The sequence below is a fragment of the Besnoitia besnoiti genome, chromosome VIII (assembly GCF_002563875.1).
Source record: "Besnoitia besnoiti strain Bb-Ger1 chromosome VIII, whole genome shotgun sequence".
NCBI lineage: Eukaryota > Apicomplexa > Conoidasida > Eucoccidiorida > Sarcocystidae > Besnoitia > Besnoitia besnoiti.
In genome coordinates this window covers 224,856-360,943 of record NC_042363.1, presented here as the reverse complement: position 1 = coordinate 360,943, position 136,088 = coordinate 224,856, and the positions used below count along the sequence as shown (strand labels likewise).

At 56.6% G+C, this 136,088-nt stretch overlaps 22 protein-coding genes across 22 annotated transcripts in view; 15 read left to right on the top strand and 7 right to left on the bottom strand.

Moving 5' to 3' along the window:
• The window catches only part of BESB_081840 (uncharacterized protein), a gene marked incomplete at both ends in the record, with an annotated part of 14,288 nt that extends 87 nt beyond the window's left edge, over positions 1-14,201 (bottom strand). The window contains 9 exons of the mRNA XM_029366534.1: positions 1-1,023; positions 1,601-2,835; positions 3,585-3,702; positions 4,028-4,087; positions 4,358-5,160; positions 5,396-5,948; positions 6,658-9,927; positions 10,419-13,327; positions 13,790-14,201. The exon at positions 1-1,023 is cut by the window's left edge and continues 87 nt beyond it. Coding sequence (XP_029216994.1) covers positions 1-1,023; positions 1,601-2,835; positions 3,585-3,702; positions 4,028-4,087; positions 4,358-5,160; positions 5,396-5,948; positions 6,658-9,927; positions 10,419-13,327; positions 13,790-14,201 — 10,383 coding nt within the window. The remainder of the gene's footprint in view (positions 1,024-1,600; positions 2,836-3,584; positions 3,703-4,027; positions 4,088-4,357; positions 5,161-5,395; positions 5,949-6,657; positions 9,928-10,418; positions 13,328-13,789) is intronic.
• A 2,554-nt stretch (positions 14,202-16,755) lies between these two features.
• On the top strand, positions 16,756-18,518 carry BESB_081830 (EF hand domain-containing protein; the record flags this gene model as incomplete). The annotated part of the gene is made up of 5 exons (XM_029366533.1): positions 16,756-16,843; positions 16,904-17,109; positions 17,219-17,313; positions 17,825-17,924; positions 18,207-18,518. 5 exons carry the CDS (start codon positions 16,756-16,758, stop codon positions 18,516-18,518), a joined length of 801 nt encoding a protein of 266 aa, XP_029216993.1.
• A 2,031-nt stretch (positions 18,519-20,549) lies between these two features.
• Positions 20,550-29,750, top strand: BESB_081820 (putative fatty acyl-CoA desaturase; the record flags this gene model as incomplete). The annotated part of the gene is made up of 13 exons (XM_029366532.1): positions 20,550-20,921; positions 21,533-22,056; positions 22,476-22,631; positions 23,151-23,325; positions 23,700-23,849; positions 24,423-24,552; positions 25,027-25,182; positions 25,498-25,721; positions 26,294-26,509; positions 27,008-27,357; positions 27,855-28,075; positions 28,737-28,929; positions 29,483-29,750. 13 exons carry the CDS (start codon positions 20,550-20,552, stop codon positions 29,748-29,750), a joined length of 3,135 nt encoding a protein of 1,044 aa, XP_029216992.1.
• Positions 29,751-33,109: 3,359 nt separating this feature from the next.
• On the bottom strand, positions 33,110-38,016 carry BESB_081810 (putative GDP mannose 4,6-dehydratase; the record flags this gene model as incomplete). Its single annotated transcript, XM_029366531.1, has 10 exons — positions 33,110-33,250; positions 33,439-33,604; positions 34,093-34,156; positions 34,895-35,024; positions 35,388-35,545; positions 35,783-35,871; positions 36,280-36,395; positions 36,862-36,959; positions 37,449-37,549; positions 37,940-38,016. The coding sequence occupies 10 exons, from the start codon at positions 38,014-38,016 to the stop codon at positions 33,110-33,112; spliced, it is 1,140 nt and encodes a 379-aa protein (XP_029216991.1).
• Positions 38,017-39,157: 1,141 nt separating this feature from the next.
• Positions 39,158-45,665, top strand: BESB_081800 (uncharacterized protein; the record flags this gene model as incomplete). The annotated part of the gene is made up of 3 exons (XM_029366530.1): positions 39,158-39,255; positions 39,778-43,079; positions 43,645-45,665. The coding sequence occupies 3 exons, from the start codon at positions 39,158-39,160 to the stop codon at positions 45,663-45,665; spliced, it is 5,421 nt and encodes a 1,806-aa protein (XP_029216990.1).
• Positions 45,666-46,692: 1,027 nt separating this feature from the next.
• BESB_081790 (uncharacterized protein) lies at positions 46,693-51,105 on the bottom strand (the record flags this gene model as incomplete). Its single annotated transcript, XM_029366529.1, has 5 exons — positions 46,693-47,652; positions 47,939-48,804; positions 49,215-49,490; positions 49,693-49,885; positions 50,173-51,105. 5 exons carry the CDS (start codon positions 51,103-51,105, stop codon positions 46,693-46,695), a joined length of 3,228 nt encoding a protein of 1,075 aa, XP_029216989.1.
• Positions 51,106-54,386: 3,281 nt separating this feature from the next.
• Positions 54,387-60,292, top strand: BESB_081780 (uncharacterized protein; the record flags this gene model as incomplete). Its single annotated transcript, XM_029366528.1, has 5 exons — positions 54,387-54,904; positions 55,163-55,518; positions 55,646-59,398; positions 59,525-59,597; positions 59,779-60,292. The coding sequence occupies 5 exons, from the start codon at positions 54,387-54,389 to the stop codon at positions 60,290-60,292; spliced, it is 5,214 nt and encodes a 1,737-aa protein (XP_029216988.1).
• A 1,561-nt stretch (positions 60,293-61,853) lies between these two features.
• Positions 61,854-64,931, bottom strand: BESB_081770 (uncharacterized protein; the record flags this gene model as incomplete). The annotated part of the gene is made up of 1 exon (XM_029366527.1): positions 61,854-64,931. The coding sequence occupies one exon, from the start codon at positions 64,929-64,931 to the stop codon at positions 61,854-61,856; it is 3,078 nt and encodes a 1,025-aa protein (XP_029216987.1).
• Positions 64,932-65,071: 140 nt separating this feature from the next.
• On the bottom strand, positions 65,072-77,147 carry BESB_081760 (uncharacterized protein; the record flags this gene model as incomplete). The annotated part of the gene is made up of 12 exons (XM_029366526.1): positions 65,072-65,941; positions 66,557-67,225; positions 67,502-67,585; positions 67,871-68,943; positions 69,617-69,809; positions 70,262-71,137; positions 71,609-71,719; positions 72,115-72,252; positions 72,740-73,356; positions 73,955-74,041; positions 74,515-74,660; positions 75,190-77,147. 12 exons carry the CDS (start codon positions 77,145-77,147, stop codon positions 65,072-65,074), a joined length of 6,822 nt encoding a protein of 2,273 aa, XP_029216986.1.
• Positions 77,148-79,756: 2,609 nt separating this feature from the next.
• On the bottom strand, positions 79,757-81,711 carry BESB_081750 (uncharacterized protein; the record flags this gene model as incomplete). Its single annotated transcript, XM_029366525.1, has 2 exons — positions 79,757-79,919; positions 80,420-81,711. 2 exons carry the CDS (start codon positions 81,709-81,711, stop codon positions 79,757-79,759), a joined length of 1,455 nt encoding a protein of 484 aa, XP_029216985.1.
• Positions 81,712-82,261: 550 nt separating this feature from the next.
• Positions 82,262-82,857, bottom strand: BESB_081740 (uncharacterized protein; the record flags this gene model as incomplete). The annotated part of the gene is made up of 2 exons (XM_029366524.1): positions 82,262-82,492; positions 82,828-82,857. The coding sequence occupies 2 exons, from the start codon at positions 82,855-82,857 to the stop codon at positions 82,262-82,264; spliced, it is 261 nt and encodes an 86-aa protein (XP_029216984.1).
• A 2,532-nt stretch (positions 82,858-85,389) lies between these two features.
• Positions 85,390-86,551, top strand: BESB_081730 (uncharacterized protein; the record flags this gene model as incomplete). The annotated part of the gene is made up of 2 exons (XM_029366523.1): positions 85,390-86,000; positions 86,320-86,551. The coding sequence occupies 2 exons, from the start codon at positions 85,390-85,392 to the stop codon at positions 86,549-86,551; spliced, it is 843 nt and encodes a 280-aa protein (XP_029216983.1).
• Positions 86,552-88,585: 2,034 nt separating this feature from the next.
• On the top strand, positions 88,586-93,748 carry BESB_081720 (uncharacterized protein; the record flags this gene model as incomplete). Its single annotated transcript, XM_029366522.1, has 6 exons — positions 88,586-89,129; positions 89,373-89,446; positions 90,295-90,397; positions 90,992-91,109; positions 92,311-92,873; positions 93,609-93,748. 6 exons carry the CDS (start codon positions 88,586-88,588, stop codon positions 93,746-93,748), a joined length of 1,542 nt encoding a protein of 513 aa, XP_029216982.1.
• A 2,023-nt stretch (positions 93,749-95,771) lies between these two features.
• BESB_081710 (SAG-related sequence SRS22I) lies at positions 95,772-97,182 on the top strand (the record flags this gene model as incomplete). The annotated part of the gene is made up of 2 exons (XM_029366521.1): positions 95,772-96,306; positions 97,043-97,182. 2 exons carry the CDS (start codon positions 95,772-95,774, stop codon positions 97,180-97,182), a joined length of 675 nt encoding a protein of 224 aa, XP_029216981.1.
• A 2,022-nt stretch (positions 97,183-99,204) lies between these two features.
• BESB_081700 (SAG-related sequence) lies at positions 99,205-100,105 on the top strand (the record flags this gene model as incomplete). Its single annotated transcript, XM_029366520.1, has 2 exons — positions 99,205-99,742; positions 100,011-100,105. 2 exons carry the CDS (start codon positions 99,205-99,207, stop codon positions 100,103-100,105), a joined length of 633 nt encoding a protein of 210 aa, XP_029216980.1.
• Positions 100,106-102,277: 2,172 nt separating this feature from the next.
• On the top strand, positions 102,278-103,200 carry BESB_081690 (SAG-related sequence; the record flags this gene model as incomplete). Its single annotated transcript, XM_029366519.1, has 2 exons — positions 102,278-102,845; positions 103,103-103,200. 2 exons carry the CDS (start codon positions 102,278-102,280, stop codon positions 103,198-103,200), a joined length of 666 nt encoding a protein of 221 aa, XP_029216979.1.
• A 1,743-nt stretch (positions 103,201-104,943) lies between these two features.
• Positions 104,944-105,877, top strand: BESB_081680 (uncharacterized protein; the record flags this gene model as incomplete). The annotated part of the gene is made up of 2 exons (XM_029366518.1): positions 104,944-105,517; positions 105,786-105,877. The coding sequence occupies 2 exons, from the start codon at positions 104,944-104,946 to the stop codon at positions 105,875-105,877; spliced, it is 666 nt and encodes a 221-aa protein (XP_029216978.1).
• Positions 105,878-107,854: 1,977 nt separating this feature from the next.
• On the top strand, positions 107,855-108,717 carry BESB_081670 (uncharacterized protein; the record flags this gene model as incomplete). Its single annotated transcript, XM_029366517.1, has 2 exons — positions 107,855-108,383; positions 108,629-108,717. 2 exons carry the CDS (start codon positions 107,855-107,857, stop codon positions 108,715-108,717), a joined length of 618 nt encoding a protein of 205 aa, XP_029216977.1.
• Positions 108,718-115,327: 6,610 nt separating this feature from the next.
• On the top strand, positions 115,328-116,205 carry BESB_081660 (SAG-related sequence; the record flags this gene model as incomplete). The annotated part of the gene is made up of 2 exons (XM_029366516.1): positions 115,328-115,862; positions 116,123-116,205. 2 exons carry the CDS (start codon positions 115,328-115,330, stop codon positions 116,203-116,205), a joined length of 618 nt encoding a protein of 205 aa, XP_029216976.1.
• Positions 116,206-122,056: 5,851 nt separating this feature from the next.
• BESB_081650 (uncharacterized protein) lies at positions 122,057-125,694 on the top strand (the record flags this gene model as incomplete). Its single annotated transcript, XM_029366515.1, has 5 exons — positions 122,057-122,588; positions 122,835-122,869; positions 124,211-124,285; positions 124,814-125,354; positions 125,630-125,694. 5 exons carry the CDS (start codon positions 122,057-122,059, stop codon positions 125,692-125,694), a joined length of 1,248 nt encoding a protein of 415 aa, XP_029216975.1.
• Positions 125,695-128,124: 2,430 nt separating this feature from the next.
• On the top strand, positions 128,125-128,970 carry BESB_081640 (uncharacterized protein; the record flags this gene model as incomplete). The annotated part of the gene is made up of 2 exons (XM_029366514.1): positions 128,125-128,641; positions 128,873-128,970. 2 exons carry the CDS (start codon positions 128,125-128,127, stop codon positions 128,968-128,970), a joined length of 615 nt encoding a protein of 204 aa, XP_029216974.1.
• A 2,313-nt stretch (positions 128,971-131,283) lies between these two features.
• BESB_081630 (SAG-related sequence SRS22A) lies at positions 131,284-132,206 on the top strand (the record flags this gene model as incomplete). Its single annotated transcript, XM_029366513.1, has 2 exons — positions 131,284-131,830; positions 132,112-132,206. 2 exons carry the CDS (start codon positions 131,284-131,286, stop codon positions 132,204-132,206), a joined length of 642 nt encoding a protein of 213 aa, XP_029216973.1.
• Between the last annotated feature and the right edge of the window lie 3,882 nt (positions 132,207-136,088).

The window sequence follows — 136,088 nt, the reverse complement described above, 5'->3', positions numbered from 1 at the left end:
AGGCATGCCAGGGACTGCGTCGCCCCGCGCTGACTCGTGACTGGAGCTCAGGTTTTTCTCGTCTTTCCCGCCTTCCTTGTCTTCCACCTCGCCCTCCTCTCTGCGCGTGCTCCCCGCTTCACGTTGCACTGTCTCTTCTGCTTTGCCGCCTCCGTTCCCACGCCCTCGCCCTCTCTCGGCAGTCCCCTCTGAAAGACGCCCGGCGCCCGAGCTCCCAGGCGGCGGAGCCGCGGATGAGGTTTCTTTCCTGCCTGTCGCATCTGTCCTGCCTCCCCCCGCTTCTCCTTGAGGAGTTCGAAAAACTTCTTCGTCACGGGTCGCCAAACCGCCCTCTTTGCCATCTCCTCTGTGTGTGGCCTTTTCCTCTATCCTCCTGCGGTCTTTCGGCTCTTCGCTCTGGTCGAGTGATCCGTTTCTCTCGCCTGCAGGAGTCCTGTCTGCTTCTTCAGCTCCTTTTCTGTCCGATGCCCGCAAGGGCCCTGTCTGCTCGGGGTCGCCCTCTTGCGCGGTCGCGGCGGCGTCTCCAAAGGGCGGAACCGGCGCGAGAGTCTCCACGGAGGGCAGCCGCGGAGCTTCTTGCCCAGAGAGCAGAAACCCCGCTTCGCCCAGAGACCTGTTGAGCTCCTGCTCAGGCGCCGCGTCGCGGACGCCCTCCAGCGGCTCTGCCGAGAGAGCCGAAGAAAGCTGAGACCCCCGCGAGGGAAAGAGCCTTTCAAGTCCCTGGGGCCTGCGATGTGTCTGCTGAAGAGTCGGAAACGCGCGGAAGAAGAAAAAGTCCTCCGCCTCCCGAGCTTCAGGAGCGCTCGCCAGCTCTGCAGCCCCAGTCGACCGCGGATGCGTCGTGCAGCGCAGCGTCACAGACCCCGGCGGGAAGGCAGCGACGGGCGGAAAACCGGAAAAGGGGGACAAACCTGGAGCTCCCGGCAGCGGAAAAGGCGCAGAATCATGCGGAAACAGAAGCTGACGCTTCAGCGCGGAGACGACAGAAAGGAGCGACTCCGGAGGCGCGGCGGCAGGAAGGATCTGAACACAGCGTATGCGGGTCAGAGGCACACGCGTGTGAGCTAGCGAAAAGCAGATAGACCTGACAGGCCTCTGTCTCTCTTCATCAGGGGAAGTAAAAGGCACTTCCCGTATCAGTTGGTGGCGAAAAACCTGACAAAGCACCACGATAGACGCCGGTTGAATTGACTCCCTGATAAGGCAGAAAAGAAGTCCTCCTTCGCGCGTCTCGAGGGCTCGCCTCAACCCCTACGCGTCTTTTCACAAACACCGTTAACCTGCCTGTTGTGATGCGTCTCGTACGTATAAACGAGCATCCGGCACATGCGCTCATGTGTTCAGGGGTAAGCGCGAGGGAAGAGGGCGCTACACCATATTTGTGTCAGTCCACGACACCATATCTAGGTACACAGCCCGCATGCAACAGCCTGCAATACACTGTCTCCATATTTACATAAGATAGAACGAAGCATCGGTACAATAGCTTTGGGCGCCGCAGGCACGCATGCGAGAGAGATCCGCTGCGCGTCGCGCAGTAGGGTAAACCTATGCGTGCCAAAGGACAAATGTCGATCTACGTTTCGCGGACAGAGCTTACTCGCACAGGGACTGCCGCGACTTCGGGAAGGCGATCGTCTCGCTGCGGTTGCCTTGGCTCCGCCGCGGCGCGCGGCTCTCCGCTGTTTGTCGCTTCTTTGCCGTGGCCTTCTGCGAAAGAGAGAGAAGCCTCGCCGCGCATCCCACCGCAGACAGTGGCGCACATGCGCGTGACGAGTCCGTCGACAGCAGCGAGCACAGAGGCCAGAAGAGGCGAGTCTCTCGAGGTCGCTTCTCCCTGCTTCGCGTAGCCTGTCTCCGCCCCACTCGCCAGCATGCGCTCCCGGCGTCTGGCCTCCAGACCCAAGGAGCGAGGCTGCAGGGTCGTCTGCTGCGTCTCTTCCGTGGCTCCGAAGTGTTCAGACAGCCGGCAGCTGCTAGAAACGGCGTTTGAGGGAACCTGCAACTTCTCTTCAACTACAAGCACGCCTTTGTCCTCGTCTCCTTCCTCGCTTTTTTCGCCTTCGTCGGCTTCAGTGTGCGCAGGGGATGGCGCTCTGCGTCCCGTCTGCGACTTCTGACTGACTCGCGAGGCCTGCGCGCAATCGGCGCCGGCTCGAGAGACATTTCGACTTGCTCGCTGCATGAGCGCCTTGGTGAGGCGTCTCTCCTTAGGCGACGGCAGCACGCCGCGCCGCGCGAGGGCAGACGCTTCACTTTCACGCAAGGGCGAAGGCTTGGAAGAGCTCCGCGTGCTCTCCTCGCCGGAGCTGGTAGCGAGCGCGAGCCCCGGGGGTAGGCGGCCCGGACGCGCACCTGTGGCGGCTGCGTTTCCGCCTTCGATGTGTCTACTGTCTCCACCCTTTGCTCCCTCTGTGTTTCCCCTAGCGTGATCGGCGTCTTCCAGGGAGGCCGCCGAGGAGAACGGAGTCAAGCGTGGAAAGAAAGCGTCTTCTTGCGCTGCGGCGGCAGCCTCTTCGGACTCCATCGCTCCAGGCAACAAGCCCGTTGGAGGCGCAGCGGAGGCGCGAGGCGCAGAAGGAAGCGAAGACGAATGTGCAGCGGCAGTCGTGGACAGCAGCGGAGGAGAGGGCACATCTGGGGCCTGAAACTGCAATGAAGAAGAAGGCTTCGACGAAGACGGAGGCAGCGCGGCGTGAGGGGCTGAAGGCGTGGAAGAGTGCACGCCCGTCTGGGAGGTTGAAGAAGGCAAAATCAGGTCTCTGAGGTTGACGAGGAAAATAATGTCCTGGTGAGGCGACGCCGAAGAAGGAGGAAACGACGGAGGAGTCAGACCTGAGCAAGGCGACAGACGGAGACAGAGGCCAGGCGCGTGCATGCAAAAGGCAGAGGAGGCGCTGGCGCTGAAACGTAATCGAGAGATTATACGACGAACTTCGCACGGGCATGGCACGCCAAGTTCAGCTGGAACAAAAGAGGTAAGGGCCTGTGAAAACAAGAGCTGGCCTTCACGCGGCTCTCGAAGGCGAATACAAAGCAAACTCGAAAACCAGCGATGCGTAGGGAGAGCTGGGAGCCAGAGCATCGGAGAGTAAACGAGGTTAGCGAGTGTCGCAGGGGGGCAGCCAAGGACACGACGCAGCGTAGCTCCAATAGATCGGCGCAGCCCGAAGGAGAGATATGAGGAGAGGAGAATGCGTAGCAAAGTATTCGGAGCCCATGCGTGAGGCAACACCATATCCGTGAGTGAAAAGACAGAAGTCTATGTAATGGCCGCAGCGGCTTGTAGATGGTCAAAAAGTAAAGAAGCGTGCCCCTACGCCGATGTAAGCCCGAATCCGGCTAGCCACTAGACTGCCGCCGGGACCGACAGAGACAAAAATTGAGAGGGCAGAGAGGCCTGCAGAAGGGTTTTCGCTCGAGAGAGAGCGAGTCCGAGTGGTAGTGGATGCGCAGCAGATATGCACATGTGCGTTCACAAATATGTCCATGTTGATGCGACAGGGCTGCGCACATAGAGGAGGCTCTTGGAGGCAAGCGCAGCGAAACCAGGGGCGGAGGCCGCCGGCCAGCTCATCTCCGACCTGGATAGAAAAGAATTTCGTAGGGCCTCAGGCCTTGAAAGAAGCCGTTGCTCTCCAGGAGGGCGCTCTTCGCCAGAAGCGAGTGGCGCTTGACGGCGCCGACAGTTCGCGGGTCGATCTGAGATCGCAAAGAAAACCGACAGCGGGCGCGAAAGGCCCTAACCGGGGTCCACCGGCACTCGCTTCACAGACGCATCGTCGCTCTTTGGGCCTTCAGGCTCCGACAGGGCGGCCCTCAGAGGCACGGTGAGCGGACGGCGTTTGTCTGCGTGCTGTTTTGGGCCTCAAGCCGCAGATGCGCGGAATATCTCCGCACATCGTCCTGGACTCCGCCCAGAGGTCAAGTAGGCGCCCGACACCAGAGAAGGCCTTTACTTCGCGGCGGCACCGAAAACACCCGTATTGCCTCCCCCCCCCTCCCCCCTCGCGCGCGGGTGTCTTACAGAAAACTGGATCGCCGCGACGACGCCTTGATGACCGACGGCCTGGATGACAACGCTGGGCTGCGGAAACGCACGCGTAAGAGAGTCAACGATCGAGCGGTCACCAGCGCTAAATAGTTTTGAATAGGGTCTTCAGCACGCAGCAACCTCTGCGCCTCTCGCCCCCCGGGGAGCTGCTGCCGGTCGCGTACCCAGCACTCTACGTCAAGCGTTGTAGCAGGGCCACCTGCTGAGTTTGAGACTCGCATTTTATCCATAACTGAACCTTCCGCGCACGTTTTGCCTGCGTGGACCTCGGAACTCGAGAGACACACTCTCTGCTGGACTTACACCGTACAGCTCTGCCAGCTCTCTTCTGAGCACCTCTCGCCAGACGCGGAGGAAAGCCTCGCAGAAGTGGCTGTCCCCTTGCCACACAGTTGCCTCCTGCGAAGCCTGCAGACGCCGTGAACCGGAGAGAGGGATGGAAAAAGACCCTGCAGGCGAAGGAAACGAAGGCAACGAAGGAAAGGCAGAGGCGCCCGACGCCGCAGTCGATGCGAAGGAAGGCGGAGGGGCTGGGACACCTGCAGGGGCGAAGGAAGAAGAGACAGCAAGAGCCGGAAAGTCGGGGCTTGCGCAGGCATTTCCGAACTCGCCTCCAAGGAGCTGACTGAGGAAAAGAAAGAGCGCAGACGCGCGGACTTCTCCCTCTGCGTGGTTGAACAGGTCTTCCAGGTACCGCAGGACGTGGTCGTCGAGCTCGTTTTCCTCTTCCTCGCTTTGGCCTTCCGACTGGGCTCCGTTGCCTGCCCCCTCGCCCTCGTTGGCTCGTGCGCGTCCCCCGAATACAATAAAGAAGCGGTCAACTAGAATGTCGGCGAACCGAATCTCAGCCTCGTTCAGCTTTGGAGAGAGAAAGAACGACACAGGGGCCGCCTGGAAGGCCGGCGATTCTGCGGCTGAAGAGGTTGCCAGCCATGGCGAAGAGGATGGAGACGTTGAATCCGCAGGAACGAAGGTCTCCGAAGACACGAAGGTCTCCGAAGACACGGGGAGGGGCGGGGAGGGAGGCCGCTGGACAGAAGGCGCCGCCGCAGGATTAGGAGAGAGTAAGAGAGACACGCGCGCGCGGCGCGACCGAACGACTTCGCCTGTCAGTAGAGCTCAGATCAAGCAGCACAGACAAAATTTCCGAATCCCGGTTTGCTGGAGCTCATCCAGGCAAGCGGGCCTGTTACAGAACTCACTCGCCTCGTGCCCTCCTGCTCGTGGTGTCTGGTTTCCCCCTCTGGCTTGTGTTTCTTTGAGATCGGATGCGTTTCCTCGGCGGGATTGGCTTCTCTATCTCAGCCGCGTGGCGCAAATGTTATGAGGAACTCGGCTTACTTAGCCAGGGATCCAGCTCATCGAGCTGACGGAAGGCGGGCGTGGCAGACGCGTCAGCGCCGGAGTCAGTAGCGGTGGGAGTTGTTTGAAAGCGGAGAAAATCCTTGAACTGTAACAGTTTTCGTTCTAGATCACGTTCTGTCTTCGCGCGCACGTCCATCCCCCAAGTCCCATAACGCTGGCTGGCGGCCTCCAGGGCAGCGAAACCCTGCGGACGCAGCTTGGAAATCCCACTCGCGCGACCAGCACTCCACTCTAAAGTCCGCTGCGGTGAGCAGCGAAGGTCGTTGCACCGAAGCACGAGGTGTATGTACACCTGGCGATCGTCTCCAGCGCGGGACACAACCGCCCAAGACCAGCGAGGACGACTTTCGGCAGCATCCGACGGCAGCCACGGCTGTTCACCGCCGTCTCGGGCAGCTGTGTAAGCCTCCGTGTCTGCTGTGAGTCCGTGACTTCCTCCAGGCGCGTCGTAGTCGTCGAGAAGGGGAGGGACTTGAAGGAGAGCAGAGGCGACGCGAAGAAGCGAGACCTGGAGGGAGAGGATGTCGCGCTATACATACACCAGGCCGCAAGACACACTACGGTCGCATGCGTTCACAAGCGGCTTTTTCTGAACCCCTGTGACTCGATCAGGAGGACCGGAGTAGAGTGAGTCGAGCAAAAACTGTATCTCGTGGGAATCAGGATTTCAGCGAGTCATCGCGAGAGGCTATCCTATTTGAGAACGAGAGCGAATCATAGAGGACGTGGAGTTCCGGGACGGATAAGACGCTTGAGGACGGATAAGACGCTTTGGAGCCAAGGGCAAGAGCGGAAGTCGCTTTAGTGTTTCCGAATTCGGTGAATATGGCGGTGATGATGGCGGCTCAGTGTGCGCATGCAATCGTGCATAAAGAGCTGGGAAGCCAGCGAGGCTTGATGTCAACGGCATCCTGCAGATGCTGTGCACCTGACAGTGCTCTGCGTTATTCTCTCAGGTGCATATCCGGTCATGACGTGGTTTCTGTTCCCTCCTCGGACAGCGAGCGTCTCTAGTAAGAAGCAAAGGCGGCGTGCATGTATGGGAACATGATTGCTGGGGTTCTACTCCGCACTGACGACGCCCAGCCATGTACTTACATCAACGCGTGCAGATATATATATACGTATATATGTATATGCGTGTGATGTCGAGTTGCAGATCGCTCCGACTGCGGTCGGGAGGACGCATTTTCGCCGCATGAAGCCATGTGATAGTCTTTTGAGAGTCTGTTTCCTACAGTTTTGAGACGTTTAAGCGGCGTCCCTTTGCCTCCGCGTTCCAGCGTGACGATGGCCTCGCCTTCTGAAAAAGTGAGCAGCACTTCTTGCGCTTGCTTCCCTCCCTGGTCTGCGGCTTCGTTTCCCTCGTTTCTTGTGTCGCGGGCCTTCCAGCCTGTCCCTTCTGTCTTGGTGTTCTCTGCCGCATTCCTCTCTCCCGCGTCCGCGGAGTCCGCCGCGACGGCGTCGCCGCCGCCGAGCCCGTTCCCGACTGCGGCAGCCCTCACGGCTTCTTCACCCCTGCTGCCCTCCGACGCGTCGGGGGCGGGGTGGAGAAGAGGTAGCGCGGAGGAAGGCGCCTCTTTGGCTGCAGGCGCGGCGAATGAGAGAGGACCAAAGGCGACAGAAGCCGCTCCCGACCGGTCGGCTGAAGCACTGGATGCCCCCTGTCTCTCGGCATCCGTGCCTGCGTCCACTGCGGGTGTCTGTACAGCTCCAGCGTGGTCGGGAAATTGCAGGGCGTTTTCTCTGCGAGCCGCGAGCGGCGTGCCTTCGTTCAGCAGAGGGACACGGTCGAGCCGCTCGCCTGCGCCGAAGCTCCCGGGCGAAGAACGAGGCTCTCGCACCCTCGTGTCTCCTCTCTCCTCGCCTCTTTGCTTTGCAGTGTCGCTCGTGCTCCCTTCTGCGTTGCGGTATCGTGGCTGCAGCTGGTGCCGCCCCAGCTCGGCTGATTCTTCGATATCGCTGTGGAGGGGCGGAGCTCTACCCCCGGTGCGTTGGATTGCCGCCGACTCGGTTGACGCCGCCGCTCCACTCTCCGCGTCTCTGCATCTCTCTCTCTCAGCGGGCGAGGCGGAAGGGTCGGAGGCAGCGGCGCAATGCGCTTTGCTTTCAAAGTATATTTGGCGGCGGCCGCCGTCGCGATCCCTTCTTCCAGTCGGCTGTCCGTCTGCCCGTTCGCTCCCAGCGTCATACGCGTCTCTCATGGTTTCAGCGTCGTTTTCTTCGTCTCCTTCGCTCTCTATCTCAACCTCCTCGACTTCCTCAAAAGACGCCTGGAAGCTAAAGTGGACTCTTGCCGGGAAACGAAAAGAAAAGTGTTTTTCTCGCCTGGACGGTGCGTCCGCGGCAACACCTCTAAGTCCCTCGTTTCGCAGATGCTGCGACGTCGCAGGCGCGCCCTCCTCCCTCTCCTCTCTTTTCGCATCACCCTGCTGGAGCGTCTCGAGTGTCGTCCCTGTTAGGCTGGCGCCGCGCGTCTGATTCGCTTCGAGAGTGGCGATCTCAAGTCCCTTCTCTAGCGCATTTTCTCGCCTGCGCCTTTCTCCTTCTGCCTGCTCAAGCTGGAGAAGGTACCAAAGCTCCTGTTGCTGCTGCAAAGGCAAGAGGTAGCCTCTGGAGAGGTCAGCGGAAACTTGGGGCGAGGAGCCATCATGAGGTGTCTGTACACCCATAGCCGCATCGTGTGTTGTCTCCGCCGCAGGTGGGGAGGGTGCGTAAGGCGGCTGAAGACGCGTGTAGCTCGCAAAGGCAGACTGCAGAGAGGAGAGAGGATGAGGCGAAGCAGACTCTCCTTCTGCTGTCGTGTCGTTCCTCGCTGTGATTCCTGGGATGCTCGCCTCGCGCGTCTCCCCCTCAGCGAGTGTCCGCTCCTCGACTTCGCTGCCCTGTGCCTGGCTGACGCTGAAACCAAAGCGGCTCGCGGGCGCGCGCCAGTCTTCCTGTTTTTGCGGCTCTTCGCTTTCCGTCCAGTTTGATGGAGAAGTCGGGTCGTGAGCCGAAGGCACCGGACGGCGGATCTGCTGGCGCTCTAGATACCCATTCCGTGCTCCTCCTTCCGCACTCTGTACCGCTTTCCCTTCCTCTTTCGTGCGAGCTGCCTCTCTCTCGCGCCCGCGGGCCTGTTCGGGGCAGTCCAGCCAGCCTTCTGGAAAGATCGAGTGGAGCCAAGCGGGGAGCAGATTCTTTCCATTCTCTGGGTCTTCACTGCTGAAGGGGGCGACGCTAGTGGCTGATTCGTAGACACCCGTAGAGGCCACCCCGCCGCTTTCGCGTCGCCACGCAAACAGCGAAAGCAGCGAGAGCCGGCCGGGCTCCGCGGCGTTCTGCGGGCCTCCCCCGCCTGCCAGCAAACAGCACAGAAGCTTGCGTCGCTCAGACTGAAGACGACGCAGGTCTGCCTCCTCTAGTCCCTGCCTCAGCCCGCGTGTGGCGTCCCCTCTTTCTGCGGGTGCTGACTGCGCTCCTGAAGCATGCACAGCGTCGCCTGTCTGCGGCCTGGAGGCGCTGCTGTCGTTTTCAGAAAGCGGCCTCTCGGGCATCCAAGCCAGCAGCACTGGAGGGCTCATCACATCAACATCGGCTCCGTCTTGTCCAGGCGCCTCCCCTTCCGCGTGCAGCGCCGAGGCTTCCGCTGCTCGCCCCTCGCCGTTCTGTGCCCCTGCGAACAGGCTCGCCTCATCCCCCCCGCAGGCAGCCGACGAGACCACGAAATCTTCTCGAGACGCCACGAGACTCTGCGGCCTCCGGGTGGCGTCCCGCTCTCGCATACGCAGCAGAAGGCGAGCCACGATCTGCAAATCCGCGAGGCAGGGCGAGGCAGGAGGCAGCAGCGAGAGGCAGCGCCCCTCTGGCTCCCGGCAGAAGGCCAGCGAGAAGTGCCCCCAGCCGCAGTCGCGGTCGGAGCCGCAGCGTGCGCCGTCGACCGGCCTGCAGGACCCGACACGGAGCGGCAGCGGCGGCGCTTCAGGCGCCTCCGCGGGACGCGTGCTCTGCGAGATATTGTCGAGCGGCTCTTCGCGGGTGAAGCGCGTCCCCGGTGAGCAGACGAGGGTAGAAGGCACGCCTGCGCCGAGGTAGAGCAAACCGTAGAGAGGCTCCGGAGGCGCCGGGGGGAGAGCGGGATACGCCGGCAGCAGCGGGTCGGCAGCGAGTGCGGAAAAAGGCCACGCAGATGGTGCAGAGGACGGAGCAGCTTCCGGCGACGAAGCCAGCGCAAGCGAGAGAGGCGGAGAAGCAGAAGAGAAAGCCGTTGCCTCGAGGGACAGCGAGCGACCGAAAGGGGAAGAGTCGTTCGCCTGGTAGACTGGCGTCTCGTTCCGCGCAGCGGAGGGAGACGAGACGAACGGAAGGGGAGGCAGGCATCGCCCGTTGACGCAAAGGAGCCCCGACGCGCACTCGCGGGCGACTGCGCCGCTGCACGCCGCGTTTTCCCCCCGACGCGGCTCACAGGGCATCTGGGGGGCTGGGCGCGATGAGGCCGCAGGAGAGAAGGGGCAGAAGAAAGAAGTCTGAAGACAGAGACAACAAGGCGTCCGAACGCAAACGAGCAGGTGAATTCGCGGAGTGCCTGGTCGCGCCGACGCGGACAGGCCCAGGGGGCGCGGATGATGCCTCTAGCGGCGCAGACGGGGGACGCGCGTGAGACTGAGCTGGGGGTTCTCCGGCTCGCCAGCCTGCCGCGAGCGAGGCGCAACCCCCCCTCCAAGATGGCCGCGAGGCAGCGAGCCGCCAGGAGAACCGCATATCAAACATACACAGCAAACCAGACCGCCGACACTTGCGCAGCCTATGCAGGGTGCGCCGGTCAATTGAAGAGAAAACAGCGGCTTGGCGTGCGCACTGAGCGAACTGCAAGCGTGACGAGGATGGTGTACGTGCGGCGTGTGCGACTCCGGCTGTGGGCCCCGAAGGTCCCAGGCCTATCGCAAGCTGACCGCTCTTCCCTCCCCCGCTTCGCCGGTTCAGCGGAGTCGCTCGCTCTCTCTATCAGCAGGCTTACTTGTTCGCAGCAACACAGCGTCTCCGAGCAAGCGGTCTGACGCGGCCTAGCGTGCCTAGCCGACGGCGCGCCTCTGCTTCCCTCTGCATCCCTCGCTCTGGCTTCTCTCCAGTCGCCATTTCCCGTCTGGCTCCTCCCTTCGCGGCGTGGGGACGCCTCCCTCTGCGGGTCTCCCGTCGCCGACGGCCTCTGAAAAAGCGGATACGTCGCTGCCTCGCTCTTCCTGGGAGCTTCTGGAGTCCAGCTGGTGTTAGCATCGCCCTGACGATGCGCGTGCTGTCTCGTCTGCTCCGTCGCCTTCTGCTCTCGCTGCTCCAGTTGCTGCATCGCCGCGGGGCCAGACGCGACGCCGGCGCCCCAGGTCGGCACCTCGTTTGGGACGAGAAAAAGCGAGGCGGGGAAGGAAGTGGGGGAATTCGGGGCTTTTGCCTGACTGGGCGCAGCCTGGTACCTCCGCGGCTGGACGGAGGGCGGGACGAACGTCGCCGCGAGGGGGCCGGAACGCGGAGAAGAAGAGCCTTCCTGTCCCCCGTCGTACGCCACCCCAGCCGGCAGCGTCGCCTGGGTCCATGCTGGGGGCAGCCCTCCAGGAGCCTCCACACCAACAGTGCCGCCGCCCACTACTCCAACCGGGCCTGCCGGGTTAGGCGCCCCGAGCGCTAGGGAACTGTCTCCGGCGACCGCGTGGGGCGCGACCGTGGCGGACGCAGGCGACAGGCCACCTGCGTGCAGAGGGGACTGGAGGGCAGACACGGGGTACAACGCCCCAGGCGGAAACGAAGGGTTGGCGAGAGCCGCCGCCACTCTGGCCGCGCCCGCTGCGAGGGCTCCCGACGGCGACCCTGGAGGCCCTGCGGCGGGCTGGAGTGGAGTCGCGTTGGGCGAATAGTTAGCGGCGCTCGCGGCAGCAGCCGACGGCGAGAGAGTGTCGCTGCTCAGGCCGCCGGCAAACGCCGACATAGCGTTCCCTGCCTGCGCAGGCAATAGCGAGGAGACCTGGTGTTGCGGCGTTCCAAACTGCTGCGGTAGCGCAGGCTCCCCGCCCACCGGCGCGCCGAGAGACGAAGAGAGGTTCGGGGTGGAGGCGACGCTGAGGGACGACACGACGCCAGAGACTCCGAAGGGAGTTGCAGGCGCAGTGGCATCTGGATAGAGGCCAGCTGCTCCTGACGGAGGGAATGGGGACTGAGGTGCAGCCAATATAGTCGGGAGAGCCGGAGGCAGCAACGGCAGCGGGATCTGACCCGGTACTAGACCTCCAGGCAGTGGAACCGGCGCAGGCCCCGGAAGTGGAGCGGGGACTGGGGCAGGGACTGGGGCAGGAACCGGAGTGGGGACCGGGGTGGGGACTGGGGCGGGGACTAGCGTAGGGACTGGAATGGGGACTGGAGTTGGTACATGAGTGGAGACTGGGTAAGGGTAAGGAACGGGAACGACAGGTGGTGGGATGCTAGAGGGAGTTGCCATGGGAACCGGCGCTGGGACGGGATAGATAGCAGGTGCTATCGGCTGCTCAAAGACCGGAGTCGGCATGGTCGCGCCGCCACTAGCACAGGGAATACCATATCCCTTGCTTGCCGTCAGTGACGACGTGATGAAAGAAGGCTGGTGCGTCCACGGAAGCCCGAGAGGACCGCAAGACGGTCCTTGTGCACACACGGTCGTCCCTTTAACCGAAAACGTTTTCCTCTTGCGTTTCCGCCTTTTGAGGTGTTGGCCGCTTAGCACCCCCTCCTTTTCATCCCCCTCTCCGTCTTCGCTCTCACCTTCGTCGTCTTCATCCTCGTCGTCGTCTTCATCCTCCTCCCCCCCCTCACCATCATCTTCATCTTCCTGGGCATGCTGCTGCGCTACTCTGCCGTCCGCCGCACGTCGTCTTTGACCGTTCCGCGGGCGACCAGGGGACTCGTTGGAGACCTCTGCTTCCTCGCTCTCGTGAGCCGACTGTTGCGCGCCCTTATATCGATAGTTAAAGAGAAAATCCAGTTTCTTCTGGCGTAAGTCCTCGTTTTCTTCTCCCGCATGTCCGCTCTTCATTTGCTGCAGGGATCTCGGCATCCTTCGCTGCGGTTTCACACCCGCGGCGTTCAAGCTCCTTCGATTCGCTGCCGCTGTCGCCTCTGTCTCCACCAAACGCCGCTGTGGCGACTGCACCTCAGTGGGCGACCCCACGTGGAAGGCTGACAGACTGTCGTACCCCGCACTCGTTGCATCTGCAGAGTTCGCGAGGTTCGCTCTCCCCCGGGGGCCTAGATATTGACCTCTGGAAGCTGTAAGGGCAGTCTGCAATGGGCTAGCGGCTTGCGGGGGATCCTGCGAGATCGACCAAGTCCCGGAGATGCCGGAGGGCGGCTCACCTGACACAGAAGATTCATTTGCGGCAGCGAGGCGCCCACGAATTCCCGCGCTGGTGCAGACCCCGCAGTCGGGCTTACACACCACAAAGACGCCGTCGCAAGGCTCCCCCCAGTTGACTTCCTCAACACAGAAAAAAGGCGTCTCGCTGGTCAGGCCACCCGCCGCAGCGAGCTGCCTTGAACTCTGATGCGGTTCGAGGCCAGCGCTCGCTGCCGCTCTCACGATCGGTACGCCGCCTTCATCCTTGAACTCGTTGGCTCGCCCCCCTTGTGGCGCGTCGGCGCCTCGGACAGCTCCCCTGCGGGAGAACTGAGCTTTGGGAAGAAGCGAAGCCGCTAGGCTCCCTTCTGTTTTCTTGAACGCGCCATCCTGGCGGGCTGGGAGCCCCGCGTTTGCCTCTAGTTGCTCTGTCCGGCCCTCCGAGAAAACCCTCTTCAGAGGCGCAGTGGGACCGTCCTGGTCAATCCCATAGCTGAACGAAACCGGGGTAAACGGTGAGGGGGTGAGGCGGCGTGCCGCGGGAGTGGCAAAGTCTCTTCGTTCACCGTGCGCTGTCAACGCCGCACGCGCAAGAGACGCGTCAAGGGAAGCTGGTACGTCAGTGGCACTCGTGCGGGAGCGGCAGAGGCCCGAAAAACACATGTGTGACTCCTCCGGAAGACAGCGCTCTCCAGTTGCGAGAATGGGTGAACAGACTTGCGAGGCATATGTGCAGCGAAGACCTCTGGCGCACATGTGTGGGGTCGAGCCGCACGAGGCCCCAGCAGGAAGCGTGTACGGAGCTATGCAAATGCCTGAAGCACGAAGAGGCAAAATGCAGTGGCAACCCCAGTTCCCAAAGAGCGGCCCGTCCAGCGCGTGTGCCGCCTTTCCGAGCCGACATACTCACGAGAAAGCTACATGTTCGCTTGCTAGTTGCCACATGCTTGAAGGTGTCTGTGATGAACGCTCTGAGGTGCGTAACGCGTAAGAGCGTCTCCCAGGCACGACGATGTCTGAGGACCTCATGTTACCGTGACTCGCAAGCCGCTGAGAAAACGTGCGCATTGTCAGCATACCTTCTTCGTCGTCCGGATGGAACGTGTAGCAAACGAGGGGGAGGCGACAGCGCGTCGCACGTGGGAGACCTCCCTTCAATTCGTTGTTGCGTATAACTGTGCAACTTCCGCCTTCAGAGGCAAACGAGTGCGCAAGGTGCGAAAGGCGGCCCCCATTCCAGTCAGGCGAACCCGCGTCTCCGCCGGCAGCGCTTCCTTCAGGCATATAGGCCCCCTCTGGAGGAGCCGCGTCGCGGCCATTGAGATCCGCACGAGCTCCTGAAGGCTTGCCGCTGGACCGTGTTAGGAGGAGAACAGTGGTTGTCAACACGACTGCGACGACAGCTGCTGCCAGAACTGAGAGCACAATTTTCCCTGCACGATTCATTTTGTTGTGTGACCGGGAGTGTCGGCGTCACGAGTTTTGGAGGAAGAAGCCTCCTCCACATCGCAAAAAAGCCGTTAGATGCGAGCCTGGAAGTGATGGGGGTCATCTCTTTTCGCATCTGCCCTTCGAAACGGGCCGTGCGCGGGGTAGTACTCTACGAGTGAATGCAGTGACCTTGGTGTGGGAACAACTTTCTGATTTTGAACTCTGTCGTCGGGCAATGGTTGTCACTCGCGTCCGGCTTTCAGGGGGGTTCTCGCATGGCTGCGCAGCACGATCGCCGAAAGCATTACTGTTGCCCAGTCAGAAAAAATCGGCAGGGGGTATGCCGGGCACGAGGCCTTAACCCTTGAGAGATATCAGAGGAGACGGTGGTTCGGTCTTTGGGCAATTACTAGCATAGCCCGAGCCGGACGTAGGCAAAGATTCTCCGAGCCTCGTCGTTGCGACAAGGGGAGCCCACACGTGAAGCAGCCGCAAGCTGGCTAACGAGTCAGTGGCAGCGACAGATACTTCGTGGACAACAGAAGAGGCTTGTCGTCACTCGAAACAATCTTCGTGAATTAGGCATCGGCAAGAATGAGAAGCGACACCAGACGACTTCCAAGAGCCCAACACCCCTGGGAACGGATTACCTCCTCCTGTCTAGCATTTTCTGCCCTCTAGCATCGAAACGTAAACCTGATGAGGGATTCCTCATTTCTGTCCCATATCCGACAAGAGTCCAGACGTTGATAATCGGCTGTTTGCCGACGCGTGAGGCTGTTAACCTAAACATCCAATTTCGGCCGCGCCGCCCCACCTCCGAACGCGAAAAATAGAACGATGATCCAGAACCTGTGTCGTTTGACAACGAAGGTGTAGGGATTTTCTTTGCAGGGTCTGAAATTTAAAACGAAAAAGTCATCTTTTCGTGTGGCATGCCGCTAGAGTGGCGTCGACATTTCACTCTCCCCGCCGCTGTTAGTTTTTGTGTTCTCCTGGGTAACTGGCGAGTCCCGTTTTTCCATGAAAGGGCGCCAGGTGGTTTTTTGCTCCATGGCTATGCGCGTTCGGAGCGGTGGAAACTGGTACGCCACGCCAGCTTGCATTGACAGTGTTCTATCTTGTGTCAGGAACTGATCTGCAGAATATCCTCACAAAGACACAGCGTGTCGACTGCTCCAAAACTAGGTAGACCCAGGAACCGATATGTAGGCAATCGAAACTTCGGCTGGAAGAGAGTTGTGGTCAGAGTGGTAGTCAATCCCTTGCGTTTGAGGGCTTGGCTGAATGCAAATATTGTAGGCAGTGTGCTTGGTACGATGCGGGTATAAACTAATGTTGGAGTCATGCTGCCGCGTTGTCAAGCAGTGATGTAGAGACTGATTTACTCGGTGGCGGGCATGCGTGGGATGCTCTGATAGGCAAACTGTTAAAGCTTTCACGCGTATCCCGTTGGGCCAAAATGGACGGTGTGCGACACCAATAGCATGCTTTGTTTCATCCGATCTCAAAACTCTTCAGACGGCGGTATCTTACCGTTACCGAAGCTGCTTCCAGAATGCAGGAGGCGGATACGGATGCCGCGAACCGGCTCCAAGCTCACGCACCTTGCACTTGCCTTATGGCACGTCGCGTGAGAAGGTAGTTTGACGAGTGTCTCTGTTGAATTCAACAGGCAAGTGATTCCGCACTGGAGCTTCGGCAGTAAGCCTATTCGTCAACGTGTGGACCGCGGCGCGGGTGGGTACCGACGCCCGATTGTGAGGGACGCGGTACGTTCGCTGGTGGCTGCGGGGAGGGGGTGCGGGAGGCTTGAGTCAGTGTTATGAATAATTCGCTTTATTAGATAAATATCGTAGCTAGTTAGTTCGTTGGCTTGCCCTTGCAGATTCGAGGATGCGGTAGGGCAGGAACCGTCGGGTATTTGACGATCCCAGTGAGCTGGGTACGTGAGGGTAATCCTCGCGCATCCTGTGAGGATCATTGGTGAAGCGGCAACATGAGTCTCATGATGTCCGCACTTAGCCCTAAACCGTAGTACGGCGAAAAACAGGGCCCCACGAACCAACGTGCATGCGATGAAACCCGTACAATGGGAGACATATAAATGTCGTCATGCGAACGAGTCTTCCGCGACAGCTTTGTTTTCTCCATAAATTTCTTGTCCAGTCCTCAGCTGAGACAGGGAAGTGGCATCTCGTGTCTGCCCTCTCGAGGGGTCTGCTGGATTATCGCCTTTTTGCCTTGCCGGCGGTCGTCAATTCTCTCGAGGCCGTTGGGCGGTTGTTGCCAAAGGGCAGCTGACGTCGCCAGCACGAACGTTACACATTTTTTACGAGTCATAATGGAAGCTCAGTGCTCACGAACTGCATGATAGTCATGGATAGACATGACAGTTCAACGCAGTCAGCCTTCGCAAACTGTGGGAGTAGCTCCAGGTCCTCACCGACTTTGTCGGGGCGGAAGGCGTCGCAATTGGAGACAGATACACTCATTTCGGTGTGCTTGCCGTTAAGAAAAGCCGCCCGCACATAGAGCACAGACGCACCCCGAGGAAATTACTTCCAGGATGGAGACGAATCAGCCGCGGGAGTTAGAGGAGGAGGCCTCCAGGGATCTTGGCAGTCCCCGGGGCTCTGTGCCAACAGATTCTGAGAGTAGGCACGCAAACTTATATTGCCATACGGCGTTTAATATACCAGGATTCTCACCTCCAGTCGCTGAGGGCGTGTGCGAGTCCGCTTCAATCGAAGACGAAAACAGCTATCCGGCACGGACTGCAGACAGTTCTGATTGTACTGCCATTGCCGGGGAAGCATCAACAAGGGCTCAAGTCCTGACAGGGGATAAAAGGACAACCATTGGTCCGGGGGCAGGCCTCGGCGGCATTTTCAGCGGGCAAAGCCTGCTGACCGACGAGCAAGTGAGACACCGAAAAAGGCGAGGCAACAACTGCAAAAGAAATTTTTGGACGTCACCGCCATTATCCATGAGGTTTCATTGCAACGTCGTGCCTCGTGCTGCTCTGACAGGTAGCAACGGCGCGATCCCTTTTCAAGGAACTCGACGCTCGATCGACCGGTATCCTGAATCCTGGCCAGATCCCCACATTGCTTACCATACTCGGGTGAGAGAGCTTCGTGGTATCGAAAACTTCACAACGAGGACCCATAGCCCTGTGCTTCGCCGAGATATGCTTTGGAAGTTTTTGGTAAGGGACTCAGTATCAGCCAGGAGCTTTACCCAACGGAGGAATCTACCAGTGATCCCTTGCTTTGTCTCGGTAGCGCAGACAGCGAGCTAAGGATAAGTAGCATATATGTCGTCTGTATGTGTATCGACCTATATGTGCGTACACAACTATATGCTGAAAGTGAAAAGCAGCACCTACCTGGATACGAAGCGTTGACCCTACTTCATCCTATGGCGCCTTACAGAGCAGACTACTGCTCCTAGCATGCATCTCCATTTAGATCAGCTGGCACTGTTCACGCTGCCGCGTTGCCGGACACTTGACAGCGGAAAAGACTTCAGGGTCCTTGTAAGCCCGAAGAATGCTGTCTCTGGAGATACTCGGCCGTCGGGAGGAGCCCCTAATGTACTGAAGAAACTCCAACTGTTCTGGACCTTTTCCTCAGGTACAGGGTAACAGAAGAAGAGATGCATCACGCGCTGAATGAGTACGATGCGGAGTACGAAAACGGCCTCAACGAAGACGACGTGATCCGACTCATCGAGGTACCCACGAAACGCCGAGTCCAGTATCATTTTTTTTTTCAGAGTATGCAGCAACAGTAACGAATCACAGGGGAAAAAAATTTGCGTATATTCCACTGGAGGTGTGTAGTTTATTCAGACATCCTTTCGTCCCTATGATGCGGGACTCTCAGCAAGCAACCCTACCTCTTGGAGTATTTCCCCGTGGCTGGCTAACCCACAAGCAAGGGGTCTTGGAGTTTCACTCTACATACCTCAAGAGAACGGCAGTCTTAGACAACCGTTGGCGTGCCCTGTTTTCAGGAAATGGAGACCAATGCTTTCCAGAAGAAACAGTTGCTTGAAGCCTTCGCTTTGATGGACGTAGATAGCAGCGGCATTATTGAAGTTGCAAGACTTCAGGCCTTGCTCTGTGGTGCCGAAGGCGGGGGGGCAGACGATGTCCCAGATCCCCTCTCTGAGAGTGAATTTGCCTACTTCATGCTGGAGGCGCGGGCAATGAAAGACGGTCGGTTCGACTACAAAAAATTTGTCAACGACCTGCTTTTCTCGAAAGTCCCGATTGAGCCAGTTGGGGGCAGGACAAAAGGGAAAGGGAAGAAGAAAAAGAAGTAGGGGTTCCTACGACGAAGCCGGAACGTCTGTTGGCTGCGAAAGAAATCTGGCGTCTGACGAACGTTCCCCGTTCGAGACGGTCTTGCCATTGTGGGCGGACCGTCATACGGCGCCGCCGATGGCCAAGTCTTCCACAAGTGTGGTATTCAAACGCTGACATCGCCACGTCCTCCATTCTAGATTCGATCCTTCTCAAAAAAGAGTGGTAACAGGAATCAAAATTGAGGGATTAAAAGGTACCGCGAGCGGAGGACCGTGTGTCCACAACGCATGTTGTGCATTCTGCGCGCTATCACACGCGTGAAGGGTCTCAGATTACCGTGAGATTCAGTAATCGCAATTGTAGCGAACCGGGGTGGCTGAAGTCATAATGCGGGTGGGCGCCGTCTAGAATGCCGGTAACACGAACGAAGTACTACAGCAGTTGGAGCGGTACTTATCAGTGACACTTCCGACCTAGTTGCCGGTGCAATCGAGTGTATCGTTTTCGAACGGTGTGATTCGCATGGAAAAGTGTTAGGGTTATACGGTGTTGGAAGTGTACAGAAAATGGAGACAAAGGGACGTCTGTCTCGCACAGAACTCGCTCCAGGCGGTATTTTCGGAGAGTGCAGCTCAGTGGCAGGAGTTTTCATATATTTGAGTAGGGCTATCTCCCTTCTACACTGGAAACACTCTGACAGAATCCGCATTTATCTGTGTCTCGCGAATTCGTGGAAGTATTTTGTCAAACCGCAGCCGGCAAGAACCCCCGTGCAGCGGATGGCATGCGCGCCCAGCTCAGATTTCCACACCCGCCTAGAGTGCGGCGGTCCGAGGACCGGCACACTGTATACAAGGCTGAGTGTAACTGCGTTTAGTGACTAGGATTCAATCTTCGCTGCGACAAAGACGCCTTCTTCGTGGCAGTCCGACACGACATCTCGATTCGGAAGGGGGACGGTTCCGCCAGTGCCCCACAGGAAAGGTTCCATGTTTGCAGTCACCTGTGCAACGCCAGGGTCGCGGTCCGCTCTTGCCGCGAGCTGATTCTCAGTGTACGTACACCCGAGCAACGTAGCCAGCTTGGTGTGGGTGCTACACTGCGCAAGAGCACGCGAAAAGCCGGATTTACTCCCGAGACAACTTTAACTTCCACACAGAGACATTCGAGAATGAACAAGAATGAACAGTCGGTGTTCCTTCTCCGTTGCGAACGTTTGCTCATGCCAGCCGCCCACACTAAGCGGTCAGACAGCCTGATGCCCACGAGTTGCTGTTTTTGGCTCTCGTCTATGCCATCCACTGGCTGTTCCTGTGAGTGATGTGGCATTGCGTCCTTTCTCCTAGAGAGACGGGAGTGTTTGGTGCCCGCGAGGCAAGTCCACTTTCATTGCCTGCGACGGTCGGACGCTTTCTGAACTCCCACCCGGCTATTTCCCGTGCGCCGAGGACAACGCAGATTTCCGATGTTCCCCACTTGCGGCTTGTATGCTTTCTTAAAGCCGGGGTCTCAGGCTTGCTGCATTGCTGTCCCTCTGTTTGCCGGCAGAGAAAGGCAAGCGCTGGAATTTGAAAAATCAAGTGTGTGCGCGCGCAGAGACTAGCCGATCCCGTAGAGTTGCGGCGTAGTGATGTCCCAACTCTGCAGTCTTGGAGCAAAACCTGATCTTTATGTGCGACCTGACCCCAACTGTCTTCCTTCCGGCTGCTGTCCACGGAAGTCTGGTTCATTGTAGATATTGTTCAGCGCCGTAGAGGCCGGAAGACGCTGTGGGACATCCGGGGCCGCCCCATCCCCCAGCGCTGCAAAACCATGCAGCTTGTTTGCGTGTTGACGGCTTCGCAAGCAAATTTCCGAACGCCCCGTGTACGCGACACCGGTTCGGTGTGACAGTCTTTCCTTTCACTTCATCTAAAACAGTGGGATCTATCTGGCGTGCGCTCGCGAGGGCGAGACATCCCGTTGCCAATCCGACCACCTGCGTTCTTGCGCCTGCCCCGTCCGCCGTCTGAGTCCGCAGCGGCTGTTTCCCCCTTGTTGCCTCCACGATGGTGTTTTTCGCACACGCAGCCTTCTCGTGGGCTCGAGGGGCGCTCTCCAAAGCTTTGAGCAGGCCTGAGCACACAACATGGCTGAGCCTCCCTTATTGGGACACGCCGGAGCGCAGTGCCCAGGCTGCGTCTTTCTGCTCTCGGTATCTTTGGGCAGGCGCCGTCGTTTATCTGGCAACTTTGGTTCTGCTTCCTCGTCTGTTCACGTACTCGAAAAAAAAGGGAACTGAACCTGCAGGACGCTGGGAGCATGTCGCTGAAGTCCAGAGACCGGCCGAGGTGAGGGCGGCTTCTACGAGGCCTTCACTGATCCTGATGCTCTGGAACGCCGTCTCCGGTTTTCTCGCCTTTACAGCATGCGCAGCCCTGGTAAGCGGAGAAGGCGGGACACGAAGAGAGAGACGGAATGGCGAGGTAGTGCCAAAAGACGGCAGTCTAATGGGTACACACGGAAGCAGCCCGGGCTCTTTGGCCCTTGGTTGCCCCGTGGAAGGCCGTGGTATCTGTGTTCGGAGGCTGTGATAGATACGGGGTTTTCCCCGGTGCTTGCGTGGTACTCCAGTGCGCATCTTCTGGGAGTGCTGGCTGCCAGGACACCATCCATTCTGCGAAAGTGAAGAGTCATCAGCGGGCAGTACTCTGGCGTCGGATTGCATCCTTCAGTTCGTCTGTGCAGAGGTGTTCGCCTCTCAAACTGTGTCCATTGTCTACTCCGGTGCTGTATCATACGTACCTGCTCAATTAGCTCTTCTCAGTTAGCCGGGGTTGTCCAGAGAGTGGAGAGACAGCTGGAGAGGGGACCGGAGAAAATAGTGTCGCCGCAGGTGTGCATCGTGGTGGTTCGCGTGTGGCGTGTAGCTTTTCAGCGCCATTCCTCACGACTGTTATTCGGGAAACTTGGTGAATGTTGTATTTCCATGTGTGAGGCCTCTCTGTCTCTGTGCATCTCCTCTGTCTCCTTGCGTGTTTCCCCGTTTCAGATCGAAGACGACGCGTCGCTGCCTCTGTCGCCGCTGTTCCGTTTGGGATCGAGTTACACCCCCAAGACTCGCGCAGTTCTTTCCCTCGTTGCGCCGGTCTCCTCCGTCCTCTTCTTCGTCGACACGTTTCTGAACCTCGCTCTCGAAGGCCGCTGTAACGTCACCTTCGCTCACGTCCTGGGTCACGTGTATCCGCCCCTCTTTCTCAATTTCTGCGTGGCCAAGGGCCTCCCTTGCGTACACACTCTGGTGCTCTTGCATCTTGCTGGCGTCGCCCTGTCTAAGTCCCTGACCTGCGCGTCCTCTGGGGCCTTCTTCTGCGCCTCGTGGCTCCGCAGAAGCCGCGGGGACAGTCCCTGGCCCTGCCCGCGGACGGGCGCGTTGGGCAAGAGCGGCGGTCGCACAGAGAAGCGGACCCAGGACACCGGAGGCGGGAACCAGCCGAATGAGGAGGGTCAGGGACAAAGCGGTGCGAATGCCGACTGCGCCAGCTGGGAAGCACGAAACACACGCGACTCAGGAAGGTGAGGAAACGAAACGCGAGTGCATGCGCACGATGAGCACGTCTTCGAAGTTCATGTGCGCACGTATACATCTTTATCTGTGTAGATGCATGAATAGATGGGCTCAGATTACCTCTTTTGGGGTTTAATCGACGCTGGATGAACAGAAAGCAGGCTTTGATGGCTTCTCTCTTTTATCTAGTCTTCGCTTTCTTAGCCAGGAGACGCGCGGGCGTCGGCGGACCGGTGACCCCCGGGAAGATGTCTCTCCCTCTCCAACGCCGTCTCGAGACACTTTCGTGACTCACCAGATGTGAGCTGCCTCCATCCAAGCGGACCCCTGCATGCGAGCTCGCAGAAAACTATCTCCCATAGCTCTGCGCACGCAATGGAGCTATCCAGTCTCACAGCTCGTTTGCGTGTCCGCTGTGCGATTTCAGCGACGGGGGCTTCTGCCGGGCGGCGATTCTGAAGTCCCTGCACCTGCTTCACGTCCTGCAGCCATGGGCGACTGCTGGTCTCTGTCTCGGGTCGCTGTACGACCCCGCCACGAATCTCCTTCCCGGCGCTGCCGCGATGTCGACGGCGTGCAAGTGGTAGGCGATGAGCCCTCACAAAAATTGGGCGTTTTCTTTCTGGAAGAAGGAAAGCGCGCACTGAATTTACGACTATAATCTCTGCACGCACAGTTGCTGCAGGCGGCTTCCCCCATCAGCCTTGAATAACGAGCGCATGCATCGAGATAGATACTTCGAGAGAGATATCGATATAAGTAGAGAAATATAGCTAGATACGGATAGGTAGGCCTCGGTATGGATACACATCTAGATGAGTGCATAGCAAGAACTGTCTTCACGTGCTGGTCTCAAGGGGGAAGTCTCCTACAGTTAGAAGTGAGTTCGTGTCAAGCGGCGTGTGCGCGTGCGTGATCTCGGGTTTTTTCGATTTTCCGTGCTCATCATGGAAGCGATTGCGATCTGCTCGCAGCCCCTCCTGGTGACTGTGCTGCTTTCCTCCCGTTTTTTCGGCGTCTCCTTGGTAATTCTTGCAGATTCCAAGTTTTTTCCCCACGGTTTCTTACGCTGTCTCGTTTCTGGATTTCGTTTATTGCGCAGGGGCATTTTTACGGAGATTTTGCTTTCGTACTACACCCTGAGCATCTACATCGGGCGCTACCACAAGGAGCTCCGAGCGTTCATGTTCACCTTCTTGACCTACTTCCACGTTTTCGCCTTCATCGGCGTGTTGCTCATGCTGAGTCACCCGTGCGCCTGGCGGCTGTTCTTCGAGGTACGCCTTCTTCATCTTGCAGAATGTTTTCAGCTTCGCAACGCCCTGCGCCGTTGTACTCCCCTCTGCATTCGCGTGATGCATGCTACGGTCAAACGAACGATCTCTCTGTCTCCCTGAGGGATATGTCGGCACTTCGCGCGCCGTAGTTTTATTGAATGTCTTTTTCACGGTGCTGACAGCCGCCGAGGCTCAAAGGGCAGCGACAGGGCGGGAGTGGATGAAAGACTGTCATCTGGAAGGCGAGGGAGGGGGAGTGAGGAAGGCAGAGAAAACGGCGTAGGGTGTTGCAGGTCTCGTCGTCAGGGTTGGTTGGGGAGTTTTGTCTCCAAAAAAAGGCGTTTTCGTGGGTGAATGTCTTCTTTCTCTTGTAGGTCACGGCTTTTTACATGATTGGCGGATTCGGCATCACATGCGGTGCGCATCGTCTCTGGGCGCATCGCGCCTACAAGGCTTCGCTCCCATGGCGAGTGTTCCTCCTGATTTTGAACTCCTTCGCAAATCAGGGCTCCATTTACCACTGGGTAGGACCTGCACTTGCACCAAGTCTTCCTCGTCTCTCACTAGATACTCTTCATCTTCATCGCCGCATGGGGTTTGCGTCTGTGGGGGGTGCTTCTCGAGGCTTTTCTCCGTTGATTCTTCGAAGCTCCCCTTTCTGTCCTTTCCTACTTCTTACGTCGCGTGTCTCTAACAGGTAGATGTGTGTAGAGTGCGCTGTGTCGCGCATGCGCTCTGTGAGCGCATGCTGCCAACGGAGGTTTGTCTGCCTCTCTGAAGGCGCGTGTCTGAGCGTGGTGAGATTCAGTCTATTTCTGCATCCCCCCGGGTCGAGGCTGCGCCTACGATGCCGCTCTCGAATGAATATTCTGGCCTCGAAATTGGCGAAATAGTCTACCATGTAATGGTTCACCAACACGCCCAGTCTGTAGCGCCCACACAGACGGGCATGCAGATTTTTTACGCTCGGGGTCGGCATGCTTTTTCCCCTGCCAGCAATATTAACCGCGTGTGTGCATGCATCGGAGCATTCGGCCGTCACTTTCAGCGTCGGAGGCGATGGATCGGCACAGAAAGGACGGTGTTGTGTTTTTCAGTCCCGCGATCACCGCGTGCATCACAAGAACTCCGACACTGAGGGAGATCCGTACAACGCGACGCGCGGCTTCTTCTACTCGCACATGGGCTGGCTGCTTTACAAGAAACCAGACTCGGTGTTCATCGCCGGTACGAGTCTCCGTGTGTCTCTCCTCCGCGAGCGGGGCTGCAGGGCTTAGAGCGAGTCGGGGAGGCAGGCCGATCCGCGTGTCTGTCAGGCGAAAGAAGAAAAAGCGGAGACGCAGGTCATCTTTTCGCCTTTCGGGGATGCTTGCTAAAAGGCTGAACCCCGATGGAACAGAAAGCTTTCGCTCCATGCCTTGGCTGACGCACGCAGCTGTCGAATAACTGCCCAGAAGCCACACAGAAAGTTTCGGGTTTAAACACGCACGCGCCTCCACGCGTGCGCATAGACCGAGTCGTATCAGACGGACGGAGGCGTGCCGGCAAATCTGTGCTAGGCATCGCAAGACATACACATATATTTATATATATATACATGTCTGTGTGCATATATGTCTCGGGGAGGCGAATGGGCGTGTGCGAGGTCTGTGTTCAGCGCGGCTTCGGCTGGTTCCTCTGTCGCTCTGGCGTTTTCTGCAGGCAAAGACATCGACTGCAGCGATCTCTTGGAGGATCCGTGCGTAGCGCTGCAGAAGAAACTCGATCCGTGGTGGAATCAGTTCTTCTGCTTCGTCGTGCCCGGCTTCTACGGCTACTTCGTCTACGGCAGCTTCTGGCTCGGATTCTTCGCCCACGGTCAGCCTCGAAAGCCGCTTTGCACACCAGTCTCTCTCTCTATTTCCGTGTATATCTATCTTCTATCTGTCTCTCTTTATGCCTCTCTCTTAGCGTCTAGCTGGCGACTCACAGACAGTTACATTGTGACTCCCCTGCGGGAGGAGGGAGGGGGGGGGGTGGACTGTGCAGCGCCGTGTGCAGGTCCGTGATTTGGAACGCGCGGCGTCCGCGTTGGTGGGAGCGTGCCGCGCCGGCCTGAGTGGATGTGTAGGGCAATTGTGCCTCCGTCGGCGTGGAGGGACTGTCGCCTTGCGCACGTATGGGGTCTTTCAGGGGCGCTGCGGTGGTGCTTGACCCTGCATGCGACGTGGACGGTGAACAGCGTGGCGCACTTTTGGGGCGACCGGCCGTATGCGCCGAAGACCCGCCCCAGCGAGTCGATTTTCACCTCCTTCGTCGCGGTCGGCGAGGGGTGGCACAACTGGCACCACCTCTACCCCTTCGATTACGCAGCCGCCGAGGGCGGCGTCTTCGAGAACTACAATCCCTCGAAGCTCGTAAGTCGCCGAGTCCGAGAGAGAGTATCATTAATCCCATTTGATCTCCATCAAAGTCATTTTTTTATGTTTCAGATAATACTGGAGTTAAAAAAATTTTTAGTCTACAAATATAACGAAAAATTCTTTTTCCATTAACACATCAGATATTACTTTAGGAATCTGCCTGCCTGTAGCGAAAGGTAGCGGAAAAAATATAGAGATAGCGGTACCGAGAGCTCTTCAGAACGAGAGACAGATAGAGAGCGAGGAACAGATAGAGCGGTGTAGATGGATGGATATCGATAGATACAGCTAGCGACAATTACAGATGGGTAGAGAGCTACATAAATAGGTAGATGGACAGACAGATAGATGGAGTTTTAGCGGTGTGTCGATTGCAGTCCGCGAGGTTCTCTGTGTATAGTTCTTCTTGCGCGCGTGCATGTGAATGCGCTGTGTGGCTGTAGATATTCGTCGCGCGCTAGGGTCTGAGAGTGTGGGACTTCCTTGAGCACTATGGATCGAATTGTTTAGGGCCGCGGTTACGGCTGTAGAGAGGTGTTTTTTGTGACTTGCTTTTTCGCGTCTAGCTGATTGACGCCGGCGCCGCTCTCGGCTTGGTCTGGGGACGCCGCCGAGCGACGGGCGCTTGGCAGCGCACGAAAGAAAAGCGCGATGAGATGCAGAGACAGGAGGAGCAAGCGCTTCTAGAGCGCACCGGCACCGACAAACAAATCATCTTCATGGAGTCGATTAAGCAAATGTTCCCGAGCCGCGTCTACCGCATTCACACAGCGGCCAACATCGTAAGTCTGCGCGCTCTTCCTCTGGGCGCAAACACGCCGTGCAGCCACGCGTGTCTGCTGCTTATTTGGGGTCGTTCCTTTTTTCAGCTTGGCTTTCGGTTGCGTGCCCTCAACTGCGGTCTTTCTGGTTTCCTGCGCGAGTCGGAGCACTGACTTGTCTGCGCAGCACAGTTGACACCACGCTGCTCGCGCACCTTATATATATATATATATATATATATATATATATATATATATATATATATATATATATATATATATATATATATATATATATATATATATATATATATATATATATGTGAAGTAGGATGTGCAGATTTCTCGCCGTCGCTTTCAGCAGCATGTTTTCCGTGTTGATCCACTCTTTTCTACCGTTCCCTTCGTGAGTCGCCCCCGGTCCTCTTTCCCGCCCCGGTGGTCTTCTGCCGCTTCTCACTTGCTTGGCGCCTGCTTTTTCTCTTTCCGCTCTTCCTCTTCTCTGTCGCGCGGCGGCAGGCCCTCTTGCTTCGCGACTTGCTGCTTCTGGGCGCCCTGTCGTTCGTTTTCTACCGGTTCCTCTTCGTGAGGCAGCTGCTCGCGGTGCTCGCCTCGCCGGCGTCGCCAGCGGCGTCGTTCCCCCTGCGCGCGGCGCAGCTGTCGCTCTTCCTCGCGCTGGGCGTGGTCTTCGCGGCCGCGGCAGGCACCGTCTGGTTCGCCCTCTTCGTGCACTCGACTGAGGCCGCGAACGGCAAGTTCTCCTCTTCGCCGCTGCTGAATCACGCAGTCGGCGCGGGCCTCCAGGCGGCGATGCTCGTCCCCTATAAGCCCCGGCGCGCGGGTCAGCCCTACGAAGTTCCGTCCATCCGGTACGCCAGCAAAGACGCCCGTTCAAAATCCCCGGCAGAGGGCAGGGAGCACGGGCGGGCACGAGGCGCACGCAAGCTCAGAAGCCAGCGAACCCCGCATGCGTGGAAGCCATTCGTTTTGTCGCCACGCGTCTTTCGCGGTGACCGCTAAAGACTATCTGCTCCGTTTCACCGATTCAGCTGACGTCGCCGTTGCTGCTGCGTTCGTGGGGGAGTTCGCGGCGCCCGTGTCTCTCTTCGGCGCCCTCTGCGCGCTTGCTTCCACTGCATCGAGCCCGAACGCGTGTCTGGCATCTGTATGTCCATCTACCTATCTGTCTATGTCTCTGTGTATCTCTATCTCTGTATCTCTAGCTTTATATCTCTACCTGTGTCTATACCTATATCTATCTATATCTGTCAAACTGTCTCTACCTATCAATCTGTCGACCTGTTTGTGTACCTCTCTGTCCTGTCTATTCCTTCTTCCAGTCTCTATATGTGCGTATGCGCTTCAGACCTTGCCTCTACGATAGCTGTTTCCGCATTGCGCACCTGGCGGGAGCGAACTGTTGGCAGACGAGTTTCTTCGCGTGCGTAGGGGTTTTTTCGACGCTCCTTTTCCTCGCCTTCTCGCGCGGCGCTCTCCCGCACGTCCTCTTCTTCTACGTTGGACCGTACCTCGTCGCGAACGCCTGGATGGCGTTCTACTACGGCACCCTCGAGGCCGGAGGGCCGCGTGAGTCAAGCAGTGTCTCCATCCCCACTTCTTGGGAGGGCCTTCGTGACGTAGTCTGTGCCGAGAACACGCGTCGGACTCTACTTGGTCTGGCGCCTGTTGAGGAACTGGAGGGCGAACCATTAACTTTTGTGCCACTGACTCAAAGTGTTTCATTCATCCGAATCTGTAGGACTCTTGGTTGGACGGTGTATCCTCCACAAAGTTCTAACTTGATGGGGTTAAACACTCAGGAAGCTGCCTCGAGCGCCTTTGCAGAACTGGGCGACGGGAGAGACGCTCGGCGCAGCTTCCTACGCCCCCGAACAGGAAACCCGAGTGCGAGAGAAGCCTTACGTACAGTGAAGCTACTGGCGTGACTATACGTACCAATATCCATAACTGTGACTACATACAGCTCCATCCTAAACCCTAATATATATATGTAGATGTATGCAGTCATAGTTATGTAGAATATATATATATATATATATATATATATATATGTATATCTATGTAGGCGATATGTGTGCTCGTGTGTGGAGAGGCCTGTTTCGGATGTCGTGGTAGTATCGACGCTCGCGCGTTTCTAAAGGCGCTAGCCTTTCTAGTTCTGTCTTTGACGCACCTTCGTTTCTGCCTTTCTTGGACAATCTTATGCGTGCATGTGTCTCGGTTGCAGACGACGTGACAAATGAAGAGAACTCGGTGAACTTCAGCTTCGCGGCACCAGCGGCGCTGCCCTGGATGTGCCGCGTCCACGAGGCGCGGCTCAAGACGCGCAGCGAAAAAGGAAAGGGCCGATTCTACAGATTCATCGATCGCCTGCATCACCAACTCCCTGAGAGACACCTCCTCCAGGCCCTCACATTCGAGTACGAAGGAGAATCGACCGCCGCCGAAAACGCGTATATATATATATATATATATAGAGAGAGAGAGAGAGAGAGAGAGATGGATAGATAGATAGACAGTCAGATAGACAGGTGGAGAGATAGGTAGATACATGAAGTCTAGAAGGCGGGCGTCTCCAGACTTTTACTGCTGCACTTGTTCATCAAGTTGTCTTTTTTCTGCCATTCGTGCTTTTATATATTTTGCTTTTTGTATATATCTGTGAATAGACAGTCTCCGCCCTCCGCTTGTCCCGACTCCTCTTGCTATTTTCATTTTTGCGTGAGCTTGTCTAGCGTCCTCCCCCCGGTCACATCCGCACCGACCTGTAGGTCATTATATATTTATATATATCTGCCATATTTATAGGCAGCTCATCTGCGCGTATATCTAAATACATATATATATATATATATTGTGGGCTTACCAAGCAGCGTCGCTTCGGACGCGTATCGAAGATGTAGGCGGAGGCCTCTGTGCGTCCCTTACTCCTTCCAACCTGGCTTCTTCGGTCTCTGTGTTTTCGTTTTCCAGCGTGTCTCGTCAAGGAACCGACGAGGCCTCTCGAATCCTCCACCAGCGCCTGACAACTGCCCCCGCTTTCTCGCAAGAGGACGACGCGCGCGCAACAAAGGCGGCGCCGGCCTCGGCGCTTGGAGAAGAATTCGCATTCGGCGGCGGAAAAGGAGAGACGGGGAGCTCCCGCGCGCCGAAAAACGGCAAACGCCCCGAGAGCCTCGCCCCGAGCGAGGAGTGGAAGCGCCGAGAAGCTGCTGCAGCGGCTCGGGCGTGTGGCTGTTGAGCGAGTCAATGCACGCAGACAAGGAAAACGAGGGCGCCGCTCTCGCGTGCACGTACAACAGTGCATGCATCTGCATGCATAGACATGTGGGGACATTTGTCGATACATGTAGATATACGTCGGTGTGTTCGTGAGTGCATGTCCACGGCAATGAAATCGTCAAGGCAGGTGCGCCGCTATGCGGATGGAAAGACGCCCTCGCCGGTCTATCGCTGCATGCGCCGCGAGAGCGACAGAAGTCGAGTGAGGTGAGAGCCGAGCGCGGATGACGCGACAGGGGCTCAAATGCAGGGGTAGCGGAAATAAGGAAGAGGGGCGAAGGCGCTCCGCCTCGATCGCGTGTGGCGCACACGAGATTTTTAGCCTTTTCGTACAAAATGGGTGGATGCGGACACGCCTGCAAGAGACGTGCTGGAGAGTCTCCCGCGCTCTGCCGAGTCCGACGGAGGCTGCTGTCTTCTCGAGTGGCGTGAAGACGTGTCTAGCGGGGATAAGCATTTTTCGCGCCACAAGGATCTCTGCGAGCGCGCCTCGCAGCCAGATGTGCCGCGCTTGAGTTCCCTAGGCCCTTCAGCTCCGTGTTTATTCATGCATAGATTGGAGTTGAAATCGGAATCGGGACTGGAGTCAAAATCAACTCCACGCGTTCTACAGAAGTATTCTTCCGCCCGGGGGTGAGCCTTGCGCGACTTTCAGTCTCTGCGTGCTTTGTGGAGCGCGTCTGAGCTCGAGCGACGAGCGACAGTTCGTTTGCGGGTTTCTGTCGCGGGTGCTGTGCGCAATGCCGATAGCCGCCTCCTCTCCTGTCCAGGCTCTCTCTGTTGAAGGAGCACTCGTGTCGCCTTCGTCGCGTCCTGCCCTGAATGACGCGTCTGAACCACGTTTTTTTTAAGCGATTTCCACTTGTGCATGGCGGTGCCGAGGCGCGCGCCTGGTGGCTGATCTGTCGCTTCTAAATCGCATTTGGAATCGCACGTCGTGGCGCGTTTCCTTGCTCGCCGTGTCCTGCGCGGCTGTGGAGTGGGCAGGCTCGCCTTACGCCTCGCCGCCACGTGTCTTGCTGGCGATAGGCGCCCTACGCTCTGATCCTGGGCGCTGGGACCCTAAACGCTCCTAAGATATGCATGTAGATGTGCATGTGCGTTTGCTCTCAAGCGGTCGGGCTCCAGTACCTATGCATGCATATATATACATATATATGTATCGTCTGTTTGTATGCATATATATGCACGTATGTTTGTGTATGTGTGTTCCACCAAATATGCGTGCGACCTCAGGGCGATGTCGCGTACTGACTGGCCTCGCCGCGCGTTCCTTTGCCTTCTGCGCTGTGAGGTTTGGCATGTCTCTCGATTGTGTGATTCCGCTTTGCTATGGCAGCTGATCGTCGATTCTGCGCTCTTCTGTTTGTTCGTAGAAAGTAAATTTGCAAGTATATATGCATGTGCGCACGCCTGTATCCTTGTTGGTTGAGCTGTTGAATGTGGGCGCTGAGAGCTGCAGAGAACGTTTTCGTGGTCTGTCTTTTTTAGGGTTCCTCGGCGCGCCCGCGTTTGCTTCTCTGCGGAAACCCCCGGGCGGCGGAAGTTAACCGGAGAATATCTGGGCGATCGCATGCGTTGCCTGGCGACTCATTCTCCGCGAAATCCCGGGGACTGATTGAGAGGGGCAGCGGAGAGAGGGGGACTTGCGATGGATGCAAGGCGCAGCATCGCTCGGTTGCAGAAGAAGCGTTTCTGGGGTGTGGCTGGCTGCACGCGAAGCAGCAACCCGCGAGGACCCGCAACGCGAAGTGCCCCCGCGGTGTCCTCTGTAGGCGCCACCGAGTCTTGACACACGTGCCGCTCGCTCTCTTACGTTTTCTTACCAAAATCACTATGTACGATGTTCCTGATCTGCTGTGAAAATGTTAGTTCTACGCAGAAAAACAGTGGATATATATGTATATGTATACATATATATATATATATATATATATATATATATATATATATATATATATATATATATATATATATATATATGTGTAGACATGTAGTCGTGTGCATCTGACGGAGTCTCTTTGCTTCGTGCAAGAAACGAGGGCTGAATGGAGTTCTCTGTCGGCTTCTTCGCTTGAAAATATGTATGAATATATGCATCGACATATGGTTAAAAAAGTATTCGTATGTGTGCGTCGCGTCGCATGCACGCGTGGTGCATGAGCGCGCGGGCTGCTGGGGCTCGGCATCTCGCTGCTGAGTTTCGCTTGCGAGTTGATGTATAATATTCCCTAAAAATTCTTGTGTATTCATTATTTCTGTCTGGTTCCATGCAGTGCCAAATCCCAGTGGCCGTTTGCTTCAGATTTTGCATGTGTCGTGAACTAACAATGCGCCTCGGAAAAAAGTGAAGTGTATTTTGTGCGTGGATTTTAGGAGGAAGTCATACGCGTGGATGCCGTGTCTATCAGACCGGCTCCAGCGAGTCTTCTTTAGCTTTTTACGTGGACAACGCACACGCAAATACACATGTAATATATATATATATATGTATATATAAACATTAGCTATGCACGTGTGATATGCGAGCTCCCGGAATGGCGGCGGGAGGTCTCTTCAGACCGGCGCCGCTTTCTTCTGACAACGCCCGCGAGACTTGCTCAGCAGCCCGTAGGGTTTAGGGTTAAGCGTTAAAAGAAAGCGCAGAGAAGCTTGTAGAGGTTCCGCAGTGCAGAAGCGTCAGTACTTTTTTGCGTATTTTGCGGTGTGGAAAATAGTCCCATTGAGGACCGGTGGTTGTTTAGTATTTATGTCCTTTTTGACCGAGGTCGCCCATCTGAAATTCGAGCGCAGGACACCCCCGCAGCACCAAACTGCCTAAAACAGCTAAAAGTGTTGGATTCTGAATTTCAACAGCGTACACGCAGCTGCCCCCAGTCTCGCTGGCGAGGTGGGAGAGGCGATACGCAGCAAAGGAGCCGCAGGAGGCGCCCGAGCACCGCAAAACGCGGCACCGAAAGAAGCCGGAGTGTACACAAGGGCGACTTGAAAATGGAAAAACATGCGAAAGAAAGAGAAGGACGAAGACCGGACTGCTAAACCCCTGATGTGCACCAGACAGGAAATCCGACGAGCCGTTGTACACCTGAGCGTCTGGCGAGGCATCTCGGACTTGCAAAACGAATTTTTTTCAAGGTTCAAAAAATTCTCTGTCTGCATGAGGCAGTTGTCTCCTGCTAGGAACACAAAAGTCGCGCCTCTTCTCTCCCGAGCTCTCGGAGCTTCGCTGTTGTCTCAGGCGCATAAATCGAAAGGTTTTTGCTCCCCAACTTCTGCGAAAGATTGCCGGATGAGTCTCTCCGCTGGCCTATTAAAACCTCACGGACGCCCTTCAGGAGCATGCGAATCGGCGCTCTCCTTCCCGCGCAGGCGAGCGGCTCGCGACATGCACTCAGAGAAAGAGGGAAGACTCAGACTTGCCTCTTGGAAGTCAAACCGCAACATGTCGTAAACCAGTTCCTGAATGCAAAAAAACAGCTGACAGCCTTTGGCAGGTAACTGCGCGATACGCATCACCTTTACTTGCATGCACAATGTATATATACATATATATACTTGAAAAACCTATGAGATATTTGACAATATATTGATAAATATGGGTTGCGGCCCTCCTGTCGCCGCAGCGCCTGTTGAGTGTATTTGCTTACGTAGAATGAGGTTGTTGGCTTCCAGCCGAGACTCGCTTTCGCCTTGCTTGCGTCGCCTAGGAGGCTTTCGACTTCTGCAGGGCGGAAGTACGTCGGGGAGACAACGATAAGTTCCCTTCCGGTCTCCTTATCCACGCCCTTCTCGCTCAGGCCTTCGCCTTCCCATCTGAGCGCCAAAGGCACAGCGCGAGAGAAAAGATAATCCCGCCAAAGAGCCGCTCGAGTCTCAGCGCGCATCCACATAGGAAGAGCGAGGCGTTCAGCGATGCAGACACCGACACAGACACATAGGTAGATGTCTAGAGATTTACAAACTAGGATTGATAGGTAGATAGATGGACATAGATATAGATAGACGTAGGTAATTATAGGTAGACAGATCGATCGATGTATAGTTACAGAGGCACCGACAGTGAGAGAGACGTAGAACCACTCCGAATATGAACAGGGAGATCAACAGCTACACACACACAGATATCTCGAGAGAGGCGATTCCACGCAAAAAACAGGTATTTGGGCCACGAAATCAAACGCAGACAAAGCAAGAGACTGTTGGACATAAATGCATGCATATATGTATGCGTACGCGTGAAACTACATGCACAACAACGGTTTCACACGCGACTGCGTTGGAGTTCTGCGCGCTTCGCTTACTTGATGCCGATGCCCGCGAAGCCAAAGGCAATCTCGCAGAACTCTCGGACCGAGTGCTGCTCGCCTACGAGAGAGCGACAGACGGAAGCGAGATATCGAGAGAACGAAACGCGCGCAGAGAAGGGAGCGGCCCTTGCGAGGCGATTGCAAGGCGGTGAGCGCATCGTCTCGGAGAATAATTGAAGAACCGCATGCAGAAAGGGAGGCAAGCAGCCGCTGCAAAAACAAACTGCAGAGCTTGCCTGACGGAACAAGTGCACTGGCGTTTACACGAGTTCATGCATGCAGATCCGCGCAGGAATGCATATCTCTCTGCAATCGTTAAAGAGGGGAATGACGAGGCAGAAGGACCTGCGTGAGGGTCTGCGGCGCTCTCGAATTCCCGATAAGACAGAGATGTTACTCACAGGGGACATAAGCACTAGCAGACGCCGACTGTGGATCTCGAGATGCGCATACTCGCAGAGGCCAGCCGTTCCAGAGAGACGCATGTGGAAATTTTGTCGCGCGGACTGACCGAGCATGCTGCGACCGAAACATGCAGAGACAGGTGAGATACGGAGGCAGGCAAATCCGCGTCGAGATGGACGCAGAAGCCCGCAGAGAGAACCAAGTAGGTAGGCATATACACTTACATGCATATTCATAGGTACGTACTCAGGGACGCGCGCATGTGGAGAAAGACATCGAAACAGACGATCGCTGAACGGGCGCGCACGAGGGAGAAAAAGAGAGGGCGACTGGGGCATGCACACGGAATGGGAAACAAGGTGGCCGTCAGAAGGGCAGGCGTGGTGCGTACCCGTCGCAATGACGAAATCCTGCGGCGCGTCTTGCTGCAGCATCAGCCACATGGCTTCCACGTAGTCCTTCGCGTGCCCCCAGTCTCGCCAGCTATCCAGGTGCCCGAGCACGAGGCGATCCTGCACGCCCTGAAACGCAGAAAAGAGGAACGCGAGGGAGACTCATGCAGCGTCTTCCTCTCTCCTTCTGTCACACCAGGAGACGTCGCCGAAACCGCCGAGAGATGCCCTCTCCGCTCGGCGTTTTCCGCCGAAGTTTCCCCTTTTGTGCGCGCCGGACGGGCTGCAGGCGTCCCTCTCTGCTTCTCTCCAAGCGTGCGCTCTCTACCTCTCCTCCGGCTTCTGCGCCGCAACTCTCACTTTTTGGACATTCCCATCTCTTCTTGCCTCGTCTGAACTCCCCCCCCGCCCCCCCGCCATCAATACACTACCCTTTGTGGCTCGTTCGCAGGATCAGGGAGGTCTGCAAACGTTCATTTTTCGGTGAGTTACCTTGGCAATCTGAGAAACCGCGCGAGTGATTTTCCTCGTTACGAAGGTCTTCCCTCGGCGCGGGCTCTCGTGATTGAAGAGGATTCCGTTTACGCAAAACATTCCGTAACTCTCTCTGTAGTTCACAACCATCCAGTACGCGTACAGCTTGGAGATGCCTGAAAAAAAAACTCAGAGCTGCCAAAAGGTGCTGCACACCAGCTCTCGTATGTATATATATATACATACATACATGCCTAAGGGAGTACGAGATGCTTGTCTTTGGTTGCAGACAGAGCGCAGCAAGCCAACGACTTGAGCAGCTCGTTAGCGAGGCACATACAGGAGTGACGCACTGCCGGATGGTGTCTGTCTTCAGGGCCTCGCAGGGAATCGAAGCGCGAAAAGATTCCTACCATAGGGCGATCGCGGATAGAACGGCGTCATCTCAGTCTGCGGCGTTTCCTGAACGCGGCCAAAGAGCTCAGATGTCGAGGCCTGGTACCTGCGCATGCAAAACAAACAGAGAGACGCTGTGGGTCGCGACTGCAAGCGCAGACAGCGGGTGCTTGCCGGTTTTGGTTTTTCTCGGTGCAGGAAAAAAACTCAGCTCCTCGCGACGGCTTTCTGAAAAGCATGTTGAATGGCGCCCATGCACTAAGCGGCGCATCGGAATCCTCCTTCCTCTGGCACTGGACACGCGTGAGACAGAGACGTGCATACATCCACGCGCCTGCATAGGCATACACGTCGCTGAAGCTATATAGATGTGCAGTGCAGCGTTCCTCTGCGGGGAAAAAAGCTGATGGCGCTAGGAGCAAGCCCAAACTCGGAGTTGGTGTGTTCGCTGCCGACTGGTATGTTTTCATTCAGGAACCAAAACGAAACCTCAGGCTGCGGCCGCAGGACTCACACGCGGGTGTGCTTCTCTAGGCCTGCGGAGCGAACCGCCTCGAGCAGCCGCAGGATGCCGACGCCGGTCGCCTCCGAGGTGTACTCAGGCATCTCGAAGGAGACCTTGACGTGGCTCTGAAACGAAAAAAGACATGCTGCTGCAGTCGCGCAGCTCCATGCGGAAGTCTGCGCCTACGCAGGCACCTGAGCCTATGCGAGTGCCCGCAGCCACGCGCGAAAGTGCGCATTAGCGTGTGCATTTTCTCATACACTTTCGTGTATATATATATGCATATACATGTGGACAAACAATGTGAGCGAAACGGATATAGATGACAGGTAAAGCCATGAAATACGTTATCCTTTGCCTGTCCTTAATATGCATGCATACACATACTCACACACATAAATGCATATATATATATATATATATATATATATATATATATATATATATATATATAAGAATACGCAGATATTTATGTTAGGGACGGCTAACCGGAACAACAGGAAGAGGGGGGGAGCTGCACTAGGAATGGTGTACGACAACAAAATTGTTTCGGAAGCCATTTTCATTTTTTATGAAGTATTGATCGCCCACCTGAGCGGCCAGATTGTAGATTTCATGGGGCCGGATCGCGGCGACTATGCCGCAGAGGCAGGAGCTGTCGAGCAGGTCTCCATGATGAAGTTTCAATTCTGTGAAAAAAACATGTTTGGCGGGATACAAACCACAGACACTGTCTTCCACGAGTGGTTTTGTAGAAAGAGTTAGAATTCGTGAATGCGCTCGCGCTTCAAAGGGATTCTTACGCCTACTGCTTAAGTATAAGACATTTGCATACGGAGATTCCTACATACATACATGGATGGATGGCTCTGTAGCCGTAGGCTTGTGCAAGTACTCTTGCACTATGTATGCACGTGTTTATCAACTTGCGCATGCCTCTTTATCCACGCGAAGCAGCAAGCAAACACACAGGCAGCCACGCTTTTCGCTGCACGCGTCCGCAGTCGGCACTCCCTGTGGTTCACGTTCTTTGCCCGCTCCGTCATTGCTCCACAGAGAACTTGGTCGCCACTGGAGAGCTGAACTTCCTCCATGGGCAACGCGAAGACCTTACAGCTAGAAAGTTCGCTGCATAGATTTAAACGCATTCAAAAACGCACGCTTTGCGGACAACTCACTGTCGAAAATGTGATCAATTCTCTCTGTGTTGAAGGTGCTGCATCGGCGAAGAATGCCGTGGACTTCGTAGCCCTTCTCCAGGAGAAATTCGCTCAAGTACCTGAGAAAGAGGAACAACACAATGGACTCTCGTTGCCGCCAACTGTCCCTCCCACCATGGGCGCACACAGCGGCTTCATCGCCCACCTGCTTAGAGATAGGCAGATAGGCAGATTGACAGGAGATAGAAATAGAGAACAGACCAAATGGATAGGGTAGACAGCAATAGAGTAGACAGGCAGAGAGACAGACACATAGATAGGCATAGATAGAGATAGATAGACAGATGGATAGAAAGATAGATATATACTGACACTCAGAGAGGAAGTCGTTCTACTTTGCTAGCTGGGCATTGATATCGAAATCCGCGGATGCACCCATGTCAGACGAGGTTTAGTTTCCACTCTGGAGCTCTCCCGCCGCGAAGCGTGTTTTACTTTCAAATTCTTACGATCCATCTTGTCCTGTGATGCCGGTGATGAGCGCTCGCTGCTTTCCTTCTTTCGGTTCTTCGGTGAATCGCCTCATTTTTTCCGGTGGAGAAGCTCGCTCTGCCGATGGGGCTATTCTTTGGCCCTGCGGCTCCTTCCGCGTATCCTGCATCCTCCCTCGCTTTCTTTTCTTCGCCCTGACTCTGTCGCCTTCTAGCGAATATCTGCGCGGAATCAGTCCGCGCGGCGCACGCTTCCCGGCCTCTCTCTCCCCCGCGCCGGGCTTAATCGTCTTGGTCTGGCAGCGGCGCGCGAGAAAAAAAAAGACGCGCGTGCAAGAAGTCTGCTAAAAAGCTGAAACACGGCCTGCGTATGTGTACTGCGCGACGCGTCCTCTCCTTCGCTCTCTAGTCTCGGTGTGCTGTGTGCTGTGCAGCGGTGTGTCATCCTCAAATTTCCCGCGTTGCTGCCCCCGGTCTCGCCTTCAGGAGCGCCGTCTCTTTCGCCTTCCGCGTTTGAGAGAGAAAAACTGCCGCAGTGCTCATTTTCTCTCCATCGCAGAGTCTGCCGGCTGCGCACGCCTCCCACACATACGCGCCTCCGCGTAGGACAAACCGACAGATGTGCCGAGCATATCTAGGCTTTTGTATGCGTTTTATATGCAGACACAAACACGAATCATCGAGAATATGCGGACCAGAAAAGGAAAAGACCCAGAAGGGCGTTCCTTCAATGGGATGCAATATTTTGCGAGGAGGCGCCGCCGAAGCGCACCGCTCGACGGGCGAGTGCGGTGACTCCGATCGCGAGAGAGGAGAAGCCAATGAGGAGCATATCTCGTTCTTCAGAGCCGGAAAAGATGGATAGACGACTCACTCGACCGCGCAGATCGTTCACAGGCAAGCCCGCGTCACGTCGAGAAGAGGGAAAGCGAGTACACAGCGAGGACTAGCAGCGAACGCGCAGCTAGAAGCGAAGCAAGGTCTCCCCCGGAGCCTCGGCACGCGTCCGTGTTCGAGGCAGTTGCTTCGTCGGCTGGTTTTCCTCAGAGTTTGTCGCTGCCAGCAAGCTGGGAGACAAAAGCAGAGAACCAAGAGGGAAAAAGCAGCACACACTGCCGCGCCAGAGATGACCGGCAATGGCTAGCGCAGTGTATCCGGCGCGGACGCGAGCTGTCGCAGAGAGAGAAGAAGGTGGCGAAGAAGAGACTGGGAAGCGCTGCCTCTCGAACTTGAAAGATGAAGCAAAAGCGGAAAAACCTCGTCTCGAGTCTTCTCGCTGTCTCCGCGAAAGGAGACTGGGTTCGCAGGCAAGGATGCGGCCAGAGTGCATGCAGGTGTGCGCACATCGCAGTCTCGCGAGATGGGCGCGGAACTTCCGGTCACAACTGGAGCTCTCCTGATCTCTCTCTCTCTCTGCTCTGAGCCGGCGGCACAGCGTGGAGCAGGAAGCCGAAACCAATTCAAACTCGAAATACGAGCAGGGAAGCGAAAGCAGCTTCTATCCTCTCCACAGCGGTGCCTCAAGTCTCGATCGAGGAGGGCTTTGCGGCGGCAGCTCACTGCACCAGCGAACAAGACACGATCGTCGAGAGGGGCATATAAGGGAACGTACTTTTTTTCCTTCAAGAAAACCTTCCTTCTAGCCTCGTCGCCTCTCTGTGGCTTCTAGCGCCTCCTCACCCCCTAGAGAGGCCGGCGCGAGGGAGAGAACCGACGCGAGTGTCTCCGCGACGGGAGGTTTCCGCATCTAGCGGCGGATTTCTTCACCCCTCACACAGAGAAGAAAGACTCCAAGGCAGCGCGGGGGACTCCGCTGAATATCTTTCACCCTCACGCGGCGTGCCTTCTGGCTTCAGCGCGCTGTTTGAGCTCGTGGAGACAAGGGGAGGCTCAAAAACTGCGAGGCGCGTACAGGCAAGCGAGGATGAGGAGTCGAGTTTTTGTGAAAGCCTCGCAGGACAAAGAGGAAGTAACGCCGTGCGGTCAAACGGCGAGAAGGCACACTCCGCGTCGCGTGCGCAGAATGAGAAAGAGAGAAGAAAAAGACCGGAAGTGACCAAGAAAGGAGACGAACGGACCCGGCACGATGCCGAGCTCCCGCCTTCGAACCGGCGAGGAGACAGGAAGAGCAGACGTCGATCCCCGCAGGTTCCTTCTCCCCCGTCACGCGCTCCACTTCCTCACTTCTCGCCCCCAACCTCATCGCCGCCGCTTCCTTGCTTTTCCCTCTCTTCTCCGTCTTCATCTTCACCGACGTGGTGCCCTGCATCTTCCTCTGCGCCTTCTCGGTCTCCGCAGCTTCCTCTGACTTGTCTTGCTTCGGCGTCATCTCCGTTTCTCTCTCCTTCTTCTCCGCTCCTGAGGTCCCCTGCGGCCTCAGACAGCTTCGTTGTGACGGTGGTAAGCGTTCTCCAAGAGCCGCTGTTTCGTCTCCCGTTCTTCGCTCTGTCTTGTCAAACTTCTTCACTCGCGCGACAAAGAGACGAGAGCTCGCAAACTACGCAAGATTGCAACAACGAAAGTGGAACGGGCGACTCAGGGGACACGAGAAACGCGAGACGCCGCGAAGATGGGCAGAAAGGGTTCAGTGCGCGAGAGAGCGACGCGGCAAGCGAGGAAGTGCGCCGCGACGCAGACGCGCAAACGAACGCGGAAAAGTCCGCAGCGGCCTGCCTTGACGCAGATGGGGATCTGATTCTTCAGCGTCCCGCCGCAAGCGGGGGGAGAAGCACGAGCGAGAAGGGCGGCGGCCTCACAAAGAAAAGCGTCTCAGCGGCTTTGGCTTTGTGTAAGCAAGCGACTTCAGAGTCACCCGGCTCAGTCGAGCGCCAGCCACCTCCGCCTCGTGTCCTTACTCGCCTCTCTTCATCTTCTGCTTCGTCTTCTTCCTCCCCTTTTGCGCCGTTGTCCTCAGACTTCACTCCTCGAGCGGTGCCTCTCTCTGCGGACGCCAGTAGCTCGGTGCTCTCTTCTTGCGCAGGCCCTTCTCCGCCGCGATTGTCCTCTGCGTGCGCGCGCGCCTCTTTCGTGTCTCCTCGTCGGCTGCTGGGGTCTCCCTTCATCGTGTGCCGGCGCGCGTCAGCGACAAGCGTCGCGCTCGTTAGCCAGCAGCTGTGGACGGGCGGGCTGCTGCTCGCCAACTTCCTGTTTGACTTTTTCCTCACCCAGTCTCCGCGCGCTCTCGCGGCTTCCAACTCTCCCGCTGTCGCGCAGCGCGACTGCCGCTGGGCGGGTCGCGTTAGAGAATTCGAGGGAGAAGGGGAAGGCCAAGCGGCAGCGGAGGCCGCAGACAGAGGCGCGGAAGTCGCCAAAAACAGGACAGAAGCAGCCTCAGCGTCACCTCTCACCATCCTCGAGCTCGGCTCCGGGGTGGGGCTTCTGGGCGCTGCACTGCCTTCCATTCTCGGCGCAGTTGATCGTCTCCGAGGCGCCGAAAATGAAGCAGCCAGCGCCCCTAGTTCTCCTCTGCAATGCAGCGAAACGAGAGCGTCGCCTACCGCAAAGTCGCCCTCTTTCCGCTCTCTCCGTGCCATTCCGCAGGCCGCATCGGCACATCTGCCTCAGCCTGCGGCCGCCTTGTACCCTCCCTCTCCGTCAGCGTTTTCTTGTCAAATCTGTTCCCCCGCGTCTCTGCGTCCCTCGCCGGCGGAGTCTGGCTCTCCTCCGGCTCCTTCGTGCGGCAGCTGTGCGTCGAGGGCTGAGGGGAAGCGCGAGACTTCTCAGAACTGCATGCAGTTCGGCGGGCAGCAGCCGGAAGGCGTCCCTCGCGGGAGCGAAGCAAGCAGGAGGAAAGTCAAACTGTTTTTGACAGACGCGGAGGCCGGCGCGCTGTCGCTTGCAGCCGCGTCCCTCTGGCTGAACGGCGGGGAGCCGCGCGGCGAGGAGACTGCAGCCGGAGAAGAGCCTCATCAGAGCGAGCGAGCACGCAAATTCCAAGGAGAAGAAGCAAAAACGACCGGCAAAGAAGGGCGGAGAAAGCGGGGGGAGAAGTCTGGCGGAGCGACCGCGAAAGGCGAAGAAGACGGGGATACGACGCGGAAGGAACGAGCCGGCGATGAATGCGTCGACCGCAAAGAAAGAGCGACTGCCCAGTTGCCACCTGCGGAAAAGGAGATCCCAAGCGAGAAGGGGGCTGTCGACCCTTCTCTGGAAATCGTCCAGCAAGTCTGGAGGCGGGGCGGGAGGCTGTCTCTCCCGTGTTCTGAGTCTCCTTTGCTTTCTTTCGCTTGCGCGGAGCCTGACCGCTCGCCGTCTCCGTGCCTCTCTCAGTCTTGCTGCGGCTGCTGTGCAGCTCCCTCGCCCTCGCGCCTCCCTTCTCGCCTGTCTGTCTCTTTGCCTGGCGCAGCCTTGGCGACTCGCTTTTCGTTCCCCGCGTCCCCCGCTGCTGCGCAGAGCGACGTGGAGGTGGTCCTGCGTCAGCTGTGCTGGGGACGCCCGCCGCCGCTTCGGCAGAGTTCCGGAAGTGGAAGAGCGGCGATCGCCGCGGGAGCTGCCGTTGGCCGCGAAGGACCCCGACGGCGCTGGGCAGCCCGCAGAGACAAGACGCGAGGTGCGAGCAGAGGCGAGAAGAGCGCCGGGGGGGGTAGTTTGAGCGGCGCCGCGCACGAAGAGCGGCGCCGCAGGAAAGGAGCGCAACCGGACGAGAGAGAAGGAATGGGCTCTAGAGACGAAGGGCGGCCTCGGAGGTTCCGATGGAACGCAGAGGAGTGGTTTTCGCTCTTTCCAGGGCAGGCAGAAGGCCTCGAGCAGACCGATGTTGGGGCGCGCCGCAACGGCAAAGCGGCGGCGAAGAGAAACCGCGATGGAGGGAACGGCGGCGGAAACGGGGGGCCGTCACACGCTGCACCGACGACGCAGGGAGACAGCAAAAGGCGCAGAGGAGACTCAGAAGGAAAAGAGGCGACGGGGAGAGACCGGGAAACTGAGGCAGACCCCGTGCGCGTGACGGGCGCGTCGCCCGCCTCGCCGTCCTCCTCGCCTTCGAAGGCGGTCAAGACGCCCAAGGCCGCCATGGCGACGAGAAGGCGAAATTGCGAAGGCGCCGAGGAACGCCGAGGCGCCGCAGCCGACGGAGACCTCCAGCAGGAACGCCAGTCTGTCCGCAGGGGGAGCACTCGCGACGAGGAGAAAGGTGACCTTTTGATTCTGGCTGCCGACGGTAAGGACATAGAGCCGAAACCCGCGCGCACACCATTGATGTCTCTGCGGATCTTTCTCCAGCGGAAGCCGATAAATGTCGACTCCATGACAGGCTTCCCATATCTCAGTGGCCTTCGTCCCTCTGTCCAGTCCTCCGCGAGCTGCGAACGTGCCCGGGAGGTCCCCGTTGGCTCTGAGATCGCGTGGAGAGAAGAGAAGAACTCTGGTGTGCGCATTGTGGCTTCGGCGCCGTTGCCGCGGCTGGTCGGGGTGTGTTGCGTCATGCAATTTGCGTTTTCCTTTAGCTCTTTGGTCGAAAAACGCGCGCTCTTCACTTGAGCGAGGTCTCAGAGACACGCAGGCGCAGCTGGTGACTTTGAGTCACGATTCTTCTCCAGCGGCTCGCGGCGTTGCGATGTCTTCTGATCCTCTTCACCCACGCAATTCTACCTTCTTGCCGACATGCCCATTTGCGCCACTCGATGAGGGCTCCGGGAGTTTCCTCTTGCTGCTTCGCACACAGGGGCCCTCGGCAGGCGCGATGATCTGTGTGCGTTTGCGGTTGTCTGGTTTTTGTTTTTCAGTGCTGTACGACTACAAGTCCTGCGACGCGTTCGCCGCGCAGGTTGCGTCGCTTCTCCGCCATCACACGCAGGCGCGCGCCGCCGGCGCCTCTCGCCCGCGCGCCAGCCTCGTCGCTTCGAGGGTATGCAGCTTCCCAGAGGAGCCTATCGCCTCTGTCCCTCGAGCTGCGGACGCTGGAGAAGACCGCGCGGAGGGCGCGCCGGCGTCTCCAGAGGTGCGAGGTAGCGCGGAGGCCGAGGGAGACGCGAAGGTCGCAAGCGAATTTCGAAGCGTCAGGTGCTTTCTGTGTCACACGCGCCGCGTCGGCATCTCCTGTGTGACCAGCGCCGTCCCTGTCGACGTGTTTGCCGAGTACTTCCGCGAGCGCTTCGTGAGAGATGTGATTCTCGCTGGCGAGGGCGACTCAGACGGAGGAGACGGGCGCACCGCGGCGGGTCCGCACGAGCAGGATGCGCGCGAGCGGGGCGAGCACGCGGCGGAGACAGGCACTGGAGGGGGGAGATCTCCGCGTCCTGAGAAGCAAACGCCCAAACTGCGAGAAGCGGCGGAGGGCGTGGTCGCCCGTGGAAAGCCAGTAGGAGCTAGCAGTCAGTCCGCTGACGACAGAAAAGACTCACTCGAGGCAGGAGCGTGGTGTGAGCACGAGACTCGGGGAGACGCAGAGGACGGAGGGGCGTCGGGCGGGCGACGGCACGCGAGAGGGTGCCGGCAGCAGTGTAGGCCGCACCGCGCAGCATTCGGCTGTCTGCGCAGCAGTCCGAGCCTCTCCACGCCCTCAGACGATGCAGACACCGGCCTGGGGCCTCCGCCTTGGTTCGACTTAGTTCTGCATAGGCCCCCTCCGATTCGGATCGTGCCTCTTTCTTCTGTTCTTCTCCATGGAGAAGACACAGAAAGCTGTGGCGCTGGTTCACATCGCTCGGGCTCAGGCAGCGCCCCAGGCTCGCCGCTCGACGGCCGCCGGCCGTCACAGACAGGCAGCGAAGGCCACTCGGGGTCGGGCGCGGCGGAGGAGGCGGAAGTCTCCACGCACGGATATCGTCAGAGTGCCCCAAGACGGCGAGAAAGGGACACAGACGCCGCGCCAGACAGGAAGGCAAGAGGCAGCGTCGCCGGTGGCGGCGCTGCTAAAACGGAAGAAAAGGGTCAGGAAACCAGGCATGTTTCGCCGAGCACGACGGATGGAGACAGCGAAGCAGCCGCAGTAGACAGCGTGGTGCACATGAAGGAGATCTCGTTAGGCAGCCCTCGAAAGGGGGTCCAGCCCAGGCCAACAGAGTCGGAAGCTGCCCTGGAACGTAGCCGCTGGAGCCACAGAGGCCACACTCGCCAGTGCAAGGTAGGGACTGTATCGTCCGAACTCGACCCGTTTTTGCTGGGCACGAGCGCCTTCCAACACTCTGCAGCCGCTGCCCTTCAGCCTATTCTGCCGCACAGGCTGCGCGCGCTGATGGGTTCGCACGGCCAGAGAACAAGCAGCGACCGTCAGCGCTTGCCGGCAGACGCAGGCACCAGTAGGTGTACATGGAACTATTTCGAAAACGAGCCCTGCTGTCGCGGGCTGACCGCCACGCTGCGCGCTGCAGCTAGAGCGAGCCATGAAAAAACAGGCAGTAAGGCGTCAAGTCGGGACTACGGAGCAGAGAGAGAACTCTGTTCGCAGGGCCTCGCTCGAGCTGGAAGCAACAGCGTAGCGACCGAGGAATTAAGAGGAGCACTCTCAGACTATGGACGAACCTATGAACAGAGTCTTTCATCTGGGATCCTTTCGGGAAATGCCATGGGCAAAGACGTTTCCCTGAGCGCGAGTGACGGTAGCGTGATGACCGTCAAGAGCGCAGTGCCCGGCAACCGGCAAAAGTATATCCCGACGCACAAATGTTCTGCTGAGGGCGGCGAGATACCCGCGAGCTCGGCAGCCGAGGGTTTGCTGTTTGAGGCGCTGAAAATGGCAGAAGTGTGGGAACTTTGCTGGTGCGCGACCAACAAGAAGGGGGGCATCCGACGGAGGGCTGGATAAAAGGGCGGAGGGTTCTCGCAACAGCTCTACTGGCTGCGCTGCAGTTCCTGTCAACAGTCCGAGCTACGCGCACGCAGTCCCGCTTCTCTACGTTCATGTGTCTGCTTGGTGTAATAACCAGGTTACGTAATGCAGCGCACCTGCCGCTCTGTTTGCTCTAGAGACATAACGTCCCCAACTCTTGTGCACCCATAAGCTGTATACTTAGGAAGCAGTTTTCCGTCTTGGCGTTCTTTCTAGGGTTTAAATTCTTTGCGGTGGAGAGAGCCTGTCTTGCTTGTAAGCGATAAGATTTTGGCGGCTGCTTGCGCGCCCCGCGTTTTTTCGTACATTTTCCGGCGCGCAGAAAATGCAGCGACATGTCAACTAAGATGACGAATGAGCATCCGCATGGGCTTCATATGGACATCGAGCGACTACAGCTGTTTGCGTCCCTTGTTTACCGTTCGTAGCTCGCCGTCGTTCAAGGGAAACAGCGACGAGTGGGGGATTTTTACTGATGAAGGCGGCGAGCTCTTTGCTTCTGATGCACGTGTAATTTCGCAAGAATGTGCAAATTCACAAGAATATGAACGGTTGTGCACCATGCGTCACCCGCGTGGTATGTAGAGGCCTCGTCCTCGGCGAGTCACGCGCGTACGGCTCATAGCCGTGAACGGTAAGTTCGGTCCACGAGAAGCTAACTGTCAGCCGTCTGTGGCAGCAACAGTCTGCCTTTAGGGAAAAATTTCGGCAGGCGAAATAAGGTCGTCAGGACATCTGTTGGTTCGAGGCAGGTCACAGCCTACCCTTTCCTTTGAATGGGAATCACGTCCGGACAACCCGTCTCGCATCAACCTAGATAGAACCTTTATGAAACACACGCGGAAAACTTCAGTGAGCCCTTTCTCCAGCCGCCCTCCGCTCTGGCCAGGCTTCGTGCCACTGGGTTCTCCGTATAATCACATGCTGTGCAGGAGAGACATTTAGTCACTTGCAAAAACTCTAGTGAGCTGCACGTCCCGTAGAGTAGACATGTGCGGCGAACTTAGAAAAACAAGTCATTGCCGAGCGGGAGGCCAGTTAGAGCAGAGAAATTCTTGAGGGCATCACCCATCGGGAGGCGCTTCCCACGCACGCCTGCCGCTGCATCAGGAGCAGCCGCGTTTGCTCCCGCCCTTCCTGAGAGGAAACCTCCAGCGGTGGCAGCGGCGGGGGCAATCTTTCCCGCTACAGTTCCCACGATTCCCCCGGCGGCGCCTCCTGGTACGATTTTTTCGAGGCTGGGCAAGGAGAGCCACTCGCCAGAGACTGCGGGAAGCGCAACAGCTCCTCCTGGGAGGCCTCCCGCAGATAGCAGCTGAGCAAGGTGTGCCTGTGCAGCAGACACACCCCCTGTGGCGCGGCCCAGCTCGGGCAGCTCTATTTTCAGAGGTGTCGACGGTTGAGTAGCAAGAGATTCAAGAACAGTCCGAAGCCCAAGCACGTCAGCAAAAGGCTGCGCGAGCAGGGACGTTGCTGCTTCACCTCCGGCAAGAATGCTGCCCAGAGGCAAGTCGAGGATCTCCCGTCCTACGACACCGCTTCCGTCAACAAGCTGAGAAAGCGGAATGTGAAGAAGCTGTGGCGGAAGGAGGGCGTTTATTTGAAGATCTCCAACGGTCCGTGCCAGCAGCCCGCTGCCGTCCTCCAGAAGTGAAGAAGGAAGTTCCATGCCGATAGAAGACGCAGCTGCGCGGAGACCGGGCAGGAGTTCACCGAGTGGTAGCGCCTGCATTTGAGCAGCGACGGCTTGGACATCGAGCAGCTCTGGAAGTGTTCTGCCTGAAAAGTCAGTGGGTATGACTGCGGAAGACACCCACTGGCTGAGAGGAGCATTGAGCAGCTGAGTCGGAAAAACTCCCGTCCGCAAGAGGTCGGATGTAGGGAAAGTCAGTGCCGGCAGGGACAGGGAATTGTTGGCAAACAAGTCCTCGACGAGCGGTGGGAGAGGAAACAGAGGTCGAGCCTGGTCACAGAGGGGGAGAAGAGAGCATCGAGAATGACTTGCAAAGACTTTAGATGTGTCACCATCTGATATGTGAAACGGTACCTTCCGTTGCGGCAGTTTGATCGGTTGCTGGGTTCAACAACTCCTGCACCACGCTGATTCCTGTTTTGCATTTGCTGGCGGTGGGATAGACACTCTTGCTGCCACGTTTCGCTTCAACAACTACTTCTGCAGTCCCAACGGTCACAGAGAAGTCTTTTCAAACGTTCTAGGCACATATCTCACAGTCGGAGGGAAGACTTACCTCCTCCGATCCCCCAGACGGCCCCGAGGCCGCTCGGGGAAGCACCTCCTTCAATTTGCCTCGAAGCCCGGCCGCATCAACCACGCGCAAATTGTTGAGCAAGTTGCCGAATATCAGAGGGTCAACCAAAACCAAGCCGTCCTCCCTAGTGCTGGGTGCAGAAACGGCGGGTGTCGCGGCGGGCATCTGGCTCGCAGCTTGCAGTCTGCGCCTCCTCACATTATTTGTAGTGGTTTGCTGTTGTTGTTCGTGCTCACCCGCAGCAGCCTTCACGAGCTGGTTATACACGCTTCGGGGGACTGCCAGGAGCGGACTCCCTTGGATGTTCGCAACGAATGATCGCAGCTGCGAAGGAGAGCCCGGCGCGCTGTGTTTTAAGAGCTGCGCTGCAGAAGCTCCAAGATCGTCTAGCAGGCCACCGGCTGCCAGCCCGCCATCACGGGGGACGTTGAACAGCTGGAGTGCCCTCACCTCTTTTTTAGTGAACTGCAGGGCAGCAGTCATAGTATCCGCCAGTTTTACAGTCGCATCCATGGCCTGTCGAAGTGCAATAACATCTTTGGGCGCACCTTCTGTACTCTTGGTGGCTGGCTTCTCTCGGCTGGCCGGTTCCGTGATGGGAAGGTTGCGCATGATGCGTCCCTGCAGCTGTTCCACAGCCGTTCGCAGTTGCTCCGAAAGGCCCTCAACTCTGCTGTACATGGCTTCCAAGCTTTCTTCTCCAAAAGCTGCACCAAGAGGCAACGCTGACAGACTCGGGAGGTTCAGAGCACAAGAGGTCACAGACTCTCCTGCTGCTTCTCCGCATCCGCCTCTCAAGCTCTTTAGGGAGGTGAACAGGCCGGGGAGGCTGTCTCGAGGAATTGCTGCAAATGCCACCACGCGAATGGTACGAGCAGACAGTTAGAGGGAGGATCACGGCGCACAGGAAACCGGCCCCGACGCCACCGGACTCTGATAGCACCCACACTGCCGGTCATACAGCGTACGCAAACACCGCGGATTCCTACCGCTGGCCAAGCTACGCACTTTCTCAAGTGGACTCACAGCTCTATCTGCTGCGATACGCAGCCCAACCCCGCCTGTGCCGAATGAACACCTGCGCTCAACGCCCAGTTGGAATTTTTGGCGGAGTTCTTCCCTTTTTATTTGGAGTTTTGTTACGGAGGGACAGGTGGGCGGCTGCTGTTGTTCACTGGTTCTTACCTACCATCAATACCGCGCAGCAACTGTGCATACACGCGTCTTGCTCTAGGTCTGTTTGCGGTCGCCTTACCTACGAGCGGCAGTTTCATGCCGAAGAAGTGGTCGGAGAGGAAGTCCTGGGGAGAAACTCTCTCCCACGCTCCGCGCCACTGCTCTAGCATGTCAGATAAGTGGGTCGATTCTTTTGCGTCGCTTGTCTTCAGGAGGGCTTCGACCGGTGACACAATTGCATCGTGCAGGCGAGTGGCCCGAGAGGAAAAGAGATCCTTCATGCGGTCATCAAGAGGCATGCCAGAATCCAGTGTTTCCAGAACAGAAGCTATTACATCAGACGTGCCGTCCAGTGCTGTGTAGGCCATCACGCACAAACATCAGGCACCTCAATAGGAGTATTGAGCAAAACCCCACCGCCACTGGCATGCAACCAAACATACATATGAGTGGAGAACGCAATCATCAGCCGCAGACACCTGGGCGCTGCCAGCACACCCAACATTCCACGAGGGACAGAAAAGGGCGATCACTATTGGTGCGAGGCACAACCTTACTTGTGTTAAGTTTGAGCGGCATCCCTTGCTCAGAGAGACGCTGCATAAGTGAGGAGGAGGCCAGCTGCAACTTCGGAAGGCTGTTGAGGTTGAGCACAGGTCCGACCAGGAAAGGGGTTTCGCCTCCAAGGACTGCCATTCTGGAAAGCATGGTTCCCTTTACAGAGCTCCACAGGGAGTCTACCGATCCCAACTGAAGGGCAAATGTGAACAGTGCATCCACACAGTACATCTGCGAATCCACTCGACGCCTTTAAGTGAGGTACGGATCGACGGGTGATTGGAAAGGAATAGGTGCACGAAGACAAGTCTGTGAGTACCATTGTGTGGGTGTCGTTGAAGTGCATGTTGGGCACACGACTGTGTTTCACTGGCGGACACCGGTGAGAGGAATGTGGGGTAGCTGCAGAACGTCACAATCAGAAAAACAGCGCTTCTTCACTGCCACGTTTGTAAACCAATATCCGTAGAGTACCTCACCTCTTTGTTTTCAAGTGTAGCCAGGGGTAGAATGTCGATGGTGGCGGGCAGCTGGAAGTCTGGCAGCACATCAGTAAGATTCGCGAATAGGAGACTTCCATCCGCTTGGGATAGTGGGACTAGCAGATCTTTCAGATGCACACGGAGCGCCGAAAGGCCATCGAAGTCCTTGAACTGCAGTCCTGCCAGTGAGTTTTGCCCTTCTCCTGTGGAGCGCGTGAGAACAGGAAGAAGAAGCTCGAGCCGCTGTCGACTGATCGGCCAAGCGAGCTCAGATGGGATTGCGAAAATCTGGGAGAGTCGCCCTGTGTTCAAAAGATCCAAGCTGGGCAACCATCGAAGAGCGTCCTCAACTGGGCTCAGAGACGGCGAAGCGCTTCCGCCCTCTTCTTGAACACCACGGTGCAGTGGAAGTGCAGTGGTGAATTCTTTAAGAATAGGGGGTAGACTCGTTTGAGTGTCACCACCGAAAACCGTGGAGAAAAGTCCTTCTTTGTCTGTGCCTGCATTATGAAGCAGACCGTTGAGCACGTCTGGAACTGTTAGGGTTCGGCTTGAGATCTCAGCCGTAACGTTCGAGATTGATTCTCCCAGAGGAAGAGCTGGAAGAATACGGGTGCGAATGTTTTTGGTCCATGCTTGCAGTTGGTCAAGCTCAGATGTCGAGGACGCAGAAAACTTCGGGAGTGCCCACTGCGTTGGCAGCGCTTCGAGGAAGGACTGCCGCAGAGAGACGTCCTTTAGGGACGAGATCAGCTGGTCAAGCGTTATGAAACCAATGACGTGTGAACTGTCGGTACTTTCCTCCGGGGCTTTAAATGGAGTTGTTTCCTCGGTGGCCGCAAGCGAAAACAGAGGCGACGGGCAAACCACAGTGGCGACAGCAGCAAAGGCTGCCAGCCGCGTGAAACGGCAGATGGACCCAAGAAGCATCTTTCCGGACAGGGACACCAGCACACAGTGAACAAGACGCGAAGACAAGGCTGGACCTGCCTTTGTTGTATTCGCACAAGGGATATGCGATAACAGCCTTGACCTGTGTGTGCTGAACAATGCCGCCTCTTACCGCCCTTGCTCAGGGTGAAATCAGAAGGATATTCGTGCTTGAAACTCGGGAGCCCTGACGCTACGTGACACTCAAAAAATTAGTGTGCGCTTATGTACCCGGGCCAGAAATACGGCAACTCACGGCATGGGCTAACGGGTGAGCGTTGTGTGACTTACGGAAGAATGCGGACGCGGTACCACAGGATTACTATTCAGGCTGTCCCGGGGCAGTCCTCTGCAGGGCAAAAAATTTGTTATACTTTTGTAATCCTGCACATCAGGCACCAGCTTCAAGATGCGACAGCGCAGCACGTGCAAGACCTGCATGATAGTCCCGCTGTCACATAAAGGTTGGCTCACATCAGGAGAGCCGACGAGATTAAATACCAACCTGAGCAGCACTGTGGTGCGTGCCTATCCTAAGTACATCGGAAGGCCCTCCCGCCGCGGCGTCCCTTGTCACTTTGCCGGAACCGCGTAGATAGTAGCGCGGTGCTCGCAGGTCTATCGATGATAGGCCACCCTCGCTCAGTTTTTGAATGCCTGCTCGACGCTGGCACGCAAAACACCGCTCTCATGAGCCAGCGCATTGGGCCCCAGGTGGGAGGCGGATTTTCAGCTGTATTCGCGGGGTGGAATCTATTGTAGGAGGGCTTTCGGGGCAGAAGCTGCCAGCACCCAGCACATGTGTGGTCAATAGAGATTAGTGCCTATCCTGCTCGGAGCAAGTTGCGTAAAACACCCAAATAAGTGCCATCCAGGATTAGAAAACACACACTGGTGCCACACCGCGACATCAGTTCGGATTCGTTTTTCTTGTGTGACCAGTTTCCGCTGTGCCGACGGCACTTCGAGCACACCGTGCTCAGGCTCTTTCGTTCCCCGTCAGTCAGTGTTTGGCTGCCATTGCCGATCCGCACGTCATCTCCCAGATACAATAGGCAGACAGCCGCAGTCCCAACAAACCAAACACTCTCAGAGAAGCGTGAGCGACTACGTGACACACCGGCGAAGTGGGGCGGAGAAACCAACTTAATGCAGGCATCATACTCATCACGGCAAAGCTCTTGCTGCTAGCAAAGCTACAGTCGAGGAAGCATCGAAAGTGCACGAGTCGACTGGTGATCACTTCTCGCATGCAATCATAATGGGAAACCGATGTCTAAGTCTCCAGGAACGGTGGTTACCATCCGCTCTGAGCAACAGCAATCTGATGCACACACTCATGGATCGCACATTGAATAATTCCTCCACATATGAAGGCCGTGCTCCGTGACGACCAAGCGTAATGTGAGTGCACGAATGCGAACAAAAGATGTTCTGACGCACAGATCCACCACAGTTAAAAAGAGAATGGCTCTTACAGCACACTGGAGGCATCCGTATACGAATGTGCCTAATCTAACACGCTGGTCTAAGGCCAGCAATTCACGAAGATTGCTGCATTCCAGCCAGCCTCCGCTGGTGAGTTCCTTGATATACCTAGCGGGTAACAATCCAGGGCGGAACGAGACCATGAACAGTTGGTGTGTGTCCCTTACCGCGGTTGTTTGCCATTTCTAGTTCGGGTACGGCACACAGAACCGCGGGACGAACAGTACGCCTGCGCAGATATCGGATATGCTTCAGAAAGGAGAGTTGCGGCGGGTCTCACCCAGCGTGGAGCATGCAACTGAAGAAATAAAGGCTTCCTAATCTTACGTGGCGACAAATGAAGATCCGCCCCAACATTTCCTGATGCGGCAGGTCCTGTCGCGTGTTTCAATACGGTCAACGAAGGTCTACCTCACTCTGCAAACAGCTAATTGGAAGGGAACGAACACCGATTGGCGCCTTGCGAATTCGTTGTTCCTAATGGCGATGCAGTAGCTACAATCATCAGGCGAAGCTGGTGCGAAAAAGATGAATTTGATTCGGTCTGCGGAGATGCGGTCTCCCCAGCGAGAGGCAGGCATTACCCTGGTGAGTGAGAACGCGAGTACTTTATGACCTCAAGGCATTCTGTTCGCTCTTTGGGCTGTGGTTCGGCACTGCCACGGAAAAAACCATGAAACAAAGAACCACCGTGGCGGTCTAGTGCACATGTTCCGCATGACCTTCACGCGAGCGTTTGCAACGCCGCCCGAGCACGCACGCTTTCTTTTCCCCCGCTTGAAAAAAAAACAGAAGCCTGTTTCTCAGCTACACCGCTGCAACACCGCCCAATGACGTGACTCGCTGGGCAGGCGGTTGGGGAGGCGCGCCTGGTGCCACCAGACGCGGCTCGCTCGTTCCGCCGTGGGCGGGAAGACAGCGTTTCGTCACCGAGAGGCGCGCTGCAGGCTACCCAGTGTCTTGAAGAGGAACAGCACTGCTTTTCTTGTGCCCACATGTCAACGCTCGGCAATTTGCAGGACCAACTAGCTGCCATGAGTCTTGTTTTTGAAACTGTATAAGCGACGTCTTCGCTCGTAGGGAAAGTGGACGCGATCGTCTGTCTTGGCTCGAAGAGAAACGTGACAGCTATCCGGTTGACCGCCTGCGTGCACGCCGTGTCGAGGAGGGGAACTATGATGAAGTCTCGGTCATCTGTCTAACAACATGGATGAATTCCATACATTCTCTTGTAGCTTTTTCGTGCCGCAACTGCGGCAGGATCTTTTTTCAGCATATCCGTTTCATTCTCGCTCTCTGCTCTAAACCTTGTCTTGAAAGCACATCCATGCACCACCGCTTGCCAAGCGGCGGTGTCTGAATCCGGCGGCAACTTTTCCTCACCTTAGGCTTCAGCTTCGCTCGCCCAACTTTACCGTACATCTAGCTTTTTTTACCGTTTCGTTATATTCAAAGGATATCACCACGTGTGTTACCTTCTTGTTCATTTCTGTCCTTCAATCCATGGACAGACGCGTACCGCTGTCTCTGGAAACGCCACTTTATATAACGCCCTCCAGCCAACCTCAGACTTGTGTCTCGTGTTTCATCCACACGAACCCTAGTATTTCGTATTTTCTGTTCTGTCATCGTGCAACTATTCTGTCGCTTTATTCTTCGAAACTTTTTCGATCCTGTGGAACTCTCTACGACCGGCCCCGCCTAACCTGCGGGCGGTAGCCAGTCCGCCGTACTAGCCGGATGAGACGGCAGTGTTTCTATATCTTGACCATCTAGCGGCTTTCAGTTGCAAGATGGACGTCCAATCATTTATGACCGGGATGCACCCGGGACAACGCACTATTCCGACTCAACAAATGCGGCTGTTCATCAAGCAACAGCGTCCGCAAGGAAGACCCGTGGCTGTGCCAAACGTTCTGTATGAGCCGCGCGCGGTAGCTCATCAGCACCCGGCGCAAAACCAAAATGGGTTGTCGCAACCTACCCAGGCAGCTTTTGTTGGGGCATTCCAGCAGCCTATCCACCCAACCGGACTACTTAGCGGCCAGGCATGTATTCAAAATGGCGGTTACCCGCAAGCGGCGGGCTTCGCGACCCAGTACGTGCAGCAGGTCGCCGCAAGACAGGGCCAACAAGCGAGCGGCGTCTATTTTGCTAGCCAGAGCTCCAATCGTCTTCCAGATTCTCACTCAACCGGTCTAAACGGTTATATGTATTCCTACCCTATCCAACACACTCCTTTCACCCCTTCAACCGCCGGGGCATCAAACGCTCAAGCCTTCGACGGCCACATAAGGGTGACTTCCGAAAGGTGAGTGCAGACGGAAGAAACTAGCCAGCTCGCACATCTTCACGAGACTCCGCGACTTCACTTCTTAATGGCTTCCGTGACGCCCCAAACGGCACACGCCTCGGCGAACCCTTTGTAGGGTCTGGCGTGGCGGTGGATTGTAGCGGTGTGAATAACGAGCGAATCCAAACGTAGCGAACGGATTCCGATGCCACTCTTGGTTATCGCCATTGCTGGATCTCCACGTTCGCCCTGTGTGTGTGTATACTTTGCTTCCAGTGCGTGGCACTACTCTGCGTGTCAAATGCAACAAAACATTCCGGCCTCTGCCGGTCATTCGAGTCTGCACGACTTCGGCGCGAACTCTGCCTCAAAGCAACCTATCCAAAGCGCGAGTCCCCACGGCGGCGTTGTCTCCCAGCTGGCGGCGTACAACCAACGTGGACCGAGCCACACGAGCCAGCAGCAGCAGATGCAGCTGCACTACCAGTACCAGATGCAGAACCCGTCGCCATTCCTGTCTCAAGGCGACGGACCGATGATGGGCGGTGTTCCACCCGCGACGGCAGCTCAGGCTAGCCGCGCAGCTGCTGCAGGTCCAGGCCGGAGCCCCGAGCAAGTCAACGCAGCTGCAGGTACGTTTGCCGCTAGATATCGCCGCGTGGACCGACACGTTGATAGCTACATAAATGCGATGAGGTGGCAAAACCGTTTTTTCCGATGGACACTGCTGGGCGTTCTCGTCTGTTTCGTGAGTTGCAGCCTTGAGTTCATCAGTGGGCTCTTCGTGTGCGACGAGAACACCGTCCTCCTCCGTACGTCCGACTGCAAAGGCTCAGGCTCAAGAGGCTGACCCAGCACATCGTGGCCGCGCGCTCACCCCCGGTGAAGACGGCAACAAGCTCAGGTTTTCCTCCGCCTTCCCGCCTCGGTGCGCGTCGAAGCCGGACGCGGCAGTATCCAAGCCAAGCTACAGCCGCCGCACTCTGTCCACCGCTGGCGCGCGAACCCGTGGAACTCCAGCGACTATCCAGGACTCCGCGAGTCCTACACGTGATAACGCAGATCGAAAAGTGTCTGAAGAGGCGCGAAACAGTCGCGAACCGTCCGGAGGGAAGTGTCAAGAGACCCTGACGAGCACGAGCTCGGGGCGCACGAACTTTTACGGAAGTGAAAAGACGGCGGTGCGAGGCGACGAGACGCCTCTCAGCGGCACAGCTCAAGACGTCGCGACAGCCGAGCTCTCCAGCAGTACAGCAAGCCGGAAATCCATGCGCAGTGACCAGAAGATTGCTGGCAGCCGTCGGCCGCCGCCACGTACATGCGCCTCAGCGGGGACCATAAACCCGCGCAACGTCGCGAACATCGGAGAGAAGTACAAGGACCGTCTCGCCAGCTCAACCAGTATGGAGCGAAAGGGTTCGAAGGTTGAACAGCGGCGATCACTCTGGGAAGCGAACGGCAAATCAAAATCTTTTTCGACTCCTTCCCCATTGCCGCGCTTCAGTTCGGGTGCGTCATCTTCGTTCGGCAAGTCCCGAAAGTCTCAAGCGTCACCAAGCGCGGGAGCCGCGGCTAGTGGAAGCCGTCTCGGAGGCAGTCGTGGAACTCTCAGCCATGCGAGCACGAAGGAAGTCGACATTTCCAGCGCGAACGGCGGGGTGTCTGAGGACGACAAGTCCCAGCCGGCTGCAACCCCGGCTGCAGCTCAGGGCCGACTGTTGCTGCGTTCGCGCGCAGGCGTGCCCTCTGGTAGGGGCGTGACAACAAGAAACAGTCAAAAATATCGCAGTGACGTCCGCCATCATAGTGATAGCAGTCTCCAGACTTCCGACGCAGCGCGCGCGCCCCCCCTTCGAAGGCTGACCAGGGACGTCAACAAACCAGAGCTTGGAAAGCACATCCACGGCACCCTAAGCCGCAGTAATGAAACCGCAACTCTTCAGCGCTCCCGAAGCAGCGAGAAGAGCGACGTCGAAGACGCCGACCTGAGTGAATCCTACGCACGCCGCCGCGGCTATTCGACGAGTCATCGTGACGCGTCCTCTTCCCCCACATCCCGCCTCGTCTCCAGCGAGAGTGGAAGCCGAAGCATTGCTCAGGCGGGCACAAACTCGGGCACCACGACAGGTAGATGTCCGAGGAGCTCGGCATCGGCCTCGCTGTCGCGCAACAACAGCAACAGCGGATCGGATCAACTGAAGACTCGTACGGGAGCAGCAAAGGCTGGCCTCTGGAGTGGGTCCGCGAATTCGCGAAAGCCGCAAGGCACTACGACTACGAAGAGTCTCGACGGTAGTGGCCCACACGAGCCGTCGGCGACCATGAACGGGTGCGTGACCAGACTGGGGTCGGGAGATAGCAGACTTACGGGGTCGGCATCGGTGTCCACGGCCTCCCTTGAGTCGGTTGTCCTCCCAGAAAGAACGGTCCAGCGAGGAGAGGAGAATAGTTCCGAATCGCGTGACACGACCCCAAGCCATCTTCGGCAAATGAGTGCACCGGAGCCGACCACACTCTTTAGCAGTCAGTATTCCTCAAGGTGCGTGTCTGGATCGGGGGGCGAATTCAGCTCAGAAGAAGAGGAAGTCGACGCTGCCGTCCACCAACACTTCGAGACCAACACTTCGACTATCCTGGAGCCTGAACTGGGGCTAGAAAGCAGGAAGAGCAGCGGAACGAGCCGCCCGCAAACGCCGCTCCTAACACTGACCCGCAGAGAGAGTCCGGCGATCACGCGTCATCAGACTGTCCACGATGGAAAAGCGAGGGTGGTGAACCACAGTATGCACGGAGTTGTCGGCGAAGACGAAAACCAAGACCAGACGCTCGCCGCGGCAGTGGACAACGCGGCCTTGTCTGAGGGATCAACGACTATCTCCCGCGGAGCGCGCGGCATGTCTTCCCATGGCAGCGCCAGCGACAGCAGCCAACAGGGATGGGAACTCAGTAGTGGCCAAGATAGCAGCGGCAACACCACCCCCACTGTGAGTGAAGAAGGAACGCCTGACATCGACCCCTTCGCCCCCTCGACAAATTTCGCGGCCTCGGTGTCTGGCGAAATGGTAGCCGGACAGGGAGGATTCCGAGGCGACGCCGCCACGCCCTCTCAACAAAGTGCATTGCCTATTGAGGCCGCCGGAAGACTGTACACTGACAGACGTGAAAACGGCGGCTTCGAGTCGGCAGCAGGCTGTGTGCAGGCGACTGAGTTGGTTAGCAAGCTAGCAGTGGCGGAGCGGCTCGTAAGCCGTGGAAGCGATGCACCGAGCCGCACTGGGAATGAAAACTTCTCCACGGTACGCATGCATGAAGCACAGGCTGAAGAAGGAATGTATGTCGCGCAAGTCCTACCCAAATTTGCCCGCCAAACCGGCGGCCAGCTACAGCAAGCGCCCGCGACCCGCGCGTCCGGCGTCCCCGCCTGGCAGCCTGTTCCCGCCCCGAGCGGCGAAAGGCTGGAAGAAAAAACCGCCAAAGACCGTGCAAATACGGTCAACCTCACCGCCGAGAAGGGGGCATTCACTCCCGCACCGGGACAGGCGACGCCAGCCGAAACCGCCAGGACGTCTGCTTCCGGCAACGCGCACTTTCTGGAGTCCCTCAGAGAGCCGCAGAACGCCGCGGCCGCCTCTCGCTTCACATCCGCCGGAGCATTCGCGCCTATTCAGAGTCCCCTTCTCGACGGGGAGGGGAACGTTTCCGCACAGGAGGGCATTCCCCAAGTGCGGACGGAAGAACAAATGCGTCAACAGATGCGCGAAAAACTCCAGCGCCAAATGCAAGAACTGCAGCATGCGCAGGAGCACCAACTTCGCGTGGCTCAGGAGCACCACCACCAGCAAATGCTGGAGCAATCGAGGCAGAGAGACGAGCGCCTCCGCCAGCAGCAGGCCGAGCAACAGTATCACATGCTCCAACTCCAGCTGTATGCACAGCAGCAGATGTCCCCAAATATGCAACGAGTCATCTCCCTTCAACCAGGCCGAACCCTTACCGTGTCTGGGCAGCTGCCCAGCCAACAGAGCGCACAAGGGCGGCCTCTGCATTTCTCCCAGTACCCCCGCGATCGGACTCAGGCCCCAGCGAACGCCGAATTCGCGGGAAGTCGCGCTGGGCACTCCAATCTGCGTCAACTCAGCGGCGTCCACCAAACTTCGACGCCGCGGCTTTGCCTTCGCCAAGCCATCAGCGAGCAGCAGCTGCGGCGCCCGTCCTTCTCGCTGTCGCCCGCGCGCACTGTCGCATCCGAGCACGAGCACGAGCTGCTTGCCGCCCACCAACAGCAGCACGGCGAAAAGAGATCCGAACTCGATACAGCGATGAGCCCTAGCCCTGCGCAGACGGCCCGTGAACAGGCCCTCGTTGCCTCGCTGCAGCAACGACTGCGTGCCGCGCGCGATCTTGACAGTCTTCGAGCTCTTTACGCCGACTTCCAAGTCGGAACCCCTGCTTTTGCCGCCGAGCAGGTTCAAGCAACACACGTCGACTGCCACAAGAACAACGATCCATTCCGTAAGTGATGCAGCGCTGTGCAATAGCTGTCAGAAGCCGCTGGCGCTACATCCGCGTGTAGTGTGTTGATGGGATGTGATTCTAGAGTCTTAATGTTTGCCGGGTGGATCTGTCCTGCCACTTCAGGTCCTCTACATGCTCCATCGACTAAGGGTGAGCCTTTAGCAGGCCTGGCTAGACGCTATCTTCACTCCCAGAGGTACGTGGCTTTGCAGGTCAAGCAGGGATTTGGCGGGCACTATTTTCGGCAAAGGATCGCTGCAACAAAAGACATTTGCTACTTGAATATGTGCAGTACGGGGTGACACCAGAGGTGGCGAGTTTGGATCGTGCTGTGTGTGAAGTTTGAATTCGTTTGCACTGCTGATGTCTGTGCACAGCATCGTCGCCTCCCGTTGCCACCCCGTGGGTCGGCAGGAGCACCAGGAGTTTAACCAAGCGCTCTGGGCTGAGAAATACCGCACCCAGCAAGACGAACTCCGTCGCAACCTTGCCTTGTACCAGGCTGGCCGTCCGAACGGCCTCACCGCCGCGGGAATCAGTCCGGTAACTGTCGTGAATTCTCTCCGAGCGAACGAGGCGGCCCTTCGAGCCTCCGCCGCTAGCGCAGCTGCTGTCTGGTGCCCGATTCCAGGCGGAGACGGAGCTGGGGCGCCTCCGGCGCAGATCATGGCGAACGAAGGTGCTAGACATCCGCCGATGCATCTGCTGAACAAAAGAGCCGCGGCACTGCCGCCTCTGCCTCCTGCAGGCATGTCCCTCGCTCCCACGGGAGAGAGCGCCGCCCGTGCAGCGCTTTCTCCGATGTCCAGCCCGCCAGCCCACTTTGTGAGGACTCGCCCTTTGGCTGTGCGCCCCGTCGTCACTGTCGGGAACCCCGCAACTTCTGGGTAGAAATCCCGTCCCTGGCGGAAAGCCCGCATTGTTTTTGAGCCGCCCCTGGACGAGCTTCTTTCTCGTCGCCCGGGCCTCTTCTTTGTGTGTCTGGCCTTTGAGCCCTATATGTGCTGAACTGGGGAAAGTGAAGACCTGTGACGTGGGAGAACTCGACATACTCGTCCACTGAGGCACGGTAGCCCCGAATCTCTACCTGCTGTTTGCAATCCCGCCGTGACTGACAGAGTCGGACGATCCACTAACACACTTACCACAAGAAACCATCTCGTGCTTGAGTCCGCACACAAATTCAGGGGCAGTTACACACCTCGGCTGCGAAACACAAACACACCTTGCGAAGACTGAAACGAACTGCTTTTGGCCTCAGGAGGCTCGCCCTAGCAGGCGGAGGAGTAGTGCGTATTGTGACGACGCCACAGCGGAAAACCATGCCACGCCCCCCAGCAGTAGATCTTGCCTCGCATCCAGCCACCCGCAAGGGAACACGCTCCTTCAAAAACAAGCAGAACGAACCCTGAGGTTCGAAAACTGCTGAACTGCAGTCAGGGGAACGGCTTTTCCGCTCTCTCCACATCACCAAACACCAGTCCGCAGAAAAACAGCACAGCGCACGCGTAGAACCCGGCGAGGGACGTATTGAACGAACGCCTACGCAGTGCGCCCGTTTCCACTCCCGAAGTCATCAGCAACAATTAGAAAGCTTTCTCCTTGCTCGCTTCATTGCATTCCAAACAAGAGGCGCTGCGGCAAGATGCGCAGTCTTCTGAGTCAACCCTATTTCCGTAGGCCCCCCACAAACACACGCGACCTGTTATTGTTGGAGCTATCCGTGTATTCTTCACTCAAATGCAGTGTCTTGGGAGAGGTACTTTAGATTTAGCATACAAGTTTAGATTGTTACGTGACGAGGGGTGTGTTCAAGACAGAAGAAGTTACCATATTTTCCGTACAAAGCAGGTTAAACCACCGGATCGTGTTGGTTAGGTGAACACCAGTGAACCGGTTTGTAACTCCGCTTCATATCGGCGCAGAGCATTGGATGGATTCGATGCGGAAATGGGGCTAGACGAGGAATGAAGCAAATCACAGTCTTGCCCTCTCTCGCACGAAAAAACGCGCGTGCTGCCCTCTGCCTCCACGCAGAAAACGGAGCCCAGGCGGTGCATTTCTCTTCAAACTAAAATGCATTTGTGAATTCGCCTCACTAAATGCGCTCTGCAAGAGACGTTCACCATAGCGGCTCCGGCCAAGAAAGCTTGAGGCAGATATCTGCCGTAACAGCAGACCTATAATTGCTATTGAAGCCACGTGTACTCGCAAAGGCTCCTACTCGATACGTATCTCTGCCGTCCAGTACATACGGTATTGGCAGAATCAAGACAGCCTGCAGAGCATCACATGGAAAAAAGCACTTCCTTGCAGCCAAATACGACAGTGAGCGTCGGAATCTGCTGAAGAAACGTGCTGTTCTTTTATTCCCGTCACCGATCTCCTCGATTCTATCGTGTGCATTGGCACTGCGCTGGACCGCGTTAACCCGCACAGTCACCGACCCCTGCTACAGTTCTTCTGCAGACTCCAATCTGCGCTTTTCTTTTTTTTTTTTCTTCTTTTTTTCCACGAAGCACGCTGCCTCTTCTTCCTCATCTCCTGTTTTCGAACCCTGGGCTACACCCTCAGTTGGGGATATAAGGCCATTCGCGTGAGCGTGCTCTGCTTCCGTAGATGCGTGTTTTCCTTTCTTTCTCTTCCTCTTCTCTCGCTTCTTCTGTTCGATTTCCTCCTCTCCACCCTCGCCAGTGGTCAGCCGCTCTCCGTAAGCCACTGCGGCCTCAGCGGTTTCCACGGCGTTTGCGTTTCCTTCTTCATCCTGGACACTTTCGCCTCGCCTCCGCTTCTTTTTTTTCACATAATCCCCATCATTCGCTCTATCTATTTCGCCAGCTCCGTCGACTTTAGTTCCTTCTTCGGCCGCATTCGCCGCTTCCTCTGTAGTTCTCTGATTCTTCTTTTTCTCCTCGCGTCCCTTCGGATCCTGCACATCTCCTTCGCGCGCCTCCCGCTTCCGACCTCCGCCCGCAATACCCTTCGAGACCGCGCAACCTTGGTTGCTCCGATCGTCGCGCTCTTCATCTGCGCCTCGCTTTTGGGTGATTTCGTTTTTTCTGTCGCGCTGCCTTACGATTCTTTCGCTGTCTGAGCGGTCCTCTTGACTCTCCCCTGCCAGCACAGCATACTCGTCTCGCTGGCTGCTGCATCGCTTCCGTTTGGTCGCCGCTTGGCTCTCCTCTCCGACCTCTTCGCCGCCGTGTGGCTCCTGCGCAGCTTCTCGCTGTTCCTTCTTCATTCTCTTTTTCTCTTCCTTAAAAACGAGACTCGCCGCCTCCGTTTGCTGCACGCCGCGGCCCTCTATTCCCGCAGTAAAATTTTCCTCTTGTGCTGGCGCTTGCGCACGATCTACATCACCTCCTGCATTGTACTCCGACTCCTTTTTCCCTCGCTTCTTCTTCTTTGAGATGTCTCCTGCGGGCGGACCGAATATCTGCTCTGCCATCCCTTCTGCCCCCTCCTGGAGGTGTCTCTCCGTTTCCGTTACCGCCTGCTGCTTGGAAGAGACCGGAGGAGCAGTCTCTGCAAGCAGATTCGCTTCGAGTTTGACCTTCTTTTCCTTTCTCTCTGTTTTGTCTTCCGGCGGCGACACGTCGGCGGGTGTGCTGTCCGTACTGTCGTGTCCCTCCGCAGCCCGTGCATGTGAAGCCGGGGGCGCTGTGTGTGCGCCCTCACGGGCCTCTGAAACATCCTCGTCGTTGCCCTGTGATTTTCGTTTCTTTTTCTTTTCTCCGTTTCTGCCTCCATTCAGAGCCTCGGTGGCGTCTGCTTCGGTCGCGGCAGTGCGTTCCGCCGCCGGTCTTCCGTAAGTAGCCAGACTGTCATCCCCCGTCTCAGCCTCTGCGGCCTTCTGCTTGCGCTTCTTTTCTCTCTTTTTCTCTCCGTCCCCGCGCGCCGCTCCCCCACAGCTCTCTGGGTATGCGCTGCTAGCGTCGGACTTCCTCTTTTTTTTCTTGTCCACTGTCTCTGCTGCGCGGGCGCGCGGGGAGCCCTCCGTAACGCCCGCGTGCGTTGGGTCGCCGTCGCATGCCTTCTCGAGCCGCCCGTCTCCAAGCTCTCCTGATTCCTTGTGTTTTCTTTCCTTCGCACGTTTCTCTGCATTGCATTCCTGGAGTGCGTCCTTCTCCTCCGCGCCTGGCGCTGCGCTTTCTTCGTGCTTCTCACACGCTCCAGAGTTCTCAACCTCGGCGCTTGCTCTCTTCTCTTCGCGCGCTCTCTTCTTTTTCTTCCGTTTCTGACCCTCTGCCTCCGCAGCGGCTTCGGCGCCGTCTGCCTCACTCGGGTCGTGAGACGCCCCAAGCGCGTTGCCGCCGGAGCCCTGGGCAGCGGCTAAAAGTTTCGCGAGCTTTTTTTCTTTTTTCGCTTTTTTGCGCTCCGCCCTTTCAGTTTCCTCATCTCCGCAGTCGTCCCCTAGAGTGCCGTGTGCTTCGCTCTTCGATTGCTCCAGCACCTCTTCGTTTTCCTTCGTGTGCCGAGCCTTCTTCTTGCTCTTCCTCGTGGCTGCAGAGAAAGAATGCTCTTCACATGGGTCGGGCGCCTGCAGCGAGGCCTCGTCCACGCCAGTTTCTGCCTCTTCTCTCTCCGCTTCTTCGAGTCTTTTGCGCCGCTTCTCCTTCTTCTTCCTCCGCTCTTCTCGTTTCTTCTGCTCGTCGAGAAGCATCTTCATCAGCGCCTCCTGCGTGCGTTGGACTTCCGCCTGCTGCGCCTTCAGCTGCTCTTCTCGCTCTCTTAGCGAACTCAGCACGCGGCCGATCTGCGACACCTCTGTCTCCTCGTCCTGCGAGAAACGCGCGCCGACGTTCTCCGATTCACTAGCGCGCCCCGCGCCGCGAGCTGCCCCCGACAGCAAAGCAGACACGTCCTCAGGGGCAGCAGACGCCGAAGGCCCAGCGGACTTACCGCCCAAGGACGCGGCTGCGAGAGAAAGAGGAGGAGAAGACGACAAGCGGAGTGAGTCGTCCGCGCTTGCTTCCGTTGGGTAGCGATGCAGGGGCGAAGAGTCAGACAGGGCCGCATCTGTCGCTTCGCGGCGCTCGTCAAGCTCCGCTTCTTGCAACGCCAGCGCGTGCTTTTTCCTTCTCTTTTTCTCTTTCTTCATCTCCGCTCCGGTCCCTTGAGGCGCTTCCGTCTGGTCGCTCTCGTCTGCGCCTCGCACCGTTTCATTTTCTGCGCCTTCGGCTTTTTCTTCTCTGCTGCTTTTGTGTGCGTCACTCCCACTGGTCTCTCTGTTGCCTCTCTTCTTTTTCTTCCTGCCGCCTTCGCCTTCACGGCCACGGCCTCCGCCCGCCTTCTGCGCCGCGCCCGCCTCCTGCGAGTCCGTCCCTTCCTCTCCAAGAGCTCCGGTCTCCGCGCCGGCGTCCTCCTCTGCGGCGCCTTTCCGCTCGCCCGAAGAGCCGTCCGCTGGAGCCTCACGCCATCCTTGAACTTCTTCGCCTTTCTCTCGAACGAGCTGCTCTCTCTCTCTCCGGGTCTCGGGGGAAAGACGCCGAGGAGGCAAACCCCGCATGTCGCACGCGGCCGCCGACATGTGCGCGGAGCGTCGCTTGGAGTTTTCCGCCCCTGTTAGGCTGTCATTCGAGGCAGAGACTGGCTTCTGCGATGGCGACAGCGGAGTGAACCCAGACAGAAGCTCGCTGCAGGTGTGTCGGCGCCTCAGGGGAGGCCGAGTCACACGAATCTCCGCGGGCGGAGGAGTCGAGTCCGGCTCGCCCACTCCTTGAGCACCCTCCTCGAGCACGCTCCGCCCCAGGTTCGCCGCCCCATCCAGGAGGCCAGCGGTTCGTCGTCGGCTTCGCTCCTTCTCGTTCTTCGCGAAACCTCTGCTGCCGCTTTCCGCCTCTCCCTCGCTCTCAGCTCTCCCCCCTTTTCGGGCTCCTCCTCCCTCTCCGCCCCCGCCCTCCGCTCGCTGCCGGGGGAGTCCTGGCGCTGCTGGCGCTCGTTGTCGCCCTCCAGGTCGTCTTCGTCTTCGCCCTCGACCTCTTTGAGCACTTCAAGGCTCCGCGGAGCAGAGGGCAGGAGCATGGGCGAGATGTTGCGGACTCTGCGGTGACCTGCGATGCCGCCCGCATGCGGCGCCACAGCCGGGGGCTGGGGCGATTCCCGTGCGTCGTCGAGAGTCCCTGGCTGCGCGCCGCGGCTGGGCCTCTGCTCCCACGCGGCGCCCTCCGCCTTCTCTGCGTCTCCTCGGGTCGCCGGCGTCGCCCCCGGAGGGGAAAGGAACACCTGCGACGGCGCGAGGACAAAGTCCGCCGGCGGCGGCTCTGTGGGCGCTCCGGAGACCGAGAGCGTCGGCGGCGAGGAAGGCGCCTCCAGGCCCTTGCCGCCGCCCCTGCGTCTCTTCGCCTCCCGCGGAAAATCCCGGACGGGAATAGCCGCGCAGCTGGGGCCCAGAAACGGAGATGCCGCCGGCGTGGGCGCCGGCGACGCTGGCGCCGGTCGGTACGCGTGCGAAGACAAGAAAATGTCCAGCATCGAGGCCCTACTCAAACCAGACTTGTTTCGCAGAAAACGCAGATTCGACTGAGAGAGCGCGTCGTCCTGAGCGAAACACCGCAACGCAAGAGACACAGGCGAAGATTCAAACGTCGACCTTCACAAATCCGCAGAGATGGCGTCTACCGATTTGAATGTAGAAACAGATGGAGGGGGGATCTATTTCTTCTCTGGTGCAGGCGGATATCTGCAAGCTTCCATGTATGTCGGTTGTGCCCAGAATGAAACATGTTTTCAGAAAGTATTTTATCTATTCCAAAGAGGCACTCCATACAAACGCTTATCTCACGCGCAGAAACCCACCCATACTCTAGGCGAGCAGGGCTACGTTTACAGGACACGCGCCAGTCTCCGGTTTTCTATTCACGCACCCCCCGCAATCAACACCTTCTCTCTGAAACGACGAGGACAGTGAAGAGACAATTATGTCTTCTCGCGGCTGTGGAGACATGCACATGCACCGCCAGTATTACAGGCATTGACGCTTTCACGGTGTGCAGCGGAAAGACGTCCTTCCGGCGCTTTCGAGATAACGGATTCCCTTCCCTCCTCGTTCTTTTGACGCGTCATTATCGAGTTCGACTTCCCCAGCGTTCCTCCTTCAAACTGGAACTCTGTTTTCTTCTGTGTCGGCAGCCCTTTAGCAAGTTTCCGTCCTACCCCTAGCGCATCGATTTCGAGTTCGAGCTGATTGGCGATGCTGGCTGCCACGCCAGGCGCCAGGAAAGAGAGTTCGTGCTTCGCTTTCCCTCCTCTGCAACCAGTCGACGAGGGACCGTCTTGCTTGGCTCGGCGCTTCGGGGCGAAATGGTCAGCGGCGAAGAGCGGGGCGGAAGGCGCGAGGAGGCCGGCAGCACCCCCCCCCCCCCCCCCTCTTGCGTCCGCTTCGACAGCGCCCTCTTCCTCGTCACCTTCCGTGGCCTCGTCATCTTCTAGCTCGTGTCCGTCTTCAGAGAACAGAGACGACAGCGACGCCCACTCACCGGTGTCGCCGCCCCCCCAGTCGCCCTCTTCACTCTCGCTGCCGACGCTGCGCTCGTCGTCGCCTTCTTCCTCCTCGCCTTCTTCCGGTTCTTCGGCCGCCGCCTCGCTGCTCCCCTCGTCGAGGCCCAAGCCACTCATCTCGCGCAGCTGGCGCTCAAGGCCCGCGAGCTCCCGCAGCGGCTCTCCAGCCCCCGAACAGGCAGAGGGTCGCCTGCCGTCTGCGTCTCCCCCCTCCGCCTCCTCTTCTGGGCGGAGCGACCTTTTGTCCTGAAGATTCGCTGCGCGACGCTCGTCTTTCTTCGCCGTTGCCCCCGCGAGGCCGCCGAGGCGCTGCCGCACGCTCGCCTGCGAGACGAAAAACACGCGAGGAAACACACAGACGGGAAGGAGACAGCCACGCGAGTCAGAAGCGAAGACGCCGAAGTCGGGTTTCCTGCAAGCGAGACGGCGGCGAAAACGCGGGCGAGAGAGAGACCGGGAGTCGCCAAAGAACGAACAGTCCAGAAAAAACTGAAAACTGAACGAAAGAGCAACAAGAAGCAGGAACGCAGGAGAACCAAGCGAGAAGGGCGCAGGGAGATAAAGACAGACTCTGAACAGTCTCAACTTTGCGGCGCCTACTTCCAGTTCTCTGCTAGCGCTGGCGAAACCAAGCGAATCCTGGACGAGCTGCTGCAGCGCGTCCATCTCGGAGTTCGTCAGGTGCTGAAAAGCAGAAAAAACGGACATGGATGGCAAATGTCGAGGCGAGATGTGACAGAGCAGGCGCCAAGATGCGGGCTGGATGATCGAATACAGCCGACGCTGGACGAGCAGCACGGGTACCGCCCCAATCAAGACAGCGAGTGCCTGGGAGAGAACAACACTCAAGGAGGACTAAACGATCAAGAAAGGAGACGACTAGCCGCAAGAGGTATGCATCGTTGAACCGAGGAGTTTGGGGACTCAACTCAAGGGTGAGGGTGCGCAATCCTCTCTCTCTCGACTGACCTCCCGAGGCTTGAGGTTGTGCTGAGGCTGCTGCGTGACAATTGGCGCGTGGCTCGCCTCCGTTTCTCCTCGCGGTAGGGCCGCATCGTTTTTTCTCTCTTCACCCGCAGACCCGACGGACAGCCGCCGTTCCCGTGAAGCTCGCCCGCTCCCTTCTTCCTCATGCTGGTCTTTTGCTTGCTCATGTTCTCTCGCTTCCGCTTTCTCCGCCTCTGAGCCGCTTTCGTCCTCCAGCGTCAGCGAGAGCGCGCCGGTGGTGTCAAGAATGTCGTCGTCATCGTCGTCGAGACCCTCTTCACGTTTTCCGTCTCCTTTCTTGCCCTCCGCCGCGGCGTCCACTCGCCTCGCGCCGTCGTCAGGCTTCCTGCAGTCCCTGCCGCCCTCGCCTTCCTCGCGAAGCCCTTCTCCTCTCTGGGTGACTTCCTGAGCGAGCGCGCGCGGCGCCTCCCGATCTTCGTTCTCTTCTTCCTCGGCTTGTTCACTCTTTCGCTTGCCGTCGCCCGCCGCCCCGAGCTTCTTCTTCTCCTCTTCGCGCTGCATCACGAAGGCGACGACTGCGCTCCAGTCTCGGTATTTGTTTGAAATGAATCTCTCAGAGTGCCGGAGCAGATACCGGTCGAACGGGAAGAAGGCGTCCAGCGGATCAAACAGCCACAGCACGTCGCTCAGCAGGTCGTTCGACGTCGCTTCGCCGTAGCGCGAGACATCGTCGCCTCGCGCTGCCTTCTCCTCCTCGATCGCTTCGCCCTTGTCTCCAGCGCCCAGCGCACACGACGCACTCGAGATTGGAGGGTCGCGGAGCTGCACCTGCTTCAGCGCGTTCTCGAACTCAGGGCTCGAGTCCAGCATGCCCACGCGCCGGCACGCCGCGACGAACTCGCGCGCGATCCCGCGCTTGATGTGCATCAGAGGCCGCAGCGGAGACACAAGCAGCGCCTCCAACGAGGTGTTTCTCTCTTTCAGAAACGAAAGCGAAGGCGAAGAGTTCGCGAGCGCGTCCAGGTGGTAACACAGAATGTAGCAACAACTCTGACAAATCGTGTAGAACAACGCCAACGGCGACTCAGGGTTATCTGCGGGCAGCAAATACAACGCATCTCTTTGAATCCTCCCCCTCTTTGGCGCTTCTAGGAGGCGAGAGATTCTACCGAAAAACGCTGTCTCGTGCCTTAAAGAAACCGCCGATCACGAGACGCGCAATCCTCGACAGCGAGAGGGTCGCGACTGCCGGCGCAGCAACAAAGAGAAATAATATCGGTTTTTCGTTGAAGGGAAGCAAAGCCAGAGATCCTCCACAGCAAATGCGACACGCCACCTCGCTCGGGACCTCTTCGGACGATGGGGAAGCCACCTCAGATACAGGTTTCGAGCTAAGAAGGAATAACGTGCATTCGGACACCCCTGCCGTGACGGATTTCGGTCTTTCGTAGATCTAAGAGAATGGAAGAACGAATCAAAACTGAAAATACAGGCCGAAGTGGCTAAGGTAAACATCATTACGTATTAAAACATAGCATATGGATGTGCGATTTCGTATGCATATGCATCAAATGCATCAACGCGAGCCGTTCTGAGCTGCAAGCGATCCCACGGGGCGCGCTCGCTCTCTCGCACGTCGCTCGTAGGCTGTCTTCTGTAGATATCGGTTTATATACTCTCAATTGAGGAGACGAGGGAAACCTGAAAAGAGGCCAGCCAGCCGCCAGCGTGTCGAGATGCAGGTGGCCGTCTGAAGGGCAGACTTACAGACAGTTTGGTGCTGCGCTCTCAAGAGATCGAGAAGCCTCTGCTGTTGTCTAGGAGCACTCCGGCTCCCCGTCATGAGGAAACCGCGATGAAGCAGCTGGAAGAAGTGGTGGAGTGCCAGACGAACGAAACGGGAGGGCACCAGCAGGGCGCGACAGAGAAAGGACGAAATGTATACCGCTGAAATTCGTCTCTGCGAGGAAACGAACAGAGACAGAAACAGGTGCGTATGGGTCAACGAATAAGCAGAAATACAGCGTGGGCATGCACCGATTCAGTATACCCGACGCAGGAGAGGTGAAACAAAGGCGGGTGGTAAATCGACAGAACCTACTCGTGCAGCTTCCCAGCATTAGGCTACGCCATCCACATGCACTCAGCTGATGCACATATCTACTTATGCACCACTCAGGAAACATGGAGAGACCCTAAACTCTAGAGCCCACGCGAGCTGACCTACACGCAAGCGAGGCACGCCAACAGCGAGGCTTGTTTGCAAACTGAATACACAGAATGAAACTCGATTCTGGAGAGTGACACGAAATAACAAAGACGCCCATCAAGTTCTTCTGCTGCATGTTTCCTTGCTTGTCTCTTGTGCGCCCTGGACCGCTGTATCCACCGCGGGCTCCGGCTCTTTCTTACCAGCAGCACGTGTTGTTGCCGGTCGAAAACCATGCGGAAGAGAAGCGACATGAGGCGGCCTGCCCACTCGACGCGGAGATTCGCGAGGTAGAAAATGAGGAACTGAACGTATTTGCACTTGTGAACCGGCAAGACGACCTCGACAAACACATCCATCAACTCGTAAACAAACACGTCTGCTTCGGTCAAGGGCTTCTTCGCCTTGCTCCCTCCCTCGGTCCTCCCCCGCAGCCTCGTCTCCTCGTTTTGGGCTCCACGACCGCGGCCGCGGAGCCCGGCGCGCGCCCCGCGGCCAGTCTCCGGAGCTCGCGCGGGCAGGAGGGCCGGGGACAGGCCGACGGGCGCGTCGGACGGACCCCCTGTCCTAATGGGATGCAGGGACGCTCGAATGAGTGGCGAGGGAGCCGCGGACAAGAGAGGCGTGAAGACGTCGGGCGGGAGAGGCGAGAGCGCATTCTCGTTTTCCACCCGCAGTCTGGCGGCCTCTGCGGCCGGTAGGCCGCCGCCGCTGCCTCGCTGCCCCTCCTTCGGCTCGTCCTTGGGCTCGTCGTCGACGCAGGGCGAGTAGTCGCCTGTGCACGGCGCCGAGGAAGGCGATCGGCGGCTCTCATCGTCCTCGTCGTCGTCTTCGTCCTCGCGGTAGGCGCCTGGTGCGGCGGGCTTCCCAGACAGCTGCGGAATGAAGCACTGGAGAAAGGTGAAGGACACGCGCATTAACCCGTCGAGCTTCGCCGCCATGATGTCGATGTCCTCCTCGCTCCGCACTTTCTCGTACATGAGCGAAAACCACTGCGGCTCTCCCAAGATACTCTGCACCACGCTCGGGGCAACTGCCCCCTTCTCGAGCTGCCGGGCTAGCAGGGCGAGTTGTTCGCGCTGAACAAACGAAGAAAAAGAAACAAGACGCGACAAGACGCGGCATACAGCGAGAAGAAGAAAGCGGCATCCTCTAAGTGACACACATGTGATTCGCCTATCGCCACGTGCGTCTACAGGAACGCATATCGACGAAGCGCGTCCATTTGGCGAGAAAAGGCGCAGAGCCCGCACGCCGGCTGTGAAGTGCAATGAACGATAGGCATACAGTCACCCAATAAAATACATAACAATCTACACATATTCAGAGGCTACACATACACCATGAACGAGTATACATAAATGCGCATACGGGGGGGGGGGGGAGGGGAACATCGGCGGCCGCGCCAGCCTGCGAATCTGATTCATGCAGAATCACCTTTTAAATAGATACATACATATATAAATATGTGCGCTGATATACGCATACATGCAAAAAACGATAAGGCTGGAGGGGGCGGCGTCTGCCAAGTGAGGACATGCGCAGCTTACCTTCCAAACTTGCATTTGCTCGAGATCAATCGAGTTGGGATCCGCCAGTTTGATTTCGACGTCGATGCTTGTCATCTTGCTGACCAGCAGCTTCCACAGCAGCGCACGAATCTGACAAGGAAAACCGAGGGACCGAACACCGAGACGCAAGACGCTTTTTCAAAAAACACAAATCGTGCACACAAATGAGCTATACACTCTCTCAGCTGCACAAGAAACATCCTCCTGTCTATATATCTATAATTATTTAGGCGTGTGCATCAAACATATATATCTATACATACAAAGCGTGAAGAATCACACATGAGCATTCACAGCAGAACGCTCATACTTACATCTGCGTGACAAGTGTAAGAGAATCCTCTGTCTCTTGAGACTATAACGGCATACATTGCTTCTGGGAAGCGGTGTCGCTTCGCCTCAGGGCCCTTTCTGGTTCGCGCAAAAAGTTGTTTTCTGTCTCTTTTTCTGCAACACAGCGGCAGGCTGCGCAGAGCGTCGCCCACCTGCGGCACGTGCTGAGAGATCCAAAGAAGGTTTTTCGCGTACGCGACAAGCACGTCGACGGAGAATCGAAGCGGAGGAAAACTACGACGCAGCGCCTCGTGCAAATGCGCCACGCATCCTGGAAAAGCTTCGGCGAGCTGAAAAACGCCAACGCAGAAAACAACGGCTACACCCCTTGATGAATACGCACCTAAACGTGCACGATGAATAGGTGGACATGCGTACGCGTTCACACACGAGTTATGTACTCCCGCTTTGAGTAGAAGGCTTGGAGATGGCGAGGCCCCCGAGACCGCAGGAACTACGCCGGTTGAAAGCGACTGCTTTATCGGGATACGCGCGAGCACACAACAAAGAGGAATCGAATCGCGGGGCAGAAGCGCAATGTCGTGCATACAACCGCGCATCCATATATATATATATATATATATATATATATGCATATATATGGATACATATATGTGTGCGCGTAGGAGTACAGAGAAGCCTTTGTATCCGCATCTGCAACGGTTGCAGGTGTTATACAACTGTCGATTTAGGTACTTTCGGCGATTTCTTAGGCACGGACGGATGTAAATTAAGTCTGTCAGTCACTCTCCGCTGGACTTCTGCCTTTGTGCTCACCTGCTTGAGAGTATGACAGATGAGCCTATCAGCCCGAGAGTCATCTTCCAGCATATTATCGACACACCGCACGTAGCTGAAGTCCTCGCACTCCTCCTGAACTTGTTCTGTCGGCTCGTCCGGCTTCTCCAGCTCTGTCTGGTTCCCTTTCCCTTCTTTCACCTCCGATTCCTTCTGGCCTTCTCCCTCGTCTGTCTTCGCTTCCTTCGGTTCGCCTTCTTGCCCTTCCGCCTTCGCCCCCTCCCCCTTCTCTTCTTCCATCTTCGCCTCCTGCTTTTTTTCTTCCGCCTTCGCGTCTTTCGTCCTTGCGTCCTCCGCCTTCTCTTCTGCCTTTGTCGCCTCTTGCGCGTCCTCGCCCTCCGATTTGTCTCTGTCCCCGTTGCCGACTTCTTCGGTTTCTTCTCTTTTCTCCGACGGGGGACCCTCACGAGGCTCTGTGGTCGCGGCTTCTGCTGTCCCTGGGTTCACCTGACCCGCGGGAGCGCCCTCACTCGGGAGCGCCGGCGCGGGGGCAGCAGAGGCAGAAGCCGGCGGGTGGATGAGGCGCCGAATAAAGAAGCAGCGCGTCTGGCGGAACTTCGGGGTCGGGTGTGTCGAGACGAACAGACCGGACATGTCTGACGCAGGGAAACAGACACGCACGGAAACTCATCTCTCGCGCATTCCTTCGTCTGAGAGGCGACGGTGCTACGCTCTCGCCGCGTGCTCTTCGGGGGAGGAGGGGGGAGCCGCACATGCTCATCGGCGCGTACACTGGAGGACACAGTGCACAGATGCAACGAGACGGCGACGGACGAAAGCGAGAAAACGAAGCGGATCCGCGACGCGACAACAACGGACGGAAACACACGCAGATGAGAACGAGAAAAGCATACACGCGAGGAGAAGCGCAGGCACGGCCGCAGATGCAGCCGCGCTTGTGCGCGCCTACAATAGCTCTAAAAACATACGAAAGAGACAGTCAAACTTGACAGCGGTGCCTTTCCAGTTCTCGAAGCGCGTCTCCTCTCCCTGCTTCATTTCCTCTAGTCGCCGCGCCACTCTCGGCACAGGCAGCAAAAAGCTGACACGCGGGCCTGAGAATCTATGCATCCGTTCCTTTGACACTTTCCCTTTCGCTTTCCTGCAGACCACGCCGCGAGGAGGACTCTTCGCGCTCTCTCCTGCCCCCTAACATGTGCAATCATCTTTCTCGATTACGTCTTTCCTGCCTACTCTGCATCTTTCGCTTCGCTTTCGGATGGAACTCCAAGACGCCCTTCACCAGCTCGAAGTCGTCTCCGCGCAGCTCCTCCTTCTCGTCTGGAAGAATCAACACAGAAACGCAGCGCGGGGGCCGCTGCGGCTTGGGGAGCCAAAGAGATCAGGAGCAGCATCGACATGCCACAGACCTCCGCACAAGAGATGCGGACACGGTGATACAGCGAGCCATTTCTATCCAGAAAGTTGGAACACGGGTGAAGAGCTGCATGCGCATAATTATCGAGGACATGGAACCAAAAAACTTTTAGAGTCAGGCAGCTCCTGTGCACCGAAGACCGAGAGGGCGCAGACGCAAAGGGACTCCGCGGCAAGAGAACAGCAGCAGAGAGGGGAGAGTCTGGCAGCCGCGTGCCCTCCTCCTCTCCTCTCTTTCGTTCAGTGTGGAAGCCTCGCACCACCTTCGCTTCACGGCTTCACAGTGGAACACGCGCGTCGATTCATCTTCCCCAGCCGCCTCGCTTCCCGTTCCCTGCCCCCCTCTCCTGCTGCACGCGGAGGTCGCCTGCTCTCACCGTAGGCCTGCAGGATCTGCCGCAGCCGCGACTTGAGGGCGACTTTGTCGGGGAAGAAGAATTTTTCTCCAATTTTTATTCCCCCGGCCGCGGAGCCGCCGTTTTCGCCGCCGCCGTCCTCGCCTGTTGGCTTGTGCCGATGAGGCCTGCAGCGGAACGGAGCATGTGTATGTAAAGAGATCTGCTTCACGTGAAAGCGCAGAAGGCTGGAAAGGGGGAATGGAGACTCAGAGAAGCGACGCGGCAGCATCCGCATCTGGAAGACCGGAACCTGGTAAGAGTGTGCAGAGGCAACAGGACGGAGCTCTTGAATGCTTACGGACTGACGCGTCGCGCATGAATATGGACGCGCATACATGCAACTACACGGAAACAGACAACCTGCAGGCGCGGCGTGGAGATAGAAGAACAAGAACCCGCGACAACGTCCGGGGCGATTTTTACAGTCACAAGAGATGTCTGGTGAGACGGGATCTCACGCAGCGCGCATGAAGAGGAAGGAGAAGTTCCAGCTTTTTTCTCTCTTCTCTCTTTTTGGCTGCGCAGTCGCTTCCAAAGCCGTCGTCTTGGCGCGTCCACCTGCCCTGTATCTCGCGAGTTTTTCCCGTTGTTTTGTCAATTTTGTCCAAGTCGACATCCTTTCCTCTGCCAGCTGGATTGTGGATTGTCGCCTACTTTTCGCGCAGCTGCCCAACGAGGATGTCTACGGAGGCGTGGACGCCGTTGCCGCCGCGGAGGCCCAGGATATCCAAGAGTGTGGTTTCGAACTCCTCGAGCTGGTCTTTGGCTGCCGCGTCAGGACCCTTCTCCGCGTCTCCGCCGGGCTTCGCGAGGGGGCGGAAGAACGAGACGTCCGTTTCCTCTTCCTCCTTGTCAAGGAGAAGGTAGCGCTGCGCCTGCTGATCCTGCAGCTTCTTGGAGGTCTTTGCGGCCGCGAGGAAGTCGAAGTGGAGCAGAAAGCTTTCAAGCAGCGGAGTGAACTTGTCGTCCTCCAGTCCAGGCCGCTCGGCTAGCCACGCCCCCAGGCGGAGAACCGACGCGTTGCCTCCAAACGGCGACGGCGGCGGCGGAAAGAAGAAGGACGGCGCGTGCGAGGCGGGCGGCGCCTTCTCAAGCTTCCTGCCATGCACGAAGATTTGCGGCACGTCGCCAGTGAGGGGCTTGCAGTCTCCCTCGCGCCCGCGCCAGGTTCCAGGCGCCGCCGCGGCGGCAGCAGCCGCCGGCGCCGCACTTGAGGCTGGCGGCAAGAGCGACTTCTCGCTCTCCTTCGGGAGGAGCGGCGGCAGCGGCGAGCAGACTGGCGAGAGGAGGAGATCCGGCGGAGGCGAGAGAACGTCTGAGGCCGCATTCCCCGGCGACAGCGGGTAATAGTCGCTGGACTTTTCCGCGGCGACGAGGCCGGGCGACGCAGGCGGGAAGGCCGCGAACGCCGGAGACTGCGGGGAGACGCGCCGCGAGACAGCCGGCGAGATCGGCGCGGAGGTCGACGCCACGGGGCTGTCGACGGCGCGCGGCGGGCGCCACAGGGGATGCGCCTGCGAGAGCGAAGAGGGCAGCGACGAGCACGTACGCGAGCGCGGCAGACAGACGGCGGGCGCGGAGGCGGACGCGAATGAAGAAGACGAGAAGGAAGACGAGAGCGACGACGAGGAAGGCGCGGGCGCCACCCCGAAGAGCGGTGAGAAGGACGGCGCCGCAGCCGGCAGCGGCGCCGCGACGGGCGACGCACGCAGGGAGGGCGCGGCCGGAGACGCGGTTGGAGGCGAGAGAGGAGGAGACGAAGCCGAGCAGGCAGAGGACGAAAACAGACGCGGCGCTGGCACAATCGAAAGCACACGCGACGCGCATGACGCCGCCGGCCCCTGCTTGTCGGGAGAATGGGTTCGAGTAGAGGGCAGCGACGGCGAAGAAGACGGCGACAAGGAAGCTCCTGCCCCTGTTTCCCTCTCGCCTTCGCCCTTCGCTTCTCGATCCCCTCCCGCCCACGAGCGACCTGCAGACGGGGAGCTCGAAAACGCACACGTAGACGGCGAATCCGAGGGAGAGGAGGAAGGCAGCGGCGGAAACGAAGGAAGAGACTTTGGAAGGTGCTTGCCTGCGGCGGATGCCTCGCCTGCGGCTGAGAAGGGAGAAGGAAACATGAAGAAGGAGGAATCCGGCACTGTTTCGTTGTCGCTGCTGCGGCGCGAGAGCCGTGCACTGTGCCCGCCTAGAGCCAGGAGCGCCGGGCCTCTTCCCTCTCGCGTCATGGTAGCATGTGGAGAAGAAAAAGCCGCATGACTCGAAGAGAGAGAGAGCTCGGATAAACAGTCAGAAAAGGAGGACGCAGCTGAAGAGGCGGGACCCGCCGACGCCGACGAGGCTCCAGGAGTCGACGACCTCTGCGAATCCGCCGCGCGCGTCTCCGCAGGCGCCGCGCCCAGACTCAACCCATCTGCGGCAGGGAGATGGAAAACTTGGTCGGCGGAAGACAACAACGACTGGAGCGGCTCGGGCTTGCGCGCATACGATCTCTGAGACGAGGAAGGCGAAGCTGAGGTAGACGATGCAGAGCGGAGAACTCGTGGCTCGTAAACTGCTCGGCTCGACTTGTGTCTTGAGCCGGTGGGCAAGTTCCCTGCCTGAAGCGCCATCGTGGCGCTGTGCCGGATGCTCAGAGGCGAAGGCAGACACGCCGGAAATGCGGAAAATCGAAACGACGGCGAAATGACCGGATACTCCGGTGGGAGCGAAGAAAAACAACGGGAAGGGGAAACGGCGGCTCAGGAGAAGTCGATCGCGCCCTGCGAGAAGCGCAGCGGGGGGGGACAGCAGGGACGAGGTTAACAGAGACCTAGCGAAGGGGAGAAATCGGCAAGCAAGAGGGCAGAGTACAGCAGAGGTAGACAAGAGACGAAAAGGAGACACACAGAAGACGGAAGAAGCCACAAGAAAATGCAGCAAAACACAGGAGGGACAGGAAAATCTCCCCACGTCTTGTAAAGTCGAGAGACACGCGGGCATGCGCAGACTCAAAGTCGATGTGCGTCAAAGAAGCGAAAAAACCGACAAGCAGATCCCGCTCCTTTCGGAGTCACTCCTGGCTACCGACAGAAAGAGAAACGCAACGAGTTCGAGGGACAGAAACAAGAAGAACAAGAGAGAAACATCCGCAGAGACACCTGTAGGGTATTTTCTCACATGCGTGCTACATCTTGCACTGGCGGCTTATCCTCATTGGCTCCCTCTGCCATGTCCCCCTCCCGCCTCCCACGAGATCGCCGGTCTGTTTCAGCGTCCAGAGGATTCACTGGTTAAGTCAGTTCGCTCATGCGTTGCTCTTTTCTCAAGCGGTTTTCTGTGTATCAGACTCCGTTTCTTTTTCAGATACGTGGCGACCGAAATCGTTACATGCGCGCGAGGACGAGGATGCACAGACAGCGAAGCCCGGGGCGGTGCTCGTCGATGGATCCCGACTTTTTCCGTTCCGATCCGATATCCGCTATTCCATAGAGTACGCGCAGCGTTCCACATTATCGCGGTCTCGTTCCCTGCAGGAACGCAGTTTTTTTCCTGCAGCACAGCTACGGCGGCGGCAGCGCATGCGGGGGGCTAGAGAGACAAGAAAGCGAGAGATTTGAGGAAGGGGCGAAGCGCGGAAGGCGCGAAAGCGATCCAAAGAAAAGGGATATAGACACTGGACATAGACAGCGAGGACCAGAAAAGGAGATCTAGCCACGCACCGAGCCGGTGAGCCGCGGTGGATAGGCATATACAGAAGGATCGAGACGACGGCTACAGACAGCGGAGAGAAGTCGCATACACTGTTGTTTTGACTCAAAACCTCGTTCACAGGATGGTAGCCCACCAGTTCGGGAGAGGCGCAATACTCTTCAGGCCTACTAAGCAGAGAGTAATCAATGTCTGGCAACTCTTGAGACGAAGAGGAGCGGTAAACCATATGCGTTTCCGCATGTCCATATCGCGGGCTCACAGCAACGATGAATATCCATTGACATGCAGTTGTTAGATATTGCATGGAAGGCTCGGAGCGGCATCTCCGTTGTCTGGTGAGAAATCAGCTCTTTGACGCCGCAAAGAAGAGACACGCAGCCTGTGCACTTAGAGTACAACTATGACAGAGAGGGTTACTTTCTCCGGACCGATTCATCTGAGGCGACGAAGCCGCCTCAGGCAAGATGTGTGCCTGAGGCGGACGCCACACATATGAGCAAGGAGGACTGGTAATTTTGAAACGCTGATCAAGGAACAGAAAATCGCCGCTGCGTCTCTCCTCCCTTTGACCGTGCGCCAGTGTGCTCTGCCGGTCTCGCCTCTGCCACTCCTCTTCGTTTCGCTACAGGCATCCCGTGTGGGTTTCCGTGTGCCTGTCTCGCTGGTCACGGCAACTGCGTTTATATCCAGTGACACCGTGCCGCTAGGCATTGTCTTGAGAGCACTCGCTGGTGAGTAGGCTCCTCTCTACCACGCAGACGGTCTGAGGACTGAGATTAGGGGGGGGCACGCTGAAATTTGACAATCCCTTTGGCACGATTGTGAGCGACGGCTCTGCTTTCTATTGGTAGGGTGTAGGGAGCCACACGGCACGCTTCGCCCCTTATCCGCGTAGGACTTGACGCACTCTCGAGAGACTGAGCTGCAGACGTTTCTCGAGCTCCATGTGCCAAGAGTTTGTTCAGAGTTGAGCCTGCCGTTGTTGACACCCGCGGTCGGCGGCCTTCCCCCTTCCCTTTTCCTCCTACGCTTATACATATATATATATATATATATATGCACTATACGAGTTTGCCGAGACTTGATGTTCACGTTGCCTTTTCGACAGGTAGGAAATTCACAAGCTTGTTAGCACTTGCTGAAACCCTCCATCTACCCTGCACAAGAAAGTAGCCTCTCCCAGTGCTTGAGCAAAACACGCAGGGGAACCAACTGTGGCAGTAAAAACAGCCAGAAGAAATGACGGGCACAGGGAAGAGAGCAACGCGGTCCCTCAAGATACAAGCAAGTTAACAAGACATTGATATTCAGCCGTTACACAATATATTAATTTTGCAGTAAGTTGTGATTGCCCCCGCCCTCGCCTAGACATGGAGGAGAGCGACACGGCGAGTCAGCAAACGAAATAATGAGAAAAATTGACATGGACAGTGTGATGAGTCCAGGGGACAGAGGAACGTGGAGACATACGGGCAGCAGCCTTCAAGATGAAAAAGCGAGACAAATGACATCGAGAACGAACAAAAAACTACATGGGAGAGAAAGAAGGCGCAACAGTCGGCTGCGGAGTGACAGGCGGAGCCGGACGTGGGAGCACCGGAATGAGGAAGTTGTCGTATGGATTCTCTGCACTGAACACAAAGCCCGCCAGCGAAGATATCATCAGGCTGTGTGTCGCCTCTGCTCGCGGGCTGCAAAAAACAAACACAGAGGCTTACATGAGTCTTCCGTCACCAGCTTTGCCTACAATCAGAAACTATTCGCACGTGGCAATCACAGAACCCTGTATGAGCCACGAGGGGCTGGCAGCCGTGCCTTCAAACCGTGTCTCGCATGAACTGTGTATGAACAACACGAGCGAAAATCCACACGAGGTCAAGTCGAAGGCCGCAGCATTCACACAAAAACACGCGCTGTCTTCGATTCCCCCTGGCTGGCGAGCCTGCGTGAACAAATTGTCCATGATCCTGCTACACACGACGTGATGCGCAATCGCAGTTTCATCCCTCGCTGAAGACAGTGCATTGAGCGTCGCACATCGCCAGTGAACAAGTATTCCGCGTGCTTCTTCATTCCACTGAATGCCCGTCTCATTGCACTGCCCCCGTATACTCTACGCTATCTGCATTCCGAGCTTTAGGGCTCGCCCGTGTCTGGGCGTTCCACTCTCACTCGCGTGTGTCTGTCTTACCGAATGTAGGCGAGTTCTGCGTTGCGTCGGGCGATCTTCATTTCTTCGTCTTCCGCTTCCGGCTCTCCGTCGCCTTCATCGTCTCGCCTCATCAGCAGGGCGTCCCTTCCGAGCTCGGCGCCGTCTCGGGCGTATGAGGCGGCTCTGTCTTGGAAGCCGAAAGGGAAGCTCGCATCGGCTCGCGCGCCCTCCGCTTGCTTCAGCCTCTCGGCGATCGCCGCCCCTGTGAGCAGGTCCGTGAGGTCGTCTCGGGTTTGTCTGCTGTCGACCGGCGGGGTGCTTCGCGACTGTGCCTCTCTCTGCTCAGACAGCGCCGTCCTCCGCCGCGCGTGGTGCTCGCCCTCCGTTCCCTTCTCGTTCTCGCCAGTTCCGCGAGGGTTTAACGCATCACTCGCACTTGCTGTGCCCTCCACGCCCAAGTCACCCTTTTTCCTGCCGCCGCCGAAAAGTTGCGCTCTCTTCGCTGACGCTCCCGCTTCGCCCCGGCCGCCGCCAGCGGCGTTCGCTTCCTCAGCCCAGAGCGCACTGGGAGTCGCCGAATCCCCCGAGACGCCGCCGGCCGCGCGGCTCGGGCGCGCCTCAATATCTCCTCGACTCTGTCGGCTTCCGCCTTCGCCTGGGCACTGGCATCCGGCCTGCGCGCCGCCGCCGGTCGCCGCCGGCTCGCCCGTCTTGCCGCCCCCCGCCTCTCCCTGGAGTTCGCGCAGGCGCTGCAGAGTGCCTTCGCCGTGGAGGAGCTGGACGGCGCGGGCGTTCCCGCGCAGCGCAGAAAGTTTGATTTTGTCTTCGCGGCTCAGCTGCAGCGGATGCCCCCAGGTGTCGCCGCCCTCGCCTCCGCGCGCGCCGGGGTCTCGCTGGCCGCCTCCCGCCCCTCGGAGCGAGGCGAGGAGGCCGTCGCTCCTCCGCCGCGAGTCGAGGAGGCCGTCGCTCCTCCGCTCGCTCGCGTCGCCCCGCTCGCTCGCGTCGCCCGCTCCCCCCGGCGCGTCCTGTAGAGCCCTCAGACAGCGCACCGCGTCCTGCAGGTGGAGGAAGCGAATCAGCAGACGCCTGTCTCGCCGGTCGTTCGGGAAGGCCAGCCCGTCGCCAGGCCCACAGAGAGCCCCGAAGCGCGAGAAAAAGCCGACAATCTCCGCGCGCGACAGATGACTGGGGGTCCGCTGCGAGATCACCGTCGCTGGAGAAATCAGCAGCAGACGCCTGTCCCCAGGAGACAGCGAGAAAGGTGCAGATCGCGAGGCCGACGCAGACGGCGCCCGCGACGCGGGCCCCTCGTCGGCGGGCGCGTGCTGCATGTTCAACGAATCGAAAGAAGCCAGCACCGTAAAGCGACACACACACGCGCGCGACGGCGGGGAGAGATAATCGTGACTCGCTTCCGCAGCGGGGAGCGGGCGCCTGGAAACGTGCGTTCTGGAGCTACACGAGAAGAGCGTTCACAACATCCTCGCGAGGTCACGCGGACTGCCTCTCTCGTGTGTACGTCTTTCTCGCTCCCGCCTCCGCATCCGCGAGTCATCTCGCATTCACCAAGCCTCGCTACCCCAACATCCGGCGCGGAAGACGGTCCTCCCTGCTTCTCGGCGGGAAACGCGTTCCACTGAGCAGAGAAAAGCGCGACCGGAACGGCAGAATTGTGATACTCCCAGGAACATGAAAAACAAAATCGACTCCCGGGATGTCTCTCGCGCTCTCAGCTCGTCGCTAGACTACCCCTAGCCGTCGTGCGAGTTTGTGACTCTTTCCTCTAGGCGCCGCGGAATCTCTGCTCGCCCTTTTCCCTCCCTTTCCACGGATCTCTGGCCGGCGTGTGGAGTCTCGGCGGCGCGCGCGTCGCGTGACGCTCTACGCCGCGCCCGCGGCCTCTGCCCGCTGTTCGAGGGAATCTGCAAAGTCGAGACTCTCACTCTTGAAACTGCGCGTTCCCGGCTGACGCCCACTGCCTCGGACCGAATACTTGAGCCGGTGCAGATACACTCCCCCGGGTAGCGACAGCCAGTTCGCGTGCAGCGTGCGCCCTGCCGTCAAGGTTCCCTCGGTCTGCTGAATCGCGTCAAACGTGTCGATGGAGCTGTACTGGAAAAAAGGCAGCGACCAACACACAGCAGCCTTCCTAGACGCGTGCAACCGGCAGTATCTGCTGTCTGTCTCAAGCCCTCCTCTGGTCTTGCCACTCGGCTTCCCTTCGTTGGCTTCTGGCGCCACACGCTCATTAGATCGCTACACTCCGATACCAGGCACACGCACGTAGGTGGGCGCGAGTGCACTATGCATGTAACTATGTGCATATGCACATAGATGTGCGCCGTGCATGATTGTGATTTCCGCGTTTTCTGCACGGAAACGGAGCGCAATAGCCGGTCAAGTGGGCGAATCCACAGGGGTGTTGTTCGCTCGGGCAGTTGCCTCACCTTGTATTGATGCTTCGGCTTTCGCTTCATCCAGACACTTCTGCGGGTGCGCGTGCGCGAGTGGGAGACGCGTTTCTTCGGCACAGCCCAGAGCGCTGTGTCGCCGGTCGCTTGCTCAGGAGAAGATGCGAGAACGGAGACCAGAAAGGACGCGGAATCCCCCCCGCGAGCAGAAGACACGCGTGAAGAGAGAGAAGGAAATTCGCAGGCTGCAACCGAAGAGAGGGCGCGGAGGGGTTCGCACGCACCCGCAGAAGAGTGGAGCAAGAACGAAAACGACCGGAGGCGAGAAAAACCTCGAGAGCAAAGCAGCTGAGATGGAGACAACGAGCTCGTTACCCGGAGGCCCGGTGCCTCAGAGCCCCTCTGATAGACAAAGCAGCTTTGAGGCGGCGTCAGGAAAAAGAGAGAGTTGACCGAGCAAGAGAACGAAGGCGGATGCCTAGGGTCGCCAGAGAGGGAACCAGCACGGAACCCAGAGGAGCGGATTCCAGACACGACCGAAAACGAAGGGTTCCTTCTCGCTAGATGACGGACACCAGCTCTCCCTTCAGTGCTGCTGCTGGAAAAAGACAGCCCCCTGGCGCCAGTCGGCGGAAAGAGGAAAAAAATGAGGAAGACAACAAGAGGGACACGACTGAAGAGACGACAAGAGCAGCTCGTGGCGGGCAGTCTCCGACTCCCGCCTGGTTCACGGGTGCTGCAGAGAAAGGAAGTTCGTTGTCCTCGCTCTGGGGCGGCTGCGCATGCAGCGAGGGCTCGAGGAAGGAAACTAGGACTGCGCCGGAGCGACGGAATAGAGGGAGAGAGGGAAAAGAGCAACGGAGAGTGCGTCATGGAGACGGCCAGAACAGGACGCTATAGGGCATTGAAAGGAGAGCCTGCGAAGCCTCAAGGTCTGCATTCTTGTCCCGCTCCAATGCTCCTCGGATCAGAGAGACGCCCTGTCCCTCGAAAACTGTGCCAAACCGAAAAACCGAAGGCCCCAGGCGCAGCTCCGTCGTTTGCCCTGCGCATGTCCACAGTGCGGAGTGGCGCGTTCATCCTTCCGCACGGGACACTGTCCTCTACACCACTTTTCACTCTTTTTCTGAATACCGCCCGTCGTTTCTCTCTCTGTTTCCGTTCTATGTGCCTGCCCCTCTCTCCGTTCGCTACGGGAAATGAGGGGTGAAGACGAAGGCACGCAAAATCTTGTTGAGCGCCTCTGCAGAAGACACTGGAAGTCAAAGCCGTTCAAACTGGTGCTAACGGCTGGAAAAGTTGGACAGAGGCACCAGAGAGATCATAGAAAATGAGGGCAAAGGCAAGAAACCCTCGAAAAGACTTTTCCAGCACAGCTAAAAGAGAAAAGTTGTTGATGGAGAAAGCCGCTGCTCTCCAGCCCCGTCTCCGCACCCCGTAGACACCACAGAGTTTGCTTTGCCTCTGCATGAACGCTGCGCCTGTAAATGGAAGGGGAAACACAAAAAAAAATATACAAACAGAATGAGACAGTACACATGTATCCAGGATCGCGTGTGTTCTGCGTGAGCGTACGGCCGCTCTGTTTCGGGGTTTCTTGTCTCGATAGATTTCCCTAAAGGAGACAACTACGCTCGACTCGGCGCTTTCTCGTTCATGTGGAGGTGAATGCGGGTCTCCAGGTATTCGATCCCTTCATTTCTTCAGAAAAGCGGAGAAATGTTCCTGCATTGCAGAGCAAAGTCGCACTGCTGCGCCTTCTTGCTCGTGCAGCGCCATCGAAATATCCGCATCTCACGCTGAAGGCGTCTCATTTGGCAGCTAGAATGGGGGGGTATCGCGGGGCCACTACAGGCTCATGAGCATTGCGAGTTCCTGCTCGCCAGGAGACGAGCTCCGCCGCGTCCATCGTCTCTACGTCCTCCCCGGTGCATAGAAAGGTGAAAGACTGAAAAAACATGAAGGAAAAGCGGGCAAACCGGACGGCGGGGGAAAGCGCGAAGGGTCGCGCCATGCCGATACCAACTATCCACGCAGCGGCGGGCGCATTCGTTTCTGCCCACCCTTCCGATTTCGTTTGCACTCCGCATACGCATTCCTTTCCTTCAACTCCATGCGAGGATATTATAATAGTCAAAGGCTAAGGAGACCCGACTGCTGGCAAAGGAATATTGGACGCACACATAGGTAGCGCGGTACCTGCTCTTCCCTCTTGCGTCCTTGTCAGGTTAGACTATAGGCATTTCCGCGCGCCTTAGGCATATCAGGATCTGAAGCTTCACACAATCTTGCGAGCAGATCTACCCTAAACGCTAAAGCTTCCGAGGCAGCTGCCGGCACTTTGAAGGCTGCAGGCTCGAGGGTTTCCGTGGGGGAAGACATATTTCGCCTTCGCCATGCTTTCAGCAGATATTCTGCTCTGAACGGGTCGCGAAACCCGGGACTTTTGGTGCTGCACGTACATACTATCCACCGTGTAACGAAGGTACTAACTTTCTCTCTCGGTGGTCGTCCGCCGACCTGCCCGGGAACAAGTACCGGCAAAGACATGCGGGAGAGACGCGCAGCAGCACACTCTCGCGCGCCGCTTGGTGCAGTATGTCTTGGAGCCCGGGAACGCACGAAAAGCAGCCGCAGCATCGAGAGCCGCACGCCGCGAGGTTTCGTTGCCCCCGCCTGCGAACACCTTTTCCATCGACGCACACCCGTGCCGGGGACGACGGGGCTCGGTGGAGGTCTGAACTTCGATCGCCGACACTTTACATTCTTTGCAAGTCCTTTTTCGGCTGTAGAGGTAGAGATGCAAATTGCTGGTTGTTCAAGGCCTTCACGAGCTATCTGGCAAACTTTTCCGCTTTCCACAACCGCAAGGGCTGGACGGACGAGGGCAATCTTGACAGAAACTCGCAGACAGGAAGCCTGAATGAGGAGGGCGTGGGAGCGAGCCGAGACACAATCGACGCGTTCCAGACAGGTTTCCTGGCGGCGGCGTGGCCGCTTCGCCGGTTTGCTGCGCAGCAGCTGGTCATAGCGTTCGATTTTTTTTTTGTTTTGCCTAAGATCAGTGCCTTCTGGGGTTCTGGCGTCGGCCTAAAGAATGTTTGGTGGGATGCACTCGGCCGCGGGGCTCGTCGTGAATGCAGCGACGGCCGCAAGGAATTCACCCCTTCTTCCGAGACCGATCTGGTCGACTGGGGGGCCCTTCATTCGTGAGAGGGCACACTGACAAGTCGGGTGCGTGTCGTATTCCCGCCGGTTGTTACGTCCGTGCAGCGTGCTCCTCTTAGCCGTCCGATGCATTTTCGCCAGTCCGTCAAGAGTTTATGGGGCCTCGTTTCTTCTAACACGCGCTAATCAGCTGTCCTGTCGCGTTTTTCCCCTGGGTATGTCCGCCGGCATCGGCTGGGTGATGGCTGCGGCCAGTGGTGCATCCATTTTTGCCGAATCAGAGTCCGTATCAGCAGCCTACAGCGCGCGTAGGACGCAGTTTTCATGGGGTTCGTTCGTCCATGCTCGTTTCCTACTCAGGCGTTTCAAGATGAAGCTCACGCGCGCATCGCTCGGCGCCGCGGCCGCGGTCCTCTCCTCCGCCCGGCAAGCAAGCGCTCCCCGCCAAGTCAACAACAGGCAGACAATCAACACTCAACAGCCGGCAATGCCCAGCGGCACAAACCTGCTCGGCGGGGACGCTGAAGGTTACAGTTTCCAACCCCGAACCCGCAGCTGCCTCCACATGCACCCCGGATATTCCCCGGTTTAAGCCTGACTATAAACCGGATCAGCCGGAAGCGTACGTCAACGTTCAACAGAGGAAGTCTGCGGACGTCCTTCCCGCAACGGCTGACACGAACGGCGAAGTAACAGAGGCAGGTCGCCAGCATGCCCACGGCGTGGAGGAGTACAAGCTGACTGTCGATGAGCTGCCCACGGCGGCCGCAGAGTTCAGCTGCAAGTGTCTGCAGATGGAGCAGCAAGTTGTGCAAAGTAAACTGCCGCGCCCACAACGGCATGCGAGATTCTCGTCACCGTGACCACACGTGAGAATCGGCGCTCTACGCGCCGCAGGAGGTTACTCTGCAGAGGCCAGCGAACAAGTCTCGTGCGGACGTACAAGCTAGCAACAGCCCACCTGCTGCCTCCATCTTTCCCCGAACCCATCGTTGCACATCTCCGTTTTCTTGTCGTTTTACTGTGCTCTGCTTGCCTTGAGGAGTTTCTGACGCCACCCGTCCTGCTGCCGCCGGGAGCGGTGTCTGCAGTTCGCAGCTCCATGGTCGCGGCGGTGTCCTCCAGATCTCCGCATAAGTCAGAGTCTATTTGGCTCTGCAGTCTGACTTCAATGAAATGAAGCCTCTGCCAAGCGTTCACGGTATTGACGTTGAGTGAATGCATACATGAAGTTGGCGATGGCCGTTGGCGTCTTGCAGCTTTCAAACGGTTCTAGGGGAACGACATTCCCTCGCGCAGATGTTTAATACTTAGGCCGTGACATGAACGCGTTCATCTGCCACTTTCATATTCCCTTGTGCAGAAAGCAGTGCGCGGTGGAGCAGCAAAAGTGCTCCCCGCAATATCTCAGTTCTCAAATCCGATCGAACTGTGGAGGCTCGTCGTGTTGCTTTCGGCACTCGAGGTACAGACGCATCATTTCGTTACGTTCGTCAATAACTGCTGACAAGTCCGTCCCGTACCGCTTGCCCTCTTTTAGACAGCTCCAAGACAGCCGTTCGCCCTTCAACGAAACCAGCGACACAGCTCCGCTTACACGACTGGGACGGTGGCGTTCTGGCAGCTCTACTTTTCGCGGCGTTTCTTCCACTAGCAGCGAACAGAACTGAGCGCCCGTGCGTGCAAGGGCGCCCATCTCTCTGCGCTCCCTTCCCCCAGACCTCTACAGGTTGCTTCCGCTGATGATGGAGAAAGGCCAGTCGCCGTGGCTTCACTGTATACGACAATGCGTCTGGGTTTACGGCGGCACCGTCTGATTGATCCTGTGTTAACGAGTGAGGTTCGTGGGCATCTCGTCTCGCCATGTTGTCGTGTGCCCGCCTCCCGTAGTCCGGTTTGGGCGCTCGCTCGGGTGCCTTCATGACCAGGTGACCCTCGAACCGAAACCACAGGAAAAGATACATGTAGTCACGGGAGTGGACGAGAAGGTGGCGCACCGGCCTCGCAGTCAGTTTTCGACGAGAGACCCCAGCTACGCAGCTTCCGCGATGATGCGGAGGAAGATGATCCTTGAAGCTTGGAGCCTCAGAGGGGGCACGGTGTAGTGCGCCGAGGTAGTTCTATGTGGGGACAGCCTGGTGACTTGGGCGGAACGGGGTGTGTGCAGTGACCACCCTCCGCAGCGTCCTTCAATCTGAACCCTCGTACAGCGTGTGACTGGCTGTGGCGGGGTCCGTCCCCCGCCGCTGCGGACCGGCGGCCGCCGACCCCGCTGCCCCCCGGGGATTCGTCTGCTTCCGTGCGCTCTCTGTCGCTCGTACTATTTGAGTTAGTTTGCGCCGCAGGCGGCCCTATTTGTCTAAAATGTGGGCGAAGACTGTCCTTTTGTGCCCGCCGAGTAAGTGAAAAGGGTGAAGGACCGCATAAAGGGACAGCTGAGAGAAGGAGGTGTGCGGAGAGACAGCGGATCGCAACGGTACTTTTCCACGGCGGCCGCCACGCTGAGCAGCAGCACGGAGACGGGGGGGGGTGGGGGGGGGGGGTTGGGGGTGGTTTGGGGTTTACGTTGGCTATCAGAGCTTCACTGAACTTCTCGTGTTATGCTTTCTGCCTGCCCAGGCCCACAATGAAGCTGCATTTCGCTCTCCTCGGAATCGCTGCCGCCGCCGTCTCGCTCTGCAAGGCAGACGTCGTGCGGCAGAGTTCCAGCAGCGAGACGAAACCGCCTGGGAGTCCCAACGAGCCTGCAGAGATCCAAGCATGCATGGCAGGGCAACTGAAGCTCTCTATAGCTGAGGCTAACGGAACAGCCTCGTTTAGGTGCTCCACCGAGTTTCCGGAGCTTAGTCCGGCGTACACAGGCGGGCGGGACCAACAAGTCTTCTTCGGGAGCGCTCCGAACGAGCTCGTGGACGTTCTTCCCTCAGCAAAACTCGAGAAGACCACGATCCCCGTGTCAGCGTCAAGTGTCAGCACACCAGCAAGCGAGCATGGCACAGGCTCGCCTGCCGCTCCCCATCCGGACGTATACACTCTGACTGTTCCTCGGTTGCCGTCTACAATTATTTCGCTTGTCTTCAGATGCATACCGGAGATACGTACCGAGGCAGAGCGTCAACGGGCTGTGCTTTCCAAGGAGTGCCAAGTCATTTTCACGGTTGCGTCATCAGGTGAGCACCCCTGTGCCCCCGTCGCTTGATAAGAGGCATACGATCCGCAGTCCAGAGACTGCGATGTTCCTCTGTCGTCGACGAGGCGGCGCATTTCGACGATTCAGAGCAACCGCAGACGAGGGCTTCTATGGTGTCGTCTAGAAGCTGTAATCACCTGTAGCAGTCCACCTGTCTGCTCTGTTTCCACCTGCAGCGTATACCATAAGTTCTTTTTCGGTGCTGTCCTGCGTCTTTCTCCAGCAGCAAGACCGTCCGTTGCAGCTCGATCAGCTCTCGCGGCAAGTGCGATTGCGGGACTCCTTTCCATGACTGCGGTCGGTTCTTACCTCTCTGCGTGAGGGTCCGCCGACCAGCGCAGGAAGGCAGATCTGCATCCTCGGCGAAGAGGCGCAGCGCAGTGTGCTGAGCCTGATTCGCGCATCGTGGAGCGTTTTTGTGATTTACATCCGACGTGTACGCAGGACGAGGTACCAGAGCGTGGCCGGTTTTTCTCGTTCTTCAGACGACATCGTCGGTGGTTTGTGGTGAAGTTTTATAGAGAAAGACGTATACCTGCTCCGAAATATTCGGCGCGCTGTGGCGAGTGCGGCTGCTGCCCACCATGTGAGGACGTAGCTGACCGCGGCGCCATGACGAGACTCTGGTCAGCGCCGAAATTCTCAGAGATTGTTTTGCCGCTAGGCTTCTCCGGCCACGCTACCAGGGGAATTTTCTTGCCTTAGCCGTGTGTTGACGCGAACAGGACAAAAACAGATGCTGACTTGACGGCGTAGCTGCGCGTCGGGCCTCTAGGGCGAGAATGGAAGTGTGTTCAGAGAAGCTGTATGTCTAGCTGGGGAAGCAGCATCAGAAATCCACCCCTGCAACCCACGATCCCGAGCATCGTCTTTTAGGGGGCAAGAGGGGGGCTTCATAAAAGGCTCAGACAGCCTCCTCGTTGGCATATCCAGTAGTTTCTGTTATGGTGAGACCAGGCCGTGTGTGTAGGCCAGCACTGTTGTGCCTCCATTCCAAGCAGCAAAAATAACTTAATCCAGCGTCCCTGTAGTTGAACATACGGAACCTAATTCGACCCAAGACTGCCACAGCGCTCTCTGTTTTCTCCAACCGACCTCAGCGTCACCAGTGTAGGCAGCACAACGCTGCTCCGGCACCCTGTTAGCACTCTATTCCAAGATTACCCGCTCAGCCAAATGCATCTCCCCTGGTCATCATTGCAGGCGATGGTGGCTGCCTTGGCCCTGACTATGCTGCTCTTGTTGTAGGTTCGGTCTATGCACGTCACGCAGTGTTTCTGCAACCTTGACCAGAGGGTTTGTGTAGTTAGCGATCCAGTCTTTTTCAAGCGATTTAGGGTCTTTCCGCCGCAACTTCGTAAGTGAAGAGTGAGAGAGTTTAGGGTTGGGATGTGCGTGTCAGGTTATTGAACTAGGAGTAGGCGGCTCGTGAGCACTCTAGTAGGAACATAGCGTACAACGATTTATGTCCGTATCTGCATCGAGAAACACCGCTGTGTGTCGGCGTATTGCGCGACAGTGTGAACGCTGCTGCGGGTTTGTTTATTCGATTTGAGTGAACACACAACATCATCGAGTTTAACGGTATGGACTCCTTAACTTAAACTGAGGAATCAAGTAGGTACAAACCGTTTTAAGGGATGTAAAGGTGCTCAGGGTCTAACCGTCGGTCCACCTGGATCCAAAGGGAAGTGTGTTTCAAAGGAAAGGGATGTTTAGCCGGGAAAACGGAAGTTAATAGAACTTAAAATACTACTAACTAGCTGTCTTAAGCAGTCCAGTGGGGTGGTGTAACATGATGGTCATGAAAAGCACACAATTCCTCCAAAAGTCTGTTCTTAGTTATTCTAAAGCAGGCACCAGCAGAGGCCGGCATTGGGGCCTCCACGCGGAAGGGAAACGACAAGCGACCCTCCAGGGTTGTGAGACAGAGTTTTGCCATTTCCAGCTGCCTGATGGGGTGAGGATCTCTCAGGCCTGCCATCCGGCAGCGTGGCTGGTTTCGGTGTCTCGTGAACGCAAGGTACGAGCTCCATACCCTGTTTGATGCAGACGAGGTAGTGTGCTCACCGGATGTGAGTCGCACTAGGCGGTAGTGGCGGAGAACCATAAGTCGGGAAAAGGAGAGGGCATACTCCACTGGTACGCAGGTGAGAGTAATGCTACGTTGCCGGAGTGCATATATCGCCCTTCCATATTTTTTGTCACTGTTGAATGCGTTTGCCGCATGCGTCGTGCCCGACGTCCACCGCCACGTCCAACCTCGGTGTCATCCGGAGGCGGAAGCGAGGCAGAAGGGCAGACGCAGGGTCCCCACCGCCCGTACGGCCCCCCCCACACAAGCGATGAGTCTAGTTCAACTAGGACCCGTAGACCAATATCAAATTCTAAGTACGCCTTCTTTCGTGCGATTATCGAACAAGTTTGCCTTTAGCAGCAGTCAGACGTAAGTGAAGAACGGAGGCGAATTCGAGCCGGCATCCTAAGAACACTGGAGCCCAGCTGGAGAGGACGGCTAGCACACGGTGGCGTCCAGTTCTGCATTTTTCCGGAGGAGCTGCGAAGAGTGTCGTGGCAGCAGTCTTCGGGGAGACATTTGGTTTGGTCAGTCATTGCGTTGTCCCGTTGTAGGCTGCACTGGAGCGTTATGCAGGCGTGTGGGCGTAATACGCTTTCAGTGACAGGTACACACGTGTGAGCGGGGAGGCGGCGGGACGCTACTAGCTCACGCACCGTCCCGGAGGTTTTCTTCGCTATCTTAATAATCTGCGTTTGCGGAACTCAAGCGCATCGATTTAGTTGTCATTGGTACTGGTGCTAGGAATCTGTGTGTTGGGGGCGTTACCTCGGTGACCAGCCTCTTAGCAGTGGGGTTCAAGGCGGTAAGAGGAAGGGGCACACCGGTGCGCTGGACGCCCGTTGACGATTGTGCTGCTTGATTGACCAGGAACGCGTGCACGTTTAAAAAGTTCACGATTCTACAACCGCCGGTTCTGCAGCAGCTTCTGCTTGTCTTTTCGACTGCGTTAATTTTATTCTCATGTAAACCCCAGTCGCACACATCTCGCTGCGCTGCGCGGCGCTTAAGGACGGCAGCAGAACTTTTGTTTTTCTAATGAGGGTCACACCCTAGTGTATTTACATTGTTGTTTCTCATTCAGGTCTACAATGAAGCTGCCTCTTGCACCGTGCCTCGGCGCTGCTGCTGCCATCGCGCTCTGCTTCCGGGAGGCCAGCGCCGTCCGCCAAGCAACGTCACACTTGCAACTGGGGAACGAGTCGCCGGAGAACGTGTCGCCGACTGAGCAGAAGGTGCCAACATGCGATACACAACCGGTGAAGTTGTCGATTTCGGCAGCCAACGGGACAGCAGCCTTCAAATGCGCCAAAGACAGTGAACTTAGTCCCCAGTACCAGCAGACCGGAGCGGACCAGCAGGTATTTATCGGAGAAACGCAAAAGAAGCTTTCAGAGGTTCTTGCCAATGCCACTTTAAAACGGGAACCGACGATCCCTGAAACGAACAAGAAGAACACCATGGCGATGGCCTCCTCGCCTGCCGGATCACAGGAGACAATGTACACTCTGACCGTTCCTGAGCTGCCCGAGCAAGAGAAGAGCTTAATTTTCAAATGCACGAACAAGTCGGAGCAAACCGTGAATAGGCAAGATGAAAACGAGGTTAAGACAGAGTGTATAGTCACTATCACGGTGGCTTCGTCAGGTAGGCACTGTCACGTAACGGCGTTTTCCATGCCACATACACCATGCCGAACGTCCTCTGTGTCAGGCTGACCGATAACGTCCAACATGCGAGCGAGAGAGGACATGACAAGAGGAAAACATCCACAGCCGTGCGCGGTCAACAAAGGTGCAGGGGGGCGAAAACATCTCCATTCAGTTTCTGCTCCAGTACGGCTCACTCCGCGCTTGTCATGAGCATCACTTCTCACGCGCGGTGCCAGTGTTTCAACTGTGATGCTCCCCAACAGGTACATCTACCGCGTTCCGCCCAGTGGTCGCGGCGAGTGCTCTCCTCGGACTCATTTCAATGAATACTGCTGGGGTCCTTCAGCTCGCGGCATGAGTCCATGTACTTGTTTATTCCCGCTTTTCTCACTCGCTCGAAGCAAAAGTGCAGCAGAAATGTAGTGCCACGGCCGAGGACCGAGAGGCCTTTTTGAGGACCTTGATGACTCGAACTCACATCTGGTGAATTTGACTGTCTTTGGCTGCCCATATGATTGCAAGGCAGTCCCGGGATGCGGCCAGTTTCGATCTCGGACTTGTTGAAGTGGTAGACGAATGCGACGGTCCAGATACACTTCTCCGCCATGCGGTGAAGTGCTTGGGGTGTGCATTTTTCCGTAATCTGTTGTTGAAAATACTTTAATACTTTGTGTCAGCATGACGAGGACGTTGACTTGCGCCTAGGCGGTTTCTCATGCGTGCATTCTAGCTGCAGAGAAGGCGTTCGCTGTTCACAGCCGCAATCCGGGCGGCGTCGTACCAAACTGGCACTCTGTAGCTGAAGTTTCCTTCCTCAGCTCCTCCACTAAGGCTGGCCGCACAGTCAGTATTGCGCCACAATTTTTCTAGAGCAAGTCTGCATTCTCACTTAGCGAAACAGGCGCTGGCCTCCCCGCACGACAGGAGACGGATATCACGTGGAGCTGGTGCTCGATGCGCTTCAAAACGCCGCCCGAGGTTCCGGCCCACTTTGTCACATCGAGGGTGTTAATGGAGGACAGTCCCTGCTCGCCTCATGCCGACGTTAACACTCGCCTGTCCATAATAGAGGAAAGAAGTTTCAGTAGACTGGAAAGACATGTCGCTGTAGCCCACTCGTCGTATCCGCTTCAGTGAAGGGGACGACCAGAGGCACATCACCACGACGGGCTTTCGTGCTTCTTCTCGGCCACTATCTGGACGTTTTAGGCACTTTTCACCGGAGTAGAGTGAAAAGATGGACACGCGTTGGCTTTACACGCCTGTTCTGCCCAGTACTGGCGGCAGGTGGCTTCCAGGCCGATGTGTTGAGATGCTGTGCTTGTGAATTGAACATGGACAAAGAGATTTGCGCAGACGGGTTCGGATGCTATCGGACTTGACCATTTTCAGCATTCAGACAGGTAGAGTAGAGCACTCTTGCCCTTCTCGCGATTCGCATGCCCTGAGTATGGAACACCACGCAGTTTTCATAGTGAAACGAGACGTTTGAGCGATCCTGGCGTAGGTAGTTGATCTTGGTTGAGTGCTCAACTCGAGGCGAAGTGTCGACCAAGCAAGAGGGTTTAAGGTTTTTACTGAGGTCTAGAAGAGGCTTGATGGCTTTGCCGGAAGTGGAATCTGTGTGCACTCATGGCAGCAGCGGTTAGACTAGAGAGGGTTAATCTGCTGCGAAGTCTATCGCCGCAACGTATCGGTATTCTTGCAGTTCGTGGGTGCAGCGCACAAGCTCGCCACCCTGTCCGGGGTCGCGAAACGCGCAGCCGAAAAGACGAAAGTCCGACGGCCGCCGGCGATGCCCTCACAGAAGCAAACGAGCGAGGGTCGGGCTCACTGGCACTGAGGGAAGGCAACAAAGCAGCTTCTATCGGCACGGAAGGCCCAGCACTCCTCTTCCATTCGTCGCGGCCCATTCCTGCACCGACTCGCCTTCGCGGACGACAGCTACCTCTTGAGTGTGGGTACAGGGGACCTGCACTACCCCGCTGACCCCCACTGCTTCGCATTTGCATCCGATTGTGGGCACCTTTCATCCAGTCCGCCATCTACGCTCATCGCTGAACATCTTTTTAACGAGCCAGAGAGCATCAACAATTAAACGTAAGCGAAGAACTGCGGCGAGTTCGGGCCGTCGTCCTCACTGGAGCCCAATTGGAGGGGACGGCTGGCACACGGCGGCGTCCAGTGTGGCTTCTTCCGGAGGAGCTGCGAAGAGTGCCGTGGCAGCAGTCTTCGGCGAGATGCTGTTGACTCGGTTCTCCACTGCGCCTCGCTGGTGTTGGTTGGACTGGAGCCGTATGCAGGCCAGAGTTTGCGCAATTGTTTCGAGTGACAGGGCACACACATGTGACCAGAGGGGCGGCGGGACGCAGCAAACCCACGCGTCGACTCCGAAGTTTTGCTCGACTTTTGAATTGTCTGTCTTTTCGGAATCGAGCCGCATCATTGGAGGTGTAACTGGTGCGGTTGCAGCGATATTGCGTGCTTGGTAGCCGTGCCTCGGTGCTCCGAATTCCGCAGCTGGCGACGGCGGATCAGAGGAGACACACGTAGGCGCCAGTGTGCGCCCGAGTGTGAGCTCCAGTGTGCGCCCCAGTGTGCGCTCCAGTGCGCACTCTGGAGCCCACACTTGACAGGCCGGCTGTTGACTATCGTCATTCTTTGATGCCTCAGAAGTCATGTACGTTTAGAGAGTTTGCACGCTTCTCCGGCAGGCGGTTCTACAGCAGCTGCTGCAGCCTGAGGCTGTCTTAATTTCTTTCCCATGTGAGTTGCGGTCGCACACATGTGGTAGCGCTGCACGCGCTGCTCGACGACGGCAGCATCTTCAGGGCTTTCCAGCTTCGATCATGACGATTTTGTGTTTGTCGTTCCTTCCTCAAACAGGTCCACCATGAAGCTGTCTCTTGCGTGCCTCGGCGCTGCTGCTGCCATCGCGCTCTGCTTCCGGGAGGCCAGCGCCGTCCGCCAAGCAACATCACACTCGCAAATGGAGAGCGGGTCGCCGACTGAGCAGGACGGGGTGCCAACATGCGAAAAGGCGGAGTTGCCTCTGTCGATCTCGACAGCCAACGGGACAGCAGCCTTCAAATGCGCGAAAGACAGTCAGCTTAGTCCAGTGTACCAGCAGAACGAAGCGGACCAGCAGGTGTATATCGGAGATTCGGAAAAGAAGCTTTCAGAGGTTCTTAAAGGAGCAACGCTGAAAGAAAAATCGACTGCTGAAGACAACGTCGAGAAGGAAAGGGTGGTGTCGTCGCCACACGCAGCGTCACAGCCGGTATATTCTCTATCCGTTGCTGAGCTGCCTGAGCAGGAGAAGAAAATAATGTTCAAATGCACAAAGAAGACGCAGGAAGCGGAGAAGAGGCAACCAACAGAAGAAAATAATACAGTGTGCACAGTCACTATCACGGTGGCTTCGTCAGGTAAGCACTGTCACATAACGGCGCGTTTTATGCCACACACACCTTGCCGAACGTCCTCTGTGTCGGGCTGACCGATAACTCCCAACATGCGAGCGAGAGAGGACACGACAAGAGGAAAACATCCACAGCCGTGCGCGGTCAACACAGATGCGGGGGAGCGAAAACATCTCCATTCAGTTTCTGCTCCAGTACGGCTCACTCCGCGCTTGTCATGAGCATCACTGCTCACGCGCGGTGCCAGTGTTTCAACTGTGATGCTCCCCAACAGGTACATCTACCGCGTTCCGCCCAGTGGTCGCGGCGAGTGCTCTCCTCGGACTCATTTCAATGAATACTGCTGGGGTCCTTCAGCTCGCGGCATGAGTCCATGTACTTGTTTATTCCCGCTTTTCTCACTCACTCGAAGCAAAAGTGCAGCAGAAATGTAGTGCCACGGCCGAGGACCGAGAGGCCTTTTTGAGGACCTTGATGACTCGAACTCACATCTGGTGAATTTGACTGTCTTTGGCTGCCCATATGATTGCAAGGCAGTCCCGGAATGCGGCCAGTTTCGATCTCGGACTTGTTGAAGTGGTAGACGATTGCGACGGTCCAGATACACTTCTCCGCCATGCGGTGAAGTGCTTGGGGTGTGCATTTTTCCGTAATCTGTTGTTGAAAATACTTTAATACTTTGTGTCAGCATGACGAGGACGTTGACTTGCGCCTAGGCGGTTCCTTCATGCGTGCATTCTAGCTGCAGAGAAGGCGTTCGCTGTTCACAGCAGCAATCCGGGCGGCGTCGTACCAAACTGGCACTCTGTAGCTGAAGTTTCCTTCCTCAGCTCCTCCACTAAGGCTGGCCGCACAGTCAGTATTGCGCCACAATTTTTCTAGAGCAAGTCTGCATTCTCACTTAGCGACACAGGCGCTGGCCTCCCCGCACGACAGGAGACGGATATCACGTGGAGCTGGCGCTGGATGCGCTTCATAACGCCGCCCGAGGTTCCTGCCCACCTTGTCACTTCGAGGGCGTTAATGGAGGACAGTCCCTGCTCGCCTCATGCCGACGTTAACACTCGCCTGTCCATAATAGAAGAAAGAGGTTACAGTGGAGTGGAAAGTCATGTTGCTGTAGCCCACTCGTCGTATCCGCTTCAGTGAAGAGGACGACCAGAGGCACATCACCACGACAGGCTATCGTGCTTCTTCTCGGCCACTATCTGGACGTTTTAGGCACTTTTCACCAGAGTAGAGTGAAAAGATGGACACGCGTTGGCTTTACACGCCTGTTCTGCCCAGTACTGGCGGCAGGTGGCTTCCAGGCCGATGTGTTGAGATGCTGTGCTTGTGAATTGAACATGGACAAAGAGATTTGCGCAGACGGGTTCGGATGCTATCGGACTTGACCATTTTCAGCATTCAGACAGGTAGAGTAGAGCACTCTTGCCCTTCTCGCGATTCGCATGCCCTGAGTATGGAACACCACGCAGTTTTCATAGTGAAACGAGACGTTTGAGCGATCCTGGCGTAGGTAGTTGATCTTGGTTGAGTGCTCAACTCGAGGCGAAGTGTCGACCAAGCAAGAGGGTTTAAGGTTTTTACTGAGGTCTAGAAGAGGCTTGATGGCTTTGCCGGAAGTGGAATCTGTGTGCACTCATGGCAGCAGCGGTTAGACTAGAGAGGGTTAATCTGCTGCGAAGTCTATCGCCGCAACGTATCGGTATTCTTGCAGTTCGTGGGTGCAGCGCACAAGCTCGCCACCCTGTCCGGGGTCGCGAAACGCGCAGCCGAAAAGACGAAAGTCCGACGGCCGCCGGCGATGCCCTCACAGAAGCAAACGAGCGAGGGTCGGGCTCACTGGCACTGAGGGAAGGCAACAAAGCAGCTTCTATCGGCACGGAAGGCCCAGCACTCCTCTTCCATTCGTCGCGGCCCATTCCTGCACCGACTCGCCTTCGCGGACGACAGCTACCTCTTGAGTGTGGGTACAGGGGACCTGCACTACCCCGCTGACCCCCACTGCTTCGCATTTGCATCCGATTGTGGGCACCTTTCATCCAGTCCGCCATCTACGCTCATCGATGAACATCTTTTTAACGAGCTAGAGAGCATCAACAATCAACGTAAGCGAAGAACTGAGGCGAGTTCGGGCCGTCGTCCTCACTGGAGCCCAATTGGAGGGGACGGCTGGCCCACGGCGGCGTCCAGTGTGGCTTCTTCCGTAGGAGCTGCGAAGAGTGCCGTGGCAGCAGTCTTCGGCGAGATGCTGTTGACTCGGTTCTCCACTGCGCCTCGCTGGTGTTGGTTGGACTGGAGCCGTATGCAGGCCAGAGTTTGCGCAGTTGTTCCGAGTGACAGGGCACACACATGTGACCAGAGGGGCGGCGGGACGCAGCAAACCCACGCGTCGACTCCGAAGTTTTGCTCGACTTTTGAATTGTCTGTCTTTTCGGAATCGAGCCGCATCATTGGAGGTGTAACTGGTGCGGTTGCAGCGATATTGCGTGCTTGGTAGCCGTGCCTCGGTGCTCCGAATTCCGCAGCTGGCGACGGCGGATCAGAGGAGACACACGTAGGCGCCAGTGTGCGCCCGAGTGTGAGCTCCAGTGTGCGCCCCAGTGTGCGCTCCAGTGCGCACTCTGGAGCCCACACTTGACAGGCCGGCTGTTGACTATCGTCATTCTTTGATGCCTCAGAAGTCATGTACGTTTAGAGAGTTTGCACGCTTCTCCGGCAGGCGGTTCTACAGCAGCTGCTGCAGCCTGAGGCTGTCTTAATTTCTTTCCCATGTGAGTTGCGGTCGCACACATGTGGTAGCGCTGCACGCGCTGCTCGACGACGGCAGCATCTTCAGGGCTTTCCAGCTTCGATCACGACGATTTTGTGTTTGTCGTTCCTTCCTTAAACAGGTCCACCATGAAGCTGCCTCTTGCGTGCCTCGGCGCTGCTGCTGCCATCGCGCTCTGCTTCCGGGAGGCCAGCGCCGTCCGCCAAGCAACATTGCACTCGCAGATGGAAAACGAGTTGCCGACTGATCAGGACGGGGTGCCAACATGCGAAAAGGCGGAGTTGCCGCTGTCGATCTCGGCAGCCCACGGGACAGCAGCCTTCAAATGCTCCAAGGGGCATGAGCTTAGCCCTGATTACAAAAATGACACAGCGGAGCAACAAGTATATATCGGAGATTCGGAAAAGAAGCTCTCAGAGGTTCTTAAAGGAGCAACGCTGAAAAAAGTATCGACTGCCCAAGACAACCTCGCGAAGGAAAAGGTGACATCGCCAGACGCAGCGTCGCAGCCCGTATACTCCCTAACCGTTGATGAGCTGCCCGAGCAGCAGAAGGAAATAATGTTCAAATGCATGAACAAGACTCAAGAAACTATGCAGGTGGACAGGCAAGAGGCAGGCGAGAATAAAACAGAGTGCACAGTCACTATCACGGTGGCTTCGTCAGGTAAGCACTGTCACATAACGGCGCTTTTAACGCCACGCACACCTTGCCGAACGTCCTCTGTGTCGGGCTGACCGATAACTCCCAACATGCGAGCGAGAGAGGACACGACAAGAGGAAAACATCCACAGCCGTGCGCGGTCAACACAGATGCGGGGGAGCGAAAACATCTCCATTCAGTTTCTGCTCCAGTACGGCTCACTCCGCGCTTGTCATGAGCATCACTTCTCACGCGCGGTGCCAGTGTTTCAACTGTGATGCTCCCCAACAGGTACATCTACCGCGTTCCGCCCAGTGGTCGCGGCGAGTGCTCTCCTCGGACTCATTTCAATGAATACTGCTGGGGTCCTTCAGCTCGCGGCATGAGTCCATGTACTTGTTTATTCCCGCTTTTCTCACTCACTCGAAGCAAAAGTGCAGCAGAAATGTAGTGCCACGGCCGAGGACCGAGAGGCCTTTTTGAGGACCTTGATGACTCGAACTCACATCTGGTGAATTTGACTGTCTTTGGCTGCCCATATGATTGCAAGGCAGTCCCGGGATGCGGCCAGTTGCGATCTCGGACTTGTTGAAGTGGTAGACGATTGCGACGGTCCAGATACACTTCTCCGCCATGCGGTGAAGTGCTTGGGGTGTGCATTTTTCCGTAATCTGTTGTTGAAAATACTTTGTGTCAGCATGACGAGGACGTTGACTTGCGTCCAGGCGGTCACGGCATTTAGGTGTGGAGGGGGGGTTTGTTGTGAATCCCCCCTCACAGCAGGAACCTTGCAGAAGTTTGTTTCAGGTCGGCAGCAATCTTGCACCCGATGGCAGAAATGCCTCTCCTTCAGGTTTTCTGCTACAGGTGGCCGCCGAGTCGCTACTGCGCCACAGTATTTTTCGGTGGCGGAGTGTCATGCTTTCTTCCCTACTCTGGTGCCGCCACCGCACATCATCAGACGGATATCACATGCTTGAGCCTTATGCCGCTTCTCGGTGCATGCCGAAGCTAGCACCCCCCTGTACCTAAGAGAAGATGTAGTATGCAACAGAGTTAGAAAGAACTCTGCTGATGCCCCGCGCGTGGTGCGTTCCCATGAATGATGGAGATGCTTAGAGGCACACTAGTGTTACAGTCACCCGGAGTCTTCCCGCTCCCTCCGCTGGACGTTTTTCGTCACTGGTTAGCCAAGCTAGACTGGTAGGGTAGAAGCGCTGCTGCTGACGCGTATCTTCCTCGGACATAGTGGTGGATTACGGATTCCACGACTGTGCGTTGAGACTCTGGATGTGAATCCACACGAGGAACTAATCGACTAGCGGCAGACGGATTCGGACGCTACCACTCTTGGTCACCTCTAGCGTTCAGGCATTGTCGACTGGGTTTCCGTATTGGGGGATTCGGTACTCATGCATCTCGTGGGTGCAGTGCATCAGTTCGGTGCCCCCGCGAGGCAGCGGCTCCCGCAGAATGAATTCAAGAACGCTGCTTCGCGACGGTGGTTGAGGAGCTCATAAGCTCCTGCAGAGCAGGAAAAAACTTGCTAAACTGCAGGAAAGGAAATAAAATGGCTTGCAGAGGTCCGGATACCCCGATAGCCCACCGTGCGTCACGAACGGTTGGACACTCGCACATGCCCCGCGACTTCAGTTGATCCCCATGTCTGCGGCTGTGACTCATACCCGTAAGGAATCGAGGAGGACTTGACGAATTGGAGCAGTAGGGTTCCGCTCGCCCCACACTGTTCCTTTATTCCGTTCAGTCAGCCGTATACAGCACTGACAACGTCTGCTGCTGCGTATTTGTTTTTGAGTTCTTCCGAGCCACTTTATCTCCATAAATTCCCTAACGTAAGGACGGACGACTGACCACCCGTGGGCGACCCGCGGGGTCTGAGCTACGGGCGACTCCTGGTGCACGACGGTAAACTTATGCAGCTTTCCAGAAAGCTGCAAGTGTCTCGTGGAAGCCGTTGCAGTGGGGGGTGCAGTTGATTGTCTCACTCATTGGCGTGAAAAATCTTTAGCAACCGCCGGGTCTTTTGCGATTGCCAGCTGTGGGTTGGGTGCTTCCGGTAGAGAGGCGGTACTGCCGGCGAGGCGGGCGGCGGGACGCAACCTCCTCCAGGCTCAGCTGAGGCCCCCGTTCTGGTTCTTCATGATTTTCTGCTGCATTTTTTCAAGTACAGCAAGACGGTGGCCTTTGCCACAATCGATGTGAGATTTCGTGGTTAAAGACGCGATTTCAGCGCTCAGCCGTTCAGGGATCGGTGACGTAAGACGAGTCGCGCACGTGTGCTCCAAGGCGCATTCGCTTCCCCTTCCCTTTGGAGTCCTAGATTGCATTCTACCTTTGAAGGGCATTATCAGGCAGACGGCTCTGTGATTTCTGCCTTCTGAGGCCAGGTGCCCTTTTGTACGTTCTTCAACGTATAGCCAGGTCGCACACGGTTGATTGACTGCGCCCCCAGGCCCTAAATCAGGATACCAGCAGTATATGCGCTGATTACACTGTCCACCAACTTCTTGTCCTGCCGTATGTAAGTCAGACTCGAGATGAGAGTGCTTCTTGCGTATCTGGGCGCTGCTGCCGCCATCGCGCTCTCCCTCCCCGGGGCAAGCGCCGTCCGCCAAGCACCACGACAGTCGCCAACCGAGAACGAGGCATCGACTGAGCCGAAGGTGCCAACATGCGAAAAAGCGGAGTTGCCGCTGTCTATATCGGCAGCAAACGGGACGGCAGCGTTCAGATGCCACAAAGAGCTCCAGCTGCTCAGCCCGGAATACCGGGGCGCCGTGGAGAAGCAAGAAGTATACGTTGGAAACGAGACAAAGGTGCTCAGCACGGTTCTCCGCAATGCGAAACTGGAGAAGAGAGAGGTGCCGGCTGCTGGCGAGAAGAACCCGTCTAGAAACTCAGAAGTGGGGCTGAACAGTCCCTCTAAGGAGAACGTGTACATTCTCACAGTGCCTGAATTGCCTACGGAGGAGACAAAGATAAGTTTCAAGTGCCAGGCAGCCAGCCCTGGCGAACACGAGAAAGTGCAGAACTCACCCAGGGAAGAAGGGGGAAATAACCCTTCACCAAAGGAATGCAAGGTCACTGTAACGGTGGCTTCATCAGGTAAATAGCCTGAGTGTTATGCAGGGCAGAAATGTAGCACACGCGCCGTTTCGTAGTGATGCCGCCACGCTTGAAGGGACAAGCACTGCCACCTGTAGCTTCCGACTGCCCTAGCTTGCTGCGAATCCGCCACCCCCTCCCCGCACCTCCTACAAACACACACACGCGCTGATGCCCTGATTGATCTGCCGGCCTCTGATCCACTGCCCGTACATCGTTGATGTTGGATGAGGTTTTTCGTGCGTGTTTTTCTGCAGCAGGCGCCTCGGCTGCGTTTCAACCAGCCCTCATAACGCCCGCCATTGCCGGACTCCTGTCGACGATCGCTGCTGGTGTTCTTCAGCTCCGGGCATGAGAGCTCTTGGGTTTCCTTGCTTTGTGCCTCTTTTGCTAGCGTGCATATAAGGTACCTCGTAGATCTGAGCCAGCACTCTGAACGCCGGTGCTATTTGGTGTGAAAGACGGGCGTCGTGTGTGTCTGCTTCCACGCCGATGCATCCATGTCTGTTGCGAGTAACCTTTCGTTTTTCGCCACACTTGTGTTTCAATAAGTTTTCCGCTGCTAGGGTTGGGAGGCGCTCTTCGCAAGATGGACTGGGGAGGTGAAAGCACAGGCGACCCTCACACCATTCACGAAACGCATTCCAGGCCACTGAGTTCGTAGTGCACTCTCCGCGCCGTCCTACATCGGCGCAAGATGCCAGCCTGCGCTTCAGCCTGAAGACGAGGCGTTGCCCCACTGAGTCGTAGACGGGCTGCCAATAAGGGCGCTCCCGCTATTCCGGGAGGCGCCATCCTCCCCGGCTGCTTCGCACCTGAGGACAGCGAGGAAGCATTGGCGGAAGCCGCGAGAAGGCTAAGTCGGTACACCGGGCGGTAGTTAACTCCCAGCTCCACTGAGTTGCTCGCGCTTCCCAGGCGAATACTAGGTATCAGTTGCTCGTGCCTCCTATCCGATTGCTGGGTATCAACAAATTTTGACCAGTAGAAGGCCTGGTGCTATTTCAGAAGCAATCAGGACAGAATCCATTCGTGTGCCTGCCTGGCTCAATTGTCAGGTACGACGGCGTGAGGCCTAGTGCCGGTCAACGGCTTTCACTGCCCACACTTTTACACATAAAGAAAGGAGATCGGTGAATCAGTAGATTGACGAGTCACCGCTTGCCCAGCCGGGGGAGCCGCTTCCGAATACCACTACATCATGCCGCCCTCCCTGGCTAGATCCCACACGCATGCATCGAGAGGTCTTTCGCTTGCCCTTCGCCTGCCGGCGTGTCGTGCTCGCGTTGGGCGGGCGGCTTTGGGGCCCCCAGCACGTTCGCCCGCCTCCAACGGTTTCTGCGCTCTGCGCGATGAGTCCGCGAGGGCCTGGCGTTTAAGTCCGCATCATTTGTTTATACACCGTTTTCGATTAACAGATTGCTGGTTCGCGTCCGCTTGCGCGACTACAACGAGGAGGGCGCTGGCTGTCGCAGCACGTGAGCGGATTTTCGAGGCATTTCGCTTTCCACGCACTTCTAAGCGGGGTTCTAGCCGTCCACACCTGTTTTTGTCTGAGCGAGCGACGGACTCGAGAAGCTTCCCTCTACGAACCAAGGTCTTCTCCGTCGACCAGGGGCTCTCAGGCGAAACGTGCGTGAGCGGACGGGGCTATGTTGTGCGTTCTTTCTGGGCGCAGTATTGCAGCCCGACTGAACGGCTCACGCAGCGCACCTCTGCCTCTGTCGTCGCTGTCGTCGCGTGTGAACTGGGGAGTGTCGGATCTCCACCCTCTATTCCGACCAAGTCGCCATGTGCGTCCCGTACAGGCACACTTGGGGGGGCATGCTTCGCTTCCCTTCTCCATTCAGATGTGGAACCTGTTTTGCCTCGGAGTGGCGGCGGGCAGGTCATCCGCCCTCGCCCACGCGTCCACGCGCGTTTCCCCCGACGCAAACCTGTCGTGCAGGAGTAGTCACGGTAAACTGCCGGATTCTGCGAGGCTGACGGGCATCTCAGTGTCACTCAAGTGATGGCATGTAGGGGCTGTGGGGCAAACCACACCGTAGTTATGATAGAGACTTCACCGGCTCTCTTCCTTTCCTGCCTCCAGGTCAAGATGAAGCTCAACCTTGCGTCCGTGGGCGTGGCTGCCGTCCTCGCATTCTCTGCTCGCGAGGCAGCGGCCATCCGCCAGGCCACATCGCAACACCCGGTCGCGGATCCACCACAAGAAGAGAAGATACAGACTTGCTCCGGTAAACCGCTGAAGCTGTCAATCTCGGAGACCAACGGATCAGCTGCTTTCATATGCCCCAGCGCATTGTCGCTGCTCGACCCCACATACACGCAAGACACCAAGGACCAGCTGGTTCACTTCGGCAACGAGACGAAAAAGCTTACCGAGGTTCTGCCGAAGGCTAAGCTGGAGAAAGCGGCAGTTTCCGCTTCAAGCCCAAGTCAGCCTGCCTCTCGTACGCCCAGTGGTGGGGGAGACCAGCAGACTCTTGGAGATGTATACAAGCTGACCGTGTCGGAGTTGCCCGCGCAGGAGACAGCAGTACGATTCAAATGTACGGCAGCTGGCAAGAAAGCAGAAGAGGAGCACGCGCAGCAAAAGAGCGCTTCGAGCCAAGAGGTTACCAGCCCTACTCAGACGGAGTGCGAAGTCACCGTCACCGTGGCGTCATCAGGTGAGTAGCGCGGAATGCCTTTAAGATGCAGCCCCCCCGAACTGCCCTTTTGTCGACTGATGCTGAGGCCTCGGGAAGCAGCGGCACGCCCGGAACGGGCTAGAGAAAACACACATCCACATCCATGATCTGGGATTCACTGTCGTCGTGCTCTGCGCTGCGGTGGTACGAACGAACTGGTATTCACTTAATTCTATCGGGCATGCTGAGCCTTGCTGTGTACATTTCAGGCATTGCTCTGATGTCCCTTGTGTGCTGTCCACTCCAGCAGGCGCGTCCGCAGCGTTCCGCCCGGCTCATTTGGCGACTGTGGTTGCGAGCATTGCCGCCATGAGCGGGTATCGTCACTTCTGTGCGTGAGAATGATTTGAGGCAAGATGCCGCGAGGCTGCTTTCGCCAGAGAAGCGAAGTCTCGAACGAAATAATCGTAGTGCGGCCGCAGGATTACGAGTGACGAAGCGGATGATGGGCACTATGCCTAACTTGGTTGCCATCTTCTGCAGAATCCGGAGCCTGTCGGAGGTATTATTGTTGCACTAATGCAGTAAAGATGTTTGTGTTGAGACGACTGGTTAATCAACGACATCCTTGTCGAAACGGATGCGAGGACATTAACTGCGGTTTTTTCCCGCCAGCCGCCGATACCAGACGGAGGCAGCTCAAGGGCACAAGAGCCGTGGGCAAGTCTGTAGGATCCTTCACTAACCCACACCAGTGCTATTTCCGCAGGACGCCCTCCACGGTTGCGTCATCTCGAGACAATTAGCAGATACGACTTAATTCCGATAAAAAGTAAGACTGCCTCTGACTCGATGCACGCCATGCGACAACACTCGACCGTGGAGGCTCGCTGACACCGCTGTGGTGTTGCCCCTCTAACGGGTGGACATGACAGGGGTACCCTCTTCCCCTTTCTTGATGCATCCCCAGGGTTTCCATGCCACAGATGCAAACGGCCGCAGACACCAGTGCAGACTCTAGTATAGTTGCCAGCTGTGGGTGTGTGCGCCTGGGTGGGCTCCCGCACAATCTATTCGCGCCTCCTGCTGGGCTGCTGCTGTCTGGATAGCTTTCGTACGATGGTTGTCCTTCCAAAACATCTCCGACCACGTGGTGAGTGCGCCAGGGCAGTTTCGATCCGATGAAGGGCCTTACATCTCCATTTTGGACGAACGAGAGCCAGGGCCCTGCGCATGTGCGTTTTCCTGCCGCCGCCGCCGCCGCTGCGTGCCATAAAACTGCGTCTGCCCGAGTGAAGCACAGTGGCAGACGCTGTTGTGTGCGCCCGCTTGCAGCCGCTTGCACGCCGCCGCCGGGTGTAAAGTGACACGAGGGCTGTCCAGCACTAAGGTTCTTTCTCAGTAATACTGCTACATTTGTTCGCCAAAAGTCTTTCTGACGAGTGCTGCGTCCATGCACGGAGAGGCAGCATTCAATGGCTGCTTGTCCTTTCATGAATTGCAAGCCTTGCCTGCACGTGCCTCAAACCTAGTTCGACGCCCGTGTGGACTGCTCCGCCGTGGAGCACGGGCGCGGAAGGCGGCGTTGCATGCCGCAACTCGCTCTCCCCACTGCATTAACATCTCCCCTTCTTTTTTTAGTGTTTTATGCCAGATCGAATACTGTATCCGAAGCAAGTCTTCGGCACGCGTCCTTGTACAGGTTGAGTTTTTGAGTCTACCAAGGTGAGCTGGAAAAATGGGCAGAGGCACTGAGTTGCTACGGGAACGCGTCTGTGGGGGAGGAAGACGACTAGTGAAATCGATGTGTGCCATGAATTACATGGTAGAGCAGGGGGGATGCATTGGATCCGTGCCATGCACCCATGCTTCTATCCCGTAGCTTTGTTTTCTACAGTTCGCCTTCGACTAGTGCGTAAGGGGGACTCGGGAAACTGCGCGACAACGCGAAGCAATACATTAACAACTCCAACGTGGAAGCGGTTCCATTCCGTATCCTATTGGTATTCCTCATCTCCCGGCGTGCTAAACAAAGGGCAGGAGGAAAATGCGACGGAGCAATATGCGAATTGGCATGCGGTCCGCTATATCTTGAGCTTTCACGCAGCGCCTGCCGCTCGGATGGATCCCTGCCGCCATCCCTCCCGTTCTTTCTTCTGCAGGCAAGAAACTGCGGCTCTTTACGCGGTTTAATCTTCACACCGCGTGCTGCGGGCATCATGCCCTCACGTTTTATGTCTCTCATTGTTCGCAGATGTACGGTGCAAAAACACACACGCGTCACTGCCCGACTCTACGACATCTTGTATGTGGTCCCCGTTCTGATCCGATTTGGAAGCTTTCCTTTCTCTTTCCCTTTCCTCAATTCAGGTTAAAATGAAGCTCCCCATTGCTTCCCTCGGCGCCGCTGCGGCAGCTCTGTTGTCGCTCCAGGCAGCGAGCGCCACCCCCACGTCGACGGGAGCGCCAACCGACACAGGGTCATCCAACTTGCTCAAAGATGTGGCGATATGTTCCAGTGGACAGCTCAAGCTGTCGGTGTCGGCTCCCAACGGAGCAGCAGCATTCAGATGCTCCGCCGACTTTCCTGACCTTAGCCCCGATTTCGCAACCTCCGCACAGGAGCAGAAAGTGCTTCTTGGCGGTCAAGAGAAGCTCCTAAGGGAGATTGTTTCTGGTGCCACGCTCGAACAAAAAAAGGTTCCACTCACCGGCGCGAACCCTGCCACCAAGGAGCAGGACCAGTCTCCCACCACAAACGAGAATGTGTACGTGCTGACAGTGCCTAAGTTGCCGCCGGAGACAACTGCAGTAACGCTCAAATGCATCAAGAAAAGCGGCGGACCGCAGGCTTTGGCGAGCACTACTGGTTCTTGCGAGGTGCTCATTACCGTGGCATCATCAGGTGAGTAATGCGAAGCCACGCAGAGTTTCCTCAAGCTATAAAATTGAGTAGTCCAGGTTTCGTCTGTTCTACTCGTCCTTGTGTATGAGGCGTGGCAAAATGATAGGCGTTAGCATCAAGTCACTATCGACTATCCCGATTCGGCAGCGCCACTAGTCGACAGGAGACTCATGCCTGCAGTGTGCTGCACCTTTGCACCACACGCAGATATTCGTGGTGCGGTATTCTTGTGCTGCCCCTAACAGCATCATCCGCAGCGCTCCAGCCAGCACTTGCGGCAGTCGTCGGACTCCTCTCCCTTGGCACCACCGCGGTTCTCCAGCTTGCTGCATGAGAGCAGGCAATTCGACGAGCAAAGGCTCGCGCCTTGCGAGCCCCACCAGTGCAGGAAGAATCATCAACGAAGCACCACTGAATGTGTCTGGGACTTGCTTGGCACAAAAACGCGCTCCTGGACGCAGTGACGCATCTGGACGCTCTGCTTCCTGCTGCCTCGAAACACCCTTGACGCGACCCGTTGTTTGTGTTGTGACTGAGGTTTCGGTTTGAGCGTGAAACGCTGGTACCGTGTGGGTACATCGTTCGAGACACACCCTGGAGAGACCGCATAAAGGATCGCACTCTCCCTTTTTTCAGTGGCAGTTGCTGGTTGCGCGCGGGGTCAGAACGGCCAGCACGTTGGTGCTGAGTGCACTGTCAAAGCTCCAAAGCTACTAGTGTTCGCCGTCTCTACCAGCATTCCTTGCGCGAAGGCCATACCCAATAACGTGAGATATACCGCCTCAGCCTGGGGTCTGCCTTTGCCTTCGATGCCGAGCATCAAGCTGGGCGGCAATCATCATAGCGTGACATCGGCTGCTCGCTGCCCTACTGCCTCCGCGTCATTCCATGCCATAATCGAGACCTAGGAATTGTTCAAGCCCCTGTCAAACGGTGGCTCAGTGCACAGCACCAACGGAGCTGACAAGTCCGACTTCCACACGCGCAGCGCGTGCCCGTCGTCTCCGATTTTTTCAGCAGCACGTACATTGGTGAAACAGCGTTGGTCGTTTCAACAGATGCGACAAGATAGACTCCGAGTGAGCCTCCTTGTGCCCCCGTCGACTGAGCCGCTCCGAGGCATTGAATTGAGTCCCGATACGCTACAGCTATGTCTCACGTGAGGTGTAGGGCAGGTCTCAGCCATACACGTCTGCTGTCAGCGTTGGTAGGTCAAGTAGTTGCAACACAGTGCAGGGGTTCTTCAGTTATACGTGTCGGACCACCTCAGGCCGCACAGAAGGCATTTTCGCTTCTCTAAGTCACTTATGCCAGCAAATTTCCTTCGAGAAGCGAGTGATTCACAGTCTATCTCCGAGAATCCGAGTGGCTACTCATGCGTCTGAGTCTGACCCTCAGATGCGACGTGTGCCTGCTTAATCTTCCGACTCTAGCTGGGAGGGGGGTGCAAGCTAGTCGCGCACACAGTTGCCTGCGCTGTCACTCATTCTCTTACAGCTGCTGTGTTTCTCAGTGGAGATACCAAAGCCTAGTTGACCAGCATTGAGAAAACACGCCTGGTGTTGTCCATCTCACCAAGGTAGGTGACAGGCGCAACAACGGGACAACACTTGGAGGCGACTCACAAACAGGTGGGGTCTAAGAGGAGTTGAGCGCAGACGCCGCTGAAATTGTTCAGCGGTCTCACCAAGCTTCCGACACTTGCCTTGGCGGTGGCTTTTCTTTCACTGGTTGAATCCACCAACCCCAAGGGTTATTCTAATAAATTATAACAACCCCTAGAGAGTGAACGCTACAGGTAGCTGTCCCGGGCTCCCCTGGCCCAAACGGACGCGGGAGTCCAGTCGGGGCTCGGACCAGTGGCCAGCCGCCCAGGCCCCTGAGGCGGCAGGGGGGGCTGACGCGAGTTGTGATTGCAGGCCTGCATTCTCGACGTTGTAATAACGACAGCGACGCTTGATCGTGGCCAAGGCGTGTGACGCGGAAATCGTCCTTCACTAGAGGTTGGCATTCATTTCTTGGGCCCGAAACCGGCTTCAGAGCCGGTAAGCATGCCTAGAATCGACGCCTCTTTGTCGTGGGTAGAGCAGAAGGTGCTCTGCTTCTAGTTTAGCCGAGACCGCCTGTAAATTTCTGATGCACTGGCATGCACCAAGGGGCCATTGAAGCTCTCCGTTTCGAAAGCCAACCGAGCAGCGTCGTTCATATGCCCTATTGCCCTCCCGGTGCGCAAGCCCGACTTCAAAGAGGCTGCAGATCCCCAGGAAGTACTCTTCAACACGCGAAAGTTTTTAGAGACCCTCCTCAAAGCCAAACGGGCGAAGACGGATTGATCCGCTGCCGACGCAGTTATACCTGCTTCCGTCTCCGCGCCTGCGTGTGCTCCCGCTGTAAAAGCGTCTGCGTATACTCTCACGGTGCCGGAGCTTCCCACCTAGACTACAGATGAAGGATCCATGTGCACGCAGAATAAGGGCGCTAACGGACACGAAACAAAAGAAACAAAGAGCAAGATGGAGTTGCAGGACACGCTTCCTACGGCATGTGATGTTATCAACACGGCGGCAGCATCAGGTGAGCGACGCATAAACGTTCGTGTGCGGCCTTCTTCTACTCAGGTGCACAGCTATCTCCTGATGAGATGGTTTCATCAACTTCGTCCAAAGGCTACCTGTATCCACTCGTACATGGTACATGACCAGGTGTGCTGCCGCAACACCGTCTCCTCAGTCATAACATTCAGGGGCGTTCCGGCATGTGCGCCAACCTTTTCTTCTTGGGCGTATCGTCCTTGAACCGCCGTCTGAGGCGTTCCCATTAAGTTTCAAATGCGTGAAACAGAAAGTTCAAGAACGGAGAGGGACGCAGAAGACGCGGCGACTGAAGGCTACCGTTCCCTCCACGACGGAATGCGCGGTCCCGATCCCCGTGGCGGCATCACCTGAGAATTTCTTGTACAAAGGAATGCTTAATAACCCCAATCTGACGACCATAACTTACACCCCACTCGAGACGTGTGCCCTCACAGAAAATGTGGCAGGAATGGGCAGAGTAGACTGGAGTCACAAACTTGTCGCCGTGAAGTAACTTCCTCATCGAATGATTGCCCCCCGATGCTTTCTATCGCGCGTGTCTGCTTGCTGTGCTGGTTGTGTGTTCGAATTTGCGCATCTGCAGCGATCCGAACACTTGTCGCCGCTAGGGCCTTCATCGGCCTTTTCCCTCTGGCGGCAAGTTGCGTTTTCAGTTCTAATAGGTGCGAGTTCTATTCATGAAGCGTGTCGTTAACGACAAACACAATGAGATAGACACTTGAGCAAATTTGCGCAAGTGTCGTTGCCTTTGGCGTGCAAATGTATTCGGAAAGCGAAGGACGGACACTTTGGGATGCTGCCATCGTCGCGACTGATTAGACGCAGACCCTCTTTCGACACCGGTACAGCACTCCCTATTTTTTGTGTGCGGCAGAGGACGAGGTTAGCTCGTACCCACTTTGATAGATGATATGCAAACAGATGATGAGTCAATTTCAATCCGCTAGACGTGGAGGCTTTGAATCATTCCATATGCAGGAGAAAGAAACACAAAGAAAGAGCAGGAGCCTGCGGAGATTCCCGCGGTGTACACACTACATGCAAAAACTGCCTTTCCGAATTCATAGGTGGACGCGTGAAGCCACCGCTGCAAGCTCGAGAACCCGCATCCGCAAGGCGTCCTTCCACAGCAGCACTGGTTCAGTTCCGTTGTCTGCAAAGTGCCTTATTCACAGCCGCCCCACACTGATTGTCCCTTTTTCTGAGTCGCACGCCGGTGACAGATTGCGAGGTTCTCGTCACAGCGGCATCATCAGGTGAGAGTTGCGAAGGTTTCTCTCTCGCACACACTACTAGGGGGGCTAAAGGCGACACTTTAGTAGTGTATACTCTACAGGCGCAAGCTGCATTTGATATTGCATGGGCAAACAGGTGACAACACCACTGCGAGCTCGAGACCCTGCATCCGAGACGCTTCGTAGCGCGGTGGGGCATTGGTGATAAGTTACCTCCGAATGTATCCCATTCACCCACGTCGAAGGCCCCCTTCTGCCGGGATGCATGTCTTCTCTGAACAGGAACATCTCCAGCCCTGCAAACACTTCCCGCTGTGCCATCATCGGCTTCCTCTCAATAGCCACGGCCGGAAGTCTAGATTTGTGTTCAAGAAGTACACCAGACGTAGCACCTCCTACGACGACAGCCAATCGAGTTTGACCACAATAAGGTTTTACTCGATAATATCACTACTGCCTGCTGTACAGCGAGTGCGCCACGTGAATGAAGAATGGGCATCGTGCTTGTCTTCTCCGTCTATCAGTACACAACCTCCCAGACCGCTGGGCTTTTTTCCCCATTTCTGCTCCACTAGGACAAATATATGCGCGCTATCACAGTGCATGTCGAGCTCCCGCCGATTCGAGCTGTGTACTGCAGCGTCAATGAGCTATGTCCAGGGAGCCCCGGACTCCGTCTGAAGACTGGAAGTATCGGCACCGTCAGAGGCTGTTAGCGGTGTTCCTTGTTGTCCAAAAGGTACTATCCGCCTGTTCTCTTTTGTTCTTTAAAAAGACAAATAGTTATGTTGCTCCGCGGTTTCGGCTTATTCAGCGTTGGAGTTAGTTAGGAGGTGTTCAATTCCTTTGCAGGGAGGCGGACCAAGCGTACCGAGATCGACAATGCACTCCTATGAGGCCGGAGACTGACGCCAGGTAGTCAGCCGTCCGCATCTGTACTGTGAAGTCAAGAGAAGTGGCCGCTTGCGTGGAGACTATGAAGACGGAGCACCACGGTCTTTCTCTTTTCAGCCTGTCGGTCTTCTGGATGCAACGGTGACACTTTCAGAAGATGGAGTTGCCGCTGTCACGCTATACCGGTACCGGTATTCCCAGATATCTATTTGTATTAGTGCCTCTCGAGCGTCCTCGAATACCCACGGGAGTGAGTCACTTCATAAGACATGCATCCATGGATTCATGCCTTTTGATTGTCTCTGGAACCGCTAAACACGAGCTTAAGGAACGGAGAAAAAAACAGGAAAGGCGGGTCCGCCTGATACGCAACAAAAGGAGGGCGACTGGTGGCCTCGCCCCTGCACTGTCGCGTGGCTGCATCGGTAGCTTGGAACAACTATCAATAATCCTCCAGGCCTTCTCGAACGCGTTGCATTTGTTATATAACCGAGCACGATACTAAAACCTCTGATAGGCCAGCATTAACGGGGCGACAACAGGATGAAGAAACTCGCGCGTTTTTTGCGGGAATCTTGCCACATTCTGTCGACCAGAGGTAAAGCGGCTGTGGAAAAAGCACGTGTTGTCTCGTGGTCCTTTCGACCGCGTCCCCTTAGACTGTGTGTGGCATTCGGCAGCCGCGTGCCGCAGACTTGCACTCATCTATACAGGCTGAAAGCGTCGAGCGTTAACGTGGAGAGATCTCGAAAGACGCTAGTGCACGAATCTGACTCTCATGTACGTAGAGACGTAGGACATAATTTCGATGGCGTGATAGCCCTGCAGGGGCGACCCGCTGCCCGGCTGAGTTGAGCAGGGAACCCCCGCGTCCCGCAGGCCAGTTGACGTTGACGAGGCGCACGATTGGGACAGACACAAACACAGTGACGAGCCTAGCGTCGGCTAGCCTCATAGCTGTCGCATAACCAGACAGGTCAATGTGTATCTCAGACGAAGGGTTCGTGACTTTTGGACAAACATCGCCCTCAGTGAGCGGCCATTTGCTGGGAGGCACACTTGCAGAGTCGACGAAGACGGCTCGGACCGTATCATAGGCCTGAAGGTCTAGCACGGAGGTCTGGTTCTGTCTGGCGTGTGCGAAACCGTCTTTCCTTCTTCTGAAGATGAGTGTCACCTCAAACTAGGATGTGTGCGCGAGCTCTCCAGTGCGCCATCTACTTGCCAACGCGAGGTGGGCGCCGGTGCCATCTTTGCACTGAGCCCATGATTCGCGCAAGCTTGCCTTTTCCCGCAAGCTTGCCTTTCCGCGTTTAGCTGTGTGACGCAGCTGCGCGGGCGGCCAGAGTCGAGTGCCCCATCGGCCGCCCGCTTTCGCGCCCGCCGCCGCCCCCCTGCGCCCTCTGGGCCCTCTGCGCCCTCTGCCCCGCAGTGTCATTCATGCTGGCTCGCCGCAGGCCTTTTGCAAGCAAAGACGACGTGTATGTATACATCGGACAACGACAACGGCACACGCAGTGGAATATTCGGTCAAGTGTTTTCAAGGAGAGCGAGAGAGAGACACTTGTGCGCGTGCGGACAAGAACCCTGGTAAGCAATTCCGAGTGAGACGTGCACGTCCGGTGGCCCTGCTGCATTTTGCAGGGAGGGAGGCACACGCGAGGGAGAACGGGTTTCGACGCAGGAGCCGAATGAAAAATGCGCATCGCCAACAGATCTGTGCGTTCTTCAATGCTCTCGGACCAACGAGACTTGCGTGCTGAACCAATCGGATTGATGCCATTTCCTCAAGCAAGGCTTCCGCTGGGGCACGGCAGCACAGTGCAAGGGAGACCGAGGTGGCAGTCCGTGGTTCGCCAGGTGGTAGCCTCTCAAGCGATGGTAACTACGACGAGTGATGGAAGAAAATCCTCCGGCGGAGGCAGCTGGTCTGCGGCATGATAACTCGGTCGACTGGATCAGACAGCGCAACCCGGAGCGTGAAATCACCAGTGTATTTGCGGCTGGGCCAACGGCTCTCTGCCATGGCGTCTTGCTGTATAGGACAGCGAGCGTGTCATTTTGGCGTAAAAACCCAGGCGAATATGCATTGCGTACTTTATCCACTTTAGGCCTTCATCCTTCGCCTTGGATTCGCTGGTAGTCTTAGCGTTACACCTTTCTCGTGAATTTCGTGTCTTCTGGTTGCGGCGGCCACTCTTTCGATTCTAGGTGATTCAACATGAAGCTCTCCCTGGCCTCCCTCGGCGCCACAGTCGCTATTACGTTCTGCCTCGGGCAGGCGAACGGCAGCCTCCGTGATTCTCAACAGCAACTCGTACCCGACCCCCTGCCGGCTCCTACGGAAACACGCAAGTGCGCCCCAGCGAAAAAACTGGAGCTAATGATTTCTGAGCCGAAAGAGACCGCCGCGTTTATTTGCCCGACGACACTTCCGGTGCTGGACCCGGAATATGCTGAAGCATCCGTCCAGAAAGTGTACCTTGGCAAAGAGGTAAAGAATCTCAGAGAAATCCTTACGGACGCGACGTTGATAAAAACTACCTCAACACCACAGTCCAATGGACAGGGAACCAAGGCTGCGGCCTCCCAAAGCGCAGACGAGGGGTATACCTTAACTGTTCCTCAGCTGCCGCATGAGAAGACAACAATCGCTTTCAAATGCAAGCCCCAGAACGGGGAGAAAGAGGAGCAGTTGGAGGGGAAGGGCACACCGGCCGAAGCATGCGAGGTTTTCATCACAGTGGCATCATCAGGTGAGAAGTGCGGGGATTTCTTCCGATGCGGACTGCTGGGGCGACGAAGGACGAGATTCTTGCAGTTTGCACGCTACAGGCATAAGCTGTATTTTCGCCTTCACTTGTTGACAGGCGCAGATGTAAGCGTGAAATATGCTTCCGCATGGCATCATAATACGTAAGCATGTGTGTTAGTTACCCTGTGTGCAAGGCTCCTCATCCACGGCTTCTCATTGTCGAAAGTTCCGTTTTGCTGGTTCCACGTTTTGTCTAAACAGGAACATCTGCAGCCCTTCAAACGGTCTCCGCTGCGACCGCCATCATCGGCTTCCTCTCCGCGGCCACAAATGGCGTCCTGTAGCTTCGTGATTTGAAAGAGAGTACGTAAGACGTAAACATCTCCAATGACCACACTGAGGCGAGTTTGCTCGAATGAAACTGTATTCGCTTTCTTTTCTGCTTTCCTACAGCAGCTTCATTTGGTGAACGAAGAGAAGGCATTGTGTTTGTCTCCGCCTTTTATGTTCATAACTCCACACCCCGCCCCATATCAGTGGTCTTTCTCATTTCGCGTTTGGGATTTATTAGTACGAATATACACGCTGCCACAGCGCATGGCAAATTCCTAAACTGTTTACTCTTAAAAAGCGAAGTACGCAGTCACGCGCAGGGCGAACGAGACTCTATGATGAGACTGGAAGCACAATTCCAGCGACACTGGCTGTGATCTCCGCACCCGATTCGTCCAGGAGGATACGTTCGTTCCGCTTTTGTTTCTCAGCTGGCAGCTTGTTGGGTTTACATACACTTTTATTGATTTTAGCGGATTCAGAGTCTGTCGTTGCATATTTCTTAAGGGGAAGACCCCAAGCGGACCGCATCAGCAAACGCCGAAAAACACTACTGTGACTCCAGAAACTGACGGCGCGGCAGTCAGCATCTGTACTGTCAAGCCAAGAGGAGTGGGCGCGTACGTGAACGCCATGCAAACGGAACACCACTGTAATTGAAATTTTTCCGCCTATCGGCCTTCCGGATGCGAGGAGGATAGTTTACACATACTTGCAATTGGAAAGAAAAACAGGAGAGGAGGGCCCGCCTAATACGGGTTCAATGAGAACCACGATCTTCCTCAACCCGTGCCTCATAGCACGGCTGCACCGATGGCTTGGAACGCCGTCAAAAGACGCGCGGAACTTCTCGATCTCGTTGCCCCCTTGCTACACAGTACCCTCAGTGGCGATCGTCGCGGCATCTTATTTCCCCGTTCCTTTTCTGGGGAGTGTACACTACGAGTTGGACTACTGGTTAGATCTTGAAGGTCTTTGTCTACAGGATTTTCATACCTACCCTTCCCCTGTGTCGCGTCCTAGAGGGAACCGCTTGCGGCGTGCCGTTGCTCGCATCATCTTTCGCAGGCTCTCCAAAACGAAGCTGCCTCTTGCCGCCCTTACAGCCGCAAGTACTCACTTCATCGCGTACCATCAAGTGAATGCCGCCGGCGGCCTATCCCAAGAACCGGTCTTGCCGGCGACGCCAGAGGGACCGCAAACCTGCGAGGCAGGGAGTACGTTGGAGCTCAGTGTCTCCGGGCCCAGAGGAACTGCAACTTTCAGATGGCCCCCGGCTTCCCGGACCTTAATATAGCCAAGAGGATACGCATGTAGTGTACAACGGCAAAGGTACAGCCCTGTCACAGGTTCTCTCCGATGCTTTTCTTTCCCACAAGCAAATTGCAGCAACCAACTCCGGAGCGGGACCTCACGCCGCCAGCGCCATCCCTTGGAGCGGAGCCGCGAACACCGCTGTGACGGAGTACACACTGACAGTCCCAGTTCTGCCGCCCGAGGAAAAAGTATTAAGTGTCAAATGCGTGCCCGTTGCGGAGCACTCCCAAAAGGATAGGGGCAGCGACACAGAGAAGACGTCGTGCGAAGTCAAGATCACGGTGGCAGCATCAGGTGAGCAAGTGATGGATACTCCTGCGTGCATCTGTCAGACAAAAACGGAGGCGCATAGCTTTGAAGAACGTATGGGTAGTCGTTGACACCTGAAGGAACCAGAGGACCAGATATCGGATGAGTAGACAGTTCCATGGATGTCACCATCGCTGGGCACTCTCGTGGACAACTAATCACTAGGTTGTCGCTTGGCTGGCGTTACTAGGGTCCACGTATTGTTCCCACACGGTAACGGTTTTGCTACTTCCGTTTTGCTCTCTAAATGTGTGGCTCGGCTGCTCTTAGCCTGTACGCCGAAGCGGGTGCGACCGCGGTGTTGGCAGCACTGCTTGCGACGGGTGTTGTTTAATTCCCTGCCAAAGGTCAAAAGCTTCACCCTGAACGTACCTCATCTCAGTCCGGCGGTGAGAATTAGAGCTCGTGCCTATCGCATTGGCGGACTGGTGGATTGTGTGCAGGATCCCATTCAAGTCACCGAGGGGCGGCGTTATCGTCTCTTCGGTGTCCATTATATATATATATATATATATATATATATACGTATTTATGTCACTGTAAGTCTCTGTAGTCATTCGTGATGTTGTATCGTCGGTGCAACTAACCTATAACCTATGCTATTATGGAAGTCAAACGAAAACGTCCGCTTTATCTTCCCATCACAAATGCATTCCGCCGCCCACGAAACCGATTGGACTCCTGCCGTGAAATTGCCTCGGCCGTGACTCCACTTTCGTCCTCGATCATCCATGGCACAAAGGGCGCTTCTGAGTACCCCAGAGGCTAATTCTGAGGCTCAGGCACCTTCTATGCTATTCCAGTCACCTGCCAAACAGCTTGACAATCAACTCCGGTTGGTTCCATTCCGTGCACCCGCTCGCGACTTCTACGATGATGTCCGCGAGAGACAGTGCTTACAGAAGCGGACCGAGGCGCTGACGTCTGTGAAACAGGTGGCGTGATTTCGGCGTTGAACTTTATGGTAGCCACTCCGATGTATCTGAATTTGTGTGACATCATTGCGGCCAAACCACGGCTTCGCTGGCCCCAAGCTCGTGGACTCGACTGCAGAGCCGGGGGTCGCGGCCGCGTATATACCAGGCAGCTCCGCGACGCTTAAGCCAATGACTCAAGGCGTTCCACAATTTTGCAGACTTTGTTATGTGGGGGGTGCGTCTGCTTTTACCTTGCTCCCCCTGGACGCGGGCTGGAAGCTTGCGGTGTGGGTACGAAGGGTTACAGTTCTGGGGTATAGCAGTGATCAAAACCCTAAACCCAAATAATTACCCATCCACTGACTACATTTCGAGTCATAAATTGTTGTCGTATCAACATTCGGGTATTCAAAGCTCGAATATCATATAAAAGAGCTAGGTTAATGAGAGAGGCCATAAATACTAAAAAACCACCGGTTTTGAATGGGATTACTTTTAACAGGCGGTTTTACCGAGCACATTTAGAGGCCTGCATGCGAACATCAGCGAGCAGCACCCAAAAGCAACCCACTGCCAGTGGTCCAGCTTCCGCTAGCATTGTGATCGGCGACGTGTACCGGAGAAGGTGCGTGCAGCAGAGGTGATTATGACTTCTCTGACCTTTCTCTTTACTTCTCTATCCTTTCTCCTCGGAACACTCTTTTACGCGCTCTCATCCTGCGTACGGTTATTGTTACGTGCGAGCGGGGGAGTCGTTGCACTCCAGAGATTGACAGGTGAAAACAAAACAACACGAGACACTCTCGACATACATTCTGGGATGGGCCGCAGTTGGACCTGCATGACGCAAATTCAGCACTGCTCAGCAGCTCGCTATTGTTGTTGCAGTCAGACACCCACGTAAACCCACTTTTGTGGTACAACGTACCTTGCGTCATGAACTCTGGTCGACTCTCCGCGGAAGGTTTTCACAGAGCAGTGCGCCACTCAAAGGCTGTTCCCTGGATGTTATGGTCACGCGCGCCCCCTCGTCGAAGGGGGATACCGTGGATCGCAGGTCTGCGAGGCGGACCAGCATTCGAGACTCTCTTACTGCACATACTTGTGGCTCAGCCGATGAGATAAACACGCCATAAGACTACAGACTTCTCGGCTGATTACTAGCATGAGCATGCGTTTTCGGCGTCTCACATTCCTGCTATAGCGCGTATCATTCCCTCTTCGAAACAGCACAGCTTGCCACTACCGTTGGAAACTGCGTGGCAGTGAAGAGTCCGAGGCGGTATGCATGAGAGTGGTATGAAGGGCGACACCTTTTTAGGCGGTGTCGCTGCAGAAGGAGGGTCTCGCGTGCCTTACATCTGGATCATCCCTTCTGTAGACTCCCTTGCTGGATTTGCGCCACAGATGTTGAGAGTGGTGGAACTGTGACAACAGCCGAAGGCTTACGTAAGTGATTACTTCCAGGAGGAGTCCCCTCACAGAGGGCCGATCCCGGATAGCGTCAACGCGAGATAACGCACATCCTCGTGACTGTCCTGGTGTCTCACCCTCACTCAGCCGAGTTACAGTGCCCTGTAGCTCCTCCAGGTCTCTTGATGTGGGATTCCACTATCACGGTAATCATGTTTGCTTGGAAGCTGTAGTCATTAGAACTACTGATTTAGTATTGGCATGGAACCAATCCGGTAGTAAGATATACGATAGTAGCAAATCTACCATATAAGATGTAAGTCGCTTGTGCAATAGCACTACCAACGATCGCGTTCGTCTCTGTACAAATGATCAGCGATCCAGAACTGTATAACTCAAATCGAATAAACGAAGACATTATAGCTCCTAGAATCCTGAAGATGACTCCAGTTATGAGATACAAACCACCAAATTCTTATGATTGCGGTACACCACCACCCCTCTGGACTGCTCTTATCCTCGCAAGAAACGAATTAGCTCATGCTTCACGGCAGGTATAGTGCGAGACTTTCCTGCACGCAGAGTCGGCGGCCGGCTATCAACAGCTGCCGCGACCCCACACGTCACGAAAGACTCGCCCTCCCCAGCTTTCTGCATCTCACCCCAGCTCCTTCTTCATGGATTACCCATAACGCGTGCGACTCCGCGCTACCGGAAAATCGGCAGTACATCTCCAGATCGAGTGTGTAGAGACATGAGTTCCGCCATTCCCGTGAATATGACGCACCAGCGATCACATACGCTACGCAGAACTATTGACTGCGAGTCACATGGTCGGTTGCCGCCTGTTGGGCTGGTACGCTATTGAGGCAGATACTTTATCGAGAATGGCTCGTGCACTCAACCGTCGGAGGGCACGCGGGCCGGGAAATGAGATTGCCTGCCCTTGTTCCCCTTCACTGTCCCTTCTATACCATGTAGTATGGTTGATAGTGGATTTTGTAGCCTGAAAAAATATATAGAACCATGAATACCTGATTTGAAGTTGTTCCCCGCTTTGCTCGCCACAGTTTAGGTTTTTGCGTTTAGCGGTAGGGTCCGCCCGCACGCGCGCCGTGCCTTGAACAGAGGTCTGCCCAGTCCTAGCGTACGAGGGAGCTGGCTGGCGCCATTGCGACACGCTTCAGTCTTAATTTTTATTCACCCCACAAGACGATATTCCTTTGCCGGTCGGGTTTTGCCAAGACAAAGCTGTTGCACATCTTTTTTCTGCAACTGCTTATTTTTAGCTTTCCTATAAACGTGTGTTCGAGGGGCAATTCCTGAAACATAATACAGGTGAGGAGAAAGTCGCGGCGAGGGCCTACGCATTGCATGTGCGTTAGTAAGTTTGTGCGAGAAAAATGTCCGTTCTCCTTTTCAGTGAGCCTAATGCCTCTACAACGTTGGGTAACGTTTGGCTCCGTTCCCCGCTATCACGTCGCGTAGTTGTGAAAGTCTTGCAGCCGTGGCAGAGACCGTTGAGGCCGGAATGTACGAGCACGTGACCCGAAGCATTTCAACCCTCGTAATGGCAACAAAGAATACCGCTCTTCTTCCAGCGTGATCTGCATATCCTCTCAAGAGCCTGGGCTTATCATCTCCTTGGGTGTTAAGCGGGAGCTTCATTCTTCAATAAAAGGCCTGGTTAGAGCGTCGGGAGCCCACCTTCAACCGCGTTGGCGACGTACTACCAGCCACTCGCGACACTTGATTATTCTCACGGAATCTCTCGTAAACCGTTATGGCGCCCCTCTTTTCAAGTTATTTCTATATGCCTGCCCGGTCGTCTTCCTCGCAATAGGATCACTGAAATCAGAGCTGTTCTTGCCCTCGACACCCTTTCTTTTTTTGCAGGCTGTTCAAAATGAAGCTGTCCCCGGCCGCTCTTGGAATTGCAGCTGCTGTTGCCCTCTCCATCCAACAGGCAACTGCCCTCAGCGCAGCGAGAGACGGAACGCACACAGACACCACCGACACCACCACAACGACGCAGCCTGCAACCTGTGAGACAGGTCCGCTCGCACTGACAATTTCGGAGGCTGACGGGAAGGCTTCGTTCAAATGTTCCGCGAAGCTTCCGGTGCTGGAGCCCCAGTTTGCGTCAGAGGCTCAACTCGTGATTCACGACGGCAGAAATATGAAGCTCTCCGAAATTATCCCCGGCGCCACGCTGCAACAAGACACCAGCCCTACGAAACCTAAAACAACGGCCAGCCAAACTAATTCTGAGACCACCGAACAGACGACCTACACTCTGCACGTCCCCGTATTGCCAGATGTGGAGAAGGTCGTAGGCTTTAAGTGCACATCGATGGAAGAAGATCCTTCCACAGCGAAGACTGAATCAGAGGCTAAAAATACTTCCTGCGAAATCACTATCACGGTGGCATCATCGGGTGAGGACCGAGATTACGTTTCCAATATTTCTTGAGTAGCAACCGCAGACTTGTTTGACAACATACCGTGATTGGTGTGCGATCCAAAAAAAACGCGGTCCCTGCGGCAAGGCTCGTGATCCAGCGAGCGTGTCACACTGCATACGCGTACTTCAAAGCGGCCGCACGCCTCAATTTGTTCGTGGGCCTACTTTGTCCTGCTGCACGTCACAGGCACTGTCCGTGTTCCTCGTGTTTGTTCGACAGGCATGTCCGCGGCTTTTCGCCCGGTTGCTGCAGCGGTGAGCGCGGTCGCGGGCCTCCTCTCCATGGCATTAGCGGGAGCTGTTCAACTCTTCGCCTGAGCAGCCGACCGGAGACGGCATGAAGCGACTCTGGCGAACGAGGAGTCCTTGCACATGACTCGTCGAAGGCACTTCCGCAATAAGCAGGCCGAGGGCTGCAGGTGGCGCAAGATGACGATGTTTTTCGCATTTCGGCGCACGCAGTGCATTCCCTGTTGTCAAAGTTTCGTGAACCACGGTATTGCTGGAGAATCTGCGATACGCTGCTGCTCTTCCTCACTATCATAAAGGGGAGGGGCCGTATTCCCTGCGTTCCGCTATGGTGACTGGCACTCTTCATGAAATTCCACCTACGGAAGTCGGCGGCGAAGAGGTGCGCATGCTTCACCTCAGGCGTCGTCATGCTGAACTCGAAATACTGCAATACCTCAGCGGTCGTATACGGCGATTGCCATTCGACACCGCTCCGCCAGCCTCCTAAGCTAGAAACCTATCTTCGTTACCAGCGTGAACTGCAAAAAGTCAGGAAGGACCCGAGCTACAGTTTATTGCACTCATCGTGTCAGCTACTGGCATACAGTGGCCAATAGAGCGCGGCACGCAAAGTCAATTCACATGCTTCTGCCGCCTTGGATATGCGTGGAACACGGGTGCTCCCCAGGCTGAGTCACTCGTCCTTCCGCAGGAGTTACTTCCGCAGAGCAACTTGTTAACGAAAACCCCATGCCTCCTACTTGGCACGACTTCAGCGCTGGCGCCTCATAAAAGATAGCGCGTCGGTGCCGTCACTTCATAGCTAGCGGATGGTCGGCCGCAATGATTCGTACTGGAATCCTGTGTCTCGAAAACTAGGCGAAATGACAATTCCCAGAGCAGGACGGCTTTGCAGCTGCCGCGCAGGCACCGCGTCCGTGTTTTTGTCGTACGCATCACTCGTAGCGTCCCTCTCGAAAGGGATCCCGGAGTTGAGTTCCGGCCTTGTGAAGTAGCACGGCTTCCCTCGATACTGCACCAGAGTGAACGGCCGCACAACGTGACTGTACCATCTGGACAATCGCACAGAAGCATTAGAATGGAACCGTGGTATTAACTCTGGTGGTTTCAAAAGAACTGTCGCGCTTGACAATAACTAACTTATCGCGCCTCGTTGGCGCATTATCAGGAGGAGCGCTCCCAGCGTTGATGCACCGCACATCCGAGTGTTACTCAGCGGGCGCTTCCAACCCTTCCGAAGGGGCACGTGGGTGCGCTACAAGCGGCACGCCACAATGGATCAGCGGGCCACTCAAGCATTCTCACCATTGTCATTCGATCATTCCCTCTAAACCTTCTTTGCAGGTATCAGTCTGTCCCGTCTACAACCTGACCTACCATTCATCGCTGGGCGAAGGGCTCATTTTACCTGGTTCTTCGGTAAGGGCATTATAAGTAGGAACGGTACGGGAAAAAGCCTCGGCTGAGTTAAAACGAGAAGACGGCTCTGAGGTTCTAATCGTGTAAATCACTTAGATTCTTAGGCACCGAGCTTTGTTTAGTACTGCAGACCATTTCAAAATGCATTGAAAGACCTGAGCTTCGCGTGTGTCTGCCACCGTCTGGTGTGGCTGCAATCCCAAGGTCCCGTCAATGCCGATCGACGCGGATCCGGATGAACACCTACAAACATCAATCGAGTGAATTATACATGTCCTTTCTTCGGGCACGTTACTGACGGAGAACCTGAAGCGAGCTTTACTTCCCTCTCTCGTGATATCGTTGTCGAGACTCTCGGTTGAATGGACAGGTCGCAACGGGAGCCAAGGCAATTCATGTTCTCATTTCTCAGGAGCATCGGTGCGCCCATCTTTCTTACCATGGGTGCTGTTCTGCATTTCTGCTGGCTCGTCCGTCGAGCAGAGAAGCTTCGAAAAATACCTTCTCCTTCCTTGTCCATCCTTGCAGGCGCACACGTTATTCAGAATGAAACTTTCGCCCGCTACTCTTGGCGTGGCAGCTGCGGTTGCCCTCTCCCTCCAGCAGTCAACTGCTCTGAGCACAGCGAGAGACGGGTCGACGACCCCCACCACCCCATCCACGGAACCGCCAGTGTGTGAGAAGGATCCCCTCACGTTGACCATCTCGGAGGTCGACGGGAAGGCTGCGTTCAGTTGTTCCACGAAGCTTCCGGTGCTTCGACCTGAGTTTGTAGAAAACGAGCCATTGGTGCATTTCGACGGACATGATGTGAAGCTCTCTGAAGTAATTCCCAGCGCGAAGCTGGAAATCACTGTTCACAAGGACTCCAAAAGCGGTGGTGGCAGCGGCAGCGGCGGCTTGGCGGGAGAGGTGAAGCGCTACACACTGTCGGTTCCCGTATTGCCAGCGGTAGAGAAGGTACTTCGCTTTAGATGCGAATCCGGTCAAGACAAGAGTCCTTCAGAGAAGTCAAACCCAGAAGATGTCCCTGCGTCCTGCGAAATCACAATCACGGTTGCATCAAGCGGTGAGTCACACGCCCAACACGTCGCTGCTTCCCTCAGCCGATCGGCCTCATCTGGTTTGCACACCGCGCCTGATGCGTGTTTCAAAACAACACACTTGTCGTGGAATGATGCTTGCAAGATATTGGACGCTTCAGATTCCACAAGCGAGCTCCAGAGTGTAACCAGGCTTGTGCTTGCGTCGGAGCCTTTCGCGTGCCGCACCTCTCAGGCACTGCCAGCGTTCTAGGTGTTTGTTCGACAGGCACGTCCGCATCTTTTCGCCCGGTTGTTGCAGCGGCGAGCGCTGTCGCGGGACTCCTCTCCATGACGTTGTCCAGCGCTCTTCAACTCTTTGCCTGAGAGCCGGCGGAGAGACGACCTGAAAGAGGCTGCTGAAAGCGAAGTCGCCCTTATAACTCGTCAATGGATGGCTGAAGACGGGCGACATACCAGTCAGCGTTTTGTTTTTCTGAGGAAAGACTTCCATTTGTGAAACAGACGGCTCATGTGCCACGGATTCTCCTGGGGAATGTGGGATACCGGCTCGTTCTCGTATACGCGATCAGGGGGGGAGGAGAACCGTATTGCTTAAGACAGCTAAAAGTGTTGGATTTCAATATCACGGTAATCATGTTTGCTTGGAAGCTGGAAGACGGAATCGTTATTAAGCAACAGGTAGTCCTGGACACTGAATCCACTGCCTTTCCGCAATCGTCGCTGCCACCCTGCGTTGAATGCCGACAAGGGAACTCTACCGCAGCTTATCGCGCTTATTACGCCTCAGGTGTCTTCATACTCACGGCGAGATAATGCAGTAGCTCTGTGACCTCGTACGGACTTCGACATAAGGGACCGCACCGTACGGTAGTCATGTTGCCTGAACTCGAAACCTGTACTTCTTATCATTGTGCACCGCGTTGAGCTGAAGTCGATCCCGGCAACCGCTGATAGCACTCAGCGTATCAGTTACCGGCGGACTAGGGTAATAAAGCTACGCAGCAACTCGTACCAATTATGCAGCAAGAAGCAGGCAGCATTTGGTGCCCATCCCAAGTACCTACAGGGCTGTATTGCACACTAAAGCAGTTGTCCTCCACTAAGAGGTAATCCCACACAGCATCTTTGAAATGAAGACCCCGCTGCGTGTGCTTTCCATCTCTAACCTCGGGCTCCTCGTCATTCATCATTGACTGCTCGTCGCTTGAGTCACCCTCTATCTAACCGAGGCTCTGCGCGGACGATTCGTGCCAGAACCGTGTGTCACGAAACCTTCGCTATATTGTGGATTTAAGTGCTGAACGGTTTTGCCTTTGGCTCTACTTTCTGTTTGCCGTAGACTGCTTTCTGTTTGCCGTGGGCTTGTTATCGAGGCACTGCTAGGCCGACACATCCTGCGCGGCCAAGGAACACCTTGATGGTCGTTAAAGCGAGTACCTCAAGCTCTGCTAAAGCAAGAAACCCCAGAAACGGTGACCACTAAGGGGCAGATGCTGCCCGGGAGCTTGTTCTTGAGCGGCCCTCGAAGTTTCCCTCAGTCCGTATTCCCAGTGTTTCGTTCTGTAGGGTTAAGCTTCTCTTCTTGGCACAAATAGATATTTCTCGACAGAGGCACCCGAGAGATCAAGTTATTTCGTACCATGATGTGATATCTGGACGCCAAACTAGGCACGGAAAAATTGCTCGTACCGCAAAATGGCAGAAGTTACAGTAGGCTCGTTTTTGCCGCTCAGGACGCGGCCGGTTGCAAAGCTGGAATTGCCGCAAGTCCGGTGTTTGGGTTCCCTGACAGGCTAGACGCACGAGCTGCATTGCTCTGGATGCGCCATGGGTGGCGAGGCGCGCCAGAGTCATCCTCTCTATGGCAGCACTGGCTCACACGTGCTGCAGACATGGCGGAATTTTTTCGAATCGATGTCTCCGTCGAAGATCCGTTCACCCCACACAGACGGGCAACTGCGCGAAAACCGACAGCCGTTCCCCTTCAAAGCAAGGCGGTCGGGTGCAGCGCTGCCAGGCCTGCCTGCCCAGCAACCCAGGGGCTCGCGGCACTCTTTGCCCCTTCCTCCGCCTTTGATGTATTGGTGTGTAGCGGCACTTGTCAAGAGTCAGTCTGCAGTTTCTCACGTTCACGGACGTCAATTTTCGAAACCCCCTCGGTAAGGCGACACTTTTGCGGTACTCCCAGCGCGGACAGACAGAGTTGCGCGGCGCACACTTCGGAGGAGCAGACTTGTGTGCGGCGAGGCACATCACATTGAGTGCAGAAGCTGCATATGGCGGCCGCCCTCTCCTCGTGAGAGGCATTTAAGGCGCGTTAACTGCGCGTTCACTGCTTTCCATGGTGTTTCATACAGCGTGCCCGCATTTGGGCAATCACACTGGGCGTGGCGCGCAAGTCGTCAGCCGGCGTCCGTGAGAGCCGTAGGCGCATGGTCCCCACATTTTGCTATTTTTGAGGTGTCTTGATCCCCTGAAGCATTGCCGCTCGATGGTTTGTTCCAGTGACCTCCAGTTGGCTTCTCTGCGCAGTGCTGAGAGCGTCACACGTGCCGACGAACGCATCTGGGCATGCTCTCCAGGACACCGGTTCGCCGTCATTCACGGCGCACCCAGTACGACAGTGAAGCTGGGCGTCTACTCCGGTCCCCTGTGGAAATGGGCAGCTGCATTCCTCGACCGGGGTGCTCTTGGTGTAACATATGACAGGACGCCATATTCGTGAGGCATCTAGTAGTTAAGTCGAAGTATTGGTGCCTTCCGTGTCACCTTCCCTGTTTCAGGTGAACGAAGATGAGGCTCCCTCCCGGATACCTTGCAGCGGCCGCAACTGCCGCGCTCTCCTTCCAGAGCGCGGGCACACTCATTCAAGCGGTCCGGGGTTCGACTTCTGCAGGGGAGGCCGTTGACCCTCCGGTTTGTGAGACAGACCAGCTGAATTTGGTGGTTTCGCAGTCCAACGGGACGGCAGTTTTCAGGTGCCCTCTGACGCTTCCTGTGCTTGCCCCCGAATACTCCAAACTCCACCCCCTCGTGTTCTACAGGGACCGGCCTCGAGTACTCACCGAAATTCTTACCGACGCGACGCTGCTGGAAACCCCCGTCCCGCCCGCTGCACCGGATGGCAACGGTGAAGTAGCCAGCGTCATCGACATTCCGGATCAGTACACACTGGTGGTCCCGGTTTTGCCGGAGCGAGAGAAAATGTTCAGTTTCAAATGCGAGCCCATGTCGGAAGAAAACATGCCGGTGGCGCAACGGGAGTCCATGGTCGCCCAGTCTTGCGAGGTCATTGTCACTGTCACATCAGGTGAGATCCTAGGTGCATCATCGGGTCTACATCTGGGGGACCTAGCTCAGCGACTAGTTTTGCACAGGAAACCCATTCATTTCTGCAGGAGCAGCGGGCAGTGATGGAGCACGCAGGCATCCGCTGTAGCCTACCTCCCGGTTCTTCTCTTTCGAGGACACGTCGTGAACGTGCTGCATACTAAATGCGTACCGAAGTCTGGTTTCTGTGTGGGTGCGTGTGTGTTAACAGCTGGCAATTCTGCGGCGTTTAGCTCGGCGGGCAACACACTCGCCATCGCGGGCCTCGTTTCGCTTGCCACGTCCGGTATTGCTCCGCTGCCTGCATAATAACACACATTTCCCGGTCGACGCCAACACTCGAGCTCGACGCCGCTAAATCGAATCTCGTCCCCGAATTACTCAGCCGCTTGGTAGGAGAATGGCGCCTGCTGGTTTTGGCAAGCGTTCTTATGTACTATGGCGTAAAAGGCACCTCTGTTTCTGGAGCGTTTGCCGGTTTCTTCGTTTTGGATTGCTGCCGAAGAATGACGCATGCTATGGCTGCGAGTGAATCGTTGTCTTTCACGCAGATGGGAACTTCGTGAGAACGTCCCCGTTGTTGATATCATGTTGCGTAATTACGCCGTCAGAAGCAGCCCGATGGTGCAGTCAAAACCGAATCGCCTCGGGCTTCATACATTCACATGGATAGCGGAAGACGTATCTTGTACTTGTGCCGCAGCCCCTGTTGAGACCGCATCTTTCGTCGTGCTCAATGGTTTGAACAGACATATGTCCCTGCTGTGTGACTTCTTTTCCGCAGGCCTCGCCACTTGCGAGTGCCTCTTAGAGGCTCCCTGAATAGTGATACCGTTCGTGTTGTCTGCCGGTGACGTATGAATAGCAACGTACATTAAGTAGTGACTCGCTGTATTCTGCTGTGAGTATATGATTTGGTGGAACCCGGTTTCTTCAGTGGGCATCCAAAGGCACGGAGGCAGACCCGCTCCCAGTTCGTTTCAGTCGTCACGTACGTAGCGGCTTCGCATGCCACAGACGAAGAGTAGCCCAAGGGGATGCAGCACAGCGTTCAGTTTTTCTTCAGTTGCTCCAGCCTAGACAGGACTGCTTGCGGCAGGCAATCCGTCTACCGGTGACCACGACTGCGTTCGCTGTCTAGGTTTTCAACATAGATCCTGACGGCGGTCCCAAATGCTGGACCCATTAGGGCTTGCTTGCGATTGACGTCCCTCCAAAAAAAGAGACGCTTATCTAACACACGCCCAGACGTGCATTTATAATGTCGAACTGCGAACATTTGCATCACTGCGGCACGGGCTCGTAGGGATATGTCGTGCGGCCCTCGGGTGAAGGGCGTTCGCGTTTTACCGTCAACATGTGCTGAGTGTCGTCTGACAGAGGCGGAAGTGATTGACCCGCTTTAAACGCCCTCAGCCAGTTACAAGAGGGGACTCTCATAAACAGTTCGCTCGCCCGGCAAGCCGAGCAGAAACAGGCTCGGTACGTGCTGGCGCAGGTGGGGTGATCAGCGTGGAAAGAGCTAGCGCGTCTCAAGCAGAGGACTGCATATATTGACCGCCAGTCCTGCCCTTCGCGACTGGCAAAGTGGCTGCAAAGTCTCAACAGGTGTCTCAGCAGTTGAACCTCGTGGTGGAAAAAGGCTTGACAGCGTAAAAACGGAAAACCTGTATGTATGTCTGAATCCTAGACTGAGCATCTATCCCGGCTGGCACGGCTAGGGAAGGACTCGGCGACTCATTCGGTTCCCGCAAGTGCGCCACGGTTAGCTGCGTCCTCCCCCCTCAGGTGTCTCCGCTCGATCAGCCAGAGACGTCGATTGGGGCGACGACGCGCTCCATTTTTCTGTCCAGATCCTGTAGTTGCTGCGGCGCATTCATTCTCGCCGGTGACTGCCTCCTGTACACGAGTCCCACTAGTGTTGGAGTACCTCCGAAGCAGCGTTGAATTAATTCCCTTACTCACGTCCCACTGTAAGCGACCGACTGAAAGCAGGCGGCGTCCAGCAGAAGCGAGGACGCGTGCGGCCGGGAGTCGGGAAGGATACACAAGGAAATCGATGCTGTGTGGGTTTCTTCTGGGGGGGGTGAGTGAGCAGTAAACTAGCTGAGTTGCCGTCTGTTGCCATTCTGGTGTTGATGTTATGAACTGTTTGACGTGCGTTTGCGGGGTACATCCTCGGCATCGGTGCGCCTTTGTGTAGCGGAGGTGAGGAACCCGGCGTGGAAGGTCATACACTGGTTTTGTACCCACCGACTGCAGAAAATGAGTTAAGGAGGCTAGAGAAGCCTCCATTCTACACCCCTGCATTGGTCGTTGCTGGTTCATTTGCTAACTGACAGGGCTTCTTGCGTGAGCGGTCGCTGGTGTGCATACGGTGGTTCGGTGACATTATGTCTTGCATCCATGTTTTCAGCACTACGTCCTTACTAGGGGATGTGCAACTGTGATGGTTGTGACAGGCCTTCAGCGCTTCTGCCGCGTGGTTTACTTTGACTACCTCTATCGGTCCCTTTCCTGCTGTCGCACTCCAAGAGGGCCCTCTCAAACTTGCCTGAGTGGTTTTTAACCACCCGCTCTCTTCTCTCCTCTTCCGCTCTCCCCGTTTTTAGGTAACTCACGATGAGGCTCTCGATCGTGCCGCTTGGCAGCGCTGCCGCCGTCCTGCTCGCTATCCAACAGGCGGCCGCCATTCGTGTGGCGGATCACCAGGACCCGATGAAGCCTGCTGAGCCAGAAGTGCCGCCGACATGTAGCGACAAATCACTGGAGCTCGCGGTTGCGGCACCCAACAGCGGCACAGCCTTCAGGTGCCCTGCGAACTATTCGCTTCTCCCTTCGTACTCCGACAGCAAGACACTGGTGTTCTACAAGGAGAAGCCGGAGAGCCTGTCGAGCATCCTTCCCGACGCCAAGCTCACGGAGAAACCTGTTCCCGAAAAGGCTCGCTCGGGACCTCAAGAGACTAACGCGTCCGGCGCTATCGCCTCGGGTTCCGAGGGCGATGTGAAAGAATACACACTTTCCGTCACTGCGCTGCCGCAGGAGAAGAAGGTTTTGACCCTCAAATGCGGCCCCTCGCCAAACACACAGCCAGCAGTCGCGAGTAACCAGGATACTGATCAGGAGCCAAAAGAGTGCGTAGTCACTATTACGGTGGCGTCAACTGGTAAGCGAACCACAAGTCGCGCCTGCAGACAGTGTTTCCATACTGGGAGGCGGAACCGAATTCAAAGGACTCGACGCTGCAGGCTTCTGGTACTGTGTGGCCGCCTCAAAAGTAGAGCAGTGCAACGCCGTTGGCTGGCGTGTCTGACTGAGTAATTCTCTGTGCGCGAGTGAACGAAGGCAGACACGTCGTCCGCTTTAATGTTTTTGCACACGCCTGTTTTCAGCACGGTGCATGGTGTTTCGATGTGTGTAGTGTGTGCGCGTGTGCGTCTCCCGCAGGTGCGTCTACTGGATTTCGCCCAGCAGTTGGAGCAAGCGCTGTCACCGGACTCCTCTCCATGGCTGTCGCCGGCGCACTTCAACTCCTTGCATGAGATTTTCTGTTTCCGCTTCCGAGTGGCTCTGTCGCGCTTGCTAGGACACAAACTCAGTGTGACGGTGTCGGTTCTACGTACCTTGCGCGACGATGGCATAGAGGCGCAGATGTGCACCACGGTTGGCTCGTGCCACGGAATATATGGGGATGCCAGCTGCCTCGACGCCATTTTTTTTCTGAAGTGGGTCCCACAAAAGAGGTCCCGCCAGGGGGTTCTTTCCCGGCAGCCGCTGCCGAGACGCGCTTAGGAGATTTATCAAAGGCTATGTGCGTCGCAGTCTATTTTAAGCGCAGTTGGGGGCTGTACAGCGGTAAAGCCTGCCGCACGTGTGATCTGGCTCTCGCCTCCCCATGTCGAACGAACAGAGGGGTCCTAAACAACCCAGCGAATTTGCGAAGCAGAGAGGCACACGGTGGCCTCGTCCATTCGTCGCCCTCCCCGTTCACCAGATAGCGACAACTTCTAGAGCCTTGCGTGACGCTGTTCACTCACAAGACACACCGCCCATTCAACGTAGGATAATACATCGCCGTCACACAGTTTCAAGGTGTCGTCCATCACACCATTTTTGTGGTACTTAGACATCAGAGAAGCATCCCCCAGCAAGTCATACTTAATCCGTATAGACACTGAAGGGCGCGCCTGAAGTGCAACTCTGGGACTGCAGCACAGATAGCAACGTTGTTGGGGAGAAGGCGTCACCGGAGGAGGATGCCTGCCGTTACGTTTCCTTCAACTAGAGGGTTCGCTGTCTTTAGAACCCATGGACGGGCGATTAACATTGGCAGATGAGCCGCGCAGCATGCCCTAGAGTTTCTGTCCTCGGAGGCGGGTATATACGCAACACGTATGTATGCCGAATGTGTGTGTATATATCCGTGTATATATATATATATATATACCTGATGCTTAATTTCAAGGCGAAGGCATAAGTCAATCCCAGATGTGGCACAACAGTTGCCTCCGTACGAGTAATCCGGTAACTTCGGCAAGCAACAACGGCAAGGCAGTATTTTGGTGAACCAAGTGAGGGAGGAAGCCTTGATTAATATTCATGCTTTTTGTGGACGGGCGTTCGCTGCATGTAGCAGCTTGCTCGCACGGGAGGAACACGTCCCGATCCTTGGCCAGGCGATGGCGATGGGCGCAGACGCCCGAGCGTGCGCCAGCGACAACAGGAGCGGAGCGCCCAGTGTTTCTCTAACCAGGCCTTCTGCAGACTTGAAGGATCGCCGTTACTTCATTGGGCTTTGCCTGTGAACTGAACAGACTCCATAGCTGCGGTCGGTTCGTGAGCGATGGCGTCGTGGTGCCGCTGCGCCACATTCGACACACACACACACACACAGATGTGTACGTCTACTACCGTACTGTGCACATTGGCATCACCGCGACACGGTCCCCTCTTTGTAGAAAAATGTCTTCGGGGCCTCGAGAGAATCGGGGCTCGCTTTCTCCCGTCAATACGGGTTGAGTGTTGGATGCGGAAGTGAGCGACCTCCACAAGCATTAATAGATTTATATAACGACACCGCCCATCGGAAGCGGTTAGAGAATGCACTCGTGGCCTAACAGTCCGCACGGCAAGCCGATCGACACTGACTCGGCACTTGCTGGCGCAGGTGGGGTAATCAGGTTGTAAAGAGCCAGCGCGTCTCAAGCAGAGGAGTGCATACCAGTCCTGCCCTTCCCGACTGGCAGAGTGGCTGCAAAGTCTCAACAGGTGTCTCAGCAGTTGAACCTCGTGGTGGAGAAAGGCTTGACAGCGTAAAAACGGAAAACCTGTATGTATTTCTGAATCCTAGACTGAGCATCTATCCCGGCTGGCACGGCTAGGGAAGGACTCGGCGACTCATTCGGTTCCCGCAAGTGCGCCACGGCTAGCTGCGTCCTCCCCCCTCAGGTGTCTCCGCTCGATCAGCCAGAGACGTCGACTGGGGCGACGACGCGCTGCATTTTTCTGTCCAGGTCCTGTAGTTGCTGCGGCGCATTCTTTTTCCCTGGTGACTGCCTCCTGTACACTCGACTTAATATGGATCGAGAATCCCAGGAGATGCAGTGAAATTTTTCTTCTACCCACATCCAACTGTGTGTATGTCACTGAGAGCAGAGGGTATCCTGCAGAAACGAGAACGCAAGGGGCCAGGGAGACGGGGAGGAGACCCAACGGAATCAGTGGCGTCTGTTTTTCGGAGCGGGCGAGCATCGCACCCTTCTCATCGCGATTAAGGAGTTTTAGTATCTGCAAACAACGCGAGTTGCTGTCCGGTGCCATTCTGGGGTGGATGCTACTACTTTTTGACTTCCGTTTGCGGTGTACTTCCTCGCAATCGCGCGCCGTTCCGTTAGCGGAGGCGAGGGACGCGGGGTGGCAGGTTGTGCCCTGGTTTTGTGCCCAGCGACTGCAGAAATGGAGTAAAGGAGGCCAGGACAGCATCCATTCAGCACTCCATCATTGGTCGTTGGTGGCGTGTATGGTAATTGGCAAGACTTCATTCCTGAGCCGTCACTGGTGTGCATATGTCTTGAAGAAGAAACCGATAAGTTTGGTTTTTACGCAAAAGGCTAAGGTAACACTGGAAGCCATAGTGAAAACGAGAATAATCTTAATGTAGAAGGATACTGAACTCCAACAACACCTTTAGCTGTCTTAAGCAGTCCAGTGGGGTAGTGGTGACTGCAATCATACAGAACCTGTTCACAGAGATCAGGCGCTGCATCGGCTTTTTCCACACAGCGTCCCTTCCGTAAACGTGGAACTATGAGAGGTGAGATTTTCACTGTTGTACTGCATATTTTATGTTGATTGCCTCTATTAGGCTCTTTCCTGTTCCTGCACTCGAACCGAGCCCTCTCAGTCTTGCTTTGAGTGCTTCCTAACCACCCACCCTCTTCTTTCCTCTTTAGCTCTCCCAGTTTCTGGGCAACTCAAGATGAAGCTCTCATACTCGTCGTTTGGCAGAGCTGCCGCCGTCCTGCTCGCTATTTAACAGGCGGCCGCCATTCGTGTGGCGGATCACCGAGACCCGATGAAACCTACTGAGCCAGAAGTACCGCCGGCATACTCGTATTAATACCTGAATCTTTTATAATTACCGACGAACCATTGCAGCTCGCGATTTCGGCACCCAACAGCGGCACAGCCTTCAGGTGCCCTGCGAACTATTTGCTTCTCCCTCCGTACTCCGACAGCAAGACACTGGTGTTCTACAAGGAGAAGCCGGAGAGCCTGTCGAGCATCCTTCCCGACGCCAAGCTCACGGAGAAACCTGTTCCCGAAAAGGCTCGCTCGGGACCTCAAGAGACTAACGCGTCCGGCGCTATCGCGTCGGTTTCCGAGGACAATGTGAAAGACTATGCACCCTCTGTGACCACGCTGCCGCAGGAACAGAAGGTTTTGACACTCAAATGCGGCACCGCGGTCGCAAACGAACGAACAAACCAGGATGATCAGGGAGCTGGTCAAACGTCAAAGGAGTGCGTATTCACTACTACGGTGGAGTCATAGGGTAACTAAACCGCAGGTTTCCCTCGGATTGTATCTCCCTGCTCGGAAGCTAAACAGAAATCTGTGTACTGACGCTGCGGGCTTCTGATACTGTGTAGCCACCTCAGAAGTGAAGCAGCGCGTAGACGATGCCTTGCATGTGTGACCCTGTGTCTCTCTGCGCTTGAGTAGCCGGAGGCAGACACTTCGTCTCCTGTCAAGTTTTCTCGCCCGCCCTGTTGTCAGCAGAGGTCGTAGAGCCTTGACGCTCGTGTGGGTCACCCACAGGTGCCTCTGTTGGCATTCGCCCGGGAATCGGAGCAACCGCTATCACGGACTCCACTCCATGGCTGTCGGCGGCGCCCCTCAACTGTTTGCACGAGAATCTTCTG